This window comes from Oryza glaberrima, chromosome 3 (assembly GCF_000147395.1).
Source record: "Oryza glaberrima chromosome 3, OglaRS2, whole genome shotgun sequence".
NCBI classification, from domain to species: domain Eukaryota; kingdom Viridiplantae; phylum Streptophyta; class Magnoliopsida; order Poales; family Poaceae; genus Oryza; species Oryza glaberrima.
In genome coordinates this window covers 4,136,169-4,273,000 of record NC_068328.1, presented here as the reverse complement: position 1 = coordinate 4,273,000, position 136,832 = coordinate 4,136,169, and the positions used below count along the sequence as shown (strand labels likewise).

General features: G+C 43.4%; 18 protein-coding genes, 1 long non-coding RNA gene and 2 pseudogenes across 30 annotated transcripts; 7 read left to right on the top strand and 14 right to left on the bottom strand.

The window, feature by feature from the left end:
• Positions 1–8,577, bottom strand: part of LOC127768961 (uncharacterized) — a 20,110-nt pseudogene extending 11,533 nt beyond the window's left edge.
• A 2,604-nt stretch (positions 8,578–11,181) lies between these two features.
• Positions 11,182–13,802, bottom strand: LOC127767093 (protein EMBRYO DEFECTIVE 514). The gene is made up of 2 exons (XM_052292315.1): positions 13,377–13,802; positions 11,182–11,723 (listed from the first exon to the last, which is right to left on the bottom strand). Exons 1-2 carry the CDS (start codon positions 13,734–13,736, stop codon positions 11,385–11,387), a joined length of 699 nt encoding a protein of 232 aa, XP_052148275.1. The 5' UTR covers positions 13,737–13,802; the 3' UTR covers positions 11,182–11,384.
• LOC127767094 (protein CutA 1, chloroplastic-like) lies at positions 13,760–15,924 on the top strand (annotated as a pseudogene).
• A 2-nt stretch (positions 15,925–15,926) lies between these two features.
• Positions 15,927–17,744, bottom strand: LOC127767092 (aspartyl protease 25). Its single transcript, XM_052292314.1, has one exon. The coding sequence runs from the start codon at positions 17,677–17,679 to the stop codon at positions 16,366–16,368; it is 1,314 nt and encodes a 437-aa protein (XP_052148274.1). The 5' UTR covers positions 17,680–17,744; the 3' UTR covers positions 15,927–16,365.
• A 4,576-nt stretch (positions 17,745–22,320) lies between these two features.
• On the bottom strand, positions 22,321–26,036 carry LOC127765303 (vacuolar protein-sorting-associated protein 37 homolog 1-like). Of its 2 annotated transcripts, none has more exons than XM_052290170.1 (8): positions 25,850–26,036; positions 25,149–25,188; positions 24,480–24,701; positions 23,921–24,008; positions 23,566–23,605; positions 23,384–23,430; positions 23,105–23,225; positions 22,321–22,758 (listed from the first exon to the last, which is right to left on the bottom strand). In XM_052290170.1, exons 2-8 carry the CDS (start codon positions 25,172–25,174, stop codon positions 22,598–22,600), a joined length of 705 nt encoding a protein of 234 aa, XP_052146130.1. In that variant the 5' UTR covers positions 25,175–25,188; positions 25,850–26,036; the 3' UTR covers positions 22,321–22,597. The 2 variants fall into 2 exon arrangements, with proteins under 2 accessions (XP_052146130.1, XP_052146131.1); XM_052290171.1 differs by having other exon boundaries at positions 24,480–24,698.
• A 6,486-nt stretch (positions 26,037–32,522) lies between these two features.
• Positions 32,523–38,899, top strand: LOC127767721 (MADS-box transcription factor 47). Of its 2 annotated transcripts, none has more exons than XM_052293154.1 (8): positions 32,523–33,071; positions 36,971–37,049; positions 37,300–37,364; positions 37,725–37,824; positions 37,910–37,951; positions 38,097–38,138; positions 38,277–38,437; positions 38,570–38,899. In XM_052293154.1, the coding sequence occupies exons 1-8, from the start codon at positions 32,833–32,835 to the stop codon at positions 38,592–38,594; spliced, it is 753 nt and encodes a 250-aa protein (XP_052149114.1). In that variant the 5' UTR covers positions 32,523–32,832; the 3' UTR covers positions 38,595–38,899. The 2 variants fall into 2 exon arrangements, with proteins under 2 accessions (XP_052149114.1, XP_052149115.1); XM_052293155.1 differs by having other exon boundaries at positions 32,524–33,071; positions 38,283–38,437.
• Positions 38,900–39,708: 809 nt separating this feature from the next.
• On the bottom strand, positions 39,709–45,082 carry LOC127768951 (uncharacterized). The gene is made up of 4 exons (XM_052294620.1): positions 44,775–45,082; positions 42,718–44,440; positions 40,926–42,010; positions 39,709–40,838 (listed from the first exon to the last, which is right to left on the bottom strand). Exons 1-4 carry the CDS (start codon positions 45,080–45,082, stop codon positions 39,893–39,895), a joined length of 4,062 nt encoding a protein of 1,353 aa, XP_052150580.1. The 3' UTR covers positions 39,709–39,892.
• A 12,321-nt stretch (positions 45,083–57,403) lies between these two features.
• Positions 57,404–61,528, bottom strand: LOC127765381 (uroporphyrinogen-III synthase, chloroplastic). The gene is made up of 10 exons (XM_052290265.1): positions 61,303–61,528; positions 59,927–60,014; positions 59,696–59,762; positions 59,338–59,456; positions 59,112–59,207; positions 58,942–58,997; positions 58,531–58,616; positions 57,968–58,102; positions 57,749–57,800; positions 57,404–57,670 (listed from the first exon to the last, which is right to left on the bottom strand). Exons 1-10 carry the CDS (start codon positions 61,495–61,497, stop codon positions 57,656–57,658), a joined length of 909 nt encoding a protein of 302 aa, XP_052146225.1. The 5' UTR covers positions 61,498–61,528; the 3' UTR covers positions 57,404–57,655.
• A 1,814-nt stretch (positions 61,529–63,342) lies between these two features.
• On the top strand, positions 63,343–66,614 carry LOC127766241 (tryptamine benzoyltransferase 2-like). Its single transcript, XM_052291329.1, has one exon. It carries the CDS (start codon positions 64,224–64,226, stop codon positions 65,592–65,594), a length of 1,371 nt encoding a protein of 456 aa, XP_052147289.1. The 5' UTR covers positions 63,343–64,223; the 3' UTR covers positions 65,595–66,614.
• Positions 66,615–67,687: 1,073 nt separating this feature from the next.
• Positions 67,688–68,587, bottom strand: LOC127766242 (uncharacterized protein At5g64816). Its single transcript, XM_052291330.1, has 2 exons — positions 68,446–68,587; positions 67,688–68,288 (listed from the first exon to the last, which is right to left on the bottom strand). The coding sequence occupies exon 2, from the start codon at positions 68,285–68,287 to the stop codon at positions 67,910–67,912; it is 378 nt and encodes a 125-aa protein (XP_052147290.1). The 5' UTR covers position 68,288; positions 68,446–68,587; the 3' UTR covers positions 67,688–67,909.
• Positions 68,588–68,811: 224 nt separating this feature from the next.
• Positions 68,812–75,571, bottom strand: LOC127766240 (uncharacterized). Of its 2 annotated transcripts, none has more exons than XM_052291326.1 (10): positions 74,633–75,571; positions 72,646–73,803; positions 70,912–72,021; positions 70,712–70,753; positions 70,454–70,530; positions 70,271–70,355; positions 70,125–70,208; positions 69,937–70,038; positions 69,747–69,845; positions 68,812–69,231 (listed from the first exon to the last, which is right to left on the bottom strand). In XM_052291326.1, the coding sequence occupies exons 1-10, from the start codon at positions 75,344–75,346 to the stop codon at positions 69,106–69,108; spliced, it is 3,597 nt and encodes a 1,198-aa protein (XP_052147286.1). In that variant the 5' UTR covers positions 75,347–75,571; the 3' UTR covers positions 68,812–69,105. The 2 variants fall into 2 exon arrangements, with proteins under 2 accessions (XP_052147286.1, XP_052147288.1); XM_052291328.1 differs by having other exon boundaries at positions 74,648–75,571.
• Positions 75,572–77,064: 1,493 nt separating this feature from the next.
• Positions 77,065–85,760, top strand: LOC127768675 (pentatricopeptide repeat-containing protein DOT4, chloroplastic-like). Of its 6 annotated transcripts, XM_052294301.1 has the most exons (8): positions 77,065–78,503; positions 79,322–79,420; positions 79,597–79,657; positions 80,045–80,108; positions 80,205–80,267; positions 80,379–80,432; positions 85,402–85,441; positions 85,612–85,760. In XM_052294301.1, the coding sequence occupies exon 1, from the start codon at positions 77,078–77,080 to the stop codon at positions 78,497–78,499; it is 1,422 nt and encodes a 473-aa protein (XP_052150261.1). In that variant the 5' UTR covers positions 77,065–77,077; the 3' UTR covers positions 78,500–78,503; positions 79,322–79,420; positions 79,597–79,657; positions 80,045–80,108; positions 80,205–80,267; positions 80,379–80,432; positions 85,402–85,441; positions 85,612–85,760. The 6 variants fall into 6 exon arrangements, with proteins under 6 accessions (XP_052150261.1, XP_052150257.1, XP_052150262.1 ...); XM_052294297.1 differs by lacking the exon at positions 79,597–79,657; XM_052294302.1 differs by lacking the exons at positions 79,322–79,420; positions 79,597–79,657.
• A 5,100-nt stretch (positions 85,761–90,860) lies between these two features.
• Positions 90,861–92,224, bottom strand: LOC127768145 (probable serine acetyltransferase 3). Its single transcript, XM_052293679.1, has one exon. The coding sequence runs from the start codon at positions 92,179–92,181 to the stop codon at positions 91,276–91,278; it is 906 nt and encodes a 301-aa protein (XP_052149639.1). The 5' UTR covers positions 92,182–92,224; the 3' UTR covers positions 90,861–91,275.
• Positions 92,225–103,372: 11,148 nt separating this feature from the next.
• Positions 103,373–106,365, top strand: LOC127767168 (origin of replication complex subunit 2). Of its 2 annotated transcripts, none has more exons than XM_052292416.1 (8): positions 103,373–103,655; positions 103,875–104,009; positions 104,132–104,386; positions 104,472–104,578; positions 104,660–104,792; positions 105,361–105,652; positions 105,728–105,955; positions 106,031–106,365. In XM_052292416.1, the coding sequence occupies exons 3-8, from the start codon at positions 104,204–104,206 to the stop codon at positions 106,225–106,227; spliced, it is 1,140 nt and encodes a 379-aa protein (XP_052148376.1). In that variant the 5' UTR covers positions 103,373–103,655; positions 103,875–104,009; positions 104,132–104,203; the 3' UTR covers positions 106,228–106,365. The 2 variants fall into 2 exon arrangements, with proteins under 2 accessions (XP_052148376.1, XP_052148374.1); XM_052292414.1 differs by having other exon boundaries at positions 104,118–104,386.
• A 257-nt stretch (positions 106,366–106,622) lies between these two features.
• LOC127767170 (uncharacterized) lies at positions 106,623–109,142 on the bottom strand. Its single transcript, XM_052292418.1, has 5 exons — positions 108,734–109,142; positions 108,324–108,452; positions 107,482–107,646; positions 107,040–107,345; positions 106,623–106,951 (listed from the first exon to the last, which is right to left on the bottom strand). Exons 1-5 carry the CDS (start codon positions 109,001–109,003, stop codon positions 106,811–106,813), a joined length of 1,011 nt encoding a protein of 336 aa, XP_052148378.1. The 5' UTR covers positions 109,004–109,142; the 3' UTR covers positions 106,623–106,810.
• Positions 109,143–109,261: 119 nt separating this feature from the next.
• LOC127767169 (uncharacterized) lies at positions 109,262–111,138 on the bottom strand. The gene is made up of 5 exons (XM_052292417.1): positions 110,767–111,138; positions 110,474–110,602; positions 110,101–110,265; positions 109,649–109,954; positions 109,262–109,492 (listed from the first exon to the last, which is right to left on the bottom strand). Exons 1-5 carry the CDS (start codon positions 111,040–111,042, stop codon positions 109,352–109,354), a joined length of 1,017 nt encoding a protein of 338 aa, XP_052148377.1. The 5' UTR covers positions 111,043–111,138; the 3' UTR covers positions 109,262–109,351.
• Positions 111,139–112,868: 1,730 nt separating this feature from the next.
• LOC127765507 (B3 domain-containing protein Os03g0184500) lies at positions 112,869–114,754 on the top strand. The gene is made up of 6 exons (XM_052290419.1): positions 112,869–113,030; positions 113,156–113,257; positions 113,726–113,757; positions 113,874–114,048; positions 114,147–114,353; positions 114,467–114,754. The coding sequence occupies exons 1-6, from the start codon at positions 112,884–112,886 to the stop codon at positions 114,515–114,517; spliced, it is 714 nt and encodes a 237-aa protein (XP_052146379.1). The 5' UTR covers positions 112,869–112,883; the 3' UTR covers positions 114,518–114,754.
• Positions 114,755–114,949: 195 nt separating this feature from the next.
• Positions 114,950–118,078, bottom strand: LOC127765506 (probable LRR receptor-like serine/threonine-protein kinase At1g67720). Its single transcript, XM_052290418.1, has 9 exons — positions 117,877–118,078; positions 117,031–117,571; positions 116,486–116,949; positions 115,926–116,061; positions 115,735–115,806; positions 115,577–115,645; positions 115,411–115,482; positions 115,250–115,321; positions 114,950–115,162 (listed from the first exon to the last, which is right to left on the bottom strand). The coding sequence occupies exons 1-9, from the start codon at positions 117,965–117,967 to the stop codon at positions 115,138–115,140; spliced, it is 1,542 nt and encodes a 513-aa protein (XP_052146378.1). The 5' UTR covers positions 117,968–118,078; the 3' UTR covers positions 114,950–115,137.
• Positions 118,079–118,631: 553 nt separating this feature from the next.
• On the bottom strand, positions 118,632–123,965 carry LOC127768119 (UDP-glucuronate:xylan alpha-glucuronosyltransferase 2). Of its 2 annotated transcripts, none has more exons than XM_052293648.1 (3): positions 123,508–123,965; positions 122,757–123,384; positions 118,632–119,799 (listed from the first exon to the last, which is right to left on the bottom strand). In XM_052293648.1, exons 1-3 carry the CDS (start codon positions 123,889–123,891, stop codon positions 118,856–118,858), a joined length of 1,956 nt encoding a protein of 651 aa, XP_052149608.1. In that variant the 5' UTR covers positions 123,892–123,965; the 3' UTR covers positions 118,632–118,855. The 2 variants fall into 2 exon arrangements, with proteins under 2 accessions (XP_052149608.1, XP_052149609.1); XM_052293649.1 differs by having other exon boundaries at positions 123,503–123,632.
• Positions 123,966–131,399: 7,434 nt separating this feature from the next.
• LOC127768452 (uncharacterized) lies at positions 131,400–132,377 on the top strand. The gene is made up of 3 exons (XR_008016583.1): positions 131,400–131,618; positions 131,778–131,807; positions 131,903–132,377. It is a non-coding gene; the product is annotated as an uncharacterized LOC127768452 (long non-coding RNA).
• Positions 132,378–133,690: 1,313 nt separating this feature from the next.
• LOC127765223 (cold-regulated protein 27-like) lies at positions 133,691–136,146 on the bottom strand. Of its 2 annotated transcripts, XM_052290082.1 has the most exons (5): positions 135,918–136,146; positions 135,564–135,777; positions 134,746–135,148; positions 134,212–134,318; positions 133,691–134,094 (listed from the first exon to the last, which is right to left on the bottom strand). In XM_052290082.1, exons 2-5 carry the CDS (start codon positions 135,624–135,626, stop codon positions 134,029–134,031), a joined length of 639 nt encoding a protein of 212 aa, XP_052146042.1. In that variant the 5' UTR covers positions 135,627–135,777; positions 135,918–136,146; the 3' UTR covers positions 133,691–134,028. The 2 variants fall into 2 exon arrangements, with proteins under 2 accessions (XP_052146042.1, XP_052146043.1); XM_052290083.1 differs by having other exon boundaries at positions 135,564–136,146.
• Positions 136,147–136,832: the final 686 nt, after the last annotated feature.

Here is a 136,832-nt window from a genome sequence, read left to right as displayed (position 1 = left end):
CTTCAGAGTCGATGCTGTATGACAGCCTCTGGAAAGCAGTTGCAAATGCCCTGTATGACCATTAGAGTCAGTAATGAAGTCTGCGGTTGGTTCTTGGTAATGCACTCTAGGTAAAAAGATTACCACTTAGAAGTTAGAACTCAACTTACATGTTATGACGGTATAAGTACAACAGTTACTCATTTGAATAGCTGTCGGCGAAGTCTTTAATTCTTCTCTTGATAGTCTGGGGGAGGACAAGGAAATAGAAACAAAATCAGCATGGATACGTCAGAAACCCAAGTAAAAACAAATCAACATAAAGGCAAATGGCAGAGTTAACTACCGAAGGACACACACCTGCAACTCTTCGTGAAGCAGTGAAAAGACCTTCTTCATCAATTTATGCCTCTGTAGGATATATAGTCCACAATCAAACCAGGATAAACTTTATATTAATAGTAAAGTATCAAATAAAATTTCAGTAGATGATACATTCTTGATCAATTGCCTCCCCAATCTAACTAAAAGTTTAATATCAAACTGCGATGCAAGGAGAAATTTGAACATGGATATGCGAAGTGGAAGGGCTAACCCCTTTCAAATTGGTGGAGAAGAATAAATTGAAGTTAGGCATGTACTAACAATAATTGAGCTGTAATGATTATATAGGGAAAGGCAGGAAGAAGACATACTGTGCCCGATTCATGATACATGTCTCTGATTCTTTCCATAATGTTATAATACAGATCCTTATCTCTTTCTTTAGCGACATTAAGATCCTCCTGAACCTTTAGGAATTCAGATCTGTACAAAAAATATGTCAGTTACAGAAGGAGATTACATGAACAATTGAACAGACAACAATGGAGTACTGAGGGTACTTAAAATAAGAAAATTTACACCTAAGAAAATAATATTACGGGACTTTAAAATAAGAAAATTATTGCATACCGAGTTTTCTCAATCTGAATGTTTAAGTAGGAGTAAACTTTGTATTTCTCATTGTACTCCTGAACATAATCTTTGTATCTGAAAAAGAAGATAATATGTTAGTTTTTTATTCACAAACAACAAAAGAAACAAAATTTCAAAAATCACACATTACTTATTGGCATGGAGTATCTACAACGGTTTACAGTATGCGATTTAGACAAAATTATCCATTACTTATTGGCATGGAGTATCTCTAGAATGCATATTCGACAAAATAACACTGCTCAAATGCGAAATTAATCGTACCACCTATAAAACTGTACAATTCCAGACAACAGATATGATGGGTCACTGGTCATAAGCAGTCTGAAACAGTCAGTAAAATATTCATATGGACCTCAAATATCACCAGTAAAGTTCAAAGAAGGAAACTTAATGGACAATGGATGTGGGCTATAGACCAGGTAATCCATCATTTGAATACGAAATTTCATGGTTTGGCATTCTAACATCCTAGGCATAGAGGAACTGCTTCAATCCATTTTTGGTTGTTAAACAAAATTCAAGTAATAATACTGGCAAAATAATTATAATAAAAACAACAGCGGGAAGGATATTGTAACTTACTGTGAGAAATCCTTTATTGGACCTTTCAGTTCTGGTTCCTCTTTATCATACTTTGAGAAGAATAAATTATCTTCATCTGAAGAACTGTCCCTTCTCTTTCTACTTGCATCATTCTCAATCAAAGAGTTGTTCCTACTTCTTTCCTCATTTTCTGCTGGGGAAATTGATTTCCGTGTTCTAGAGCCTATGGCATTCCTACTACCATTCTGAGGAAGCTTGGGGGTAGTTTTCCCTATCTTCTTTGGACCTACTTGATCTAGCATTCCAACCTGAACCCTTGTTTCCCTTTTCCCGGGTTTTTCTCCTGGCTGATCTGGATGTAATATGACCTCAGGAACTGGATTATCAGGTTTTGACAATTGCTGACTTTGTGGAACATTTCCTCTTTGTTGAGGCCTATTATTATCAAAATCATATCCAGATGCCTTCTTGGGGAATCCTTCCTGATTTATATTACCTCCAATACCAAATTCTCGAGGTGATGGTTTCCTCTGATCTTGAGAAGAGGATAGAGAACCCTTTCTGTTTGCCATACTGGGAATGGAGTTATCCACATTAGCTAATTTACCATCAAGTGATTTTGAAGAACTATTTCTTTCAAATTGCTTCTTTGCCCTCCCAGTCTCATTTTCCAGAGAAGCCTCACGAAATTCACCCAACTCGAGATCTGAAAGCTCTCTCTGGAGCACTTTTTTTCCATGAGGTGAACTCTCGGCATTATTTCTTTGCAAATTTGATGGCTGACCATTACTTTCATTGGAATCAGGAAACGGCATAACACCATCATATCCAACATTTCCTTTGGCACTTTTAGCTGAAACCATGGAATTCACGTCAATGTTAGCATCTTTGGAACGACTGAGCATTTTATCCTCAACTTGGGTTCCCCCATATCTAGCTTTTTTTCTTGTGGCAGAATCATCAGAGTCATCAAAATTGGCATATGGGTCTTCAGCGTGCGAAACTCTTCCAAGGTTACCATCCAAACTATTCCAAGGCTTCTGAACCTTATCTGCCTTTTTCTTAGAAATTGACTTCTCAACCTTATCTTGTGTTCTCTCAGAGTGCATTGCTTGGTTAAGTACATTTGGGCTTTGATTTATCTTTTGCAAATTTCCAGAAGCCAAATGTCTTACTTTCACAGCAGGGCTGCTATCATGTGCATGAAGATCACTATGTGCATCCCAGCTAACATTCCCTGTCTCCTTACTCAGCTTCTCATTCACATGTTTGTCAAGAGGTAAAGTTTGTCTCTGTTCTGATAATGAACTAGTAGTTCCTAAATAATCAGCCTTGGCCCTTTTGGCACTTCCAGACATTACACTCGAGTTCTCATTGGCAGAGCATCTTTTCAACTTGGGTTTGGCACCTTTCTCGTTGATCCTATCCTGACCATGATTTGATCCATCCTTTGATACTGACTTTCTCCTACTGCCATGATGTTTTGTAGATTGGCTGGTTTCTTCCTTGGGTAGGTTTTCACTACTTGGTGCTAAAGGGTCACCAAAAAGGTCCTCATAAGACATTTCATTTGCAGCGTACTTGCTATCAATTCTACTAGGATCTATGCTGGTATTTACCATGTTCTTGCTTCCAGGAATTTCTGGTGGCTTCTCTAAGTGGCTCGCATCGAAGCTATCAGTTGGTACAGCTGTGTATGCTGACTCATTATTGTTGTCATTAAAATTGTTCAAATCAATGTGTGGGGATGCGCTCTTATAATCCAGATTTGTTCCAATATCTATTAGCTCATCATCGCCATCTAGTGCAGTCAAATCTCTTGGCGATGAAGATAATTTAAGTTCATCTGCTGCTTTTCTGTGTGCTCCTCCTTTATCATCATCACTTGTAATATCCACAAATGCATCTGATCCTTCCTTGCTGCTTGAAGAAGCATCACTGTCACTGTCACTACTGCTCCCACTGCCACTTGCAGCGCTTCTGCTTTGGCTCCCACTGTCACTTCCACTGTCACTGCTTTCACTGTCACTATCACTACCGCTTCCACTCTCACTAGATGAGCCAGCTTTACCATCACTGTCATTATTGACTTTTTCATCTCGGGCAGCAGAAACTGGGGAGCCTCCAATGTCAATCCTCTCAAATATATCAGGATCATCCATTTTTAAGCTTGGACCAGCTTCCTCAGTGTTGTCATCAATAGATCTGTTACATACATCAACAGATGACTGTTAAGGTGCTTGGGAGAGATAATTACAAAAACACAGGAAAAATAATTGAACAAAACTAAGGAGAAATCTTCATTAAAACAATGCCCATTTGTCACAGTAAAACAAGGAATTGAATTTGTAGGAGAAAAAAAATTTACATTCCACTGCAAGGTGCATACCTTTTAGAGCTTTCTGCCTCTAATCCAGGTTTGAGCAAATACCTCCCTGGCGCTTGGAAAATTGCAATCTGCAAGGATAATAGTGTATTAGGTATGCAACATAACATAGAGCTGATGTTTCGTTAATGGAGAAGATGTAGTGGTGAGTAATGTACTAATGTTTGCCACTCACATTCTTGATGATACTATCTATTTTCTTTGAAGCATTCGGAAATACATCTGCAACAGCTTTCTCCAGGCCCTGCATATATTTCAACAAATGTTGTAAATGATAATTGCTCATGGAGCAAACCTTTCTTAATTAAGTAAACATGTATACAAAACCAAGACATCTATCTGACTATGAATATTCAAGAATATGATGTACAGAAATGAGACCAAGAACTATGAAATTTAAAAAGATCGATCAATAAATTAAAATGCCACTTAAAGCTTCAAAGAACTGAAGCTATCACTAATAGGGGGAAGGGGGGCGCTTTATTTTACTAGTGATACCCATATAAGTTTGGAAAAATCCGCTTGACTCAATTTTTCAACCACGTATAAAACCATTTAATCTTCACGCTTCCAATTCTCAACACCATTTGAAAAATACCCTCATAGACCAAAGGGAGTCACCATGGCACTGAGTGATGGGGTCACCAGCAATGGTGTCATCTTACCCAAGGATCACCACCAAAATTACCTCTTTGAACATCCCATCGCCATCTGTGTGTGATTGGAGACTTGGAATAACGATTAAAAATGGCATGAGTATGTAACAAATGAACCATATGGAAGCATGAGCTATTCACAGCATCCCTGCTACCCACTACAAAACTGCATCTGTGTGCTACAACAGTAGCAGCGGTGGCATGTAGCAAGTCACCACAGAGCCACAATTGTGCATAACACTATGCACGCACCACACACACACACACAGGGGGAGAGAGAGAGAGAGTACCTTTAAATTCATTCCTTTTGGATTTTCTGAAAGTACAGATATCAAGAGGCTTCGCAGCTCATTTGTATTATCATCAGTACTTGCAGAAACAACACTTGCTCGACGACTTGTTCCTTGAGACACCCTATTTGGGGTTGATTTCTCGACTTTACTATTTTCATCTTTATTCAAATCGAATGGTGTTATGACTTCATTATTTACATCTGATCCGGTAGGAACTGAAGGAATGCTCGGTCCAGGTTGCTCAGGAGAAAGCGCTGGTGAAGTGGAGAAATTTGCTTTTGGTACACTGTTAGACAGCTTCACTTTGGAAACTGATTTGGTTGGAGCAATAACAGCAGCTGGAGTAGGCCAATGGAAAACATATGCCGTTAAATATTTGCTAATGCAAGGTTTTCTTAGCGGAAGAACATGCGTAGATGTAAAAAGAAATAAAACAATACAAATGAGAGGGTCAAACAAGACTCAAACCTGGATTCTTCTTGTAAAATTCTTTCTTCTGCTTCCAGTTCATCCTCCGCATATTACCTGAAAGAGATAATAACATTAGATTATATAGCCCAAGATCTAACAAAAAGTTTAGGCATTACAGACTCTAATTAACTTTAGGCAAAGAACAGAAAACAAGTTCAGAACCATTGTAGGCTCATAGCTGTTGCACCTAAAGATATAAAGGATATTTACACCGTACAGAATACTGATCCAGTGCAAGTAATTGAGCTCAGTTATATACTGATGTGTACAAAATAATTATATACATATTTCAAATACAAATGCAAAATTGAGGTAGAAAATGAAATCATAATCCATGGTGAAAAGGAAACAAATAATAGTTCAAAGCAAGATCTAACAAAAAGTTTAGGCATTACAGACTCTAATTAACTTTAGGCAAAGAACAGAAAACAAGTTCAGAACCATTGTTGGCTCATAGCTGTTGCACCTAAAGATATAAAGGATATTTACACCATACAGAATACTGATACAGTGCAAGTAATTGAGCTCAGTTATATACTGATGTGTACAAAATAGTTATATATACATATTTCAAATACATATGCAAAATAGAGGTAGAAAATGAAATCATAATCCATGGTGAAAAGGAAATAAATAATAGTTCAAAGCACAAACCTTCAACAGCAGCAGCAGCCATTGACTTGGCCTGACTCTTAACAGATGGATTTGCAGGGTCCAGCACAATCGATCTATGACAGGCAAAATCACAACATGTTAAAACCATACATAAAATCATAAAACAGAAACTTTGAGGGAAAAATCTATTTATCGGGTGATCATTAATCAGTAGACCAAGAGAGTTATTGAACAGGGAAAGCAGACAAACTTTCGAGATTTTGAGAGACGCTCAGCCTCCTCTGAGCGCATTTTCACAAGGTTCTTTGCTGATTCATCCAAAATACGCTGCACATTCACCTTGCGCCACGCAGAGCCACATTCAAGAAGCAATCCATTTCCATCCTCTCCACTCTGACGTTCTTCATAAATATCACATAATTCACCACGTTCAGAAGCCCATGTAAATTTAAATTCTTTGCCACCAACATCTATAATCTGGTAGGAAAAGAACCTGTCAATACTCAACTCAACAAATGAAATGGGCAACACTATTTGCCATATTGAAGCTATTTTACTCGATACATTAATTTAGTTGGGCTAATCTAGTACTCCCTCCAGGCTGATAATACTTGTCGTTTTAGACAACGGTGAGGAAAAACTTTAGAATCTTTGATTATGAATCATTTTTAAAATATTTGTCTTTCAAATATGGTGACTACATGTATATATTAGTCTTAAAAAGTACTTTAATAAGATCATATATTTGTTAACACTTCTATACATATTATAATGAAAAATAATGGTCAAAGTTGTTTTTTTTAGAAACCGTGTCCTTGTCCAAAACGACAAGTATTATCAACCCTGAGGGAGTATTGTTAAAAACCATACCACGGTTGCAAAACTCACTAGCGATTACCTTAGTATTCCCTTTGTATGCAGGAAAGAAACATGCATCCATTTCATGAAACATGAATCACATTGTGCTAGTGCCAAATTAGTGAACCAGTATCTTCTCAACCAACTTTCAAAGCCTAAAAGGGTATAACTATTTTGAAATAGAAATAGCTAACAAATGTAAAACCATAAGCTTATCTTGTCAAAACAAGACAAAGATAGCAAAAGAAATTATTGATGTATCCAAGCAGCATGCTGGATTTTTTTTTTAGAAAACAAAGCAAAACAGTTGAACTAGGATCCATAAATGTCAGTGATGAGACGTAAAGCTACAGTTTCACTGGAGTAACATGTCATGTGAACAAGAAAGTTAGGAACACAGAGGGTCTTGACAGGAAAGGAGATTTGGAGTTTTGGAGTTCCTATTTGAGATTAGTGAACCCTACTGGAGCCAAATACATAGTTGGGTGATTCTACGCTTCTTTAGTACAAAACCAAGTAAATGGTTTTGAAGAAAAGAAATATATATAACTGCTCATTAGAAATTAAACAAAAAATAATAATTTGATATACCCAAAAAACAATCAAAGACCATAGATAAAAGATGTACATGAGCTTTATATGCCATTCCTAGCAGCTAACGGTTACAAAAGTAGGGCCCAACAATGCAATTCCACAAAATTAATACTTCCGCATGGATCATCATTCCCAAAGAACTTTGAGCAACCATAAACAGCATAAAATATCCAAATTCATCCTAGCCAAATAGTGGAAGCCTCAAATAATGATTTGCTCACAGTGATCTGACCAAAGAAATGCAAAATACACAAACAAAACTCCTTGCCATTGGTGCATATACCAAAAGAAATCATACGGTTTATTCCCATCAAACCAAGGAGACATGTGCCCAAGTAAAACCAAACTAAAACATGAACTGCCAATTTATAAAATCACTCAATAATGAACAGGCAGGGGCTGGATTTGAACAATCCTATACAAAACTTGAAGGTAAAATGAATGGCATATCGACAGGACCAGAATAAGCAATGGACGAGCTCACACTCAAGAGAGTACCATAGAACATCACAAGTGAAATTTAAGTATTTAACGATCCTAACAACATTTGGGATAACACAGCATCATGCCAAAACGATTCAGAGCATCTCAAGCACCAGGCAGTAAAATTGAGCAAATATAAATGCAAATTACACAGTGAACTAACCTAAACTCAGGAACGATGTCACAGGAAAACCAAAAGCTGGTATTCCAGAGGAAAATAATCTCGAGTTATGAACTTAAGACACATATGCCATAACAAGCAAAATTTAGAAATCAGTTAGGTTTTAACTTCAGAAGAAGAAACTCGCGGGGACAGAACTTGACGACGGAGTGAGATGGAGGGAGGGAGGGGAGGGAAGCTCACGTTCTCCGAGGAGTTGTACATGTTAGGGTTGAACTTGATGCGAGCGCCGCTGCCCGATTCCTCGGCACGCCGGATCTCGTCGACGAGGTCAGGGGTCAGCCTTATGATTGCCGCGAAGGCCGGCAGGCCACTGGACTCCAGGCTGAACGACTCCTCCCGCCCCGCCGCCTGCGCCGCCGCCGCCGCCGCCGCGGCGGCGGCGGCGGCCGCAGCGGCGCCGCGACCGCGGGGGGGCGCGGACATGCCGCCGATAGAGGGGCCAGCCCCACGGCCGCGGCCGTGGGGGGCTGGCGGGCGCTTCGCGGCTCCGCCCCCGCCGCCGCGGCTGCCGCCACGGCCGCCGAGCTTGTACATCGTCCCCCGCGGCAAGCGGCGCCGCCGGCGGGGAGGGGGGGGGGGGGGGGGTGGGTCCTTTGGGGCTCGAAGGCGGAGAGTAGCGAAGACGCCGAAGAGGAGGGCGCAGAAATCGTATAAGTTTTCCTTTTCTATTTTTCCCGTTTTTAGTTTGGATTTTGGAGTATTTTTTATTTTCTATTTGTGTTTTGTTGTTTGGGTTGGATCCCCTTTTCCGTTTATAAGTTCAAGCACAACAGTACCAACTAGTATTACCAATTGTAAACTTTGACAGGACCAAAAGGGAAATCACTCGCAGTAAGTTAAATTACCATAGAGAAATCACGGTTGCACGACACTCTTCACCCCTTGAACACAAACCATACGACACATATATATGTTTTATCCATTCTTAATGGATGATCAGTTGGATGACTAAAACGTAACTTTGTTTGGAGAAGTTTTTAGGGCTGTATTGGACATCAAGGGCTATGAACCTTTTCCCCGTTACATTACACGTAAAACAGAGCCATGAATAAGAACATAGTTCATCCGTTACATGTTAAGTGTTGTTGTGAATTTTTATTTTTAGCGTTTGATCGTCCATTTTATTTGAATTTTTTTATTATTAGTTTTTCTTATGCTATTAAGTATTAGTTACTTAAATTTTGATTAATATGATTATTTAAAGTAATATTTTAATATATTTTTTAAAAAAACACACCATTTAATAATTTAAAAATCGTGTATGCGAAAAACAAGTAAGTAAAGATTGAGAAAGAGGAGAAAAAACTGTCCTAATATAAGCAAGACAAGCTACATTTATAAAGCCTTACATTTTTATATAGTCCAAAATCATACTCCAAATTTGACCAATAGTAAAACTCTACTCAATTTATTTCTCTTGGTTCTAAAATGAACAAATCACGTATAAGACGTGATATATCTTAAATCTGATACTACCTCACATGCCAATTTATTTATTTTTGGACCTTTCTCCATGTCTCATTAGTTGATGTCTCTCTAAATAAGGCCGCTGGGCCCAAAAAAGACCCAAGAGACACACACGGTAGAGCCACAAAAACACACGATCGACAGAACAGCACCCGCCGTGCGCCCCCAGAGCAGAGCAGCGGCACCGCTTCCCAGCGAATCGGCGATAGCGAGCCGGCATCGTCCGATGGTGCTCTCGGCCGGCGGAACACGCGACCAACACAGCGTGCAGGTAGGCAGGCAGATGGTGAATTTCCTTATCCACGCACCACGCACCCGCACACAAGTCCGGGAGACATCATCCCGCACACGCATATTCTCGCCTCCGCGCGCCCCGTGCAACGTGCTGCATCCCAGAAAAGCAGCTCCAGCCTCCCGGATAAAAAGCTCCTCCTCCCCATACTACTCACTTAGGCTCGTTTGAATAGCATGATTAAGAAAAACAAGAGACAGGAAAAACACATAGTTCTGACAGAAGTACAAGTATACAGAGAATTACAAAACGTAGGAAAAATATATAAATGACCGTTTGATCGGACCACAAAAAAATACTGGAATCAGATGAGAAAGGTAGACTCAAAAGAAAATTTTTCAAGAGATTGAAGCTCTTGGTAAGTTTCCTCTAAAATCTATATACGATGAACCAGTAAGTTTTCTCCAAAATCCATAGGAGTTTCATAGGATTTGGAAAATCTCAATCCTTTAAATCAAATGATTATTAGGAAAATTTATATAAGATTTAAATCCTACGAAATTCCTTCGTAGGATTTTTGATTCAAATGGGCCATTGCTGATACCGTAAAGTAGTAGTAGTAAAGCTACCGTCAGGAATCCAGCACTGCAACTAGCTAAGCTAGTAGTAGTAGCTGACGAGCAAGCAAGCAACAACCGGACAGCGGTAGTGCTGCTGCTGCTAGACTGCTAGTGCATTGGACCGGATATGTATTACTCCCAGAGGAGAAAGTGATGTTTCCTTTGTTTCAGCTCTATCCCACAGGAGAAAGTGGTCACTGGACCCTCACTACTTCGCCATTGATGCTCGCCCAACCGGGAGATGGCTTTATTATAGAGTAATCATCGACAAAAAAGGCCGTCAACCACCGGAGATGATGGCGGGAATATGCTTCCTGCCGTGGAGTTCAGTTCAGTCACAACTCACATAGGACTACAGCCTACAGGAGCGAGCTGAGCTGCACTTACATTGCTACTACTAGTATCAATGTATCATGTATACTTCCTGGCCGTATTGGAGCGTGCCAGATCGCATGAACTCACACGACCAATTCGCCGTGGTCCTCGTCTGTGCCCAGCAGCAGTGCCCAAAAACAACATTGGTGTGCACTTATCTCGCGATTTGCAAGTTGACCAAATGACCATCACAACTCACAAGTTTGTTCGAGCACACTGACATCGTTTTTACACCGGTGGTCTGGGCATGCGGTTCCCGTGGTTTCAGACCACAACTGAATTCCCGATCTTCACAGAAAATACTGTAACTGACCGGTGACCGGTCAGCGGTCACAGACTATGTTCTGGTTTTATCACAAAAGCCGGATCAATATGATCATCACACAGAAAATGAGATGTCAAAACCAAACAAAACAAAATATGCCATGTGAAGACAAGTAGACAAATCGCTCAAACAGAATGCGGTGAAGATATGGGAAGACAGATCGGCGAGATCTTATCATAGTTGCACTTTCACAGTACACAAGTGAGTGGAGCATCAGTCCCTCTAGGAGAAGGCAGACAAACAAGCACATGTTGCCATGAATGCCTCAATCTTAAGGATTGGTATTAGGCATGCAAAAAATTTCGGGGTTTTATTGAGTCCTTTAGTTGCCTCTCCTACCCCGACCGCGGAAACCACGCCCGCCACCTCGGCCACCACCTCGTCCTCCTCCCCTACCTCCACCGCCCTTGAAGTGGCCACCACCCTTCTTGCCATTGGACTTATTGCCAATCTTCATGTCCTCCGGGAGAGGAAGTATGCTGTCAACGCACTTACGGAAGCTGAAATCATCAGAGGATCCATCAACTCGTCGAACGAAGAAACAGCGGCTCTGAAACACCGGGTGGTTGCGGATCTCAAATGCTTCAATTCCTGCTCCAATTTTCCTATCGGACTCAGCATGGCCTTTCTTCAGCAGGTCTTCCAACACCATATGCTCATACTGCAAAAGTTAAGCGATTCAGCAAACTCAAGTGTGACAGTAGCAATGACAATGCAAAAAGTAAAGTGACATCTGGATAGTTTGAACCAGACAAAGTACAGCACACAAGCACATAGGCATCTGGAAGTCACCACAATTGATTACTGTGAAACTATAGTCACTTCCAGCAATGAGCTTATTTTTCTCAAGGGCAACTAGAGATGAGCTTATTGTGGTAACATAAACATCCCACTGACAAATAGTTTTATCTTCCAATTCCAAACAACGATGAAGTAAAAGATGCAAGGCTCAAGTATGCGATTATTTTGATCACATGTAGATGAAGAATCATAGTGTATTTCTTTGTAACTCATATATGTGTCAGACAGTTCAATTTTTGTGCAACATATCATAATTGCAGCCTTAATCCAATACAATTTTCTTATAAGAGTGATTAGCAAACCACCTAGAGACCTTGTTCATGTATGACAGAAAACAAAGTGATCTCTTTTACCTCTACTGTTGCATACTTGCTAAAAACAGGTAGGAATAAACCAACAATTTTCTTTGATAGAGAAAAAAATTGCTACTTATGGTCTAACTCAATTTTAACAGAAAATGTTGCGAAACACCAAAGGACCATTTGGAGGTCGCAAGCTAACCAGATTTAAATTGCAAGTCATAACATAACACTTCAAGTTAAACAAACATGCCTGAAGCCCCAAATAGAGTCTGTTCTCCTTGTGGTACAACCATCCTTAAGTAAAGAACCCAGTCCCAGTTCGTCAAACACTACATGGAAGAACTCATATGGAGTCCCAACATATGAAGGCAGTGCAGCTGAAAGAGTATTAAACGTCATATGCTATTCCGTAAATGAAACTTACCATGAGAACCTAAAAGAAAAGCTAAGTGAAAGAATTATACTGTTTAAGCACTAAATCATTGGTACTACTGAACTCAACCCAACATGTCCATTCACAAAGATCATTGGTTTAGAAGTAAAATCATTGGTCTAGAAGTACCTAATATACATACGAAATGCCTAAAGCAACCTCTCCATGCTTAATAACATCCTTGACCATGACAGATCAACCCAATGAAACTGGGGGCTCTACGGAGTATTCAACGCCATATGCTATTCTGTAAATGAAACTTGCCCATGAGAACCTAAAGAAATGCTAGGTGAAAGAAGGATAATGTTTAAGTGCCAATCACTGGTGCTAACGAACTCAACCCAACAAAGATCATTGGTTTAGAAGTACCTACCATACATACGAAATGCATAAAGCAGCCTCTCCAAGCTTAAAAACATCCTTGACAGTGACAGATCAACTCAACGAATCTGGGGGCTCTATGGAGTTTCATGCAAACTTGGCTAAATACAAGGCGAACACTCAGATTATCATGTCGAATTATTTAGCCGATTGGATCACCGGTTTCAAAGGCAAAGTACTACCTAATACGGGCACCATTATACACCACTAAAGCTAATTAAATAACCTACCAGCTTATCACTACAGCTACAAGGATAAAACTTTTATCATACCAAAGTTTAGCTACAACAACACAACATCGTGACTTCGCGAGTCATCAATAAAGCAAGAAACTTTTTTTCGCGGCCAAAAACAGCGAGAGGCCGGCCACGATTGACAACCGAATCGCAACCCTCACCTTGTTGATCTCGAGCTGCGGCGCCCACGAGTGGAGCAGGGCGAAAAAGTAGTCGAACATCTCGACGCCCGTGGCGAACTCCTTGGGTCCCAGCTTCACCGGCTTCGCCTCCTCTTCCTTCGCGCCCTCCTCTTCCTCCCCCTTGGCCTCATCCTCCGCTCCCTTCGCCTCCCCCTCCCCCTCCACCTTCTGCTTCTTGGCCGCAGCTCCCTCCGCCGCCTCCTCGCCAGCAGCGCCGGCGGCGGAGTCATCCCCCTCCTCCCTCTCCCTCTTCTGACTCGGATTCGCCGCAGCCGGCTCCGCCGCCTCGGCTTCCATCGCCTCCCCACCTGCGGCAACCACCACCTCGGGTTCAGCCATGGCCGGGAGCTCGAAGAATCCACGGAGACGGAGGCGGAGGCGGAAGTAGGGTTTTGGAGGTGTTCCAAGCGAAGCGAGAGGGTTAAGTATCACGCGAGAGAACAAAAGCGAACTCGATGCGAGCCTAGCCCATGTGGGCCCAACAGAGGAAGGCCCGGCCCAAGAGCAAAGCATCGGGTTCGCGTCTTCGCGAGGGAGGAAGGAAGGAAGCAAAATGCTGACGTGTACATAAACCGCTCGTCGGGAAAAATGCCACTCCTCCCCGCGCCGTTCCGACCTCTCGCTCCCGCCGCCGCCGCGGCCTCCGCCGCACCGCGCCGCGCCACCGCCGGAGAGGGGGGCCGCTCGTCGCTCACCGGGGCGTTCTGTTCCTAAGCATCGGCGCCGCCAGCGCCGCCGCCGTCGCCTGCAGGACGGGGTGCGCCTTCTCCCGCCGCCGCTTCCCCTTCCTCGGGTAACCTTCTCTTTCCTCTTTGCTCTTAGATTTTGTGTGGAACCCGCGAAATTGCTAGGCACGTCCGAACATGCGGCTGCTAAAAAATTGAATCGCTGAAGTATGGTACAAGAGTGTAGTTTATCCATGTTATGACATTGATGGATGTGTGAACTTTGGAGGTTAACATTGCTACGCTTTTATCTAGTTTGAATTCTATCTTCTTGTAGTGATATCTGAATGCAAAATTTCTCAGGGTAAGAGGTCTCAGCTCTGCTCGGATGGAGTCCGCTTCCACCACCGTGCCATCCATTGTTGTGTATGTGACTGTTCCAAACAGGGAAGCAGGTAGTACTTTACTGTGTTTTTGTTCTTGTTATATTGTGTGCTCATTTCATTTGTGGAACTTGCTAGGCAATATATTTCATTTCCTCCAAGATAAAGCAGTTAGAGTTGAGATTGATCTTGCACTATTTGTCTTGTGAGCATCATGTTTCTCCTTTCAATATTGTTGTTTAGCGTTTATTTTTTTGTTAATTAATTTTAGCATCTATTTCTGCCTTTTGTTTAAGCAGTCTTTAAAAGCATCATGTTTCACATCTACTGCAGGGAAGAAGCTGTCACAGAGCATCATCAGTGAGAAACTAGCTGCTTGTGTCAATATAGTGCCTGGTTTGTCACTTTGCTCATCACTTCCGTTTCTCTGACACTATATGCCTATGAACCCAGATCATATGTCAGTGTTATTGGCCCTCTGTATTCCATAGAAAACATCTTTATTACCTTCAAAAAATTTAATGGAAACACTGAAAAGGTTTAGTAGAGGTGGCAGTGTAAACGAATTAGATCAAGAAAATCCATCATATGTGGGAACAAACCCTTTTAAAGCTTTGCTTACCTTACTTTGGACTGAAACAAGAACTCTGTTGAATCACGAAATATAATGGTGCTTTGGTTGTCCAATGATTGTTGCGCTGCCCTTCCTTATGCTGTTAGGCAACAGGTGCTGTGCCAAGATTCGCAATTAGCTTGTTTCATATTATCGTTTATACTGAATTATACTGAAGTTCTGTACATTTTTCAGGCATTGAATCTGTTTATTGGTGGGAGGGAAAGGTGCGTTGTGGAAATTTACCTATAGACTGAATAGATTATTAATAGTTCTCATCTTTGTAATTCAGTGGTTTATCATTCCTTCGGATGATGTATTTCCTGCTCCTTAGCAGACCTAGGATTTAGTGATCAATAATCTGCCTTCTTGCAGGTGCAAACTGATGCTGAAGAGTTACTCATAATCAAGACTAGAGAATCTCTTCTAGATGCCTTGACTGAACATGTCAAAGCTAACCATGAATACGAGTAAGCTTCATTCAGTTTATTGATCTTGCTGTACAATCTGTCTGTTTACTATAGTTTACTTGTAACTTTTCTCCCTGAAATCTTAATGTAATTTGGTTGGCCTATTCTTTCGGCCGGCCCGGGAGAAAAATGTTCCTGTCAGATTTACTGGTAACTTGTTCATGCAGTGTTCCTGAAGTTATCGCTCTTCCCATAACTGGTGGTAACACCAAGTACCTGGAGTGGATCAAGAACAGCACCAAGGCAAACTGATCTGGCATTCACCCTGTTGTATACGCGCGCTGCAGACCCGCAGCTCAAAAATATCCAACAACATGAAGTAACTGATCGGATGTTCTCTGTTTGGCCTATGTATCACAGTGACATTTGCTGCAAGGAATATATGTGTGGTTGCCATCTTGTGAGTTCTGATGAGTAACTTGGGTCTATAATTCTGCTCACATGAAAAATCGATTCAGTACTCATACTTGTGAATTGCTGCCCTTGATTTGGTATTCTCATATGAAGTTTTTCTAGCGATGCAAATGATGAAGATCTTTAAGATCGATGTAAACATACCAATTCACACTGGTAAAACCCTGAGTACGTACGTAATCACCTAGATATAGCCCTATTGGCACATACAGATGAGACAGGCGCCCGTGACCAAGTTTTGATGTCACGTATACCTTATTGCACAGATCGGAAAGCTACAAACCCACAAGAGGACACCGTGATTTCAGAAAGGGAAAAGAAGAGAATACATAGACTGCACAAGCCGTTCTCGTGCATTTGCTAGCAGCAGCTTGGCTCTAGATGAGATAGCGGTAGATCATCTTAATTAATCTTAATTCTGAATTAGTTGCAGGACTCCTTGGCGAAGCCGACGCGGGAGTTGGCGACGTCGAAGACGACCCGGATGTTCTGCTGCTGCAGGTTGGCGATGACGTTGACGACGGAGTTGACGTTCTGCGGCGCCTCGGCCATGGCGAGGCAGGCCAGCGGCGTGGCGCTGCTGTGGATGAGCGTGTTCTCCATCGGCAGCGCCAGGTCCACGCCGCCGTCCATGTGCACCGTCACCGCGGGGGCGCCGCCGGCGGCCACCTCGTCGGTGTTGAAGCACGTGTCGAACGCGCCCAGCGACGTGTACCCGCTCGGCGCCGCCACCTGCCGCCGGAACTCCTCCCGCAGCGCCGCGTACACCGGCGCCGTCCACCGCGTGATCACCGTGCCGGAGTCCACCACCGTGCCGGCGCCGGTGGCGGCGTCGAACGCGAACGATCCCGCGGGGACCTTCACCCACGCGCGCCCCACGCTGAGCCCCGTCACGTTCACGTAGTAGAGCGACGACCTGTGCGGGTTCCTCAGCATCGGCGTGTACCGGACGCTCCTCGGCTGCCCGCCGCCGGCGCCCAGCCGGAGCGAGCCGGAGAAGTAGTATGACCTGTAGCTCGGGAGGCAGTAGGAGAAGACGCCATTGTACAAGCTCCCGGCCTGGGAGAGCAGCGCCATGGGGCCACGCCCGAGGCCGAGCAGCCCTTGCCTTGGCATGTTCGTCGTCGGCCCCGTCACCGAGCTCACGCACCCGAACGTGTAGTTCGGGATGGCGTCCTTGCCCAGCCTCAGCGTGTCGCTGGCGAGCGCCGCCTGGAACGACGCGTCGGCGAACGGCTTGGAGAAGGCGCACGTCGGCAGCATCGCCGGCGGCGGCGCCGCGTCGCCGCCGCCCTGCGGCGCCGGGCACGCCTGGCCCTGGAACAGCGGGCACCACGACGAGGAGCACGGGAGGGAGGCGTAGGAGGAGGAGTTGGCCGGGGCGAAGAGGCTGCTGCTCGGGCACGTGCCGCACGGCGAGCAGTGCGCCCACGTCGCGTCGGCGCTGGTGTCGAGCGCCAGCAGCAGCTGCTGCGACGGCGAGCCGAGGCCGGCGCGGACGACGTAGGACGGGGGGGCCTGGCCGGAGGCGACGGGGGCGGAGGAGACGCCGGCGGTGGCGGCCTTGGAGGAGAGGAAGAGGAGGCGGGCGTCGTCGTCGCGGGCGAGCGCGATGATAGACTCGAGCGGGGACGGCGACGAGGGGTGCACGTTGTGGTACACGGAGAGCTCGGCGGCGGCGGCGACGGTGGCGGCCAGGAGGAGGAGGAGGAGAGGGATGGTGGTGGTGTCCGCCATGGCAATGGAGCTCTCCTGGCTAAGCTAGCTTGCTTGCTAAGAGAGTGTCACTGAGGGGAGTGAGGATTGTGACTGAGCGAGCTGGGTTTATATAGGGTTTCTGGCTGTTGATCCTGTAGTCTTTGGCGCCGATCGATTGAATGGTTTGAGCTTAATTACGGCGGCACGGACAACATGACGGGCTAATAGCGCACATTCAAATCATTAAGTACTACTCTAGTACTCTGTCCAAAAGAAAAATAAAATCTCTAACATAAGTAGTATCTAAGTAGTATCTAGGTTCGTAAGTTATGGTTGGACTTGTTTTTAGAGACGAATGGGTATTTTAAAAATTTTGAAATATATTTATTTTTTGAAAATGAACTTTCGTAAATAGTTTCTGTAAAAACAGATTATTTATTGGCTTGAAAAAACGTGCTCACGAAAAAGAGAGATACCATAAGCTAATAAGTTCATCATTATTAAGGTCTCCTTTGATTTAAAGAAAATTCATAAAAATTTTAGAGGATTTTATCCCTGTAGAAATTTTTTCTATATAGCCATTTGAATCAAATGAGTGAATTTTTTGGAATCCTATAAAATTCCTATAGAATGTCTAATGCCACGTAAATTTTAGAGGAAATCTAACACGAGGTTCTACCTCATGGAAATTGTCCTTTGAGTTTTTATCTCTCCTCTAATTCCTGCGTTTTTTCTGCAGTCCAATCAAACGGTCATTGCTATGTTTTTCTTATGTTTTGCAATCATCTATTTTACTCTTACATTCATATCAAAATTTTGTGTTTTTTCTATTATTACGTTTTCTCAATCCTGCGATTTAAAGGGGCCTTAAGCTTTTAGGACCATTTATATATTAATTTGAGTTAATAGTATCGCCGATGATTTCTACAGAACACGTTAATTTGAAAAAGAAATAAGTCTTTAGTATTAGAGCAATTTTACGGTCCTTGAGGAGGTACCATGAGGTATCACTTTTTCTATTGTAAATTTGGTACCTCTTGGTACCTAGGTAGTATGAAGTATTATGAGGTACTAAATTTTACACTAAATTTTTAGTACCTCATGGTACCTCCTCAAGGACCGTGGAATTGCTCTTAGGATTAACTTGCTTATACTCTTATAGACATATAGTGTTTTCTTAAGTTTAATTGTTTTTCGAAGGTTATAGTTTAATTAACCGTTTGACCAAGCACACACGGACACCATCTTGGCATCTTTTGACTAACCTAACACATGCTCAAAGAATGTGAACTTTGGTCGTTGGTATTATGCCCTCACAACTCCACCGCCGTACAGTTCGATGCTTTACTATTTACCTCAACCATCATCTCATGGTGGTAGTAAATAAATTATGATAAGGTCTTGATTTTTGAACAATGTTCTGCTTCTCCCTTGGAGTAGAAAGATTATTTGGGATAAGAATCTCTCACTGGACAAAAATCGTCACAAGAACAATGATTAATTATGGAGAAGCAAAATACTGGCTTATCACATGCAAAATTGTAGTGGAGTGAGATGCACAGAACCAAATTGACCCTTTTAATTACTTAGTTAAGCTGAGACAGCGAGGAAGACAGATTAAGGAAGTTAAACACGCCTAGGAGTGCGACCAAAAGTCACAAAGATGGGCAAGAATATTGTACCACATCCTGTCAAAGTTTTTGTCCGGCCACTGCAGGTAAAACCTGACGAAATCCTTGATTCCTGACACGTCCTGAGACAGCTTCTTCACGGGTCAACAAGGACAAGGATCATCACACCCTGTCGACGAATCACCAGGTGTGTCTTAGCTTAGTTATCAACCAATCAACAACCGTTGAGTGTCTGTTAATAATTACTGTTAATTTGCATTATTCTCTGGGTCATTGGCTGTGACCGGCGATCAGGTTAACTTGTTTAATTATTAACTTGGATGTGTACAAATAACATCAACGTAGATGCTCGCATACTGGTATTATCTGCAGTCTGCAGAAACATGTGATCCGAATGATGTGTTCAAGGACCACGATCCATTGGTGAGTAACGCATGCTTGTACGTGTTGATAACCACACTTCCTATAGAGGGGTATCTTAGAAAGATATTTAAGGCTTTTTTTTAGGAGGAGCTTTTAGCTTTTTTATCCATATTTTTTATAGCTGTATTAGTTACATAATTAAAAGGATAACTTTGTATAATTCAGAAAATTTATAAGAAATTAGAAGTTGGTTTTCCAATTTCTTCATATTCTCGTCCGCTGCTTCTCAAGATATAAAACGTAACCTACATGCCTATTCCTCCTACAAAGTAACATATGCATGTCTGCCATGTCCGACTCTCTGACTCTCATCCTGTAGTATATGTAATTGAGATGCACTTGATATAGTGCAGTAGTAGTCGGCGTGTGGTTTCAACTCTGAGGTTTTATGTTCAATCCCTAGCCCTCTCACAATTTCACATCCCTCTAAATCTCTTTTTTTTTCTCTCTTTCAGTACATGTATTTGCTTCCTCACAATTAATCTCCTTTTTTTTTTCTTTCTTTCAGTACATGTATTTGCTTCCTCACAATTAATCTCCTTTTATTTTCTTTCAGTACATGTATTTGCTTCCTCACTATTAACTAGCTAGGGAAATATTGATGTGGACTATGAATATTTTCTCGGTGAATCTATTGTGCTGTGACGCCTACAGATCCAAATGTGTACAAATCCCCGTTCCTCCACACGTGATTCCGCGGCCTCCTTTCTTTGGGGGTTGGATTCTACTGCTCGTCTGTTCCTTCTTCACGAGCAGCCAGCGGCATCACGTCCCATCCCTTCCATCCAGCTCGGCATGCATTGCGTGCGCACGTAAAAAGTGTACTACACAGCCGCGAGCGGATGGCCCGTGCATTGCTGTACTCAGCGCGCAGATGGCTTAAGTAACCTTCTTCTCAATATAAATGCATCTACGATAGAACGTGAGATATCCTATGTTACGAATCGCATATAGTTATTTGTCCAGATTTGTATTCGTAGAACTATAAATCTAAATAAAATAGTTGCTTGTTCAAATTTATAGTCGTAAGATATAACACATATCGCACTAGGTGTATTTATATTGGAACAGAGGAATTATTGACTTGCTAATTGGCGAGAATCTAAAAATACACTTAGCTTTTTTTTTCTTTACTTTTTTTTTTTAGATTTTACAACTCAAGTATCTTAGAGGCTTCCATCGTTTGTCCTATAACTTATTAGCCGCTGCCACCTAAAAATTAATCTTAGAGTTCATTTTGATTTTCTTTTTTCATTGTAGTTGTAGTTTATTTTTCAAAGTTGACTTTAAATTTATTAAGAACATATATATATATATATATAACTACCCACAATTATTTTTGGCGAATCAGTGGTAACTAGCATTTATGTGAGAACTGCTTAGGAGAAATTAAAATTCTAGAACAAGCAGTTGTCCGAAAACTCTCCTATCGTCCTGGCAGAAGAGAGCACAGCTGACAAACGCAAATTGTACCTTCAAAAGTGCCTTGCAAGCAGGCAACATCAACAAGCCAGCCAGCCAAACGAACAAACAAGCAGTCAACGGTGCAGGACGCTACTGAAATTCAGCACGAAGATCGTCGTCCATCCGTGGCAAGCATCGTTCCCGGCCATGGCTATGTACAAGGTTTAGCCACTTATCAGCAAATTAATTAGCAGGAGAAGCAAGGATAAGGAACATAGACAGATCTTCCTACATCTATTAATGCATCTATCTCGTGATCGAATTGTCGGTGAGAGTAAGCCCAAAACCCTCCCCTGTTTCCTCCTAACACAAACAGAACAAATCTATACTCCATATATTAATCTAACACATATCTGCTAATCTTCGGGAGGCCAACTGTACGTTAGTTTGCTACTCCATTTTATATTACAAGTTATTTCAGGTTTGTCCTATGTTAAATATCAACTATATTTGTAGAAAAAAATGTAGAATATCTATAGTACCAAATTATCTCATCAATTATAAACCTATAATTGAATAACATTTTTAAAGTAAGTTTGTTTCTTGCTGAAAATGCTTATACGATTTTTAAAAATTTAGTTAATTTGAAAGACGTTTGATTTAGAACAAATTTAAATGACTTGTAATACGAAACAGAGGGAGTACACTTGGTTCCCTATGCTTCCAAAGGGAGCAGGTTCACGGGCACCTTGTTCCTTGCGGGTTGCGGCGAATTAGCGATGCACGCAGAGTTGCAGACAAAGCTCGCCTTGGATCGTTCTAATCCACGGCTAATAATGCAGTTTTGTTCTACGTGCGAGCCTCGCTTGCATGCGTCCATGCGGTCGCAGGGATCAGATCCAATCCCGTGCAAAAGCTCATGGGAGGATGCAGTTTTATCCAGATGTAGTACAGCTCATCTGAATTTCCTGCCACTTCATCTGCAGTGCAAATGGGTTCTGAACCCATAGGTTATGATGCTTTGAGCTTGCGGCAAATGGGTTGGAAAAGCCAATCGTTTTCTTCTTTTTTTTTTTCATTCAGGAACTCTCAAATTCAATCAATCCTAGCTTTTTTTTTTTTTTGAAATAAGCAAAAAGGAATGCCTGATATGACTATATGGAGCATGGAGCAGTTTTGTACGTACAAGATTTGCACAAGGCACAATCCTGGTTCGTGCTCAGATTTGAACACAAGATTTATATTTGTTTCCGTGTCTCTGACAGGTCAAAATGCTTCACTGGCGTTGGCACCAGCCAAATGATCATACATAAAATTCCATGATGCGAATACAATCGTATATCTACAAATGCAATCAAACCCTGACGTTTTCACAAGCCCTACAATATTAAGCGGCACTGATAAACAGCCAAGTGGACAGACACCACGACAGAATAGAATGATGGAGAAATGGGAAACTCATACAACAGGGTGTTCGTCCTACAGACGGCCGATGGATTTCAGCGAAGTGAGGTCTTGCCGGCGAGATGGAGCAACGCCTGCTTGTGGTAGGCGGCGCGGAGCTTCTTGTACTTCTGAACAAAGGTTGGGAGGTCAATGTCCTTCTCCAGGAACTTCTGGTGCAGCTCCTCCGACTCCTCGTCCAACTTCGCCATCGATTCTGAGAAAGCACCGAAGCAATTCATGAAAATGTCAGCGGTTGCGGTTGGGTGTTTGAAAAATTAAATTACATGGTTGGACTTCAAACAATGACAGAAGCATAAATCAAGGTTTCACGAAATGGAACTAACATAGACGCCACTATGACGCTAGTACCAGTCCTAGCCTGATCATTGGCCGGTTACAGAAGGGTAGTGCATTCATAGCAAACAATAGATACATACAAAACATGCCCATGATTCGGTGCACTAATTCACATAATGTATTCAACTACAAATAATAAAGCACAGGCTCTTATTAAAATACACAACAAAAATGATGCAGATGCAGCTGTTCAGAACCCTTACTTTGGAGCTTGTCGAGCAGTGCAGCAGGAGAATATGACCTCATAATCTCATCCTTTTGCCTTTCCAACTCAGCCAACCTATCTTGAGCAGCAGCTAGTTCTGTAGTTCTTATAATGGTGCACTGCACAATAATAAATGCGATTTGAATCTCAGGAAAAAAATTTGAAACGCAGACAAAATCCATTATTATAGCATTAACTGTATTTAAAGTTCGTTTAACAATGAACATCATGGCTACAGTAGCTTATAGTTTCTGAGATGGAGGTCACAGTACTAAACCTGATTCCTGAGCTCCAAGATCCGTTGCTCTTTTTCCAAATTTTCTCCTGTAAGTTCAGAAGATCCAACCATATTTGATTTAGAAACAGTAGTAACTAACAAGTTGTTTATATCTTTTTCATAGTTAAGACAATCCAATAAAAAAGCATTGCATGCCGATAACAGAAACACAAATAACTCACTTGCAAGTTGCACTGTCTCCTTTCTAAGCTCATCGCGTAACTGAACATTAAGAAAGAACAAGAAGTGAGCAAATTGACAAGAGGTCTAGCATTCAGACAAGTCAACTATCTAAGGTTAAAAGCAGCACCGAATATAAATTAAAGAATAATCACCCATATTAATGCCCAAATCACAGGAGATGTGCCACAGCCCAAAGCCTCAAGTATGAGGCCAGAAAAAGAAAAAGAAAAATAATTGGAGCATATAGTTTGGAGTTTCCTGTGTATCTTTAACTACTGGAGGAAATACAGAAACATCTAAGTAGAGCCAACAATACAAATTTCAAACACCTGTGTACTCAGCAACAAAACTTACGTTGTTCTGGGTTTTAACTTGATCGAGTGAATTGAAGAAAGCATTATATGCCTCTTTGTCTTTCAACAGCCTCTGCAACTCATCAACACTGCAGAAAAAAGGACAGTATTATATACAGCAGTTTTGCATTCCAACCAAGCATGCTCACAAGGAATAGTGTGAAAAACACATGTAGTAAAGGTGGCGATTATAAAAAGCAACCCAACCATACATAATCACTTCTTTTAGCATTTATATACATCCCTTCTGAATTGCACAAATTGTCGTGCCCTCTGAAAAGCTAGGGATTCTTCATTCATTACCAATTGATAGAATATAGAATATCAGCCATGATATCATTATTGCAATTAAAAATTCATTACTCTAATATTATTAGTTAGATTCTAGTGACTCTCTTTTAGTACTAATATAAACACTAGAATATGTAAAATACCATGGTAAAAAGTAACAAGGCTGTTGCAATTTTAACCCACAGTATAGATAAGATAAGGCATAATACAATGAAACTTCGTATACAGGAAGCTACAAGCAACTTATCAAAAAAAGGTTAGCTGCTTACCTTTTGTCCTTTAACCGAGCAATTATCCCTGCAGCCTCAGCTGGAGATGGTTGAGCACGCGATGAAGACTGGGAATTATCAGAAGCTCTTTGATGTGGACCAACATTGGAAGAGCTTGGCATGGATGGATGTGAAGATGAACCAACTACAGACTGAGGGTACCAAGGTTGCGTAGGGTTGTCCTGGAAATTTGGATCAGGTTGCTGCTGCTGCGAGTTGCTGCTGGCAAGCATTCAGCAGAAACAAAGACAGTAAGCCAGAGGAGCTCGTTTTTCAGGAAAGCTTAAGGCAATAAGTGAATCATATTAAATAGCCACGTTAATTTACTTATGCTAAAAATTAAATTCAGCGTAACTGAAGACCCAACCATAAGAAATAACAGAGTAGCTGAGTGGTGGACACTGTTCGGATGATAAAATAAACTTTTGGAACAAAAGCAAAGCAATTTTTTGAGCATCAATATCTGAAGGCTTTTTAGTATAGAAAGAAACTAAGGATTACGAATCACATCAAGCCTGCTGGCTGGCACTGATCAACAAATACAATACTTTCTACCAAATAAAAGAGGAACCTCAGTTTATAGAATACAAATGCTATGCGAGGAAAGGTTAGGAACAGACATAAGAAGAACAAACGAAAAAAGTATTGCTTTCAGTAAAAATAACATACCCAAAAAGAGGAAATCTCCAGCTCATTGTACTAGAGCAATCTGCATAAAAAGAAGCAGGTTACATATGTTCCAACAGTTGGTGGTAATCAATAAGCTGTACATGCATATAGATTCTAACGGAAAATAACTAGTAGATGGTAATCGCTAACGCCAATGCCAGACTAATTGTTGGTTGCATCAGAAAAATAAAAGGAAGAAGAATGGATCAAATCTAGAACAAATTGAAATCAAACCCCTCAACGCAGAGTTCCTATTGACTATTGTCAAAAAACGATATACTTGTGATAAGTCTCATGTTCGGTAGGACGCGTTTTCTACTCCAAAATTACTGCCTGCGTAATCAAATCAAAATGCCAAGCATTTGGATGGCAAAATGTTCTGTAGGCTACGGCTTGCTTCTACTCTCAAATTGCCTAGATACCGTAGAGCGGTTAATCCATCACTGAAGATTACCATGAGCTGCTGATAACTAACTAACTTGGGTGTGACTTTCAAGAAGTCATCAGAACAACAGCATAAAAACGTGTCCCCCACTCCCCCCCCCCCCCCCCCCCCCCCCAAAAAAAAAAATTCCTTGTAAAACCTGTCTTGCAAAACTAATTCCTCTACCTGAATCACAATCGCCGAACGGATTCGACAACTTTAACGGGATCGTGAAACAAACCACAGCACCGGTTTTGGATCGAGGGCAGACACAAACCTGCCGAGATCAGCCTCGAAACCGAGTTGCCGGTGCGGGCGGCGCTCAGGGACGGCCGGCGAGGGTCGCGGAGGCCTGGTCTCGCCGCCGCGAGGTGGCGGGGAGGGGAGCGCGTCGCGTTCGCGTTGCTTCGGGTGGGAGCAAGCGAAGCAGCGATGGACGGTGGCCGGCTTGTCGAAGGAGAATAAGCAATTGGGATTTGGGGGAGAAGAAGAAGAGAGAGAGGAGGCGAGAGGCGACGCGGAGTCGGACGCGGACTGGGCCGTGGGGAGAGGATAGGTGGGCTTTCTGTTGGGCCGTGAACCTCTGCGACTTGGGTTTTGTTTGTGTTTGCATCACTGGGCCCGGATAGGAGAATGTGTAGGGAGAAGTGGTCCAAAACGTCGAGAACGGTAGCATTTGTTCGAAACGATTTTCGGTCAGTCGAACAATTGATCATATTAGCAATTTATTACTCCCTCCGTTTCGAAATGTTGGCCGCCGTTGACTTTTTATCACATGTTTGATCGTTCATCTTATTCAAAAAAATTTAAGTAATTATTAATTCTTTTCCTATCATTTGATTCATTGTTAAATATATTTTTATGTAGGCATATAATTTTACATATCTGACAGAAGTTTTTGAATAAGACGAACGGTCAAACATGTGCTAAAAAGTTAACAGTGTCAAACATTTTGAAACGGAGGGAGAATTACGATAGAAATATGGTGTTTAAAAGTGAATAGAAAAAACAAAATTTCTATTTGACTAAAAAAATCAAAAACATATATATTATTTATACGAAAAATGATGCTTGATCGGTAGAGAATTTCAGCGAATGTTTTCATTATTAAGAAAGTGTCGTCCAATCATCACTAGATGTGTGTTTATGACATGTTTATCAGGGATTTAGCTCAATCTGATCTCACGAGCATAGTCTAAATCGAGTGGAGTTGTGAAGCAGCTCGGAGATCGTTCAATCATGGTGATCTCGAAGAAGTTGAGTTGTGGGAAATCGTTCGATCAAGGTGATGTTGGAGTTGACGGCACAATCAAATATCGAGATCAAGGCTGAGGGGGAAGTGGGAAGTGAGTCGTAGTGCCCGGTGAGGGAGACAGCGTAGGTAATTAGAGCTAGCTAGTAAGCTAAGTACGGCGCCGTCGATTAAACACCATAAAACCACGGCGGCACACGTACGACCGATCAATATTCGATCGATTGACCTTGATCTTGTAAGGACACGATAGGAGCATCAATTCCTCCGGAGACAATCTCAGATCGAAGGGGCGATCGTTAACGAAAGCGCGAGATTAATTTTATCAGCTCTCTAGTGTGATTCTCTCTGGTATATGCTGAGTATCATTCGTAAGTCGCAACCCACCGTAAGCTATGCAATCTTATAACTATACTAATTTTAGTGTTGATCCATGTTAATCATACAGGAACCACATATATATTTATCGATAAATTATCTTTTAAAAAATTAATAGATTTAATTATAGTACAATCACAGTGTAATTACACTGTAACTTGCATGTAACTACAGTGTAACTTGTATACAACTTTCACATAATTTTGAATCGTTAGATCTATTACAAGATTTGTTCTAGTGACGAATAAAAAGATCACAGTACACACGTATATGAAAGGATTTGTTCCCACACCTCGATTTTACCGAAATAACATGTTACGGAGAGATTTTTGAAAGTTACATACAAGTTATATTATAGTTACAGTGTAATTACATGCAAGTTACAATATAATTACACTGTGATTGTACTGTAATTACATCTGTTAAATTTTTAGAAGAAAATTTGTCAACAAATATATAGCAAAATTGAATCATATATATCCTTCCTTCCTTATATAGTGTGGTTGCATCTCCACATTTTTCTTTTATTTTTCACCGGTCCATTGACCGTAACAGTAACCGCGTCGCCCGAGCACGATACGGCACCACCTTAGACTGTGGTCTTGACATGTGGGCCGACATGGCACGGTCCAATATAGGTGATGTGGCGTGTTAGGTTAAGCCACCCATTTGGCCTGCTATATAACAGGTGGGTGTTTGGTTACCAGGTCACAATTTACCACCCCTAAAATTAGGTGAGTTTAATCTTATTAGCAGTTGTTTGGTTGTGGTCGCAGTTAGTAGTAAATTGGATCTCACGCGTTATTAGTAACATAAAACGTGTATCAAGATCATGTTAGCCTTGCTAACATGTGATTAAGAATTTAATCATTTCAACTTAAATAAACGTGACGATAATATTTATTGATAAACGGTGACCTGAACGAACCACCTACTCCTAAATTTGTTTGCAACACTCCACCAACCCGTCTTCCAAGGCTCCAACACGGCAACACCTCATCACACCGCCTAGCTACTGCATCGTCCACGCATCAATCCATCGGTCAGTACGTTGTCCCTCCTGACCTCCCTGTTCCTCGATTCCTTCCTCCATCCTCCCGAGAAAAACCACCCAAAACAGTTTTCTTCGGCGAGAGCTCAAAATAGGATACTCCTACCCCTAGCTACTCTACAAAAGCTCATCAATGGACGGACGATGGACCGACTGATGCCAACGTACCCCTCTTCCACCCCCCCCCCCTTCCCCTCCTCTCTCCTCTCTCATGGCTATGTTTAGGACGTTTGACCGGATGTCGGAAGGAGTTTTTGGACACGAATGAAAAAACTAATTTCATAACTCGCCTGGAAACCGCGAGACGACTCTTTTGAGCCTAATTAATCCGTCATTAGCACTTGTAGGTTACTGTAGCACTTATGGCTAATTATGGACTAATTAGACTTAAAAGATTTATCTCACGAATTCCTCCCTAACTGTGCAATTAGTTTTTTCATTTATCTATATTTAATGTTTTATGCATGTGTCCAAAGATTCGATGTGATGTTTTTGGGAAACTAAACGGGCCTAATAGTTCCAAAGTTTTCTTTTTCCAAACTTCTAACTTTCCATCACATCAAACCTTTCATACACACACAACTTTTCTATCACATCGTACCAATTTCAACTAAACTTTCAAACTTCAGTGTGAACTAAACACAGCCTAAGAGTTGATTCTTTTAATCCCTCCATCCTAAAATAAATTTAATTTTCTACATATATCAATACTCCCTCCGTCCTAGAATATAAGGGGCTATTGAGTTCCCAAAAACATCACATCAAATCTTTAGACACATGTATGTAGCATTAAATATAGATAAAAAGAAAAACTAATTGCACAGTTTGCATGTAAATCGCGAGACGAATCTTTTAAGACTAATTAGTCCATGATTAGGCATAAAAGTGCTACAGTAACCCACGTGTACTAATGACGGCTTAATTAGGCTCAAAAGATTCGTCTCGCGGTTTTCAGACGAGTTACGAAATTAGTTTTTTTATTCGTGTCCGAAAACCACTTCCAACATCCGGTCAAATGTCCGATGTGACACCTAAAAATTTTCATTTCACCAACCAAACAGGTCCTAAGAAGTTTTAGGGCTGGACACGGTTATTAAGAAAGTAAGTAGAAGTGAGTGATTGAGGGTTGTGATTGGTTGGAAAGAGAATATTGGTGCAGAAGTTGTTATATTTTGAGACAAATCCTGATGGCTAAAAATTGTTATATTTTGGGACGGAGGGAGCATAAAGCTTAAAACAGAATACCATATTTATTAAATCCTAATACAGTCATTTTCCAGTACTTTATCTGCTTCCGATATTTTTTTTAATTTTCATGAATTTTGATGTAATGATTATTAAAAATAAACTTATTTTAAGATAAATGAATGAAACTTACTCCTAAATTTTATTATAGGACGAAGGGAGTTACTTTTATTCTTCAGTAGCTCATTTTGTAGATTACGGAGTTTTCGGTAGCTTATATTTTTTAGGACCAAACATTTCAGAAGAAACTCACTACTACAGGATTGATTATCCTAGACACCACCCCATTTTGTTTCCATGCGGTCCGTAAGTCAGACTGCACGGAAAAATGGTGGGAGCGTCGCCCGCACACAAAAATCAATTTTTGTGTGCAGGTGACTTAACAGGCCCGCACGTGAAAATAACCCTATTTTCGCGTGCGGGCCTCCTAATCCACCCGCACGGAAAAATAGCCGTCCCTCCCATCCTATTCAAAATTTTCGTCTCTCTCCCCGCGGCTCCTTCTCTCCTCTCTCTCTCTCCCTTATCTTCTCACCTTCCTTCTCCTCCACTCATTTTCCTCCCTCTTTCTCTCACCTTCTTCTTCAGTTGCCTCCTTCTCCACAGCCCACAGGCGGGACGGCGGTGAGCTCGGCGGCGGCGGGCGGACGTGGGGAGGCGGCGGCTGGCGTAGACGGGATGGGCGGCTCGCGGCTCCTCCCCTTCCCTCCCCGGCAGCAACTCCAGCGCGCTGGCGGGCGATGACGGGCGAGGAGCCGCGGCTCCTCCCCTCCCTCTTCCCTCCCCGGCGGCGACGGGAGCGCGCGGGCGGTGGATCCGGTGGACGGGAGGGCGACGACCGGCGGCCGCGGCTCCTCCCCTCCCCGGTGGCGATGGGAACGCACGGGCGGCGGATCCGGTGGGCGGGAGGGCGGGCAATGACGGGCGGCCCGCGGCCATCCCCGCCCGGATCCGACGGCAGCGTCCCTCTCCCGCCCTTCCCCGCTCGAGGGCGACGACGGCGGCGACCACAATGACGACGACGACGAGGAGGAGGAGGAGGGAGGGCTCTCCTCTCCCTACTTTCGCGAGGCGACGACCGGGTGGGTGCGGCGAGGCGGCGGCGGCGAGGGCCGACGGCAACCAGCCCCCACGCGCCCGGATCCGGCGGCGGCGGCCGTCCCCCACGGCGGTGAGGGTCGGCGGCGGGCGCGACGATGTCGACGACGAGTTGCAGCGGCCGGTTCGCTTGCGGGCCAGCGGGCGGGCGACGATTTTTCTTTTTTTTTGGTTTTTTTTTATTTCGTGCGGGTGGTATAGTATGACCGCACGGCAGTCCTTCCGTCCGCACGCGAAAATACTGATTTTTACAGACAGCGGTGTGTAGGCGATCCAAATGACCGCACGGAAAAATAGATATCCGCGTCTGGCAAAATGAGTTACGTAGTAGTGACTGTAGCTGTCAAAGGATCTGTTTAATTTGAGGAGCCTCTAACAGCTACGATTTCTTCTAGGTTCTCACTCGTTACTTCTTAGAATTTGGAGAATTCTGTAATATATTTCTAGGCCCTTTAACAACTGTCAACTAAAAAGTTGTAGTCGAGGAATATACAAAAGTACAACAACTAAAATCCAGAAGCCAGAAGCTATTTATTTTCAGCTCATCTCATCTTTTGTTTTTCAGAATCTACAAACATGCCATAGGCCGTGTTTAGTTCATCCCCAACTACCCCAAACTTCTAACTTTCCATCACATCACATCACATCCAAAACTTTTTTACACACGTAAATTTTCAACTTTTCCAAACTTCCAACTTTTTTTAGGAACTAAACACATCCTATGGAGTGGGACAACTGCAGTTTCTTCTAAAATACTCCTCTTGTTCTAAAATATAAGTATTTTTAGTACAGTGATAACCCAAACATTTTAAACTTTAACCATTAATAAAAAAAAGATCAATCATGAAAAAAATGATATACTGGATTTATCATCAAACAGACTATCATAGTATATAACTCTTTTTATTTAAATCATCTTACTTTTATAGATATTGTTGGCAAAGTAGCATCTCGAAAATCGTGTCAGGGTCCAAAAATACTTATATTTTGAGGCGGATGGAGTAAGAAGTTTCCCAAACAATTAAGCATTTCGTCCAGATTCTAAGAAGTTGAAGTCATAGAGTCTAAAAAACAAACTAGAAGTATAAGGTGTGAAACCCAGTTTTTTAGATTATGAGAAGATGGCTATCAAATGCTCCCTATCCACATCTCCTCCTAAATTGTCTTTTTTTTTTGACGAATCAGGGAGTACTCCATATGTCAAAAAAGAATTCAACTCTACGGATGAATATGAACCTATAGATTTTCTTTTAATAGAAAGAGTATAATTACTCCATCTGTAAAAAAAACCACTAACTTAGTTAAACCTATTTGATGTGATTGATTTTTTTTTTAACGAAGTGAATAATTCTCAAAATTTTAAGCTCTTCGAAATAGTTCCGAAGGCTCTAGAACCCAGACCTATGTGACCTTTCAAAATGTCAAAAGTTGCAGGGGCAATGGCGTGGACGGAGGGTACACTAGTCCCTGCGTCCCGAGGGGATGTTTAGATCCACAGTTGTAAAGTTTTGGCGTGTCACATCGAATATTGTATTATGGTGTTGTATAGGGTGTTCGGGCTCTAATAAAGAAACTAATTACATAATCCATCAATAAACCGCGAGATGAATTTATTAAACCTAATTAATCCGTCATTAGCAAATATTTACTGTAGTACCACATTATTAAATCATAGAGCAATTAGGCTTAAAAGATTCGTTTCACAAATTAGTCGTAATATGTACAATTAGTTTTTTTTTCTAAACCTATATTTAAAACTTTATAGAGGTGTTCAAAAGTTCGATATGATATGGTAAAAAATTTTAAGTTGGGATCTAAACGGGCCTGAGTCCTGACCACCTCGTGGCGGAAACCTGCCTCCGTCCCTGTGGCTCCACCACTTGAAAGCCTTTGCCATAAAAAGTAGGAGTCGTCCTACTCCTACTCCTACCCCTACCCCTGCTGCAGTGCTATAGGCTAGCCCTACCTCCCTGCTCCTGTTTCCTCTCTTTCTCTCTCGCCTCCTTCGCTTCGCTTCCATTGGTGGTGGTCTCCATTGCTCCCTTCCTCCCTGCCTTTTTCTTCCATAAGTAGTAGTAGTAGCGGGAGTGGCCGCCGCCGCAGCCATAGATCTGCGGCGCCGCGTATCTCGCGGCTGGTTTGGCTGGTGCGGTTAGCGGCTAGGGTTTTGGTTGTTTCGTCTGATCGATCCTCCCCGATTTTGCGGCGGCGGTGGTGAATTGGTGTGTGATCTGATATGGCTGGCGGCGGCGGTGGCGGGGGAAGGGGGGAGGGGGAGGGGAGGGCGGCGACGGGGAAGAGGGAGAGGATAGCGATACGGAGGATCGACAACCTGGCGGCGAGGCAGGTGACCTTCTCGAAGCGGAGGAGGGGGCTGTTCAAGAAGGCCGAGGAGCTCTCCATCCTCTGCGACGCCGAGGTCGGGCTCGTCGTCTTCTCCGCCACCGGCAAGCTCTTCCAATTCGCCAGCACCAGGTATGCATGTATATACAGTTATACACACACCAACACATATATGCTTCTCTCTTCCTCGCCGGCGTCTCCTTCGCTCGCTCGCAGTTATTTCTGTTTAATTTGCTTGCAATTAAATCTCGATCTGGGTGATGATCTCTCTGTCGGTTCTTGGAATATCGTACTATTGTTAGGGCTCTTTGTCGATCGATCAGGGTTTCTTTTTTCTTCTGAAATTGCCCTAATTGATTTGCCGGTAAGTTACGTTCTTCATTTTGGCGTGTTTAATTAGTATAAAATTTATCATAATAAACATAAAATTCTAGTTTATCGTGCTTCTAATTGAGTTGTTCAGTTGAGGAGTTGAGATTGAGGTCATGGCTTTCCAATTTCGGATTTTCGGTCAGCTCTTTTTTCTTGGATATACTCCATATACACAACAGTGATAGATGTGTATATTTTTTCTCATCATCGGCTCTTTCAATCTTAAAACAGTTTTGTCTTTGGTTTATATAGAATTCGCTAGTGTGTGTACTGTGTAAAATTCTTTCAATCCTACAACAGTTTTGTCTTTGTCTTTTGCTTTCTCTGATTCTACAAAATGCTTTTGATTGTTCGGCGCTTTGATTCATTTTCTTCTAGATGAGTAATGTAATATGTTCTTCTAGGGAATGTTCTTTAATTCCCAGGAAAAAAATGTCCCAGCTTCTTAAATAGAGCTCTCTGTATATGATGTTATTAATTATAGCTCCATAGTGCGCTTAATTTGTAATATTGTTTAGCACTTATGTCGTGTTCTCTTCTATCTTTCACTCGACCCATTTTTTATAATGAAAATGGTTAATTTACACCGATAGGCACACGGCTATATATATATATATATATATATATATATATATATATATATATATATATATATAGTTTTTTTTTTCACTCTTGAAGTCAGCAATCTTATTCAGTTAATTTAAGACCGTATGGAAGAGACTCGGCAGAGAGGGGTGTTTTCTCTCTTTTGGACTGGATGACCAGAGATAAATAGCAGATTTTCTTGGGAAAAAAAAAACTAAAGTAGGACAGGTTTTGCATGCATGTGTGAAAGCACTCGTGGCAAACTTACCCTGTTCTCGCATGATTTGATGTGCAGTTGTTATACATATAGATAACCATATCTACATTATTGCTTCTGGTTGGATCTTCTCATAAAACTGCATCTTTCTCCATCTTTTTCTACAAGCTCAGTGGACTTCCAAGTATCTTCTCTGCTAATTTCTTGACACTGCCGTTCTTTCCACGTTTGTTACATTATATTGCTTTTGACATCACTATTTTAATTAATTAGATCTTGTAGACAACACCCTGGACGCTTATCAGGAAACAGACTATATATCGTTCAAAGTTTTTTGTTGAAATTTTAACTCGTAAAAACCATCTGGTTTTAGTTAAGCTCATCGATATTATTTTCTTCATTAAAGCAGGAATAAGAAGGCATGTAGTTTGTACATGCATATATATACTGAAATTAATTATTACAGCTTTCAGAGATCAGCAGCAGATTTGTCATGACAATTACATATTCTTCATGCATGAGTAATATATATATATATATATATATATATATATATATATATATATATATATTCAATTCTGTTGCTTTTGTCACGAATAGTTGTTAGTTTTAACCGAGCGTGCTTAAACTGACCATTATTTTTAAGCAACTTCAACATAAAAAGGTTTAAGTCCAACGCATTCATAAATTATTTTTTTATTACAAATCTAATGGTATAACTTTGATGCTAAATACTAACTAGATTTCTTAAAAATATTGTTGGTCAAACATAGCTAGGCAACTTAATGAAAACTAACAACTATTTAACTCAAATTATTTTTAATGGATATGGTATATATCGGTATACAGTCTAATTAATTTGTCAACTGAACTTGGGTTACTGATGGTTCTAACCATTGTGTATACATATATGCAAACAAATTTAGTCCTAATTATATGTCGTAACATGAGGGTACGTACTGTGTTGATCGTTTTGTGTTATGAACTAATCACATGGAAAGAAGTGCATATATATATCTAATGTCAAGAGTGTTGTTAACTGATACCCCACATATATATACCAGAATGTTTACAGTGTTAATTAACACATGGCAAAATCAAGCAAAAATACAACCAATCTAAACTTGTTAAGTGTTTAAACAACGGAAAGTATAAATTATTAAACTAACGTCATTATTCAATCTTTGTATTCGGGGTAACTAATTAAGCTAGAGCTGTCAAACGAAACGACCGCTGATAGTAGCACACATATATGGGATTCTCCAAAGTGATAGGTTTGCGACTGTTAATTGTTTGTTTTTTTTTTCTCCACAAGCGACGACAGAAAACTAGCTAGTCGATCTATTCTTTTCATGTACATCACTTACACTATTTGCCAGTGCATGACATGATCTATCAGCATGCATGGATATAGAGAGTGTGCATACCAATTGGCCTGGTAGCGAGAAAAAGATTGACCAATCCAATCAAATGGATCCCTGAGCTTACGTACCGCTATCAGAGTTTGTCCAAATATATTTTCAATTATAATATATAAAAATATAAGTAGATATTTAATTTTATTAAAGTACTTTTTAAAACTAATCTATGTTCCAGTGTTTTTTTAAGCTAAGTATTTAAAATTGTTAAAGTTCTAGTCAAATATGATAATTATGGAATTAGAAGCAGTACGTACATAAGAGCAAGTATAATAAAACTCAAGATCGTGCTTATAAGACTCAAGTGTTGTCTTTTAACAGTGTTATGTGGCATTTGGTGATGAGTGTGGGGTAAGTGAGGAGAGAGAGAACGAACAATCTCTCAGTATAAAAAGCAGCCTCTACATAATTTAAAAAGTGCAAATACTAGTGTGATAGTAAACAAATAAATAACATTAGAGTTTGTGTATTATGGATGAGATATATTGTACTACCTTTGTCTCTAAACACAAAAGATTTTGCTTATGTAGATATATATATGGGCAAAATCTCTTAAGATGAAGGTAGTACACATGTTTTATATATATATACACCTCCTGATCGAATCGATGAGGAGATATGAGGGATAAAATTAAAGGCGGTAGACATCTCTATTATTAAACTTGGCTAGCACTACTACTAGTCTACATGTATAAACATGAAACCATTAATCACACACACAGAGAGAGATAAAAGAAAAAAAAACAAGAAAACAACAGAAATGACTGCTTAAATGGAGCATATATAGAAAAAACATAATATAATTATTGGAAGATAGATAGATGCAAAGAATATTTTCTAAAAGATTGGACCTCAAGTTAAAAGTTCTCTAATATCCCTATGATTCGAGCCAACCATAAGGAATTTCATAGGAATTTGGAATGACTATTCCTTCGTTCCGATTAGACATATATATAGGGTTTTCTCAACTTTATAAAATTTATTTAAATTTCCTTTGTTTGAAAAGAGCCATAAGATATAGTACTAGTTCATCATGTCATAATACATAACAAGAACCATAAGATATAGTCATGTGTCTTCGTCTTCTAGACTTCTACTATTCCTGCTGCCTGTGCCATGTCATGCATGCATGGTCCATGCATGAAATATTGATGGCCACAGAACAAGCTACGCGTGGCTTACCTCTTCACAGAAGCAAATTGTATTTTCTTCTTCTCGTTCTCTGAAACAATCAATATGGTAGTTCAGAACATTCATATCCTTCCAATATGGTAGTTCAGAAGCAATTGTATTTTGAAGGGCCTAGAAGAACTACCTAACAATATTTGGTACTACTAGCATCTTGATGAAAACGTTTGGATTCAACATTACAAACCTTAGCTAGCTCTACAAACATCCAACTCTGTCTAACTTTGTTTTCTATATATACATTGATGAAGCATGAAACAGATTATTGACCGGTACAACTCGCATTCCAAGACACTTCAGAGAGCAGAACCTTCTCAACTCGACTTACAAGTAAGCTGAAAATACTTTCACTTGTATTACAAAAGAGAAATGCAACAGCTATATGTGATGTTGATGATCGATATACCCTCTCATATCACTCAACTTTCTAGAAAGAATTAGTGTGGACCTTAATTAATTAGTCAGTTCTTAAGCAACTGTTGCTAGTGGTACTTCTCTGAACATTGCATATCGTTTATCATCATACAAGCAAGAAATAGTACATGTATCCCTAACTGCTTTTATTCATGTCATCTGGTAGGGGGAGGACAGCAGTACTTGTGCCAGACTAAAGGAGGAGCTTGCAGAAACTAGCCTTAGGCTGAGGTACATACTTATAACTATATATAGACTTTGTTCGGGGAGCTGGAGATTCTGAGAAGCGGCTAGTAGCTAGCTGCTGAGAAAACTGGACTTCCTATAACTACATATTCTTAGAGAATCTGAGAATCTGAAATGAACTGCTTGGGGAGGTGGAGATTACGTGAAAACTATATATATACAGCTGTAAAAACTCCCCATACAGGACCTATATACAGTTACTGAGTACTATTACTTTTCAGAGAGAAATTAAATGCTACATAAGATTACACTATTTCAAGAGTTGTAGTACTGTCTAATTCTGTGGATTCACAGGATGGTTCAGCTAGTATATGTGGCCATTAATTCCCTTGTGTGTTCCTGCAGGCAGATGAGAGGAGAGGAGCTGCACAGGCTGAATGTGGAACAGCTGCAGGAGCTAGAGAAGAGCCTCGAGTTCGGTCTAGGCTCTGTTCTCAAGACCAAGGTACGCACAGCAACATGAGACAGTCCATTGGACGTACGTAGTTGCAATGTTGCACACCGTGATCTTTGATCATGTTCTTCTTCAGAGCAAGAAAATTCTGGATGAGATCGATGGACTGGAACGAAAGGTAAGAGCATGATATTTTGGCCAATCTCCAGCTTCAGTACACAGCTACAGAGCGAAACTGAAATGCAGCTGAAATTAATTATCTTCTGTTAGATCTTGATTTCTCTTTCTCATCACAAAACTGCTCCATTTGTGTGATCAAACAGAGGATGCAATTGATAGAGGAGAATTTAAGGCTGAAGGAGCAAGTAAGTACCCTTAATTTTATCTGCCCTGTCGAAACTCGACAGAGGCTCGGAGATGTGAACCATTTTCCATTATCTAAAAAGAAAACTTTCTCTCTATGCTTGCTCTGCTCGTTCATTTGATTAAACGACGATCTGAAGCTGCAGGTGTCCAGGATGTCAAGAATGGAGGAGATGCAGCCTGGGCCTGATTCAGAAATCGTGTACGAGGAAGGGCAGTCGTCTGAATCTGTCACCAATGCTTCTTACCCGCGACCTCCACCCGACAACGACTACAGCTCTGATACATCTCTCAGGCTCGGGTGAGTTCTCCCATACTTTCAGTTCCAACTCCTACCTGAATTTATGTGTCAAGAAACAACAGAGGTTAGTTCGATGATGAACATTCAGGTTCAGATGATGAGTTGTTTACTGATTGATTTTGCATGTGGCAGGTTGTCACTCTTCAGCTCCAAGTGATGGCTGGAAACTAAAACTGAGAGGAAACAGCTGGATGGCATGCCTGCATCGCCAAATGATCAGTGCATGCACTGCAAGACTGCAACAAATAACACAGTTTTAGATTGCCAGATGATGATGTGTGTGTGCTGAGAGTCACTGGCTATTATCGTACACATAATAACAATAGAACGAACAAGTTCTTCTGTTCTTGGATGTTACCTGAATTCTACTCCCATACATGTTGTCAATGGCTCTGTAATCAAGTGTCTGCAATTCCAGCTGAAAGCAACCGATTACAGGGAAATAAGCTATTTTTTCTTAAAGTTCTAGCTAGCTTGGTACAGTTCATAAGCCGTAGAAAAACAAAGGCAAATAGGACAATATATCAAAAGTCATTTTTAGGTAAAGCTTTTATATCTCCATTCTTACCGGTTTGAAAGCAAAGTCTGCAAAATAAGACTACGATGAATGTCACCAAGGGAGGAAAATCCACAAGCGAAGCATATCGCATCTAACTTTCAGGCTAATCTGCATGCATTATACAAAGAGCGATTTTTTTGGGAACTAATGAATTGACATGCATCGTCCATTAAAATAGAGGCCTGCATGCTTTGGGCGGGCAAGATATGTTCCATTGCGTCATATGGATTGGACTAAAAGTGAGATGTCAGCTTTAGAATCTTGAGCTGGAAACGCATTATCTGACAGTTGAATGTGCAAAGGTTGGAGCAAACTCATCTCGTCCACTGGGAAGACGATAAAATGCGTCCAGATCTCGCTCATGTACGTAAAAATTTCAGATTGCGAAATTATCCCCAGGGTTAAAAGTTAGCACTAGTAAAGTACTTTTAGTTTAGGGCAATGATGCACAAGCCTTTAGCGTGCACTGGATCGGAAAATCAGTAAAGCTTTCAGTTTTGTTGATTCTGGCTGTCAGATTAAACAATGCAAGTAGTACTGAGATGAAAAAAAAAGTTAACTTTAGCCCTGCTTCGATTTTCTTTGGCCTTTTCAAATTTTAATCTTTCTGAAGAAGTTAGTGTAGGTTAGCAGAATGGCAGAGCAGAGGAATGTTCTAGTAGAGCGGAAATTCAGTAAAAAATTCAGTTTTGTTGAATGTGACTATCAGATTAAACATGTAGCCATCAGTACTGAGGTAAAAAAGTTAGCTTTAGCCTGCTTCGATTTTCTTTAGCCTTTGCAAGTTTTAAGCTACTGAAGAAGTTAGGGCATGCATGGTTAGCAGAACGGCAGAGCAGAGCAGATGAATGCAGGATGATGCAGAGGAGAGCCAGGGCCGAAATGTTTCAAACTTCTTAATTTATTCCATAACCAGATGCTACATCGGACGGCAGCGACCCGCGGCCGCGGGTCACCGGAGGCGAAGAAGATGAAGATGAAGATGGAGATGGAGATGGCGGCTTCGTCACCAGGGCCTGGGGCTCCCTCGCGAAGAAGCTATTGGAGGCGCCTTCAGAAGCAGCAAACATCTTGTAGCATGGCGGCGCCACCTCCCTTGCCTTCCCCAGCAGATGGCCGGAGAAATGGTCCCCCCAGATGTCATATGTGAAGTCTTTCTTCCTCGTTGTTGTCGTCGTCGCGGCGCCCTCGGTTCTCTTCACAGCCTTATCTTTCATCAGGTTGGATCCAGGAGCGCGAGAACGAGGCGCGATCGGGGAAGGCGAGGACAACAATGGCGAGCGCCATGCATTGGTTGGTGCAGCAGGTGAAGGCGATGGCGACGGCGATGGATTTCCTGATGTTACTGAAGGTGGTGGAGCAGGTTGCTCTTTAGCAGTTTGCAACCAAGAACTCTTCTCATGGTTATTCCTAGCAGATGGTGGCCTTGCCTCAATGTCAGATCCATTCTCAAGTTTACTGCTGTGCTTCAGTTCTGATGGTGTGCCAGAGAAAGACCAGCTTTGTTTTGGGGTTGAACTAGGTGACAATGGCGAAGACGGTGTCGAATTCCCACTGTGGCTGCTAGAAACCTCAAACTTTGCTGCGAGTCCTGCGCCACCGACTTTCCTCTTTCTTCTCTTCCCTTTGTCTCTAGCAACTCTGATGGTTAGATTTCCACTAGTTTCTGGAGCTTCAATTGATACCTTGTCTTCCACAGTATTACTAGGGGGCAGAGACATAGTTGAAGTTGTATTCAGTTGTTCATCTGCATTGTTCTTGTCTTCTGTCCTCTTGGGGCTATTATGAATATCCGCAGGGTATTTATGAGTTTCTTTGTCTCTTTTGTGCTCCCTTGTTGACCTGTTTACATAGGCATAACCATACCGAATTATAAACCATGTAAAATTCAAAGAATGCGAGAGCGGCCAGCATTAGTCTAAATTTTACCTGGAAGTTTTGCTGCTACACTGAAGGAAAGAGGGCTTAACAGGCTTGTCGATGGTACCTTTCCCATCATGAATCTTGATATAGCAATCTTGAGAGCCCCCTGACAAAGAAGTTGGGACACCTCTCGCGAACACCAGAACAAACACGGATACAGTTCCAAAAAGGAATATCAATGTTTTCCAATGGATGGATCTGAGGTACGACTTTCTGCACTGGTCAAGCATACAAACAGGAATGTTTGCAGTCATAGGGATTATGAAAATCCCGGTAGTCATAGCCAATTCAAGATCTCTCTGAACCATAGCTGAAGAGAAGTCAGCTTTAAAAGAAACAAGCATTCTTATTGATTCACTTGGCGCTAAGCTAAATCCCTTGCAGTTATCTACCGAAAATCCATCCACAGCACAATCAGCTCCAGAGATTTTAACCTTTGTCACTTGAAGAGGAAGGTCACCGCTATTTTTGACATGTATTTCTTTCGACAAATGTTGACCGCACAAAGGGCTGGTGAACTCTGATTTAGACAATGCTGACTTATTCTGAATATCGGAAATGAGGTTAAACTCTAGCTTCCAAACAGGTTCAGATTCCTCCAGAAGGACAATAGATTGCCGTCCGCCATGTGCTTGAAGAGGCAGCCACTCCATGCCTGAAATATTGCTTCTGATCAACACCATGCTTGACCACATGCACTGATTTGATGGACGGAAGATGATAGGACCAAGTAAAGCACTCTCCAAAGGACCAACACTGGCCTCAGTGATTGCTGCACCACTTAATGAGAAGCCAAATCTAGTCTCTGTTGAGTCAACTTCAGGGGACCTGCTCGAGAATGTATGTTCACATGCATCATTTATAGTTTTGCACTGACCAATAATTTCCTCAGAATTCAGAACCAGTTGCATGGATGCATGCTCTAGGCTTGGGTTATGGACGGTTATCCATTTAGAAAACTGTGATCCAACTTGGACAATAGGAAACAGCATTTTTTGATCTGTGAGAACAGAAATCCCAGTTTTTGTACCATGAGATCTCCATCTTCTAAGTACTGTATCATCAGCTTTATATGCCCTTGTAATTGTTGGCTGCAATTAAAAAAAAAAGAACATGAGAAGACTAACAGGGAAAATTTTGTAAGTGAAAAGGTGCTTGAGATAAGAAATCAATTCTTTTTAATTATATAAGCACAACAAGAAATTCAAGTGGAGAAATGTTTAAGAATACCGTCTTAGTGTTCCATTTTGATATGCACAACATAGTTATATGATCAATTCATTGTATAAGTGCATCGAAGTGATCACGAAGATATTATCCAGATACAGGTATCTATCTCAAGATCATACCAATTTAGGCCATAATGCAAATATAGGACCATTGGTAACTTGAATCAATGCATCAGAAATATTTTCCTTAATGATGTAACCAGCACACAATAGAAAACAATAAGCTTATTCCCATTAATGAAAAATAGATTCTTTTCTAAAAAATAATGCCCAGGAGATTCTAAATGATGCCGCTTCCTGCTGATTAAGATATCATAGGAACAGCAAATCGACAAAGGATGAGCTTTGTGGGACTGAAAATATAACGAAACAGCGCCGAAGCATGAAAGGTGCTACCATTATCAGCTTCCTATATCATATTCATATGCACTAAGTACATAATTTGGAGAAGTTATGTTAAACAAGGGAAAACAAAACTCGAAGTCCAATGCTGATAGAACAACAATATAAGATCAACTTAGACAACATAGGCTACTTATTGGCAAACTCAACAATGCAAAAGGGAATACCTTCATGCGTTGCAGGCCTTTTACTTCTACAATGCTGCCCAAAGATCCTGTCCTTGAGTTAGCAGATAACTCATCTTCAGAAAATGGCCCATCAGATTCAGTAACAGCGCTAGCCGTATAAGAAAGAGTTGCAGATATCACATCTCGGCAGGGTATCAGGATTGAACTACCAACAGAACTGTTCGTTTCTACCACTATATTGCAGTTGTCAAATGAGTTATCCGTTGGAACTGAAGTATATTTTATCAGCGCTATATCTGTTACAGTATCAGGAAAGAGTATCAGTCCATTCAGGTACTTAACCTCAAAATTATTTGATCCATCCCTGTTATCCTCAGTTACCCTTACAATCCTCAGTAACTTTGTTCCCTCATTCCTTAAAGAAAGGGAAATAATTGACCCAACTCCAGCACAAGATGATACACGCTCAAATGTGACCGAAACTAAGTTAGTGGGTTCATAGTAGGTACGTGCACGCACCTCTAACTCCATAGGTATAACAACAGTGTCTACTCTATCAGATGTGCAATTGCGTAATTTCATGCAGATAGCACCGAACACCATTCCTTCTGAAAGAGGTTGCAGTTTTAACTCTACAACAGTGCTGCTTTGTGTAGGAAGCACCTCCCATTGCTCACTAGGCCTGATATGGATCATCGGCAATCCAAATTCAGTACTACTTGCTGTATACCAGTTGCTACTCAAAGAAGTAAACTCCAACGACTCGTCAAAAGGGCCTAACTGACAAACTATATGAGAAGATTGTTTTGTGCCCTGGAATGAAGACATCCAAACAGCCACTTCCTCGACATAGAGAGAATCATCAAAAGGGTTGAATATCGACAAGTTCCTCTCCAGCCGTCCACCTGTTATGACATCCATCCCAGCTAGTGGCTCCAACTGATAAGGTGATCTGACAGCCATGCCCTTAGCCTGTATAATGAACCCACCGAAATTCGTCTGCAAAACCAAATGCGCCGATGAAGAGCCCAGCAACTTCGGCAAGAATATGAAGGTGACTGATGCATTCTCTCTAGGCTGCAGCACCAGATCATCATAACCATACACATAAAACTGCGGGTCGGTACTGAACGGCTCGTACACGCGCAAGGCGCTGTCATTGTTCAAATTCACCACGGTCAGGGTGGCCATGGAAGCCACATACAAGCTACTCTTCCCCCAATCCAACACCGGCGGGCTAATCTCAACATCCAACGACGACGAACCGAAAATGCCATCGGTGCTGGCATCCGCGGCATCCAGCTCCGGCGTCGCGCCGGCCATCGCCCGCATCCAATTGTCAGGCACAAGGGGCGCCTGGCACGACGCCACATTATACCACCTCTCACCACCATCCTCCCGTCCCACCCCATTCCGGGAGGTGATCAGCGCGTCCGCCGCCGACGAGCACGTCACCACGCCGCGGTGGCCGGGCAACCGGAAGCCCAACGACGGTGGTGGTGGTGGTCCCCAGTCTCTCGACACCACCAAATCCATCTCCTTGACTCCATCATCCTCGCTTGCAAGCATGGACTCAACCGCCGAGGGCGAGAAGCACAGGGCGCTCCGGTCCGCGCAGCCATCCCGGAAACCGAGGCAGCCGCCGAGGTCGCCATCACTCCCCTCCGCACCATCCTCCGCCGCCGCCGCCGCCGCCGCCGCCGCCGACGAGACGAACAGCACAGCAACCACCAAGAGGCTGCAAAGAACAAGCAGCAACTCCCTGCAAGAAATCCAAAGAAAGAAGAAAAAAAAACACAGAAAATAATCAGCAACAACTCCAGGTTGATCGCCAAATAGCCAAAAGTGGTTACTACTCACCACTAAAGCACCCAATAAACCTCCACAAAAACAACCACAAGAACCAAAAAACAAAAAAAAAAAACAAAACAAAACCCCAAAAAATTAATTCAAAGCTTTCCTATCTCTCCGCGCTCTCACCATGGATCAAGCTCGAGGTGAAGAGCAACATCAAACAAGATGGGGGTAAAACGGTTTCATTATTTGCTCCGGGGATAACCAGAAGCAAGAAACAAGGATAGAGTGGGTAGACTAACCGAGGAGCGGACAAGAACACCGAAGCCTTCGCCGCCGCCGGCGAAGAGGAGGAGGAGCCGCGGCGGCGGGTGGTCACGGCGGGGAGGGCATGCGGCGGCGGCGGCGGCGGTGGCGGTGGCGGCGGCCGAGAGTTCACTGCGGTGGCCATGGGAATCCACGGAAGAAAAAATGGGAAAAAAAAACATAAAAAGGAGAGGAGGGGGGAGGCAAGAAAAAGAAGGGAGAGAGGGGAGAAAAGAAAAGGTAAGGAAAATGATGCGTTGGGTGTTGGTTGGTTTTGGTGTTGAAAAGAAATTCCCAAGGACATATTGAGGTTTGGGAAAAAAATTACCCTTATGCCCACGTGCTGCTGCTGCTGCTGTTGGGAATCACATGTTCTTTTTCCCAACTTGAAATCAACATTTTTGAGTGAGCCCACAATTAAGAATAGTATAAACTTTGCTAAAAGAAGAATGGAATAATAGGTGTCTGATAATTTTTTTATATTTAAAAGCTGATTTTGTGATTTGATCTTTAGCTAAAGTTTTATGTTTTTCTCCCTTTCTATACACGGCTAAACTCAATTTCCTACATTAGCATCGTGCACCCCCTACACCTTCCTATCCTACCATTCGTTTCCTCTCACCGCACCGCTCGTGCTACCACCTACTAAAAGTAAGAACAAAACAAAGTTAGGGCCGATTCGTACGTGTTACTCACCCGTGCACCATTGAAAACACCACTTCCTGGACAACGTTCAATGTCAAATTAAATATATAATTATATACATATAGCATGATAAAACGTTGCAACAATCATCATTTGGCCATGAAAATTGAAATCAACAACCTCAATGGCTCACTTCCCTTCAAAGTTCTCAAGGAAACCAAATTGGAAAAATGAATGGTTTTGAAAGGGGAAAAACAAAATGTGATGAGTGTTGGTTGGTTTTATTGCGGAAAAGAAATTCTAGGGCTTTGTATATATGTTCAAAAATATGTTGGTCTACCCTCCGGTGCTAACATTGGTAATCACATTTTCTTTTCTACAAGAAATTCTTTTAATAGGTAGTCACATTTTTATATGAGTCTAGAAGTATGAATATGGGTTGGGGATCACATTTTAGTATGAATATGGGTTGGGGATCACATTTTCTTCATAGCATAATACATTTTGAATGGAGTAATTAAAATACAAATTAACACAACCTTTTCTTATAGGGATATAATATATATCTTGAGCACCTTTTTTCATTAAGAAGCCAACTTTTGGACCGCTAGATACCCATTCATCAATCCTAATTCTCCCCCCTTATATACACCACCTTCCCATCCTTGACGCCGCCTCATGCACACTTTCGTGTGCCTCCCTCTACTAGACTACTACGGCATGCTTCCTCCGGCTACATTCACCAACAGCACCTCTATGGCATTGTCGGTCACTAAAGAAGGAGGGCAAATTTTATCTTGGTATAAATCTGATGAAGAGAATACGCTTGCAACCAATTAAGAAAACAAGAACCCCTCAACTTACGTATTATTGGACAAGCAACATGTGAAGTTGTATTTTAATTGATATACGCATCACGATGGTAGATTATAGTTTGGTGAGAATAAGAACATCACGAAAGTAAAATCATAGCTTAGCAAAAAAAAATGGCATAGAGCGCGGTCTAGCAAAAATAAGAAGTAAGGAGTAGTAGCAAACAAAAACTTCAGCTCTAATGTCAAGTTAGATGCCTAATGCTATGGATAGCGTGACAAAACGTTACAACCATAGTTACAAAAAAAATTGGATGATTCCTTAGTTGCTATTGGCAAATTCTTGGGATTCCTTACTTGCCCCTGGTATCTCTTACACATGGCTGAACCCGCACACCATTAATACAATCAGGGGCAAATAAGAGAACATGTAAACTTTTATGGGCAAATAAAGGCTTTAATCCATAAAAACTTGGAATCATTCGTCTCAATGGTTTGGTTTACTTCAAATATACTCAACAAACCATATTAGAAAACATCGACAAGATATTCATTTTTTTCCTAAAAGAAGGTATAAACCAGTTTCTTTTTCTAAAAAACAAAAATATGTTACATATCGGTTGTTTTTATGTGGGAAAGAAATCTGAGGGGTTTTTATATAATTAAAAAATGATTATTCTACCATTCGGGTGATGCGGGTTAGGAATCACATTTTTCTTTTCCATAGGAAATCACATTTTTATGTGATTTTTAGAAATATGGATGTTGTTGGAATCACATTTTTTTTTCATATGAGACACATTTTGGAGTTTAGAAATATTAGTAGTATAATTTGAAACATAAATGAGCACAATTTTTCTTATAGAGATACATACATATATCTCAGGCACTTTTTTCCCGTAAGCCCTAGGACTTTAATTTGTATATAGTTGGAAAAAATGATTACATACTAAATATGTTACATACACAAGTTTGACCATCTATTGTTAGCTTAGTGTTTTGTTGATTTGCTGTACACTTTTTGTTAGCCATTACGCCTAAATGTGTCATGGACACATTTTCTAGAAAAGGAACTTACCGTAAAAAAAAAAGTTTCTGCTTGAATACAGGTAGTTTTTTTTTCTTAATGGAATCTGAATGTGGTGCCCAAAATAGATTGAGCATTAATCTTGTCCCTAGTTGACAATAAATTATCCCACATAGTAGCTAGAACTACATATAATCACACTATATTGTCCTAATTAACCATCTAACTCTAGCTAAAGACCTATATTCCATCGACAGTAGCTATCATTCGTATAGCAATGCTGTTAAAAAAAACCAAAGAAACAAAAAAAAAACAGTAGCATGAGTTGCATTTCATGCACTCTCCTCAAAGCAGAAGCATATATAGCTAGCTTATCAGGTTTGCATGCTAGCTTAATTAGCTCCATGCAGCATATCATCCAAATTGATAGATTTGGATGCCTTTGAAAGAGAGATATATAGCCCAGGGACCAATGCGTCCATTCTGGCAGGACCCAGAACCATGTAGTTGGATGTAAACGTACTCTCTACTACTACTTTCTCCATCGTCTTCTCCATGTATACATATAAGGCCAATTATTGCTGCAAAGCCATAGGTGTTTTGGTTTGTCCAATCGTATAAAAAATGTAGTAGTCAATGTCTGAAACAATAGACAAATTGTTTGTGAAACAATAGAGGCAGTACTTTGTAACAACTAGAGATGTTTTCTGATTGGAAATATTTATCCAACATAATTATACAGAAATAATTGGCCGTGTACATGTATATTCAATACATGTTCCTGATTATATTGAAATCGTCAATATATGCTTAATTAGGGCCTTTTCAACGGCGAAGAATTAATCGTCATGCATGTTCATGGTCATCAGGTAGAAGACCAATAATGCTTAAGGCCTTCAGGTTAGAAATTTAAATCATTTTGTCAAACCACGATTGATTAATTTCCCCTTTTTTGGGCCCAAGAAGCATTTGCATCACGATCCGACACACAGTATTATTGAGCTTTTTGTGATATGCCACTGTATACCGATGGCCATATGCATCGTGCTCGCCACTAATCGCTGCTGCTTGCTTTAAAGTTTAATCTTCTCCCTAATTTGTTTAAGCATCATTGATCTGGCCTTGGTTAGAATACTACCATATTAAGAGTTCCAAGGATTACAATTGGTCAGGACAGATTCCCTGATCAGCATTAGCCAAGCAAAACCATGCTTCTTCTGGCTGTTCTATTAATTTAATTTTCACGTCAACTTTCATTGGAAGCCGGTTTATGTCATACGACATTGGCTCAAAACAAAAGAATATTATGTGTCTTTTTTTTTGTGTGTGTGGCATGAACCCTACTTCAAGCTGTTTTCTGTCATGCAAAATCGCTTTAAGAAACTACCCACATGAGACATGACCAATCATGCACATGTGCTTTCCCCATAGAGGTTTGTACTGTTTGTAATATACCTCCACAGGACCCCCTTTTTTCTCCTCAGAACAATATATGTTTGCTATAAAAACATTTTGCAATTATTGTTTGTCCACTTTCTAGGACTAGGCATACCACAATATGTCAAATCGTAACCACATTGATAAATTGAGTTGTCCATCTTTCCTTCACATCTTAAATAAGTATATATGTGAAAAGATATGCACAAAACTCTGCTCGCAAAAAAAAAGTGAAACTCAATATAAGTTAGGGGAGGTCTCCCACCATGAGTTTAGAGCATTAACATTTATATAAAAAAATGTTAAACCGATGTCGTAGTTTTGGTGGACCCTATAAAATTGGCATTGAGTTGTAGCCGTTTCGAACACATATAAGAGGTATTAAGTACGTTAGAGTTGTTTCCAACTGAAGATGGAGGTTTGGTGAACTCCACAGGTAAGGGGTTTGATTTGTAGCTATTTCAAACAGACTCCATTGGTTCGGTGATCCTACGGTACATGAGGGTAGTTGAGTTTGTAACTGTTTTGAATTGATGCTATAGGTTTCATAAATCATGAACATACAGAGTTGCTAAGTTTGACGGATCCTAAGCATAAAGTTGCTAAGTTATAACCATTTTGAATGATAACAATGGTTTGATGGACCATATAGATTTCAAATAAATATTGTAGGTTTGGAGGACCTTATACATTAAAAACTTTGGGCCTGTTCGGTAGCCCTATATAGCAGCTGCACAGCCGCTGCAGCTGCAGCTGCTACTATTGATCTTCTATGCATTTCACTGTAGCAGCTGGCGGCCAAATAGAACTACCGAACAGGCTCTTTGAGTTATAAGCCATTTCAATCCAAAGGTCGTAGTTTTGGTGGACCTACATAGAAGAGTTAGGGCAAGTCCTCCTAAAATGGTGGAATCATACTTTAGCGGCGTGTTAAAAATTATTAACTTTTCCCCATTAACCGTGATTAATTAACATCGAAGGAAAACATCTCAAAACAAAATTTAAAATAAGGCATTGAACAATGAGCTGAATTCCCATTCCGAAGTTTTGCATGATACTATCTCCCGTTCCAAGAGGCAGCATGATGACTCCAACGGCAGAATAGGAAAATAATTTAGGTGCAGATATGCATAGTCAAAAGCTACTTTGCTTAACACGAACCATCGCCACGGCTTTTTTACCCCCCTATACACATAGTTTAAGCGTTAGCATCAGTTTAATAAACAATTTACAAAACTTTTAAGCATGCCATAATTTGCTAACCTAAGTGTATTTATAATATTCAAGTCATTTGTTTATACTATCGTAATTACCACAAATTAATCATTCCACTGTTTAACCCTTCAGCACAAAAAAACACTAATTTCCTGCTAATCATGTGTCATTACACTCAATTCCTAATCAAAGCGTACCACACGTTCACACTTTACGTGTACTACGTGACACATTTTTTTTTATCAAATTAGTGATCGTGTCAAGCTTGAGCAGCCTCAGCTCGTCTCGGTGGTCGACACGTGTCCACAAACGGTCGATCGAACGGTGGAATCTCCTCGCGCCTGGCGGCGCTGTCGCTGTTCCCGCGGATTCCTCACCGGCTCCCCTTCCTTACCCGCCTCACGTGGCGTCCACTTCCACCGGGCCCCACCGGTGGGTCCCACCCCGGGTGGCTAGAGATTCCGGTGAACATATAATAACACCCGCGCCGGGGGCGGCTGCTTGCGCTACGTGGACATCGAGATGCGGGGCCCCGCGGAATCTGACGGTGGGGCCCCGCGCTCGCACGGCCGGTGTCCTTCTCTCAAGTGGTGCCGTGTCGCTTTCCGCTTGGGTGAGCGCCCTCCCGCTTTTGCCCCTGGAAACACCCTCTAATTACGAGCCTTTGCCATTACATTACATTTGTGTTTGAAAAAAACAAAAATAATTTTTGCACAGTTGCACGGTCTCACATGGTGATTGGTACTACATATGTGTTGATAGTAACCTTCGTCCCATAATATAAGGGATTTTAAGTTTTTGTTTACACTGTTTAATCACTCATCTTATTTAAAAAATTTGTGCAAATATAAAAAATAAAAAGTTGTACTTGAAGTACTTTGGATAATAAAGTAAGTAAAAAAATAAATAATAATTCTAAAATTTTTTGAATAAGATAAGTGGTAAAACAGTGCAAATAGAAACTCAAAATCCCTTATATTATAGGATGGAGGGAGTATTTTTTTTATATATAAATTTTTTTTAAAATTGATTAGGTGATTTTGGATGTCATCAATGACAACAAAGCGCTAAGTGTTTAGCTACAGTGAGCGGATTGTCCGTGCAAACTTTTTGACTAATCGAGGCGTTAGTTACCGACCGTGGACGATTAACACCACCTGCACTCCAAAGCTGATGCCGGTTTGCACCTTCACGCACGTACAAACTATACTGTAGAGTACACCTATTTTAAAGCATCCATATTCATTACATATTCATTACACGAAAGATACACACGCACGCTCATGTACCTGTGAATATGGTCCTAACAAACGTTTAAAGAACATAGACCAACGATAACTCTTTGATCTTATTAACTTATTATTGATATAACAACTATATGTACATAATATTTATAGGAATAGAAGGAATATCATACTTTGTAAAAAAAAAGAAATGTTCTTTTGTTTATTTCTCACAATCATACTACCTATATATATGATACATGGACGGCTGGTAAGTACTACCTCCCTCTAAATAAATCTTTATTGTTCTAAAAAACCTGGATGTGACCATCCATATTTGTGTAGAAAAGTAAAACTGTTTTTGAAGGAGGTAGTAGCAATTACCAACATAGGCCTTGTTTAGCTGGGGAAAATTTTTAGGTTTAGTTGTCACATCGGATATACGGACATATATTTAAAGTATTAAACATAGTCTAATAACAAAATAAATTACAGATTCCGCCAGGAAACTACGAGATAAATTTATTAAGCCTAATTAATCCGTCATTAGTAAATGTTTACTGTAGCACCACATTGTTAAATCATTGCGCAATTAGACTTAAAAGATTCGTCTCACAATTTACACGCAATCTGTGTAATTGGTTTTTTTCCTATATTTAATACTCTATACATGTGTCCAACCATTTGATGTGATAGCGTGATTTTTTTTTTTTTGAACTAATCATGGCCATAATGTTTTCTAATATCAGTATACAGTCATGTCATGCCATTTTTTCAGAATTGATAAGCTGCTGTCATGTCATGCCACAAGATAATGGCGAATTTATGCCATGCTTTGCCGACAGAGGAGGACGACTACAACCGAGAGCATTCATAAGCTTAGAAAAATTGCAGTCACAAGCCTAATTAATTATCTACAACTTTTAATTGTTTCTTTAAGACTACAGACAATGTGGCAAGTGATCTATCATTTCCTGTTTGGAACGGCAGCAGTTGGGAAAGCAACAGTTTCTGATACGTGACGACCGTCGTCTCTAAACTTCAGAGTTCAGAGCCAGGAAAAATCAAAACCAGTCAGTACACGGCGAAAGTGCAGAGATGTAGCATACTTTTTCTCAACCAGTTTTTGTCCAGACAGGATGAGAAAGAACTATTAGGGAATCTGTCACCAAAAAGTACTTATAAATCTAGATATGGGTGATAGGAACTTCCAAAAGCAGATAAAGGTTATAGGATAGTTATAAGCACATGCTACTAAGAATTTGTAGCGACGTATTTGTGCAAGAGATATGCATGTTCATCCTATAGCAATTGCAATTTAGTTTTAGCAATCATATCATTGGATTGTACCGCATGTCGGCATGTGCCACATTTCCCACATACTCCCTCTATTTTTGAATACCAGCTAAATACCCATGCTTTGCTACGGATTAAAAATAAATTATCTCTGCGTTAATATTGTTTAGAACAAATTAATTGTGATGTTTTTTAATAATTTTGTCCTTGCTGATGTCTTTGTATCATAACCTTGTATTACAGGAATGAAATAGATAGAATTATATATAAAAGAACTTTTGTAATATTAGAGCACATGAAGTAGTACATGGTAAAAACCATGAAGGGGTAATTGGTTAAAAAAAACTCCATACAACAGTTGGTGGGGACAGATTCACCGTCACCATCATTGTCTTCTTTTAAAAGGAGTATAGATATATAATGTTTTGATTTTAACTTAAGTTAAACTTCTTTTAAAAGGTTTGATTAAATTTATAGAAAAAATAGACAAAAATTTAACACTAAACAAATAGTATGCTCTAAAAATTCAGTTATGGTTTTAATGAAATTAATTTGTTGCTCCGAAAAAAAAACTTGCACGAAAGTTAAAGCTAATCAGTGGCTGTGATTAAAAGGGAGATTAGTACTTAATTATCATTAGCGAGGAGTAATTTCGTCCAAAGATTTTCGAGCCCATATCCAGCCCAGTCCGATCCCCACCCCTACCAGTCTATCACGGCGCCGCTCCTCAACCGCACCGCCGCGCCGATTTTCGCCTTGCTGCCGCTGCTCTGCCTTCTTCTTCCCCTCGCAACGCCGCCTTGCCGCCCGGTTCCCTCCCCACGCCGCTTCCTGCCTCCCTCCGCCACCGTCGGCGCTGCCATCACTCCTCCACAACCCGCGCGTCGGCTGCGCTGCCCAACCATCGTCACCTATTGCGAATGCCATTCTCTCGATTCTATTGAAAAGTGGCAGCGCTGAGACTGCATATGAGGTTTTCATGGTGCTTGTAAATATGAAGCTTGTTCCAGATGTGTATATGTACAACCAAATTTGCAAGTCGGGTTGCAGCAATAAGGCATTGACTCTGTTCTGTAACTTGAAGGCAAATCTTTGAGGAGACAAGTTAAGGCTAAAACTGAATTTACTGTCACTCAGGCCATACCTGCTCGGGTATCCTTTTAACTGAAGAAGAGGGCAGAGCAGCGATGGCAAGGTGAAAATCGGCGCGGCGGTGCGGTTAAGGAGCAGCGCCGTGGTGGACTGGTAGAATGTGGGGATCGCTTCAGATGGACTGGGCTGGATATGGGTTCGAAAATCTTTGGACAAAATTACCCCTCGCTAATGATAATTAAGTGCTAATCTCCCTTTTAATCATAGCCGCTGATTAGCTTTAACTTTCGTGCAAGTTTTTTTTTTTTTGCAGAGCATAGAAGCACATCCCTACTATATTTTGTAATAAGCTTAATTAGACTTAAACAAATGATGAAAACAAAAACAAAACATATTTAATTATGAAATTCAGGGAGTATATCCGATCAGTCATAAATCACTCACTCGCACAACTGCTACTAATTTAGAACACATAATTTTTATAAAAATGTCTCAATCATAGCCACTTTCAAGTGACGACGTTTTCAGGATAATCCCTATGAAATTCATGCGTTCCAAACGATACCAAACTTATTGCGCAGTGAAGCGATAAACCAAGAACATGCTCGCTACCAAACATTTCCCCTCCATCTCTCATTCATCTGCTAGTGCTATCCGTAGCAATCTTTCCTGTCCTTCGAAACATTTCCAATGTTTCCCCTGTGGTCCTCGGATGGATGGATACTTTGCCTGCCTGCATAAATGTGTGCCATTTTGATTGGCAGAAGAGCAGTAGCTTACTACTCCCTCCGTCCCAAAATAACTCAATTCTTGGGTTTCCGTGTCTAACGTTTGACCGTCCGTCTTATTTAAAAAATATGAAAAAATTTAAAAAGATAAATCACACATAAAGTATTATTCATATTTTATCATCTAACAACAATGAAAATACTAATCATGAAAAAAAATCATATAAGACGGACAGTCAAAAGTAGGACACGAAAACCCAGGAATTGAGTCTTTTTTTGGACGGAGGGAGTAGCTTTAAGCTACAGTAGTCAGTGGGTCTCAACTCTCATGGCTTAGCTCCTGGCTGCCGTTCAAGATTGATTGCGAAATCATGGCCGAATCAATTATTTCAGTAGCACGGCCAACCTACTGTTCATGACAAATTTGAACAAATGAGAGTAAATATGATCTTTCCGGTTCTCAGATGTCCATGTCCATCGTACTCCCTCCCCTTTTTAGTGTCCGGTGTTTGTCGGCCGAGAAAATTTGCTGTCCTTTAGTTTTAAAATCTGTCCATTTAAAAATTTGGCAATGAAATTACACACTCTTTAATATTAGTATTCAATTTTTATTTTTAGATAACATTATATTTTCACAACGCTTGTATATATATTTCAAAATTTATATATAATGTATCCGTCTAATTTTGAGATGACTCTTATTGTACAATATACTACTCCCTCCTTCCCTAAATATTTGACGCCATTGACTTTTTTAAACATGTTTGACCGTTCGTCTTATTCAAAAACTTTTGTGAAATGTGTAAAACTATATGTATACATAAAAGTATATTTAACAATAAATCAAATGATAGAAAAAGAATTAATAATTACTTAAATTTTTTGAATAAGACGAACGATCAAACATTTTTAAAAAAGTCAACGGCGTCAAACATTTTGGGATGGAGGGAGTACTACTCTGTTAAAAAAAAGGCAAACTCTAGCTATGAATCTGGACACGCATTTTGGGATTGATTTTTTTTTTTTTGGGACGGAGGGGTACTTACTTTTAGCTGTCACACTGTCAAATCAAATTAATCCCACTCAATAAAACCTAATATATACAGTATGCTAGTACTACTACTTAAGTAATCACTTGATGAAACTGAACTTTCAAAAAGAAAAAAAAAAGAACTCCGTTTCTGTCCTACACTGCAGTATTGCGAAGAAATGGAGGGCACAACTGCTGTACTTTGGCTTTTGATTCCAATGCAGTCTTTCTCCAACAACTCATCCTATGCTAATAATCCTTTCATTCGCAACGACCACATTTAGGTTTAGGAGGGGATATATATATCTCCGGTTTACTCCAACAAATTCAGAGAAACAGACAGTTGACGTTGATCTGAACGCTCCAACCACCGTGAGCTACGAGGCGATAAGGAGAATCTACTCACTCACTGATCACTCTTGCCAAGTTACCACTAGGATATTACAGACAAAAACGATGCACTGGAGTTTTTTTTTTTAAGCGATTGCTCTGTTTTTTTTTGTCAGGCTCCCAGCATCTCAGTGACAGTATGTACCACGTAGCTAGTAATACTGTAATCAGTAACAACTAGTACAGGTGATTACTGATTAGTACTTAATTGTACAGGGAGTTGACACAGTGTTGCTGGTTAAACAACTCCATCTTTAATAATTAATTCCTGTTTAGTTGATTAATTCCTTCTCTTGTGAGGTGAAGTCGGCCTCGAATCTATCCAACAGGATAGCTAGAGAAGCCAAATTCTCCATAGATTTTGATATAAATATTCGCGAACCTAAAGCTGCTACTCTCGTTGTCTTATATAGTACTTCCTCCGCTTTATATTATAAAACTTTCTAGCATTCATATATGTCAATGAATCCAGGCATTTATTAACATTTATATGAATGTGAGTAATGTTAAAAAGTTTTATAATCTGAAACGGAGGTAGTAACTTTTAATCTCCTTTTATGAGAGACGCTGGCTCTCTCCGGCTCGTCGCCGCCGGTGCAGAGGCCGGCGGCGGTGGAGGAAGAAGCTCGCCGGTTTTCGTTACGGCGCTTGGTTAGTTAAGCAGGAGGGTTAGACCTACAAATCTGCAATAGAGACGTCGACGTTAGCTGGACATGGACGTGTTTCCGTCCAGGAGGGGGTGGACGACTAACCGTACGTAAGTGCTAACCGAGTAACAAAAGAAACTAAAAGAAATTGTCCATGTCGACCTTTGTTACGTTCTGTTTTTGCAGTGTTTAGGATGCTGACAGCCACGGAGATTAGCGAGATATTAACGCAATCGAAGGAGAGTATCATTCATTCATTTCATAATTTGATTGATCATTAGTGCACTTGTCCGTGGGCAGTCAGTCATGTCTCCGAGAGGAAGAAGATTCTTGCGTGGTGGACACAAACGCTGGAATCTCTTAAGAGGTTTGGTGGAGGTGAAGAGGACGGAGATTCCGTGGCATTGCCAAGTCGTCGTGGCAATCAATTTCAGTTCATTCGGATCACCGCGGCAACTTAACTGGAGATTCTGCAGTAGACGGCACTGACCGTGTCAAAAAAAAAAAAAAGAAGGCCACAATTATGATGCGGCTGCGAAGCGTTGCATGCTCCCTCGGAGTGAGGACAAGGACGGCTCAGGTTGACTGATAAATCTATGCACATTTATGAGAAGACATATATTGATATTAGGCCTGCTTTACTTTCTAAATCTTTGACACATGTATAAAACATTAAATATAGATAAAAATAAAAACTAATTGCACACTTTGCATGGAAATCGCGAGATGAATCTTTTCAGCCTAATTAATCCATGATTAGCCAATAAGTGCTACAGTAACCCACATGTGCTAATGATGGCTTAATTAGGCTCAAAAGATTCGTCTCGCGGTTTCCAGGCAAGCTATGAAATTAGTTTTTTCATTCGTGTCCGAAAGTCCCTTCCAACATCCAGCCAAACATCCGATATGACACCTAAAATTTTTTTTTACGCGAACTAAACAGGGCCTTAATAATGGCCTAGTGCAGCTTTGGGCCTTCTGACCTGAGAAACACCTGCGGTTTAGTAAAGCCCAGTACAAGAGCCTCTTGCATTCATTGATTTCCATATTTTTGGAGGGCTCATTTTTTGTGCCAAACTGGTATAAACTAAGCAACAATTGGTACAACACTGGTAATATACCGCACCGTGTTCAGTAGCTACAATAAACAGCTCACAATTTACAAGTAGTTCTACTACAGTAGTTGCCGACTTGGTTTCTCCTCTCAATTATATTAGAAAAACAACAAAAAGTGTGTGATCGGTTAGTCAAGGAAGCACAGAGTTCAATATGCAGCCGCCACAAATGTCCACCAACCTCCAGCATCTGGTACAAGTAAATTGCCCGTCTTCAAGTTCAACACCCTGGGGCCTACAGTAGAAACAGAAAAAAGTGTGACGAAAGAAGCTGAGAAATTCAAGGAAAGTATCCACGAGGACGAGAGAGGACCTCTTTCGATTGCCCATGGGCTCTGAGCGCTTCAAGGATGCTTTCAACCCACCTGTGAAAAACAATATGAAAATTGTGCATATGGATGATACAGTAGTCAATTTTGCTTCACAACATATGATGTGACGCTGTGTTGATACCAGTTCTGAATGTCCACCATTCAGACGTGTCCTTGACAATTGGATAATGGTATTCAAAAGGTTCGTGATGTGTGCTTACCCGTCAAGTCCCGGGGTGGTAGGATAATATATGCTCTTCAGGCCAAATTTCTTAGCTGCTGAGGCAGTCGTCTCGCCTATGCAGGCAATGGCGTTGCCCCAGTTGTCAACTTGTGAAGCAAGATTTAGCCAAGCTCTGCATCATCATGATAACCCCAAAACTGAATAAAGTAAGCACTGTGGAAAAGGAAAATTGTGATGGCAATATGTAACATAAAGTCAGCCCAGGGAGACAGTTCGCAAATAATCTAGCTTTGCAAATAACTGAGATAGCAAATAAAGCTGTTTGTGTGCCTTTGAATCGGTATACCCCTTTATGGATCATAAAGAAACACGTCCAAATAGAAATCAGCCCCAACCTTGTCAAAGCCCCGTGTTAATGAAATGGTACACAAATCTCTTGCGTATTCCAAAAAAAAAATGTTTCAATGCAGAATTTGTGATCTCTCCCACATACGTACTTTACCTGAACCATCTAATTAGGGAGTACTAGCATACCATTATTATTATATGAACACGGTTTTAAATTTGTTCCGAGGCAGCCATAGACACATTATATATTACCGGAGAGCAGAAGGAGAAGCTACTGCAACAACTGGAGCTGAAAGAGCAGGCTTTAATATTAGTGGATCGACATCCTGTACAGGTACCTGCATGTATATACAACCATTTCATAGGTCAAAACAAAAATCCAAGATTCACGTGCACACAAACTTTGAAAAGATAAAATGTAATCCATGAAAATTACTACTGTTTCTTGAAATACAAAACCTCTACTACGGTAACATATGTCACAGTCAACCTTATCAAGCTAAAATATGATACTATCAGGTAAGGGATGTCTGAATGCAGATAAATAGAACGAGGTCCAAAGTGCACAAGACAAGGGGCCAAAATTTCACATTACTCATATAAAGTAAGCAAATAAGAATTAATAAGGCAAATGTAATAATTTAATTTAAAAGAAAAACATACAGTTGTATATGTGTTCAGTCTTGTCACCTCAAATCCTCGATTTGATAGCCCATTCTCTGCAATCCGCATAATTAGTTAACATAACAGATGAAGATATGATGCAGATGTGGTCATTGTGGAAATGCAGGTGCAAGCATGTAACCAGAAGGATAAAACCAAATCTGACTCACGGATTTCATGGCCAGCCTTTGCAGATGCAGGATATAACACTTTACAAGTAGTTTCAGTGGTCCTTGGAAGCTCTGAGGCCAAAAATTTACCCATAGCTGATGAAATAAAAAAAAATGAAAAAGAAATACCTTACTGACTGAAAACAGTTCCAAGTCTTCAATATATGAGAGCACCATACGAATTAGTTGACATGCAATGAAAATTACATCCTATGAGGCAAGATACCTTTAGAAGGAGAAAATGCAACCTCAAGGGATCCATCATTGTATTGAATTACTTCGTCAAAAACTCTTTCAGTACCTGCTCCAACAACCGCTATTCGTACCTTAGGATTTCCAGCAGCCCTGATAGGTCGTTATGTAACTTGTGTTAATATGGTGGTTTTGGATTGTTCTGGTGCATCACAGAATAATGGATTGATTGAAGAACATATCATATATTGGGTTAGACAACAAGCAAATCACAGAGTGCACAAACCTATGCCACAAAGCCCAGAACTTAGGACGAATGAAGTGTGAAATGATGCACAATTTATATTTCTGTAGCAATTGCGCACGATAATTGCAATATGTTTGAATCTTACTTCCATCCCTCAAGGAACACAGCAGCTGCTTCAGGAGATGTTATAGTGATCCAGTCAAACTTTTCATCTGAAAATACAAAATATTAAGTGACTAAACTATGGAATACTTTTATTATGATTTTGCAAAGCAAGTGTAATGAGAATATACTATATGTGGAGCAATGGATATACAACGCAAGACAGAAACACATAAAGTTATATTACTAGAAAAATAAAGACTGAACTACTTACCGCGCAGGACAGCAGAAAGCCTATCTGTATCTGGCCCTTCAACATGTTTAATAAGAGGAAGCTCAAGACTTTGTACATTATGTTTTTCCTACAAAATTCAATTAGAAAACTGATGTGAAAACTAGATAGCAATAAGCTGGATGATACAAAAGGACTGCTTATTTCTGAACACAAATTGAATCTTCTTCTGAGAAAATAATAGGTGGCTGCAGCAGCACATTCATGATTACTTTAACATGTACTCTGCATGCTTACAACATTTTAAGATGGATGAAGACCCCACCACCCAACACACAAAAGATTACTTCCATTACACAATCAACAGGCAAAGACTCTAATTTTATCAGAACATTGAATAAAATCATTAGACTCCCTCCAAGGGCTCTTCAGAGATCAATCAAGTCTAGTAACCTAGCACACTGTTCGACAAGGCACGCGGTAACAATTGCATTACTCTAATGTCAATTGGACCTTTTCACAAGTATTACAATGTAGGAATGTTCTCAAATCCATTGGAGTAACAACCATCTATGGCCCAGTTGAATACGTATAGCAGTTAGAATATGGCTAGATATGATCAGAAAAATTCAGACTTCACACTCCGTATTAATGATGTATTGTGATTCATGAGACGCTAAACAACAGCTGAGAATAAAGGTAAAGATCTCATATACTGTGATCCAAGATAATAAACTAATAGTAGATTAAAGTTATTAGGTCAATGATCATAAAAAAAAAGAGAGGAAGTCATACCATCCACAAAACTTCTCTAAGCTAATGGAATAAAATAGGCAATGCAGATCATATGCCCAACTTGTATCATATGAAATGGATGAAAGAAGGGATATGTTCTTACGTGAAAGACTGATACTAACAAAATGACAAATGGTTTCCATAACATAGCATTGCATTGCATTTGTAATCAGATAAAACTGAACTGTATTGCAAAACAACTAACTCTAAACTCCAAGCTCCGACCAGTTGAAGACATGAATGGTGAGTTCCATTAGCACGCGGCACCATGTTCAACGAGTTAGCACCAAATATCTCATATCCAGCACACGCCAACCTTTTCCTAGATGGAAATCAGTACATTAACTGAAATCTCGCACCAATTAGTGAGCCTCCCGGGTCCTAAACAGTATAATTAGCCCGTAAATTTCCCTCTATACAGTCGGCCAGGCCACCTAAAATCACAACACTAAAATACGCGACGATCTCACAGGGTATCACAAAACAAAAATGGAAGATGCGTATTCTCCATCTCTATTGCTAATCCCCTAATCCCCTACGCTTCCCCTCACCCCCCACCCAAAAAAAAAACTATGCGTTAGGTACAAGTGAACAATGCAGGAGTGTCGATTTGGGAACCAAACCAGCGCGGCGATGAGCTTGGCGTTCTTCCCGCGCTCGCGGGTGACCACGACGTCGGGAGGAGGGGGCGAGGAGCACGCCATGAACCTCCCCGTGGCGCCGGCTCGGCCCCTCCCGCCGCCGGCGTGGCGTGCTCGTGGGAAGGTCGCGGGAGGCCGGGAGAAGGGGAGGAGGTGCGAAGAGGAGGACAAGGCCATGGCGTGGCGAGGCGAAGGCGAGGCGAGCCTGAGCTTGTGGAGAAGACGCTGCTTCGGCCTGTGGGCCCCCCGCACGTTCCCCCTCCGCCTAGATCTGGGCCGACGAGCGCTGATCGTACAGCCCAGTTTGAACATTGGGCTGCTTATATTGGGCCGTATTTGAATCGGGCCTTCATCTTCTTTTTTTTCTTGGGAAAAGTACACCGAAAGTCCCTCAACTTGTCATCGAGTTACAAAATCGTCCTTCAACCGCAAAACCAGATATATCAGGTCTCTCAACTTACGAAACCGTTCACTCAAGGTCTTAGGTGGTTTTGACCCCGGTTTCGTCTCATGTGGCAGCTGAGTCAGCATGGGACCCACCTAGGCCCCACGTGTCAGAGTGTCCATGTCACCACTCTCTCTTTCCCTCTTCTCTCCCTTCCTCTCTCATTTTTCCCTAGGCGTGGATGGTGGCGGCGTCTTCGACGCGGCGGGGAGGAGAGCCGGCGTGGCCGGCGGCTGGCGGGGAAGGAGCGCGGCAGAGAGGAGGGCCGATGCGACGGGCGGCTCCGCCGATGGATGCCGTCGCGCGGATGGCTGCGGCGGCCGTCCCCCTCATCCGTCGGCCTCGACGCGGCGAAGCAATCGAAGCCAAATCAAATACCGAGCCGATCGACTCTAGCTAACTTGCTTCGGTGATTGACCACCACCACCGCTTCCGGCGGAGAAGAGGCTACTGCTGCCGGTGGCGCTGACGATGACGTAGAAGCATGGAGGAGGGGAGAGGGTGTGGGCGCGACCGTGGAGGCCGTCGTCGCGCGCAGGGGACGCGTTATTCGTGGAGGCCATTGTCGTGCAGGCGCGGGTGTTCGACTTTCGGTCGTCGCTCGTCGACCTCCTCACCGTATCCGCCGCGCGCACGCTTCTGATACACTGTGAGCAATCGACGCCCGCCCCTCTGTTTGTTCTCTCTCTCGTGGCTGAGCAGACCTCGACGGGCGACGTGGCGGCGGCGGCGACGACGTGGGAGCAGGAGGGCCGCCCCCACGCCGCCGGCCTCCGTCGCCACTCCACCAGCTGCCATGGATGACGACGGCGGTCTCCTCGCTCTCCCCGTTGCGCCTCCCGTCGGCTCTTCTTCCTCCGTGCTCTACGAGGACGGCGTCTCGGGCGCCGCCGACGAGGCCGCCGCCCCGCGCTGCTCACCGCTGCTACTCGATCTGAACCTGCCCGCCTCGTCCCCGTCGTCTTCCGATAACATTTACGTTACAAATTTTGAACCAAATTTTATCATCTTCTCTACCATTTTCTAGCTATTGGTACAGCTGAAAGCAGCAGCATCCCCTTTGGATACAGAGATGCACAAGAGAGGCGGCGGAAACGAAATCTTGAGTGGTGAAAAAGAGATGGAGGAAAACGAAAATAAAAAGAAAATTATCCGTGTCTATGGAGGAGATGGTAGAGCTTCTTCGCAGTAGCAGCAGCAACAATGGTGATGGTTGGATTGGAGCGCAGCAACCCAGTAACAGTTTTCCAATTCTTGTTGCTTGCTGGTTGGTCGTCGTCGTCGTCATCGTAGGCTAGAGTTCGCCGGCGATTGCTGCCATTGTTTGGTGATGTGCAGGCTAGAGGTGGAGCAGCGTGTCGCAACACCAATCCATCTCGTGGACTTCGGCGGCGGCAGCAGCCGACGGGGACGAGGCCGGCAGGTTCAGATCGAACAACAGCGGCAAGCAGCGCAGGGCGGCAGCCTCGTCAGCGGCGCGTGAGACGCCGTCCTCACGGAGCACGAAGGATGAGGAGCCGATGGGGAGCGCAACGGGGAGAGCGAGGAGGCCGCCGTCATCATCCATGGGAGCTGGTGGAGAGGCGACGGAGGCTGGCGGCATAGGGGGCGGCCCTCATATTCCCACGTCGTCGTCATCGCCACCGCCGCCGCGGCCGCCGCTGCCGCATCGCCCGTCGCCGGTCGCCGGCCGCCCGACCTCTTCTCCCACCTCGCCCCGCCGGCCGGCTTGCCCAGACGAAGGAGAAATTTGAGAGAGAGAAGGAAGGGATAGAAGAGGGGAAAGAGAAAGAGTGATGACGTGGTACCTGACACATGGGTCCCACGCTGACTCATCCGCCACGTCAGATAAAACCGGGATCAAAACCAACAAAGGACGTAAAGTGAACGGTTTTGTAAGTTGAAGGATGTGATATATCTGGTTTTGCGGTTAAGGGACGATTTTGTAACTCGATGACAAGTTGAGGGACCTTCGGTGTACTTTTTCCTTTTTTCTTTTCTCCTCTTCTCTAAACCCATTTGGAACATGGAATTATTTCCTAAACCGATTTGAATTTTAGTGTATTTTTCGTTGCAACATGTTGAAGTTAAATTTTATTTTTGCATGCTTGTGTAATGATCAAGTACATATTAAACTATCATGTTGATCTTTTTTACAAATTTTTGCATAACTATTTGAGTGGCATGTAAACAAGAGTTGGCGTCTTCTAAAGAGTTTAGAATACTTTCCCCATTTAGAACATGGAATTATTTCCCAAATTGATTTGAATTTAGTCATTTTTATAAGCGGAGTGGTTGATACCTACTCTCGTTTTGGTCTTGACGTGTACAAATAAATAGCCCAAAATAAATGTACTGGGGGTGGTTGATCACACACTGTTCTACATATAGTTCGGAGCTCTATATAAGCGGTTGTATGCATGCCACTCCAAAGTAATTAAGACGAGGTGTAATTAAGATGAAGATTACAAGCACGGCGATGTTGGCGCCGGTGTACGGCACGCCGCACCCGCTCGCCGGCGCGGAGGTCCAGCTCACCGTGTTCGACCGGGCGGCGTTCGACCTGTACGTACCCAGCGTGCTCGCGTACCGGGCGCCGGCGCCGTCGAACGAGGCGATCAAGGAGGGCCTCCTCAGGGCCGTCGCGGCGTACCCTCACCTCGCCGGCCGCCTCGCCGTCGACCGCCACGGCCGCCGCTTCCTCCACGTGAACGACCAGGGCGTGCTCGTCGTCGAGGCCACCGTCGACGGCGCCGACCTAGACGACGTGCTCGCCAACAGCGGCCGCGCCATGGCCACCGACGTCGCCGACCTCTACCCCGCGTTGCCGGAGGACAACGTCGGCGCCGCGCTGCTGCAGGTGAAGCTCGTCCGGTACAGGTGCGGTGGCCTCGTCGTCGGCAGCATCTGCCACCACCACACCGCCGACGGCCACTCCATGAGCGCCTTCTTCACCGCGTGGGCGACCGCGGTGCGCGAGGGGGAGGGCTTCACCGCGCCGACGCCTTTCCTCGACCGCGCCGCCACGGCCGTGCCCCGCACCCCGCCGGCGCCGGCGTTCGACCACCGTTCCATCGAGTTCGACGGAGGAGAAGCCGCCGCCGCCGGTGGCGGCAGGTCGTCCTACGCCGCCGTGTCCCTGGACAAGATCAAGGACCTGACCGTGCACTTCACGGCGGAGTTCGTCGGCGAGCTCAAGGCCCGCGCCGGCGGCCGGTGCAGCACGTTCCAGTGCCTGCTCGCGCACGTGTGGAAGAAGATCACGGCGGCGAGGGACCTGAGCCCGGAGGAGTTCACGCAGGTGAGGGTGGCGGTGAACTGCCGGGGCAGAGCCAACCCGCCCGTGCCCATGGACTTCTTCGGCAACATGGTGCTCTGGGCGTTCCCGAGGATGCGGGCGCGCGAGCTCCTCCGCGCCACCTACGGCGCCGTCGTGGGCGCCATCCGCGACGCCGTGGCGAGGGTCGACGGCGAGTACATCCAGTCGTTCGTCGACTTCGGCGGCGCGGCGGCGGCGGGCGGCGGCGGCGGCGGGGATCTCGTGGCGACGGCGGCGGCGGCGGGCACGATGTTGTGCCCGGACCTGGAGGTGGATAGCTGGCTCGGGTTCAGGTTCCACCAGATGGACCTCGGCACCGGCTCGCCGGCGGCGTTCCTGCCGCCGGACCTGCCCGTGGAGGGGCTGATGGTGTTCGTCCCGTCGCGCGCGGCGAAGGGCGGCGTCGACGTGTTCATGGCCGTGGCGGAGCACCACGTCGAGGCGTTCGAGCGCATCATCTACTCCTTGGAGGAAGGACATGGGCATCATGTCGGCCCGTGTCACCTCTAGACAACGATGCATAATGCATTAGATCACTCTAAACTCTGCTACCTCCGCCCCAATTTAAGTGTAGTCGTGTATTTTCGTGTTCAAGTTTGATCGTCCATCTTATTAAAAAAAATAGTTTCACATAAAGTATTATTCATGTTTTATCATATAATAACAATAAAATACTAATTATAAAAATTTTTACAAATAAGACAGATGGTAAATGTTGAACACAACCAATGCAAAACTGCAGTCTTCTGGGATGGAAGTAGTATAAAACTATGGCGTGCGCGTGGCAAACTGATGTGATTAGCCACTTGTCTTTCCACGATGCTGTTTTCTCGAGCTTGTGTTGATGTTAAGCGTGATTAGCCAGTCTAATGTGCAAATTTGTTCTGTAAATATATATAAGATTGATGGCTTGATGGGGAGAACAGCAAGTTTATGTACAGTGGAGTATGTAGGAGATATAAAACGAATATCTTGTATTTTGTGCTGGATGATTATGACTGTTCAGCATTGCTTATGACAAACGCATTACCCAAAGAATTAAAGTATAGAGGCGTTTTGAAGTGTTTGAACATTTGGAGCATTTTCAGGGGGATTTCTAAATAGTTTTATTATCTGAACCAGCTACTCCATATGCTATACGAAACAGAACGATATGCATGCGTAAGCTAGAGCGGGAGTTGTCGCGCGTCTTTTCTGTTCAAGATCATCTCCATGTCCTCTTAGTTTTACGATCAGTGCGTTAGGTGCCCGTTTCCATGGTGGCCTGGGTGTGCGATCACCGATCAACAGTGACGATTTTGATCCTATTATCTTGGTTAACCTAATCCAAGAGGAGAATTTGACGTCTACCTGATGCTTGTCTGACGCCTGATTCAGAGTTTCAGGCTACAGACTGGATCATCACAATGGTGATTAAAGCTTCACACCCAGGGAGCTGATAGCAACATGTGCACACACTGAGCAGACGGTAGGGGAAATGGAGGACCGGAAAGATGTGGCATTGTTGCCTTGCAAAAGATACATGTATTTCAGACCATCACTGTCTTGTAATCTGAATGCAGATAAAGGAAGGCCTTCTCTGTTAACCTTAGGATAATTTTCTCGAGGATCATATGCACAAAGGGTAATGGAATGGACAAAACATGACAACCTGGATAGGTCATTCCATGGCTCATTCCTAGAGATAAATGACAGCCATGGATGGTTGTACTCCCTCCGTCTCAAAATAAACAAACCTAGTACATTTGAGACGGAGGGAGTTGTTACTAAACATTAAAACAAGAAGCTAACTGGAGCAGAAAACAAGCTTCTGAAGCTCGTAAACAGCAAAGTAACTGAAGCAGGAAGCATTGTGTCTGACTAATAATAAGAGCATAGCAAGAAACTGCAAATCTTTCACTACTTCGCATGCTAGCACTAGGTAGAAACTCCAGCAAGCAATGCTCTCAACTCTAAACTCTGAAAATCATTGCAATTGTGCAATATAAATCACCTCGGCAAGTTCTGAAGCTCCCGATACCAGTACACCAAACTACATCTGGAGGTAAAATAGGTAATAGCCATCCTACATTTCCTTCTCAGACAGATAGCAGAAGAGATTTAATATTAGAATTAGCACCCTCAGGCAGAGGCAACCACAATTCCTACACGATAAGAATTTTCATCCAAATGGGATAACTGAACCTTAGATACATGATAAATTTGGCCAAAACCGGCCAAGCTATAAACTCAACATCAGATACCCCCGCAAAAGACATGATACCTACAACCTAGCTGTCACAATTGGTCTGAACTGTAGATAACTCATCTGTGCAACATAAATCACCTGAGCAAGTTGTGAAACTCCCAATACTAATGCACAAAACTACAATTCTGGAGGTAAATGGGCAATAGAGCCATCCTACATTTCCTACTCGGATAAATAGTAGACGGGATTTCATATCAGAATCAGCACACTCAGGTAAGCACATATTAAACACGATAAGCATTTCATCCAAAAGGGGTGATTCAACCTCTGATACTAAATAAATTTGGCTGGTGTTATTCGTCGGCCCAGCTGAAAAACTCAACCTCGGATACGCCTCACAAAAGACATGGTATGGTACCTAGCAATCACAATTGTTTGTTGAAGATCAAATGTGAAGCACAAAACAATCAGGAAGCAGTCATTCACCTATTCCATTCCTCATGATTTATAAACGATAGCTATGGATGTCTGAAGCTCTCCTCTTAGGTAGTAATAAGGATTGCATTAGGAACAAGAAGAGCTTGATGGTTTGTACCAAAAACAAGGTACAAACAACGATGGCTTACAGTGGGGGATGCTACATGAGGGTGGAGGAGAGCTTGAGGCACTCGCTCTGGCACCTCTTGAGGCAGACGTCGTTCCAGTTGGGGACCTGGTGCTGGTTGACGCAGACGGTCCGGGCGCATGCGTCGGCGCAGGCGTCGAGCTCGGAGACGCCGCAGACGGTGACGCAGGTCTCCGGGATGGGGTCCTTGGAGAAGGCCCCCACCTTCTTGAGCATCCGCTTGGAGGTGCACACGCGCTCGCAGACGAACACCTCGTCGGAGCTCTTCTCGCGCCCGCGCGCCGCCTTGAGGCGCTGCTCCTCGTCCCGCCGCCGCTTCACGCGGAAGGCCTGACCGGCCACCACCGCCGGGATCGCCGCGGCGAGCAGCGGCCACCACGCGTCCACCATCCTGGGGGAATACAGACAAAATCGAGGGCCCGTGATTATCAGATTTCGCCCAAATCCTGAAATCCCTCACGGGCCACGGGGATCTACGACGAAATCTTGACGCAAGTATCAATTAGGGGAAATTATGGAGAGGATTAGGGGAGAATTTGGAGGGGCACCTTGGGTGTGGTGTGGGCTGCCCGCTTGCTCCGTTGCTCGTCGGCGTGGAGGGGGGAAGCGGCGGAGGAGGAAGGCGAGGGTTTTAGGCGAGGAAGACGAAGAGATGGGTGACGGCGTGTCGCTTCTTCTTCTTCCACTCCAAGTTCATTAGTTGGAAGTAAATGGGCTAAAAGTTGACTCAGTCTACAAACTGTAAGCCCATGAACTCAGCAGCCCATTTCAATATTGGGTTTCAAACCAAAATATTCATCAGGCTTGAATGGTAATGCTTGCTAATAATCATAGAGCATTGACACAAAATTTCATAATCAACGGGGTGTGTGGCTACATGCTTATGAATTTCGAGAGAAAAATAGTACATGTCATTCAGAGAGCATACATATATTTCCTTTTTTCTTCTTACAAGAGGGGCAACTATTTACAGCTATCCTCTATTTGTACATGTAATTCGTTCGTGTACTGTATGATTGGGCTAAGGCTTCATAAAACACAGCCCGCCCAAATTGCCAGATCAGATCAACTAAACAGACGAGAATCTCTGATGCAGAAGAAACAGAATCTCCCCCATAATGCCGAAGGAAATCCTATCCAGCGTTTCCACCCGAAGTGTTGTATACCATAGGCCGCCCATATTTGAGAAGTTAAAAGGAAAAAAAAAACTAGGATTCTGATTCTTTGAGACGCGATTTCAATATTTTCTCCAAAAATGCCAAGGTGTCTGCGTACGACGGGTCGTTCTTATTGACCGGCTTACACGAATTTATATGATCAGTGGACGCCAGGACCTGCAAAATTTTAATAATAATAAGTAAACCACCAGTTACAAGTTGCATAAACTGCTACTACCTTACGAAAATTATAAGGGTGGTTCAAATTATAGCTAAAATAAACCTTACCAAAGCCAACTTGCCAAAAATTTTGGCGGGATTTCTTATGTATTTACTAAAGTTTAGCAACAAACTAAATGTAGACATTTTTTTAGCAACTTTATCAAAAAAAATTGGTATGATTAAAAATGTCATCAATCTGAACAACCCCATAATATGGGCGAAATTTGGGGGGCATACAAGAAGAAAAATACAATGGGATACCTACAAAATCAACATTGTGTCTTTACCACACTAGCTTGGATTTTGTGTCTCTAACATGTATAATCATATATTGTTGACATCATTAAGCATGTTAAAACTGTGCAGAGTACTAGATGTGGATGCATGATCTATCAAGTCCGTTATAGTGCAAGGCTAGCAGATCACAATTAACTACGCAATGGTGCGAACGTTATAACGTGGTTACTTACAACAAGTTCCCCGTATCCTGGGTATGCAGATTCAATCGGTACTATCTCCATCCGAAGTGCCCAACCACCATAACCTTCAACGATCGGTGTGACTTGAGTCTATTAAGGTGTGAAGCCAGTTGACATAGGTATATTAGTATTATAACAATGAAAGCATAATGTGTAATTGAATAACAATATCTTCCTTTACCTCACTAAAACTAAGAACATTGAGCAATCCTTTACTATGGCGTTGCCGCACAAAATCATTTAACTCAACAAGTCTTGGGGATCCGCTTCTTAACTCGCCAATCTAAAGAAAGATAAGCTGCAAGTGTCATAAATATAGAATGGGGTGAACAAAAAAGATAAGCTGCAAGTTTTTTGTGAAGGACAAACCGATGGAGCTGGACGAAACACCAAACCCATACGCCATGGCATGTCTGCGAGCCTACTACCAAAATGTGGACAGCTATAGAAAACCTGTGATATGAACATGGTTAGATCTCACAGATGTTTGAAAGAATTGACAAACAAATACATACTAGCCCATTCGTATTGTTCAGGAACTTGTCATAATTGTTCAGCTTCGCTTGATACAGCATCTGCTTAACCACCAGTCCTCCCATGCTGCATATATGTAAATGGGAATAAGTAAGCCTTTTCATCTGTCACAGACTTTTCAACAATTTCCAGCACTACATCATGAACCAAGCGACCATCATTACCTATGAGTTACAAAAACAACAGGACGACTGCCAATGCCAGCAGCAATTAACTTCCTTAACAGCATAGAGCTCACCTCCTATATACAAATATTATTTCAACTGAATAAATTTCAGTAAGAAGAAACAAATAAGCCTAAAGTTAAACTCTGAGCATCTCCTATCCAACTACAGAACATATCAGATCTGAGTATCACAAAATTATGGAATGTTTTTGCGAGATCAGCAATGGAACAAGAAAAAGAAAAAGAAAAAACTAACCTGAAGTGGCAAGCTGGCTCCGGTCCATTGTGTCAGATTGGTCTGCATAAATCATTTGAAACCAGTAAGACCTCCAAACATATAAAAGCAACAAGAATTCCATCAGCAGGGAAGCATCGAATATTACCAGAATAACAAAAGTTTTAAAAGAGACCAGTATAACCCTCCCCACATAAAGAACATCAGAGCACCAAACTAACCTTGTACTTGACTGTCAAAAAACGAGCTTGAGGAAAATCTGCTGAAAGCCATTCTCTTGGCCAACATGTTCCCTCTTTGCCAGCATCTTCATCTATACTTTCCACCAGACCTGCTTTGGTGGTTGATGACTTGTCATCAGCTATCCGCCATGAGTTGAATGGCCCACCACGAAGACCATGGACGAACACGACATCCATTAAAGGGGGTGTATATTTGGATGTGTTGCTTGGAGCATCTCCAGTTTCAGAGTCACCACCTTCTTCAGTGCAACAGTCATCCTTAAATTTCTTTCTTGAAATTTCATGACCATTGTTGTCCAAATGAACCTCAAGAGGCAACTCTGGATTTAACAAGAACAAAGCATCTCCAAACTGAGGACATTTTCTTTTATACTCACTTTTTGAATCAGGGTATTCATCAGAAGTGCTTCCCGTATTTGGATCCTCAGAACAGAATACATTTAACAAAGTTAACCTGCAGTAACTTTTTAATTTTAAATCATTGCAAGGAACTCGTCCACTTGCGCATTCCTCAAGCCACTTGCACCATACATCATCAGAAATAATTTCCTTCTTTGAATTGGGTAGAAGAGAGAGAATGGTAACCAGCCGGCCAGCATGCCTTCGAATATGAGCTGCTGGAGGAACCCGTACACTGGAGGGATCAGAAGTAGTGTCATTAGAGGAGTCATTAGAGGCAGACACATTCTTGTCTTGCACTTCTCGAATTCGTGATGCATCATATGCTTCGATCGCAGCGAGTTTCTCATAATCATCACCAAGGAGGATGCGCCTCAACAGGGAGAGAACTCCTAAATCAGCAATTCTCTTTTGGCATGCACCATCCTCAGAACAAAGCTCTGCCAGTGCTTTTATTCCCTTCAGCGTAGCGGATGCTGAGTCAGCAGCATCAAACTTAGGTGGGTTCTTTTTATTCAAGTTCTTCAGAGCTGTAGCAAATGGTTCAAGAGAGAGAAAATCGAAAAGGGGTACTTTGTCACCAGAAGCAGGATCATAGTGTGATTGAACTATTGCCAATTTCACAACAGCAGTAGCTAATTGATTCAAGATCTGAGTCGCAGAGGAAGCATTATGGTGATCAACTTGATTCTGTCCATAAAAAAGGTTAGTATCAGGATTCAGGACAAAAAAGGAGGAAGAACAAGATTGTGAAATTAGTACTATCAGGAGTTAAGCTAAAGCTTTATAACACAAAATAAGTTATACTGTAACATCCAAAAAGAGCAGCACTAAACTGAAAATGGCAGATGATAGAAAATGTGAAACTCTGCACAAGAAAAGTAGCAGGCTAGTAGCAACCAAATATTCAAATTTTGTTTCAAACAATATAACACAATTAAAATAAAAATATCAAAACATGTGTATTTCATAGAAATGTTTCGAAAGAAAGAAGATAGCTCCCAAAAAAAAAAAAAACCTAAACAGCATCTGGCATGAAGCACTTTATAGAGTCGCCAAATAACAAAGCAAATTTTATATATGGAATGTTTAGAACATTGTTCCTCCATGGTTAATACTTGTCATAAATCTGAACATGTGACATACTATATTATACTGGTGATCTTAAGTTCTTGACGTTCTAGTATTTTCAGTCTGATTATCGTCATGTTTATTTATCTAAAACTCATTTATCAACCAACTTAACTACTAAGAACAGTTGGCGGCACACGCATTCAAATATATATTTATTAAAAACAATAACAAGATTCTTACCTTCACTCTCTCTGGTTGAGGCTGGGTGGTTCCTTTCAAATTCTGTGTCTTGTTATCTCCAAGAATCTCAGAAAGCACGAGAGCCAACCATCCCTGAGAAATTGGTACGGAAGCTGGTCCATAGTCTTCAAGAATGCATGAAAGGATTTTAATAGCTGTGAGATTTGTAGTTTCTGAAACAGATTTATCAAAGAGCCAACGAAGAAGAATGCCGGACCATCTTTGAGTTTCTTCAAGTGACAACGGAACTTCACCAGCATAGAGCAAACTCAGTGCCACTGCTAATGATTCCTTCATCCTGCTCTGAGCATTCTCATTTTCTATCTTTTTTGCGATACTACGAAGAAGATGAAGACCCTTCTGTCTGATCACAAATTTTGACTCATTACACCTTATCATGGATAATAGGAAAGTTGATAGTGACATTTGAGCCAATGCCATGTCACCATTCTCAGCAGCCCGAGAAGCTGTCAAAAGAAGACTTGAGCACCAGTCAGGGACAGAAGGAGCCAAAGTCAAGCTCTGGTCTTCCAAAAGAGCTCGCGCCACCATGGCTCCATGCCACTTGACAGTTCTTTCAGGTGCTTTCAGTGCAGTTGTGACAGTATGTCCATCACTGTCAAGTTCTTGAATACGAGAACGGTTTAAATCAGATGCAATAGCCCAATTAGCAAGAGCCCAAGTAGCAAAAGGTACAGCTACATGCTCCCTCTGCAAATCATCCCAGAGGCCTGGAGCAGCAGCAGAACTTAGCTTCTCCACTAGTGGAGAATCAGTAGCAGTTTCTTGCATCAATATTCTACTATTCGAAGCTCCAACAATACCATCATCCGAGTTGCCCACCTCCAATGAGTTTATTTCTCTAGAGAATCCCAAGACAGTAGTCCCACCAAGTACCTTAATCCCTATTCCTTTTAATCCACTGTCACCATCATCACTGTTATTATCATCATGGTCATCAAAATGCATCCCCCCTTGCTCAATGACTTCGATGGCTGCCGCAATATCTCTTGTATCAGCATCTGAAGGCAATAAAGGCTGAAATGATGAATAATCCGCATTATCGCAGTTGGAAGTGATGATGTCCATAAGTGCAGCAACAAGCATGCTCCTTCCTTTAGAATGGTCTGAGACATTGAATGAAGAGTATTCCGAGTTCTGTATTAACAGGAGGGCAATATATTAGGTACAAACAACTCATATTGTGTTAAAGTCCAAGGAAACCAGAACTGGAAAATCTAAATGGTTTAATAGACCTACATTGCTAGATTAAGATGCGCATGAAACATAATACTACATGTATAGGGGAAAAAAAGAAGAGATAAGCTGAAGAAAAAGCACTGCCAGCAAGCAAAAAAAGAAATTGCCTATAGGAGAGTTGAGATCACCAAGCCATCAAGGAAAATAAATTATATTTACCAACTCCAAGGTCTTGATAATCCATTAGACATAACTGCATTATTGCATAACTGGCATGCAGGTGCATAACATAACTCATTCCCCCATGAGATCTTTTATCTTAACATCAATAGCATATATTAACAGTTTGCAATCTGAAAACCTGAAGGGCCAAAGGTTCCATGCTCACAAAGACATGGGATGAAAACATAAAAATGCCAGAAATCTCAGAGCACACGAGGATGCAAATTTTGTTTTCCACCTATAATCAGGCTGTACTGATGCACATCTCAACATCTGATTCCTATAACATAGCATATCAATACTGAAATTCCTAACACAAGAACAAATCAAGCTACACCAAATCATTAATTCTCAACTAAAAAGAAAGAAACTAACAATTCAATATAAACATTCAGAGTTTTCTCTCTTTATCTTGCAGATTGGACAGAATTTACAACAACAATCACCTAGTAGATTAGAGCCAGCTACATTGGCATGCTCGAATAATTTAAACTGATTGCAAAATTTATTCTGTTAAAGCTACAATTACGGCAGCCAAGCAAAGCAAATAATTCAAGAGTAGCACCTGACAGGACATTACCTTCTTGCCGCGTTTTGGCTGGCAAGAGAAGATGAATTGGAGGAGGCAGGGAACCGCTCGTGGTCGACCGAGCACAGCAGGCGCAACCCAGGGATCGGCCAGCAGGTGCGCGAGCGCCCGCGCGGCCTCCGCCTGCGTGGCCCGCCGCACGACGCTCTCGAGCAGCCAGTCGACGACGGCGCCGCCCCCCGCCGACACGATGGCCGCGCGGCGCGCGGCGCTGGCGGCCGCGATGTCGGCGAGCAGCGCGGCGACGCGGAGCTCGAACCCGGACCTCACCTCGTGGTTGGCGGACGACAGCACGGACATGAGCGACCTGCACAGCACCTTCCCCGCCGCGCAGGTGTGCTGCATCCGCTCCACCACGCGTGCCGCGGACGCCCTGGACCTCTCCACCGTCCCCTCCAGGTCCCACGCGGAGATGTGGTAGATCGTCCCCGCGGCCGTGACGAGGGAGAGCGTGGATAGGGCGAGGAGCGGGGTCAGGCGGCGTCGGGGCCCCCCGCCGCCGCCGCCGCCGCGGGGCGCGAGGTGGTGGGGCGGGGGAGGCGCGGCCACGGGGAGCGGCGCCGACGAGGACGTCGTCGAGGTCGACGGCGCCGAGGCGGGACCGCTCGAGCAGTGCGTGCGATGCCGGGGGAGACGCTGGAGGTGGACATTGCGGAGGCGATTGACGACGAGGAGCCCGCGCCGCAGCATCGCCGGGGCGGAGGAGCGTCGCGCCGCGTCGCGTCGAGTCGCCGGACTCCGGTAGCGTCTGAGCTGTTGGGCGCGGCGGAGGCGGCGCGGTTGCCGGCTTTGGCGTGGAGAGGAAGGCGAGGGGGGAGGGAATATTCGCCGGAGAGAGAGGAGAGAGAGAGAGAGAGAGAGAGAGGCGGTGGTGGTTCGGTGGCTGCGGCGAACGGGCGGAGGGAGGAAGGCGAGTCGTGATGGGCTTTCTTCCGGTCTATTCCTTTCTTTGATGGGCTAAGTTTGGGAAACGTGACAAACCCGTGTGTCATTGCTGGGATAGTGCACGTGGAGATTGGCACGTCGTTTTGAAATTAATCCTCTTGAGTTCAAATTACAACACTGTCAAATTGATACGATTCTACTTGCAAAATGGACGTTGTGAGCGAGGACATAGTCGCATGCTGCTCTGCGTTGTACTCTAAAACATAATGTTTACCTAGCAAACATTTTTTTAGAACAATTTACCTACCAAACTTGAAAAAAATTGATAATTTAACACTTTTTTCGTTGTCCTATTGCTTCAATTGATACTTTTGAGGATAACATGTAGAACCATCTAAGATGAATGAAAGTGGACTAGTATGTCAAATAATCGAAACCAATATTAAGGAGTGTTAAATTATCAAATCTCTTCCGAGCTAGATATATGATATGGTTTGCTTGATATATGGCGGTTGAGTGTTCTCAATGATCAAGCTGGGGAGAGTTTGCTGGCAGTTGTTTGAATTTCCATTACGGGGAAGGAGGGGGGGGGGGGGGGGGGAGGGTGCTCATTAGTTCGCATGGTTGATATAGCTATTTGATTTTAAAATATAATATATATATATATATATATATATATATATGTATGTATGCAAAAATGTTAATTAGAAATATAAGATTTTGGCCTACGTGTTCTTTACACGTAGTGTGTCCATCATAGATTACTTTATACGGATGAATTAAGTATAAATTAATTAGCTAGGCTACTTATAGTGCAACATGTCCGACAATGTTTGAGTCTCCTCTACTCAATATAACTTTGGCATAATGCTGAGTAGAGGATATGAATTTGGCATATGGTAACGTGTGGTGATTTCTAGACTAGTTTTTTAATATGGCGCATATGGTAAATTGGTCATGTCTTTCTTGGTAAACAATGCTTGTGGTGACCTGTGATTAATAATTATTTTATTAGACATGTATTTTTCAAAGGTGCCTTAATTCGAGGTAAGTTTCGTAGTAAGTAGTACCTGCGGTGACTTCTAACCTAAATTGTGTTTATAGTGATAGAGTTGGTACGACTACGTGCACGTGCATTCGAGAAAAGGATATTGCATCCCATTTCATCGGTTAGGATTGAAGTCTTAATTATCAATAACATTTTTTTAATTTAAAATGAAACTAACATTACTATAATACAACCAATATATTTCCGTGTAGTTGTCGCATCGACCCCGCTATCCGATACAATGCAAAACTACACCAATATGAAAATTTCAATCGTTGATTCCTTTTTTTCTTTGATAGGAACCGATTTCAATTTGTGATCCCTACGTATACGAATTTTCATGTATTGATCATGATGTTTGTTAAAACAGAAAATCAAAAGAGAGAAAGATCGTCAAACACTCGAAGGCATTTCCATGGTGATTGTAAGCCGTTCGATTAACGTGGAAAGCCATGGAATGGTAATCTACGGGATTTACAGAGCGCGCAATGTTCGGACGCGCCAGGTGCTCGACCTCGGCCCCCGCCGCCGGCGAGCGGCGCGCTCTCCCCGTCGACCCTCTCTCCCTCCCTCGCCTACTCGTCTCCGCCGCCACCACCCCCGGCGCCGCCGCCCCGGCCGTCTCCACCCTACACGCCGCCGCCCTCAAGCTGGGGGTCCTCCCCTCCTCGCTCCCGGCCTCCAACGCCCTCGTCTCCGCCTACTCCCTCTCCGGCCTCCTCCCCTGCGCGCTCCGCGCCTTCTCCCTCATCCCCCACCCTTCCACCGGATCCTACACCGCCATCCTCTCCGCGCTCTCCCGCCACGGCCGCCCCCGGGAGGCCCTCTCCCTCTTCTCCGCCGCCGCGGTCGCCCGCCCCGACGCCGAGCTCCTCTCCTGCGTCGTCTCCTGCTGCCGCCGCGCATCCGCCTCCCTCCCCGCTCGCGCCGCGCACGCCTACGGGGTAAAGACCGCGCCACTGCTGGCCTTCTACGCCTCGGCCGGCCCGGCGCTCGTCGCGCTGTATGCGATGTGTGGGAGGGTGAGCGCGGCCAAGAGGATCTTTGATCGTATGGACGGCGAGGACGTGGTGTCCTGGAACGCGATGATTGGGGGGTTCGCTGGTGCCGGGATGAATGGCGAGGCGTGGGATTGCTTCCGGGAGATGCGCGCAAGAGGTGTTCGAGGGAATGCCCGTACCGCGGTTGCTGTGCTGGGGGCTTGTGATTTGGAGTCTGGAAGACAGGTCCATGGGCACATGGTGAGAAACCATGGTGATAGTGGTTCAAACGCAATTCTGTGGAATGCGTTGATGAACATGTATTCACGTGTTGGATGTGTCGACAATGCAGAACATGTGTTCTTCGAGATTGAACGGAAGGATGTTGTGTCATGGAATGTGATGATAGGTGCTTTCGCAAAGAATGGGCATGGAGAGAGGGCACTTGAACTTGTGGATGCAATGTTGCGTTGTGGGATGCAGCCAGATTCAGTGACATTCACAACTCTGCTCATGGCATGCTGCCACTGTGGCTTGGTTGATGAAGGTCTTGCGCTTTTTGAGCGGTTTGTGGAAAATTCTGCCCTCATCCCTACTATGGAGCAGTGTGCTTGTATTGTGGATTTGCTTTCACGAGCTGGGAGGTTCAGAGAGGCTGCTGGATTTATTGATCAGATGCCAATCAGACCAAATGCAGTTGTATGGGGTGCTTTGTTATCTGGAAGTAGGATGCACCATGATGTGGATCATGCACAGATCGCTTTTGAGAAACTGGTTCAATTGGAGCCAGATAACCCTGGAAATTTTGTGACTATGTCAAATATATATGCAAAGGCCGGAATGGTTGAGGATGCAAAGAGAGTTAGGATGATGATTGACAGGGAGGAGTTAGTGAAGCCTTCTGGACAAAGTCGTGTTCAAGCTATGTAAGAAGGTATATATTTTGGCTATTCTTGCCTGCATTATAACTCATCATCAATGATAGCTTATTGTTTGTGCTGGGCAGTGTAATATTTCTTATTTCTAACCCATCATCAATTTGGACATGCTCGTTAGTAGAGAATAGTTATTACTTTACACCATGAACAATCTATACAGAGCGTCAGTTTTAGACTGTCACAGAAAAAAAAATCCATTTCACCCCCTGAACAGCCGGGTTGCCTACTTTATCAATTGCACTACAAATCCACCTAATACTTCCCCTGTACCGTGTGAGAATTTCTAATTACCTCCCAGGTTTTGCCACCATGGATGTATAGACCTTTCCCCCTTTTATGTTTAAATGTTTTTATCCCCTGTTTCAGTAATTATGCCTAATTATGCTCTATTTGCTATGTCCATATATTGTACAGTGACAGCAAGTAAATACCTGGCTGCTAGACTGTTAGGCCTAAGTAAGACCTACCCTTTTCTGTAAGCTTGATTTCTTGTTGCACCATCCTTCAAGTAATTGTATAGCTACAAAAGATGCACCACCTCTGTGGCCTCTGTTGTTTTTGTTCTTCACAATAATGTACCTTTTGTTCGTACTGGTATTTCTTCCTACGAAGATGGCAGAGACTATGACCAATAACCTACCTTCTGTTTTGTAACTGCACAGAATGGGTTATGAATGCCCAGCATTCTTTAGTTACTGTGATTTTTTTCTCTACGCTTCATTTTAAAAAGATAACAACGCAATCTTTCTATTTGCATCTCTTCTAACTGGGTAATAAACAAATTGCATGCTAATAAAACTTTCAATGTGCGCAGTTGCTTTTAGTCATCATGATTTGTCTACCGTGCTTCAGAGTGCAGCAACACTCATGCATCCACTACCAACAGTTCATTTGGTGTCTACCATTGGATATGGTATTATCCCAATTTCTCCGTTGCCCCCTTGTGTTTCAGTGTTTATGTGTTTCCGGTGCTGCCCATGTTGTCTATGTTGTTGTAATCACGAACTTTTTCTAGTTTTAGATTTTGTTCCTTTCCATGTCATGCAAAGGAAGTTCATTCCTAACCTATTCTTACGCTGTGTTCGGCAGCTGGAGAAAGAGAGATAGTTTGTTTTGTTTTCCGCGCGCACGCTTCCCAAACTACTAAACGGTGCGTTTTTTGCAAAAATTTTCTATAGGAAAGTTGCTTTAAAAAATCAGATTAATCCATTTTTTAAATTTAAAATAGTTAATACTCAATTAATCACACGGTAATGGCTCACCTCGTTTTGCGTATCTTCTCAATCTTCTCAATCCCCTTCTCCTCAAACTCACCTAGTATGGCTGTAAGAATTTGTAAGAAATCTAGAATGTGTAGATAATAGCACATCTTGTGAGGAATCTTTGGTTCCTTCATCTGAATTTTGATATTTATGTCAATGAAGATGCTATTAATCTTGTTAAGTACCAGACATGTGAATTAGTTAAGGCCATTTGTAGCAACTAGTTATTTTCCTCGTGTAAAATCTTTATGTTCTGTACTGGATTCTTTATTCAGGACAAGGTTTGTTCACTAAGAGGGGATTTAAGGGCTTGTTCAGCACCCAGGGTCCTCTGCCAAGGTTAGCTATTGATAATGTGAATGCAGTTCTTCTGTACATGAAAATCATCCAGACACCTTGCTCATAACATAAATTTATCGGATCAAATTTTTGCAGTTCTCTCTGGCGTCCATTGTCTAGTTGTGTGCCTGTTGAGAAGGCTGCGTGGCAAAGATGACAGTATGTGCATTGTTTTAGTTCCCTATTTTCTGTTAACATCGTGCTAATTTTTTAGATGTAACATCTTGGTAGTTGAATATATAGCACTAATTATGAATTCTTCATTTGCAGTTGTTAATGCTGGAATAGCTGGTTGTTGCACTGGCCTTGCTTTGAGCTTTCCAGGTATGTTCTCATTGAATGCACATGGTATTTTTTGGGGGGGTATGATGTTCTATGGGGGAATATAGTGCTTCATGATACATTGATATTTTTGTCTCAATTCATTTCAGCAGTGAACTGCAATACATGTCTACATTAGAGTGAATCTCCATGATTGTTGTGGTGAGGATAGCTGTTTGTAGTTGGCAAACTGTGTCTGATCCAATGATCACTGGTTTTATTTCTGGTGTGCTTCCGGTCTTGAAATGATTTTTGACATAAAGTTTGTCTAGAAATACAAGACTGCAACTAATTGCTGTAGATTTCCTTCAAATAGGCCCTAGTATACGTGTATAAAATTTTAGAATCTTGATGGCCCTTGTGATCTTGTCCTTGATCGTGATATTTAATATGATAGAGTTAGAGACAGCGGTTAAATTTAAACCTGCCCTGGATTGGCGCCTCCATAGCGTTTTGCATAGGCGTGGCCGTTTCCCGTGCTATCCACGTCGGCCCCGAAACTCTAGGCAGCCGAATTTCACGAGCGAGCGGGAGGCCCGCGTTGACTCTGGTCGTTTTACAAAAAAAGCCCTTGCTATTATTGATAATCTGTGATAAGTCCCTTGTCTTCGTTTATGTGTTCTGTATTCTTACTTTAAGGCCCTCCAAGACCTGAAATATCTTATGCTAAGAAGAGAAAAAAAACGAAAAATAGGCCACGCTTTGAATAACAACAAGTGAGTGGCCTTTTTTGTAAAAACGAACAACCCTACCACCTGGCGGCCGGCGCCCACCCCTCACCCCACCCTCCCAAACCCTAGCCGCCTCTCTTCCGCTCTTGCAGCCGGCCTGCACATCCCCTTCTGTCAGGAGATCGATCGCCGGCGAGGAGTCGGAGATGGAGTGCCGGCGTGGTGTCACACCTTGAAGTTCTCCTCCTAAGCCGAAAATTGAATTTATAAATCACCCTAAGAAAATGCCGGTGCAAATCAAGAGAAAACCTTAATAAAGTAATGCAAATAATAATCGGAATTGGCATGTGGAATTTTTCTTGAGTTCTACATGTCGAAATACGTTAACAAGATTTTTAGTGGAATTTTCAGAGCTCTCGAAATAATTTTAACCAATTAAAATTGAGCACATGCAATTTTAATCCCAGGAAAAATCCTTTTTCCTTCTTTTTCCTTTTTCTTTCTTTTCTTTTCTTTTCTTTTCTTTTCCTTTGAATGGGCCGCCGGCCCATTCCTCCTTTTTCTCCCCTTTCTCCCGCTGGGCCGGCCGTAGGCCGAGGCCCAGCCAGGCCGCCCCGCCTCCCTCCTCTCCTGGGGTCGCCGACAGGTGGGGCCCACCTGTCGGGTCCTCCCCCAACCTCCCGCCGCCCGCGCCGGTCACCACCCCGCCGAAACCGCCGCCGCCGCACCCACTCCTCCGCTTTCCCCGCGCCCACGCCGCGTCGCCCGTGCCCACGCCACGTCGCCGCCCCCTCTCCCCGCGTCTTCCGGCCGCGCCCGCGCACGAGAGGGGCGGGATTCAATTTTGAATCGCCCCCACCTTCTTTCTCTCCTCCCCCACGTCGCCGGCGAAATCGGGGCGCCTCCCGGCCACGTCCGCCTCCCCCTCCGCCTATAAAATGCTCCCCATGCCCTCCTCTCTCGTTTTCCGCTCTCACCGCTCCATCCCGTGCCCCTACCGAGCTCGCGCCGCCGCCGCTTGCGCCGCCGCCCGCCGCCGCACTCCGGCCGTGTGCCGCCGCCGCTAGAGCCGTCGCCGCGCTAAGCCACCGCCACCCCTAGCTTCGCCGCCGCAAGACCTTTCCCGGCCGCCGCTTTGCGTCGCCGGAATCCCACCGAAACCCCATCTCCCTTGTGTCGCCGGTGAGTCCTCTCTCCCCTCCGACTCCGGCCGGCGTGGATGGTCGCCGTGAGGGTTTCCCTCCGTCCTAATTCCTCCTCTCTTTTTCCCTAGGTGTCGCCGTCGCTCGTCCGCACCTCGGCATCGCCGGTCTTCGCCGCCTCCCTCGTTTTCCGCCGCCGGCCGTTGTCGCCCCTCCGGTGAGGTCTCCCTCCCCTTCCTTTCCTTCCCTTTTTTCCCCGTGCGCCGCCGCCCTCTTCGCGCACTCGCCGTCACGTTCGGCCGTCGCCGCTCGCGCCGCCGCCCGCCGTCCGCGCCGCCGTTTGCCGTCGCCGGCGGTCGCATGCGCGCGCCGCCGCTTTGCCATGGCCGGCCGGCCGGCTTGATGCCGGGCCTGGCCGGTACACTGGCCTGTGGAGCCAGGGCCGTGGGGCCCGCTTGCTAGCTGTGCCCTCCTCTTGAGCCGCTGCCGAGTGGGGCCCACGTGCCGCCGCCCCTTCCCCTCTCTCTCGAGCCACTGACTAGTGGGACCCGCCCGTCGACGCCACCCCCCCTGATGACGTCAGCCCTGGGAGTTGTTGCGCAATAAATTATTTAAGGACTTTTTGTTATAGTAATAAACACAGTGAATCTTCTAAAATTCATAACTAATTCATCCGTGCTCCGTTTAAGCCCATTCAAGTCTCAGTAAATCAAGAAAAATGTGTAGAATCCATTAAAAATGGTTTTGTTCTCTGTTTCAGTAGTCTTATAGCCTGTTTGTATTGTTTGCTTTGTATGTCGCTTAGATTCCGGTTCTTCCGACGCTCCAGTGTACTTCGAAATAGTCACCGAGGTTCCTCCAGCAGCAGAGCAAGGCAAGTCATGCTTGTCACTTGAACATGTTGATCCTATATTGCAAATGCTCTATTGTTTTTCTTCAAATACTGCATCGTTTTATAATGTTATTATGGGATGTTTACCTATTGTTACAGCCATGCTATTTTGGCACCTTGTTCCTTTGTTAGCTTGGGTTATAACATGAATAGACGTTGGACTAGGAGTTGCTTAGCCATGCTTAGTTCTACTAGTACACAGTGGGGAAAATCCTATTAATGTTTAGACTGTTGGTTCTAATGGTATTGTTGGATTAGTGCCACCGCTTTGGTGTTGGTTAATTAAAATAAATCACATGGTGGGCTGTGGGTGCATGGTTTTGCTGGTCGCACCCATGGCAGTTAAGGACCGGTTCGCGGGATGCCCTGGAAGAACTTATCGTACTTACCACAAGCCAGCCTGGGCAACGGCTGGGCTTGTAGTGTAGCTTTCCTCTAGCTGACGCACCCAGGCAAGGGTGGGCGTGATGGAACGGGGCGGGCCCTGCGACGGCCTCTGTCGTTTCCGGATTCACCTAGGCACGAGAGGGGACTGCCCGCTGCCTTGCGAGGAGTGGGGGTGAAACCTGAGGTGTGGTGTGCTTGGTTAGAGGGGGGTTATGCGAAGGGTCCTGTCACGGCCTCTTTCCGGTATGTCGTGGTGGCATGTCGGCGCACGGTAACGTGTCGTGGGGCTGTGTCTTGTGGGTACAGTTGTACACCTCTGATCAGAGTAAAACTATTCGAATAGCCGTGCCCGCGGTTATGGGCGGTCAACCAGATTCACCGTGATTAGTCTCACCCTAGTTTAGTCTTATGAAATTGGATAGTATAGGTGGATGGTTGGGCCTGTCGCAACGTGGTATAGCGTTGGACAGTGGATGATTAATATTGATTAATTATTACGACTGTTTTCTTCTTTAAACTTCTGTTTATAAATGCTCGCTTTATGCAAATGAACCACTCTAGCTCTCCTTTGATAATTCCCTGCATCATACCCCTATTCCGGTATGACTTGCTAAGTACAGTAGGTAGTACTCAGTCTTGCTCTATTTTTCCCAACCCCAGAGTACGAGTATGTGTCAGATGGAGGTTTCTCCGAGGAGTAGGCTTCGTCCGTGCCGTCGAGGATGCCTGTGGAGTGGTGTTCCCGCTGCAGTTCTAGTCAAGGCTTAGCTCCTGTTGTCTTTCATTTTTCCGCGGCATTTATGTAAGACGTTTATGATGTTTGTAAGACGTGGATCTGAATGTCAACATTGTCGTTTGTGTACCCCGGCCGGTCCTGGACGGGGATTTTAATGCACATTCTGCTTGGAATTCTATTTGGGAATTTCTGGGCGTGACACGTGGTCCCCCAGGTTGACGGCGGTGGAGGTGACGACGATGGCACCGGTCCAAAGCCGCGAGGTTGAGGAAGAGCAGATCGGGAGGAGACATGGTGTCCAGATCTAGAAAAGACATTCCACAGCGAGGCCGATGGTGGAGGGGGTCGTCAAAGATGGCTAGGGCTAGAGATGTTCGCACCGGCGCTATCGCCCGTGACGAAGAGGCCCGCCTCTAACTCGAGCGGCTCACCAATGTCTGGCTGAGCGCCGCCCGCTGGTGGAGGGAAGGTTGACGGGTCCAAGGAGCGTGACCACGGTGCCGAGCACCACGCTCAGCTCCGTCACCACCAGCAAGCCCCGCGCTGACATTACGTCCCCTCGAGCGGTCGGCCGCTTCGCCGGATCAGTGGACCATCGCTGGCGTCTGTCCCTCTGTCGGCTGCCTCCTCACCGTTGCTGATGCCTCCTGAGCAGCTGAGCTCTATCTCCTCCGCCGATTAGGGATGGCAGGTGTAGAAGCACAAAGACTAGGTTCGATGAGATCTTGGATGGAGCACGGAAATGGCACAGTCGCTGCCATATTCACCTGCAACTCCTCCGTTGCAATTCGAGATGAACAGAGAAATTGCAATCCCCGATATGGTTCCTTCTTGTCGGTAAGAGATGGCCCTCTCTGTCTTAGTGTCATGGTTTCCATTGATTGGTGTCAGGCGCAATGCAAGGTAGCCAGATCAGAATACATTAGATGGCAAGGCAAGGCAGCCACATCAGAATGCATACTCTGTTTTTTCTCCTTTTTCTGTGACAGCAATTCATGTTGAATGTGGACCCAAGTTCAAGAATGTTATGTATCATGCTTTTAGTTCAATAAATATCAATAATCCATCTATGATTTTGCATAATTTCCAGTGAACAAAGTACTAATGATTTAAACTACATATTAATAGTAGTGTCCTGCTGTAGGTTTAGGATTCAATGAATAATTGGATTGTGCTTCTGCAAGGTAAGCAGAGTTAGATGGGAGTAGTCATTTCTCTCTGAATTTATTATTTTTGTTCTTAACTGCTACTTAAATTAGTGGGGGTCTATTGTTACTCTCTAACAGATAACAAGATTGATCTTCAGAAAAATTAGGCGAACACAACTGCTTCTAACATTGTTGATTGAATTCAGATGCAGCTCATGTTGATTGGCTTTTGCTTGACGAGGTCTTACCAGGGAGAAGAAGTTAATCATGGCAACCCTGAATCTGCATAGCATTTTAATGTCTCACTGCAACACGTTGTCTGGATATTCGTAAAATAACATAGCAGTTTCCATCATTTGTCTTGAGCAATTTCCATTTTGCATGAATTTGAATGCCTGATTTGTGGAAGGTTAACTATTTCAGCATTAGTTTATTGAGTTCTCAGGTCGAATGAAATAGGAAGGAAATTAGCAGTGGCACTATTAAAAAATACATTATGGATGTGTGATAAGTATTCCATGATTTTAACTTGAGTTTTTGCCTTTTGTGTTTAGTAGCTATCATGTCAGTGCTTAGTTGTAGTTTTCCTTCGGAAACAGTTGTTTCAAGTAGTTAGTTAGCTATGTTTTTTTTTTCTACGTACTGTTGATTTAGTGAGTGAAACATCTGCTATCTGTTACAAATATCGTAGTTATGCCATTCAAAGAAGTATGAACAATGTGATATTTTCTTTGTATAGCTTGCTGGCTGCTGCTGAGCATATCTAATGCACATGAATAAATCATTTATTGTACACATGGTCTTCAGGTACTTGAGAAATGTTATCTAGCTTAAATTCGTGAGATATATTTTTGAGTAAATTTCACAAAACTACAGGTATTTTGCACAATTTATCACAAAACTACAGATTTAAGAGCTTGTTTCACAAAACTACATATTTAGTGTCTACTTTTATCACAAAACTACAGGTACTTTGTATAATCTATCATGAAACTACATATTTAAAAACTTATTTCATAAAACTATAGATTTAGTGTATTCGTTTATCCCATAACTACACATTTAGTGTCTTCTTTTATCACAAAACTACATGTCTAGTGTCTTCATTATCACAAAACTACAGGTTTTAACAATGCTAAAATATGTAGTTTTATGATAATGAAGACACTGAACTTGTAGTTTTGTGATAAATGAAGATATTAAATCTGTAGTTTTGTGAAACAAGTTCTTAAATCTGTAGTTTTGTGATGTATTGTGCAAAGTACCTGTAGTTTTGTGATAAACGTAGACACTAAATCTGTAGTTTTGTTAAATAAGTTCTTAAATCTGTAGTTTTGTGATAGAATGTGTAAAATATATGTAGTTTTATGAAATTTACTCTATATTTTTTAACCCCAGTATGGTTTACTTTGTTGTCTAACATATGCTTCTTCTGTGCGGACAGTTTGGTGGTTAAACTTTTGGTCAAAATGGATTGTTAAGATATGATTGTCTGACTATGACATGCAGAAATATTACACTTCCTAAGTATCGATGTATATTATGTACTTACATGTTATTAAATGACTTATACCCTCTTCAATAGGATGTGAAGAAAACAAGCTGAATTGATGAATTATGCTATGCACTATGTGATTTATATTTAGCCTACGTGATGGTTTAAGCTGTTATATGGTGTTCATGTTAATTTTGTCTAGATATACCAACTCTGTGTTTTAGGAAAAAAAATTGTTAGCATAACTACAACACGATGCTCACTCTATTTACCATAGAAATTCATGATTTTTGTCTCTATCAGAGAGATTATAGATCTTTAATTTTATTCTCACAATATTCTTATTGGTAAAAGTTCATTGGACCCTTGATAGTGCGTGCAACGCGCGCAAAATGTCTAGTCGGGGTAACTAAAAGTAAGGGCGATCTGCTCGCACCATGGCGTTCGGAGGGATTTCAGCACGACGTGGCTTTGCCATGGCGCATGGGATTTTTACGCAAAAAAAATTACCATTCTTTCTCTGTTCGCTGGGCCATACTTTCTCGTGGGTCCACATGTCGGTCCGCCCGCGCTGGAAGGCTGGTGAATTTGGAGCGCTCTCTTCAATCGCCTGGCTTGGCCATCCGATTGATATCCGATCGTCGGGATCGTTAGCTCAGTAGCACACGATATCCCCCACCCACACCCTCCTCTCTCTCTCTCCAATCTCAACTTCGCAAGGAGCTCGGGCAAACCCTAGCCTGCCGCCGCCCTTCTCCTCTCTCTCTCCCTTCCCATCCCCTTGGGAAACGCTAGCCCATCATGACCGTCTTCCTCCTTCCTAGGTCGTGCTAGCTCCCTTTCTCCCCTTGCATCCTTATTCCTCACGCTGCCATCGACCATCCTCATTCCTCTCTTGTCCCTTCGTTGCTGGCGTTGGCGCGATGGAAGATGGCGAGGGGCTGCGTGGAGACTGTAGACAGGAGACAGCGTATCGGCGTATCGCTTGAACTGGCCTGCTAGCACTTGATTCGGAGGGAACCGGCGGTTTGGCTTAGCGAGGTTGTCGTTCTGTTGTCCCAGCGCAACGAGGCAGCGAAGCATAGATCTGAGGTGGTGGCGCCAAGCTCTGATACTGCGCGCACGCACTCCACTTTCCCCAAGACATCGTACGCAACCGTGCCTTTGGCAACGGTACCTCAAGCGCTTGAGGTCGATGGCGCTCTATTTTCTCACGTGAGTAATGTCTCCTCTGTTGTCAATTACTCCCTCCATATTTTTTTGTTTGACGTTGTAGTTCAATCCTAAATCGGATTTTTATTTGACGCCGTAGTCCAATTCTTCCTCCGTGCGACCGTGAAATTCCATCGTTGCCCCTTCTCCCTGTCACCGCCGCCGTCTCCTCCTCGCTCTCGCTATCGTTTCCTCCTCGTCCTCCTCCGCTCTCCCACCTTCATCGCGGCACTGCTGTCTCCGCCTCTCACACGTTGACGTCGTCCCCGCCTCCTCCGTGGTTGTATCTCACGATGGCGCCACCTTCCTTCCATCCTCCCCGAGACCGGACATTGGCGGACGGGGGCGGAGGCCGCGCGGATCTGGAAGGACGATGCGGGCAGTTGGCGTGAATGACACGCTCTGCCTCCGCCTCCACCACCGACCGCCTGAACTCACCGCCTCCATCGCCGGTCGTCATGCAGGAGGTGTCCTTCTCCTCAGGTTCATCATCAAGCCGCCTCCTCACCGCCCCCCTCCGCCGCAGCCTCCACCTCGACGGCCGCGCTCGGCCCGCTCTCCCCATCGCCATCCCCACTGCGGGCAATGCTACCTCCTTGCCTCGCGGCTGCTGCCCACCACCCGCCCATGTGCGCCGCCATCGTTCGCGGCTCCACGCCGCCGTGCGCACTTGCGCCCGCGCAAGAGAGAGAGAGAGAGATTAGGAAGAGGTGAAGTGGAGGCATGACAGGTGGACCCCACCATTTTTTTAAAAAAAATGCTGACTGGACTGCCACGCGTATGCCACTTAGGATAAAACCGCTCTGGATTGGTAATTCGTCCGGTATTGAAAGTTCAGGGTGAGCAATGCCTGGTTTTCGGGTTCAAGGAGGTAATTCGGTCAAGCGCGATAGTTCGGGTCGGGGGGTGTAATTCGTACTTTTTTCTTTTAACTATGCTATCTATAAGAGCATGTCTAATAGGACAACCTGGACCAGTGATAGCGTAACCAAGTCAGCCTCACTGCTGTGCTGGAGGAGAAAATGGTAGAGAGAGAATGCGAGCCGACGATACAATTATCACCCAGCTGCAGCACACTGTACAATGAAGAAAGAGAAGTAAACCTGGTGGAGATTGGTTCATGCTTGGAACAATAGTGAAGAATGCAGTAATTAGTGGGACATGTATCAATTAAAAAATATATCAGTTGTTACCGTAAATAATAGTAATAAAGACCATTGTTATATGAGCAATCTATACTAACGTGCTATAGATGATGTGGATGTTTTACGGTTAGCAAGTTTACGACATTATTAAACCTGCTCTAAATCAATAAAAGGCAACTTGTATAATATGTTACCGCTTAATTAGCACACAAACTCCAAAATCTTCTTTAACTAACTCACTCTCACACTATATATTTTACTTTCTCTTTCCATTTTTTTTAAGATTGTGTAGAGGTTACATTTTACATGTTAGAACAAGATTAATACTATTAGTAGGTTATAAACCACTTATGTAAAGAAGAGAGAATCTAAAAAATGAAGCGGTCGATTTTTATGCAAAAGTTAGCTATTCACACACTTCAAGATAAATACATTAAATACATACATGAGAAATATAAAGAAGAGAAGAAAAATAAAGATAACCTTATAGCTCATCTACTATACATACTCTCTCCGTCCCTAAAGATAAGGGATTTTGGTTGGATGTGACACATCCTAGTACAACGAATCTAGATATACTTCTTGTCTATATTCGTTCTACTAGGATGTGTCACATCCAACCAAAATCTTGTCTAAATTCGTTGTATTAGGATGTGTCACATCCAACCAAAATCCCTGTCCAGATTAATTGTACTAGGATATATCATATCCAATCAAAATCTCTTCTATTTAGGGGCGGTCGGAGTATTAACTAATATGAGCTATATAAGTTTATAGTGGACTGTACCGTTATCTGGAGGCATTTGATTCCTTGTGACTTTATATTGGTGAGCCCAGATACAAGGGCAGTTTCCGCAAGCAATATCTTACTCCCTCTGTCTCATTTTAAGCAACAATGAGTTTTTCATCTAACTTTAGTCGTCCATCTTATTTAAAAATATTTTATAATTAGTATTTTTATTATTATGAGATGATGAAATATGAATAGTACCTGTGACTTATGTTTTTATTTTTTTTTCAGTTTTTTTAATTAAGACAAATGATCAAAATTAAGCACGGAAAATCATGGTAGAAGTACTCGATATTCGATTCCTTGGGACTTCATATGGGAGAACACGGACACAAGGGCAGTTTCCTCCAGCAATAGATTACTGGATATCAAAGTTGACTTTGCTGACAGAGAGCCTCATCGAGTTAGCTTATCACAAAAGTCCCTTTCGTCGGGTAACCACAGTTCGCATCCACTTGTATCTATCCTGACGTCCTTCAGTTCGCAGGATACCAATATCGTCAATTATTTGCGTCTGCGATGTAAACACGAAAAAGGCTGTAGATTTAGCCGATTTGTTTGGACGAAGTCTTGAAGGAAGTGTTCTCTGCGGCTATATTTATGCAACTCGTTCACAGTTTAGTGGTCATGTTTTCGTTTGGGCTACTATACTTTGTGCTCTAGTCAAGTTAATAAACTTATCCACTACTCATCTACTGGCTAGTTGACCACCTTCACGTAGGGTTTCGTCAAACCATTATACTTAGTCAGAATCAGAAACTGTAGTACTCGGTATGTACTATCAATCATATTTAAGAAAGCATCCGTACTTCACATTGTAAGAAGAAAAATACTATGATCTTCAGCAGAAGAACATACAAGAGGATAAGACTAAGTTCTCTATTTAATAGGCTAAGTTCCTAATTAAAATGGCTGTATATATCCGGTTGGATATAGAGGCCAGGTAAAAAATATCCTTCTCAAAAAAAACACATATGAGAGGATGAACTCCTCCTATACTTACAAGGAGGCAACAGATGATCAGAAACGTTTTTCGTTATTCCTTAGAAAAAGAAAAAAAAGAAAAAAAGATTTGAAATGGCTCAATGCTAATTGAGTACTTGTCTAATCTCTAGAGAGTACTCCGTATATAGGTTTACAAGAGTAGTCATCACCAGAAAATAACTTTTGCAGGGAAACTCTATTGTACTAACCAGTTCGCGTTCACACTGCACGCTACTCAAACCATTCAATCCGACCATCTCTGCTCCATGGTTACCCCGGGAAGCTCTCGTTGCGGCTCCGCCTTCTTGCCGATGATCGGCTTGGCCGTGGTTCCGTCCGCCACGTCCCGTAGCACGATTGCACCGGCTCCGATCTCCGCTCCGTCGCCAATGTGCACATTGCCGAGCACGCTCGCCCCGGCGCCGATCAGCACACCGTCCCCGACCTTGGGGTGCCGGTCGCCGGACTCCTTCCCCGTGCCGCCCAGCGTCACGGCGTGCAGGATGGACACGCCGTAGCCGACGACGGCCGTCTCGCCGATGACGACGCCCGTGGCGTGGTCGAGCAGGATGCCGCCGCCAATGCGCGCCCCGGGGTGGATGTCGACGCCGAACACCTCGGAGGCGCGGCTCTGGAGGAGGAGGGCCGGCGCCCTGCGGTTGTCGGACCAGAGCGCGTGCGCCGCGCGGTGGGCCTGCAGTGCCAGGAAGCCCCTGTAGTAGAGGAAGCAGTGGACCATCTTGGCGCAGGCCGGGTCGCGGTCGCGCGCCGCGGCGAGGTCGGCGCGCGCGGCGCGCCCGGCCTCCGGGTGCGCGGCGAGCGCGCCGGCGAGGAGGTCCCGGAGCTGGTCCTGCGGCAGCGCGCCGGGGATGCAGAGCTTGGCCGCCAGCAGCGAGGCGAGCGCGGACTCCAGCGACGGCCGCGACAGGACGAGGTCGTGGTAGAACTTGCGGAGGAGCGGCTCGTCGTCCGCGTCGTCCTGCGCCTCGGCGCGCAGCGCGTCCCACACGAAGTCGCCGCTGCTCCCGCTAGCCGCCGGCGCCGGCGCCACCGGACGGTCCGTGGTGGTGCAGTCCGGCAAGGCGCAGTAGAACTTATCCGGCAGGCGGCACGGGTACGCCGCCGGCCACTTATCGACGCAGGCTGCCATTTGCGCCGCCTAGAGAGAGAGAGAGCGAGAGGCAGAGGCCGTGGCGGTGGTGGTGAAATTGCAAGAGGAGAATGGTGACACCAGCGGCTGGTGCTCGAGCTCCTTTATTGGTAAAAGTTCTTTGGACCCTTGATAGGGGTCTAGTTGGGGTAATTAAGGTTCCCATCGAATGGCCCATTAAGCCAAAAAAAAAAAAGCCAAATTTTAAATTTTCAAACTTAATTATGAGATTGATTTTGAGATATTTTCAACGTAGTTTCTATTTCAGTATTGACTTTTAAGTCACCAAGAACACATATATAAAAGTTTTACCTACAAATTTATTTTTATTTTCTAATAAGCCGTTTTGGCTTATTAGAAAAAAAGCGAAACGGTGGGGCCCTAAAAGTAAGGGCGATCTGCTCGGACCAGGGCATTCGGAGGGATTTCAGCACGACGTGCTCGCTCCCCAAGCTATCCACATCGCCCCGCACGGTGGCTTTGCCATGGCGCGTGGGATTTTTACACAAAAAAATTTACCGTTCTTTCTCTGTTCGCTGGGCCATACTTTCATGTGGGTCCACATGTCGGTCCACCCGCGCTGGAAGGCTGGTGAATTTGGAGCGCTCTCTTTAATCGCCTGGCTTGGCCATCCGATTGATATCCGACTGTCGGGATCGTTAGCTCAGCAGCACACGATTTCCCCGCACCCACACCCTCCTCTCTGTCTCTCCAATCACAACCAGTGTTGGAAATTTCAGACCGAAATTTTTGGTCACCCCAGATACGATATTATTTTGGCCGAAATTTTTCAATTTTTTCATGAATTTGGGTAATATTTATTTAAATTCAACTAAATTTTGCTCAAAATTTCGGAAATTTCGGACCGAAATTTCGGGATTTCGGTGACCCCCGATACAAATGCCTCAACCGATAGAGTGAACCCTGATCGCAGCTTCGCAAGGAGCCTGAGCAAACCCTAGCCCGCCGCCGCCCTTCTCCTCTCTCTCTCTGTTCCCATCCCCTTGGGAAACGCTAGCCCATCGCGACCGCCTTCCTCCTTCCTAAGTCGCGCCAGCTCCCTTTCTCCCCTTGCATCCTCATTCCTCACGCTGCCATCGACCCCCACCGTTCTCTTGTCCCTTCATTGCTGGCGATGGCGCGATGGAAGATGGTGAGGTCGTCGTTCAAGAGACAGCGTATCGGCGTATCGCTTGAACTGGCCTGCTAGCACTTGATTCGGAGGGAACCGGCGGTTTGGCTTAGCGAGGTCGTCGTTCTGCTGTCCCAGCGCAGCGAGGCAGCAAAGCATAGATCTGAGGTGGCGGCGCCTAGCTCTGATACTGGGTGCACACACTCCACTTTCCCCAAGACATCATACGCAGCCGTGCCTTTGGCAACGGCACCTCAAGCGCTTGAGGTCGATGGCGCTCTATTTTCTCATGTGAGTAACGTCTTTGTCAGTTATACTTGCCATGGTATCCCTGGTTCTGATTGCTTGCCAACCATCTCAGTCACTATCTCAAATTACTACATCTAATGATAGGATTTTTCATCCATATTACCCTGGTTCTGATTGCTCGCCACCATCTCAGACATAATCTCAAATTGCTAGCTCTAATGATATGATTTTGCATCCATATTACACCAGGATTCACCAGTGCTATGAGGCATTCTACATTTTGGTACAGTAATCGGATGATATCAGCAGAAAGTGAATCAACTAAATGCTTATTTGAAAAGAAAATTTCCGAGTTTTTATGCACTGAAGCTTCATTTGTTATGTGTTAATTACATAAAAGGAAGTGACTGCTAGGAGCCACAGAAGCTGTGGTGGGCAAACTAATATACTTTGGAGCTGTAAGCCAGTGAGGCTAGATTGACTAAATATATGTGGAGAAAACTGCCCACAATATGTATTTTAGAACTAGCCGACAACATGCTGGCATCACCAACTAATTTCTATCATGGTAGCACCCTGGTCAGCACAGAGCTTTGAAGTTTTTAGGTGTCCTCTATGTAGCACCCAAGTGAATCAATGCAAAATTTGAAGGTTATTGTCCACTTTAGATTTCAGGTCAGTTTGAGGTTGTGCCATTAGTGTGCCATGAGGTTGAGCACCCACCACCTTGCCTAGGAGATGCAACTTACTCTTTTCCTGAGTCATGTCTTTGTATCAAGCTAGCTCTGTTAAAATTATCATCCTCATTGACTAATGAAAAAGCATATTACCAGATTTCGATCTATAATACAGTTGTGTTTCAGTGTTAAAAAAGGATAAAAATTACTAATATTTATCTTCCTTTCCGGTTTGCCTTCTACTCTAATTGGTAGTGTGAAATGGTTGTTAATAGACAGTGGAATCTTTTTTTTGAGAGAGAAATAAGTGCAATCTGATTATAAATGGGAATATCAAATCTGATGACTCCTTTTGTTCTGTTCATGTAAAATGGATTGGCTACTACCCATAGAAGGTGCTAAAGTTTGTCAAAATTCCAAGAGCGTTTCTCAACCTTGTGGCTCTGCTTTCTCATGTTATAATGTGCTAAGCAGCTGCATTGCAGTTCAAGATGTATTATTTTATACACAATATTTGGAAATGTGAGAATTGCCACTAATCTTAAGTTTCTCTTAAGCATGTTCTTTAAATACAGCAGTATCACCGCTTAGTTGCCAAAGACAAGAATAAACAAACTTTTTTTTGAACGGAAAACAACACAAGATAGTGCCTTTTCATTGAATAAAGCAGGAGAAAATACAACCCCTAAGGGTAAAGAGAGAAAAGGTGTTACACGTAAAATATACACTATACAGGGTGCGGGATGAACTCACGTAAACGTTTGGCCCCTGCCAGAGCTCAAAGGCTAACCTCCTCTTTGATTTTCGTTAGCAGGGAGCTCGTTGCCATCTCTTTATGGTCAAAGATCCTCCGATTCCTCTCTTTCCAGATCTCCCAGACAACTAACACGGTGAGGGATATAAGTCCCTTCTTCAGAATGCCAGGCATGTTTGCCATGTTCTCCCACCGCTGCTGCACCGAGTAGGCTTCCTCCCAATGGGCCGGTTCCAAATATAGAACAAACAAACTGAATAGAACTTGCTGCACAAATTATTATCTCATCTTTCTATTTTGTTTGATATTAGTTTTTCCATTTCTAAATTAATGGGTAAGAGGAAGAAACCAAAGCCGGGAGTTCATTTTTTGTTTACTCTTTTTTTCTATATATAGTTTAAGTGATAATGTTGACACTTCTTACCGACATGTACTATAAAGTGATTATAAAATCTATCGATTGACTTCCATGCATGACTATCTTTGTACTTAATATTACTCAAACTGGTCAGAAGTATGCTTTGCTTTAGATGCTCTCAGCAGCTCTTGCATAGTCATATTATTTGCTTTTCTTTGAGTACTATTTAATGCTCTCCTATAATCATCTGTAAGCTACATAACTCTTTAATGAATGGCAGGGCGCCGCGAAGCGCGCCTAAAGTCGTGCTTCTTAATTTCATGTTACATAGCCATACATAAAATTAAATTGATCAATGATCCTGGAAAAAAGGATTAATTGAGCAATTATACTGCACAGCTTTTGCGGTCCATTTAATGTAACTCTATATTGGCAATTTGGCATATTGGCAATTTAGCATACTGATCGATACCAGTATCGTGCAATGGCTCCGTTTTATGCTGTGTTTATGCATCATGCATATATGCAGTTAGACACCACCTAGAAAGGTCGAAAATGCTAATGGCTAACCTGGTGATATGATAAACACACTAATATACATGATGCATCAAAGAAAGTGCAAACTTTACCCCTCGTTGATTTACTGGCACATTTGTTATGTCATGGCAGTCATGCTCATGTTACATTGCGGTATAGTGTTAAAGTGTACATGGCTACCGGTCAGGCTGAAATTGAGGGACGTAGAAATCGTGTCAGACAGATTGTGGATCATGGATGGATGATAGATGGCAGAAGCAGAACACATCACCGACCGGTCAAATGCACGCCGAGATTACTTAGCTGTGAAAATACAATGTTTGGCTGGGAAGTCATCGTTGCAGGTGTTTCGGTGTTGATATCTGTTGTGCTCGTCTTTGGAATGCAGTTTATTTTCAATGTTCAGAAGGTTCTGAATTTCTTGCCAAAATTCAACTTCTCGACACTTCTCCTAGCCGTTACTCCGGCCAACTTATCTGGGCCGTAGGCTGAAGAAACGACCATCACTGTGGAGCCCAGAGCGAAAGCACCAAAGTCCTCTTCCCCATTCCCAACTCCGCTCCTCTCTCTAAAAAAACGACGCAGCGCGTGCGGTCACCGCCTGCACAGATCTCAGCGTGGTTGTCTCTGCCAACGGTTGGGCCGCCGTCGCCGCCATGAAAAAAACTAATATTAGTGAATGACCTAATATCAAATAAATAGAATAAGTGAGCTTCGAATCCAGACCGGCTAGCCCATCACTTTGTGGAGCAAGCTGGAAGACCTCTAGGTGTTTTCCAATGGAAAACTCTATGCGTACGAATAATTTTGTTACGAAACATGTTCGAACAGCCACCATGGGCTGCTTCTTTAGCCTGCATGTTGTAATCTTCTCATTAGTACTTAAGCCCATAACTAATAAAGGCCCATGTGCAGAACGTGGTGACGTGGTCCCGCCATTTTCCAGTGATTCCCTCCAAAGCTAACCTCCTCTCCTTATCTTTTCACAATCTTTGGGTAACAGAATTCGATCTGTAAGGTTCAACAAAAAAAAAAAAAAAACTCAATCTCCACCTTGATGAGCATCCTGACCAGGTATGTCCCTGTCTATGTTTTGCCATCTAGATTGAGTATTTCTTATGCCGTAGATCAAATGCATTGCACATTCCTTGATGCTTCAACCTTCATAAACTGAAATTGCATTTTAGGACTAAAAATGCATATTAAGAACCCTTTCATTGTCGGCAATTCAATTAACTCGTCGTGTTGGTTTCATTAATTTCATAGTAAACCAATTTCACAAGAAAAGATGTTTATTGTGTATGTTAGATTTCGTTCTTATAGCTGGAAATATTACAGGTAGAAAAGAAGCCTTTGATGTCCTCTTCTACTGTTCTATTCTACGAAATCTGAAGAAGCATAGAAGAATTTATGTGCATAGAAGCATGGAAGCTTTGAAGTTTGGTACTACGTATGGATTCTAATTTAGTTAAAAGAATTCAGCCTGAAGTAGCATATATGATGCAAACCAAAAGAATAAGAGGTATATTTTTATTTTCTGCAAATCTATATATACTGGAGAAGATCTACCATACTACCACAGGCAACATCTGTCCAAACTCCAGATGAGTAAATCGTGTTCAAATCATACCAGGAAATTACTGCATGCTAATAGCAGTGCACCATTGACTCCTACACAACGAATTGTTATCCTTAATTTGCAGCATAAGTGGTTAGTTTTGTAGATCCGTACCTGTGCATGAAGCCAACCAGCTACCTATAGCTCACTGCTCGTACTGTGGGCTGTGGCCGTAGGTGAGCGTCCTCCGCGTCGGCTGCTAGTGCAATCGATATTCTTGTAGCTCATATGTTTGATTGAGTTGATTCTCTCCTTGCTCTCTGCATCTCCGCTCAAGCCAAGCACTGAAGGAGTAAGAGGGGTACTAAATCTGTCAATCTGAGATAGGGGATCTGTTTTTCCCTGTACTAGAAGAATCCAGACTGCTTATTGATAGAGTGGGCTATGGGGCTGTGACTTTTCATGGGCTTTTAGCGTTCTGTGTCCCCGAAGTGTCGTACGTAGGGATCTTTTCATACGCACTTCGTAATAGTTTCTTCGTGTGTATAGCAGTGTTGTTTTCCAATCGATTGAGCCACTGATCATCCGCAAAGACGAAGCTATCTCCTTCGTCGATTCATCCTTCCCGAACACCTCATTACTCATGGCCATAAACCGGATGCCCCATCGGGTGCGGACCTGTTGTGTTCATCGCTGATGCGCATGAATTGCTCTTAATTGTTGACTGGGCTTCTAAGTGCAAGAGCATTTTCGACATCAACAAAAACGATGTAAGTGTACAATTTTCCTTTTTTTTATTTCTCCAGCAATACACTGGTGAATACGAGTTTGTTCACTTTGGGGGTGGTCACATTACTACCAAAATCAATATTTCCAAATTAGTCAATACCAAAATTTTGACAAATTGACAACATTGTTGTTGGAGGCATACCATGAGGACTTTCAACCGAACGTGCCGAAACAACCACTTAGTTACGAGGCGAAGCACTTGCAAGCGGCGAAGGCGAGTACCAAGTGGCGAACCACCTACCAAGCGGCGAAGCGAAGACCCTTCACTAACAGGAGGTGAAGCAGCATGACAAAGCCAATTGGGCTCTAAACAGACCTACCACGCAGGAAGGCCCAATAATCAATCTAGGACTGGACCTTAAGAGCCCATGGACCCACTAGTTGGGCCAAAAGATTATTGTAGCCCTTGTAAATATCCTTGTCATAAGGGCGATTAAGTCAATTCCCGAGTAAGGAGAAACCTAGAGTTGCAAACATAGGGTTTTACAACTATAAATAGAACCTAAGTAGTATGTAACAGGGCATCCATTTTTTTTAAGAAATCAATATACATTCCACTTTACATTTCCACATAATTAAGTAACAACTTGCCCTTTAGCAGATGTGTTTGTCAATCGACAACACTTACAAGTTTTGGTAGAATATGATAAATGCGTTGTTGTTAAAATTTGATAATGCAAAATCTGGTAATGTTGATAGTAGCAACAAACTAAACAAGCCCTATATCTACATACACATCCACAATAATATTGTTTATTTCTTATGATTGTGAGTAGTCCATATGTTGGGTAGCAGACCCTAAAGACTACGTTTATAATATATAAGTAGGCTATAAGGTACTTAATACCCACTCCTATTGCTATGGATAGCACTTAAACTTTTATAAACTAACATAGTATATGTTGTGTTTATGCATCATGCATATATGTAGTTAGGAACCACCTAGAAAGGTCGAAAATGCTGATGGCTAACCTGGTGATATGATAAACACACTAATATACATGATGCATCAAAGGAAGTGCAAATTTCACCCCTCGTTGATTTACTGGCACATTTGTTATGTCATGGAAGTCATGCTCATGTTACATTGCGGTATAGTGTTAAAGTGTACATGGCTACCGGTCAGGCTGAAATAGAGGGACGTAGAAATCGTGTCAGACAGATCGTGGATCATGGATGGATGATGGATGGCAGAAGCAGAACACATCACCGACCGGTCAAATGCACGCCGAGATCACTTAGCCAGTTGGGCTCTAAACAGACCTACCACCCAGGAAGGTCCAATAAACAACCTAGGACTGAACCTTTAGAGCCCGTGACCCACTAGTTGGGCCAAAACATTTTTTAGCCCATGTAAATGTCCTTGTCATAAGGGCGATTAGGTCAATTCCCGAGTAAACAAAAACCATAGAGTTGCAAACATGGGGCTTTAAAACTATAAATAGAACCCAAGTGGTTTGTAACAGGGCATCCAATTTTGTTTTTAAGAAATCAATATACATCCCACATAGTTAAGTGATAATTTACCCTTCAGCAGATTTGTTTGTCAATCGACAACAATTACCAAGTTTTGGTAGAATATGATAAATGTGTTTGCCAAAATTTGACAATGCTAAAAATGGTAATCTTAATAGTAGCAACAAACTAAATAAGTCCTGTATCTATATACACATCCACAATAATATTGTTTATTTCTTATAAATGATCCATATGTTAGGTAGCAGAGCCTAAAGACTATTATAAAGAATACTTTTATAATATGTAAGACCCACTCCTATTATAAACTTTTATAAACTAGCAAAATATTGTTTTATATCTTTGCAATAAACATGACACTTGCGAACTAATAAAAGAGCTTTTATAAAATACATCGATTTTATTAACTCAAATCTAGGTTATGTTATTTTGAAGGGTTGAGAACCCATTCTCTTACACACAAACGAAACGACATATCAACATATAATTAATTAAGTATTAGCTAAAATACTTAAAAAAAATAAATTAGTATGATTTTTTATACCAACTTTTCTATAGATTTTTTTTTCAAAAAACTCATCGTTTACCATTTAGTAGTTCGGAAAGCGTGCGAGTGGAAAAGGAGTGTTGGGAAGAACACAGATAGAAGTATTAATATTATTTAATAGTATGATCGTAAATGAACTTTTAAATTTTGAAATATATTTAAGTGGTATCTTTTGATACCATAATTTATTAATTTTATATTATTAGTATTTATTTTCTCCATTTGACTGCATAAGATATAAGAATTTTACTATCCTCACTCTGTTGCACCCCATGTGTATTTACAAGACAAGTTTATTGCTGTATCTATATCGGGTAATTAAAACTTCCTTATACAAAATTGGTTTGCCTATCAGGATCATGATACACAAGACAAACATACTCGTGCACATGTTATGCGTTATCAGCACTATGTTGCATAGATATTGAGTAAATTTGTTAGTTATAGTGTCCATTAAAATTCTATTACATACTTTGAATTGTGGTATGCAAAGAGAGACTAATAACTTTGGGGCCTCATACCAGACCGTCGGCTTCTCCAGTGAAACAGGCCTCGGTGCGCCGGTCAAACCACCTTGCGTCTGAAACTTCATCAATTTCGTCCAAACTTTTGAAACACCGGGACACTCTTTTTTTTAACATGAGCCAAATCATTTGCCCTAAAGTTTTTCTCTCTAGCAATATGTTTAATAAGAAAATCATCAAAATTAACACAATATGCCTAATAAGAAAGTCATCAAAATTGACGAAAATGTTTAAACATATATCTAAATAATATCTATTTGCTGGCCCGTCAAAACAGTTATACACCCTGAAAACTTGTTTCACTATCAATTCGAGTAACCAAAATCTTCTATGTGTATAGATGGCCAAAAGGCCCAGGCCCCGACTGGTGTCAGCCCGTGCCGGCCCAGCCCAGCCCGGTAGTTGGGCCATGTCTAGGCCGCTGCCTTGGCATAGTGGGCCGGCCTGGCACGAAACATGAGGGGCGCAATATAGACTTATTGAGTCATATATAAGGCACTGCCAAAGAGGAGGGAGGGAATATAAGGCACGGCCCAAAAAATGAGGGAGGTAAAATAGAATTATTCCAAGGATGAGCACAATAACCTGGTCATGCCTTTAGGCTGGCTAGCACGGCCTAACTCTTATTAGGCCGTAGGTGGAGGCCGTAGGCAGGCCCGGCCCGGCCTGACCGTTTGACGTGGCGTGTCGGGCCGGGTGGCCCATTTGGCCATCTATATCTATATGTGTTGCTCATATAACTTCTAATACTTGTAAGACGAATAACAAAGCATCATATTCGACTCGATTATTTGTGCAAGAATATTCTAGGGCGAACCTATGATTCAAAGATAGCACATGTAACTAAGCATGGTAATTAACAGGAACAAACTAAGTACTGCAGGCTACATTGCATGCGGCAAAGTGACAGTAATGATCAGTGATCATTTTGATGCATTCGGCGGAGCTCACCACCTGTCCACTTGTCCAGGCTAGCCCAGCATAGCGAGAGGGGACATCATCGGGCGTGGCCACGTGGGGGTTGCGGGGATCTGGGTGGCAGTGTGTTGACGAAAAATCCGCGCTTGGCCGATGGTGCCAGAACTATGTTGGCGCTGACTAAGTCGATGAACATAACGGCCTAGGAGATCATTTTAGCTCCAGTGCAGGTCTAAAATATTGATGAGGTACAAGCGTGCCAATCAGTTTGAACCTGCAACTGACAAGATAGATAAACACGTAGATCACCAGAAAGCCGATCGGCTAACAAGCCGATGGAATAATACCAAGAGGTGAAAAGGTTGGAAATGCTCAGTCTTGGGCGCCCAACGTGAGCAAAAAATATCGGGGGCTCTCAACCACCTATTTCCACACCCGTGACTTTTCCCCTCCCTATTTTTTCTCCTTTATCTCGCTCATCTCTCTCCCACGCGTTGCATAGCGGCGGCGCCGTGCCTCCTTCCCCGAGCCGACGACCGCCGCCAATCGCTCCTCCTCTGCGACAGCTATGCTTCTCCTCCCCGTTTCTTCGCTGTGATGGCGATGACACCAAACGCTGCCACCTCCCCGAGCCAGTGGCTACTGCCAATCGCTCCTCCTCCGCGACGGCGACGCTCCTCCTCCGCGATGGCGACGCTTCTCCTCCGTGACGGCGACACCGTCGAACGCCGCCACCTCCCTGAGCAAGCAGCCGCTACGGCAGCGCCCCCGCCACTGTTGGCGATGGAGCTCTGCGCAGCCGAGCTCCGTGCGACGTCAACGACAGTGGCTATGCGGGTGCGGTGGAGCTCGGCGCGGCGTCGATGCGGTTGTGGTTGCTAACCACCAAAGTGGAGGAAGAGGCAGATTTAGGTTTTCCTCTTGAATATTGTGATGTTTCAGTCCATGTACCATGATGTTTCATCAGTTAGATCAAAATGTTGCAATGTGGTTTTCGATGGTGTTCCATTTTTTTCTCGATGTGCTCGGATTTGTCTCATGTTTCAATACATTTGAAACTGTTGCTTCATACGTTGTAGTAAAATGTTTCATTGTGTGACTTGATTCTGTTTCACCATTTTCAGCACTGAAACATTTTCAATTCGATGGTGTTTTATTCTTATTCTCGATGTACTCGGATTTGTTTCATGTTTCAATATATTCGAAATCATTGTTTCATACGTTGTAAAAAAAATGTTTCATGGTGTAATTTGATTGTGTTTCAGCATTTTAAAAGATCGAAATATTTTCAATCTACTTGGTGAAACATTTTTTTCCTCATTAGTGAAACAACGCCCGATTTTTGACAAACAAATCGGACGCCCGATTTGTAGGCGCTTCACGAAAAATTGATCCTCGAGGCTAACGAAATTGACACTGCCCAACTGAAACTGCTGGATGGGCCCGACTATGATCGAGCCATTTGCCACGAAAAGAGGTAGCAAAAGCGCGGGAAAACTGGTTTTCCCCGATAAACCGCAGAAACCACCTGCCCTACGCGTCCCAAAGAGGTACTCGGCCCAAGACTACCCTAGAATTTGACCCAGAGACCCAGAGAAGAGCAGGTATTCACTTTTCTTGGCCTATCAAAAAAGCTTGGCCCAACAGCCAAAAAAAAAAAAAAAAAAAAAAAAAAAAACCCTAGCTGGCTATTCTCCCAGTCCCACGCCGCACCGCCCACACGGCGCACTCCCGCACGCACCGAGCCACCGACGATCCGACGCCGCACGCCGGAGGACACCCCGCGCGGCTGCCCCCCGGCCTGGGCCTGCCCGCCTTGGCGCCGCCTTCCCGCGGCCCCGCCTCGCGCGGCCTCCCGTGGTCTCGCCCGACGCCGCCCCGCCGCGTCCGGCACTCCGGCCTCCCGCCCTCTGCGCCGGCCCCAGCGGCCCTCCCCCTCCGGACTCCGGACTCCGGTGAGCGCTAGTGAACTACCTCTGTGGCTCTCCCTCAGTCCGGCCGTCCCTCTCCCCCTTCTATAGAGTTCTACTAGACCAGTACTTAGTAATAAATCAATTTCTTCAATAATATCTGTGATTAGCCAATTAAGGAGATATTGATTTGTATAAATTACCACAAAATTGTGTGCAACAATGAACCTCATATGACATTTTTGCATGGTATGATGGTTGGAGATTGAGGCATGGAGAAGTCAAGCATTGCGTTACTTATTCAAAAGCATGAAGCAAAAAGGAGTTGCATCTTGTGATGTACCAATCCCACCCGTGGAATTATCTAAGACCTTTTGAACAATTTACATTGTCATTTAGGTAAGATTCAAACTTATTTGTTATTTTCTACTTGTATTGAACCATTTACAGTTATATACCGTATCGTTTACTATTTGTTATTTTCTACTTGTATTGAACCATTTACAGTTATATACCGGCAGGCTGTGCACGAGTGCGTCCTTCCCCTTTCTTGTCCTCCATCCTCGCGGCGGCGGCGGCGGAAGCGAACCCCGATGGCACTGAGAGGCGGCCACGCGGCGGCGGCTGCTGGGGTAAGCTCTGGGTCCGAGGATGACAACGAGGAGGCCGGCTTCTCCAGGAGCTACTTCCTGGCCAAGGAGAAGGAGCCCTCCTCCGGCAAGAAGCGCGCCCGCGCTGCCGGCAAGCTCTCCGACCTCAACCTCGTCGACGAGCAGGTCTGCATAACCCGCCCCTCCTGGAAACCCTCCGATTCGTGTTCCCGAGGCCATGGCGAATGCCCTGATTCGAGATTTGGTGCAGGTGCTGCGAGCATCCCTCGCTGAGATCCCCCCGAAGCACGAGAGAGAGGTGGAGGCTCTGACGAGAAGCTACAAGGAGCAGTACCGCAACTGGCTGTTCGAGCTCAGGTTCGTCTGCTACCCAAAATCCTCCCAGTGTTGATGCTGATGTGGATGAAGCCAAAAGATCGATGTGATGTTCTTCTGCAGGTGCGGATTTGGGCTCCTGATGTATGGATTTGGATCTAAGAAGATGTTGCTTGAGGATTTTGCGTCCACGACCTTGAGCGATTTCACCGTCATTGTGGTTAATGGCTATCTCCCTTCCATCAACTTGAAGCAAGTATGACCTCCTCCTGACCGATATTGACCTTTGTTGCCTGCAGTATGGATTACTTTTTATCGCATTGTTGTTGAAAAGGGAAAAAAAAGCATTGAGCCTACAGTCCTTAAGGGGTTAAGGTTTAGGACAAATGAAATACTATAAGGACCAAAGGCATCAATTTGGTATCCAAAGTTGATTGTGCAATCTTAACTTCCACTGATTCATGCTCAAAGTGGCTTCAAACATTGCTCTCTAATAGTTGACTAGTTGTGAAGCTGAAATAGATGATTCATGAAAACTGGGCGCAATTCCTTTATCTTGGTGTTGCTTGCAGTCATATGGAGATCCTTGTTTGCCTATTAGGATCATGATCCCAAACACCTGTAACTTAACATATTGAAACATCTGTACCTTCTATTTGTTCAACCATTCCAATATTGTCAAATTCGGCACCTCAAGTAAATTCATGTGCATGTAATTCCTTACTATCATTAATCAGGAAGTTCTTGTTATATTGTGGAGGACTTTTGATTTCTACATCAAAGCTCTTAATTCTGCCAAATTTTCTGCCTTGTTGCCATTTCAGGTCATAGTGACAATAGCTGAAATATTTTGGGAACAAACAAAACTTAAGAGAAAACGCCAGACAGCAACAAGGTCCCAGTTGCAGCCATTTGCATCCCAATCAATAGATGATATTATCTCCTTTCTAAATAACCAGACATCTGACAATGGGGATGACAATGTATGCCTTCTTATTCACAACATCGACGGACCTGCCTTGCGTGACACTGAATCGCAGCAGTACCTAGCTCAAGTTTCGTGCTGCCCGCAAGTCCATGTTGTCGCATCAGTAGATCATGTTAATGCACCTTTGTGTAAGTTCCTGGCTAGCTTTAACCTCCTGTAATGCCTTCACTGTTTAAGATTCCTAACCTGTCAAATAACTGTAGTATGGGACAAGAAGATGGTGCACACACAGTTCAAGTGGAGCTGGTATCACGTCCCAACGTTTGCACCTTACAAAGTTGAAGGTGTGTTCTACCCCTTGATTCTTGCCAGCGGCGGTCATGCCCAAACCATGAAAACCGCCCTCGTTGTTCTGCAAAGCCTGACACCAAATGCGCAAAGTGTCTTCAGAGTTCTTGCTGAATATCAGTTGGCACACGAGAAGGAGGAAGGCAAGTTTGTTGCAGACTTATTTTCTTATGACTTCCTGTTGTTTACAAACTAAACCTTGCTACATTGTTTGCCAGGTATGCATTTCAGTAGCTTGTATACCAAATGCCGTGAGCGTTTTCTTGTAAGCAGTCAAGTGACGCTGAACTCCCACCTGACGGAGTTTAAAGACCATGATCTGGTGAAGATCAGAAAGCACTCTGATGGCCAAGATTGCCTCCACATTCCTCTTGTTTCTGATGCGCTGGAGAAATTGCTTCAGGAATTGACCTGACCAGCTGGGTTTGGATTTTTTTTTTTAATTGATCGAGCGGTCAGTGATCACCATGGAAACAGCTCAGTTGTGTATTCCAATCTGTAGTTGTATATGGATTATTCACCATTTCAGTTTATCAAATAGCTGCTTGTGTCATGAATTTTTGTGCTACATGTTCTGATTTTCTTCTGCTCAACATTTTGATCGTGAGCTGTGTTCGGCATCTCGCAATTTCAAAACATTCTGTATTGTTTTGAAATTGCAATGCGAGTGTAAGGATTTCTGCATATACCTTCCCAGCATTAGGTAGCGATAAAAATTCCATTTAAACGTGTTCTCAAATTTGAAATTGCGTGGTTTTTACTGTAACTACTTATGCAACTGCAGCCTGTAAAGAATCAAATCAACCAATATTCAATCGAAGAACATGTTTTTCCTTTCTTCCATGGAACCAGTACTACCATGTTACATCTCAAGTTATTACTGATATGATACAACATAACACCACACCAAACATGTACATCTTACAGTTAATAGGTTTAAATCAGATCTCAGTTTACATGGTGTGGAATGCAGCACAAGTTAGCACAAGGGGTGAGTGCTAAAACTTGATCAATTTTTCATCCTTGAGCCATAAGAGCATCTCTGATAGACCTTCAGTTAAGTTTCTTGGACTGTAGCCCAGCTCCCTCTTGGCTTTATCACATGAATATGCCCATTGATGTCTAAGAACACGTACTGTCTGCAATCCACATTGAGAATCTAGTAAGCACAACAGCATGACCTATCTGGAGATGGTAAACTTAAATAAGGAAGAATACTGGACATACAGGGTAACTGATAAGTGGGAGATTTCCAGTGATGTGAGAAATAAAAACTGAAATCCACCCATATATTTCAATCAACCAGAGAGGTACATGGAATAGGGGTGCCTTCGTATTTGTAATGTTAGCAGCCATATCGAAAATCTGTTTGAATGATAAGTTTTCTCCAGTAAGGAGATATCTTTCCCCCGGCCTGCCCTTCTCCATTGCTGCTATGTGCCCATTAACAATGTCGTCAACATGGCAAAACGATTCCCTATCATACCCATCTCCTATGTAACCAGGTAGGCGCCAATTAAACCGTTCAATTAACTGCAAGAATCACAACAGTTTAATTTCTTCTGGTCATGGCTATCTTTCAGGAAATGTTATATTTTAAAATTGAAACAAATATACGATAATAAATAACTACATATTTGACATAGCCATGAGTAAGAAATTCTCTCACAATACGGGAAACAATATTTCCAGTAGTTAGTTTTCCAGGCCCGTAGATAACTCCAGGGTAGAGAATGGTGATTGGCACCCCTTCTGCTGCTGCCTGCAATGCAATTCGGTCTGCAAGAACCTTGGATTTCTCGTACTCTGAGCAAAATGTTTTCTCTTGATGTCTCTGAAATTTAGAACAATTGAACTCTGTTTATAGCTTATAGAATTACTTTAATTTGTAAAAGCCCTTTTTGTAATTAGAGGATAATTTGATGAAATGGTTACTCCATTTCAACAGGACATGCATAAGTTGGATAATTGTTACTAAAAGTCAGTATCAAAAAGAATTATACAAGTGGTAGAAATAAGAGAGTGTCAGGGGTAAATCAAAATACTTTGGAATGGGGTAAATTGAACAGCTAGGTTTCAAGAGTGAGTTGCCCATTATAGAAATTTATCATTAAAAGTTCAATGGAAATCAAGAAAAACGACTATCTACTATCTATACTACTAATGGACACCTTATGTGCTCCTATTAACATGAATGTCGGGTCAGCCAAGTGCTATCTATACTACTCCCTCCATACCAAAATATAAGGTATTTTGGATGAATGAGACATTTTGTAGTACTACGAAAGTACAAAGAGAGTATGCCTAGATTCGTAGTAATAGGAAATGTCCCATCCGTTCAAAATCCCTTATATTTTGGGACGGAGGGAGTACATATCAAGGAATGAGCTTAGAACAGAACCTATGGGCAGAACTACTAAAGACAATCATAATACAATCCTTTTATTTACTATTCAAGCTTTTCAAACATGAAATGGTAAAAAGCTTACACAGTTCAAAGTCATGTTTTACCTGTGTCTCATCTGCAACATAACCATCAGTTGGGCCAATTGCAAAGAATGAAGATGTGTAAATTATCTTCTTTACGGTCGGTGTTCTCTTAGCAGCCTTCAACACATTCTCGAGTCCTCTCACATTGACCTGTAATCATAGCACAGAACGCGCATGCTCAAGTGCCATTTCTTACACCAAGCCAAACCAAATTTGCATGCATTTTAGTTTCATGAACAGAACAGCAAACGGAAAATCAATTATTGTTGGACTTGGAGCCATAATTTTCAAAGACCCTAAACAGCATCGCACAATAGGCAGAATGTCTAGGTTCATCTAGCGTTCTATAGTACTCCCCACTTTGATTTGAATGAATATAGTTACCCTCTACTTGCCACAGGAAAACATCAGAAATGAATCAGCACGCGTACGGTGGTGAAAACCGAGGGGTCGGGGAGCCACGGCTCGACGGCGGCGGCGACGTGGAAGACCGCGTCGCACCCGTCGAAGGCGGTGGCGAGGGACCCCTCGTCGGTGACGTCCCCGTAGGCCAGCTCGACGGATGCCGGGAGCCCGGAGGCGTCGCTGGAGCGGCGGGCGAACGCGCGCACGGCGTGGCCGGCGGCCGCCAGCGCGGCGCACAGGCGGCCGCCGAGGTACCCCGTCGCGCCCGTCACCACCACCCTCATGCCGCCGCCCATCGTCGAGTCGCCGCCGCCGCCGCCAATCCAACCGCCACTAGTCAACGCGGGCTTCCAAGCCTTCCGGCGAGGCCAGCCACCAGCCTGTCCAGTAGTACCCCTAGTCAACCCACAAGCAAGCGGGCCCAAGTCACTTGTGGGCCGGGCCCAAATATGATCTGCTTTTGCCTCTCGAGTCTCAAGTCTGATCAGTGATCAGCAGGAACAAATTTGACCATCTAAGAAGAAATTTGGCCCTGTTTGGTGCACGCATTCATCTTCAAATTTCAAACCACATGTTTTCTTTGATTTAACTATTTATGCAGTTACAGCAATGCTGATATGTTTACATGAGTGAAATGTAGAACACTAAAATCTGATCATTTCGCTGTCCTTGAGCCATAAGAGCGTCTCTGATAGACCTTCAGTCAAGCTCCTAGGACTGTACCCTAGCTCCTTCTTGGCCTTCTCACATGAGTATGCCCATTGATGCCTAAGAACACGCACTGCCTGCAAAACCCAAACAAGAACTGAAATCTAAGTAACCACATCAATACATCATCATCATCACCAATGTGCAAACTCTGAATCTAACTAGACCCTGCAAAAACAAACTCTGAACCTAACTAAGTACTGGAAATAAAAGGAGCACAGAAAGAGACATACAGGGTAGCTGATGAACGGGAGCTTCCCGGTGATTCTTGAAACAAGAACTGAAATCCACCCGTAAATTTCAAGCAACCAGAGGGGTACGTGGAATCTGGGCGCCTTTGTGTTCGTGATCCTGGCGGCCATGTCGAAGATCTGAACCAGCGACGTGTTCTCTCCGGTGAGGAGGTATCTTTCACCTTCTCTGCCTTTCTCCATTGCTGCTACATGTCCAGCAACAACATCGTCGACATGGCAGAATGAGTCTCGATCATGGCCATGCCCGATGTAACCAGGTAAACGCCCATTGAACCTCTCGATCAACTGCAAATTAAGAGCCAGTGATGTTCAAGTTTCTGATCATGATTCATGGCTGTTAATTATTTCAGGAACAAGTTCTTTTTTTTTTTGGTCATTCAGATATACCATATATGCAGGATGAATAACTAGGAGTAGAGAAATTGTCTTACGATGCGAGAAACAAGATTTCCTGCTGTAAGTTTTCCAGGACCATACATGAATCCTGGATAGACGATGGTGATTGGCATCCCCTCTGCTGCTGCCTGCAATGCGATCTGGTCTGCAAGAACCTTTGATTTCTCATACTCCGTGCAAAATGTTTTTCCTTGATGCATCTGAAATATCAGCAACTTATTGTTTACTCTGCAAAAATGTTTTTCTTTCACGAAAGGAATTTGAAGTATACATATCATCATATTTTGCACAATTTTTTTTAGCATGCTCAGTCTGGACATCTCACACAAGAAATGGCAGATTTTCTAGACCGAAGGATTTGAAAACTGAGGGAGCTAATTAAGGAGAACTCCAATATAAATATGGTACCTGTGTCTCATCTGCAACATATCCATCAGTTGGGCCAATGGCAAAGAATGATGACGTATAAACTATTTTCTTTACTGTTGGTGTCCTCCTGGCAGCTTTCAAAACATTCTCGAGCCCTCCCACATTGACCTGATAATCATAACACGTCCGAGGATATGATTAAATGCCCATTTTTTTTTAACACCAAATGACCAAATCAATTTTATAGAGCATATATTTTTCGGAATTGCCTGAAAACTTTCGCGAGTTTCTTTTTAAAATCCTCTTTTCTTTTTAAAAGATTGTACACATACCGTGATGAAGATGGAGGGATCGGGCAACCACGCCTCGACGGCGGCGGCGACGTGGAAGACGGCGTCGCACCTGTCGAAGGCGGCGGCGAGGGACTCCACGTCGGCGACGTCGCCGTACGCCAGCTCGACGGACGCCGGGAGCAGGCCGGCCTCGACGTCGCCGCCGCCGCCCGCCGAGCGGAGCGCGAACGCGCGCACGGCGTGGCCGGCGTCGGCCAGCGCACCGCACAGGCGGCTGCCGAGGTACCCCGTCGCGCCCGTCACCGCGATCCTCATGCCGCCGATTAGCCGCCGCCGCCGCAGCAGCTCAGTAGCCGATCCGACCACTCAAATTAAGCAAGAACGCAGGAGCTCGATCACGGCCAGGAACATCAGGAGTCGCAGCTAGATAAGTTTGCGTGCTTGACGGCGATGGCTCCGTCGCCATCAAACTCCACATCAGCTTCGTCCTCATCGCCATTCTAGGGGTGTGTTTTCACGTCAAAATTAGAAGTTTGGTTGAAATTGAAACGATGTGATGAAAAAGTTAAAAGTTTACGTGTGTAGAAAAGTTTTGATGTGATTGAAAAGTTAAAAGTTTGAAGAAAAAGTTTGTAACTAAACAAGGCCTAGGTTGACAATATTACGTAGGAGTAATTTACGGGCTCGTTCACTTTGCTACTATTTTCAACTTTACCTTTCTTTTTGGCAAAGTTAAAAAAAAAGTGGCTACATTTAGTTTGTTGTCAAATTTTAGTAAGTACATATAAAATATTGCTAAAATTTGGTAGCCTTGCTAAAATTTTGACAACCTTACTAAAATTGGCAATAACAAAACTTGTTAATGTTAAAAATAGTAGCAAAGTGAACAAGTCGTACGTGTACGGGGCATCATTTTCGAGAGATCACTCAGATCGATCGATCGATCGCGTTCAGCGTCAGACAAATCCAACAGTTCCGACCACTATGCATCCATCCATTTCATGACTCATCTGATCTGACCAAATTTTTTCAGATAAGGGAAAGGCAATCGGCTTGTCGTCAATCATCTGAAACAGCAGCTGTACTGGATTTGCATTGTCGTGCCAGGTCAGGTCGCATTCGCCAATCGGATCCGGCTCCTCTGACTTTGGAAGCGAACGGAAGATAAACATAGTAAAATGAATCTGGTGTTACAGTGCAAAACATTGCTCTGCAGTTTTTTTTACTGTAGACACAGTAAAAAAGTAAAAACTACTGCTCTGATTTACTATTCACCAGATACTGTAGATCGGACGACTGATAATGGATCAAAGTCACGGTCTTCTCAGAGGATCTCGGTCCTTCGCGATCTAGTTCTTGGACTGCATCACAGTTATGTCAAGTACCTACTCAAGTTGCATACCCATCTTTATACTCCCTCCGTCCTAAAATAAGTGTAGTTTTACATTATTCACGTTCAACGTTTAACCGTTCGTCTTATTTAAAACTTTTTTATGATTAGTATTTTATTGTTACTAGATGATAAAACATGAATAGTACTTTATGTGTGATTAAATATTTTTAAATTTTTTACAAATTTTTTAAATAAGACGGACGGTTAAATGTTAGGCATGAATATCTACGGCTGTATTTATTTTGAGACGGAGGTAGTACTTAGTAGAAAAATTCCCTTCTCACTGTTACCGTACGCGACCACACTTTATATCGGACCAAATATATCACATTTAGCCCCGTGGACCAAGTTTCTGGGCCGGCCCAGAACTCGGATAAAAAAAAATCTAACTACTTTTCCGGCCCAGCTATTCTTTTCGTGCCCTTTCCTTTCTCCCGAAAATACGGGCGCACACGTACTCCGCATCGCACGAAGCACGAAACATCTCGGATGAATGTGCGGGCCCCACCTGTCAGGGACACACGTCCCTCTGACCTGAATTCACCGTTTTACCCCTCCCCGTTCCAACGGTCGATTCCCTCTGCCTGCCCTCTGCTTTACTTGACCCACGAGGACCACGACGTTGAAAAGGACCCAAAACCCCATTCCTCTCTGCCTCTTCTCTCTCTCTCCCTCGCTTAAACCCTTCTTCTCCAGCCTCGCAAAGCCGCAGCAAATCGAGTAGGGAGAGGAGGAGGAGGAGGAGGAGGAGGAAGGGGGGGAGATGGGGATGGGGATGGAGAAGGGGATGACGGCGTACGAGGCGGCGAGGGAGAGGACGGTGGAGGAGAACAAGCGCAAGATGGAGGCGCTCAACCTGCGCCACCTCTCCGCCGCCATCGCCGTCGCCCCCAAGACCCCCTCCCCCATGGTGACCAACTCATGCTGCCACCGCGCTCTACATTCTAATCGGTTGCTCTTGCTCGCTCGCTGCTCGATCCGTTCATTAATTTGATCTTTCTTTTTTTGGTTTTATTTCTTTTTTCGGCGGAGCAGAAGCAGAAGAGGCGTAGGATCATCGAGGCGGCGGTCGTGGCTCCCTCGCCTCCGAGGAGGTCTCGGCGCCTCGCTAATCTCCCTGAGGTCAAGTATGCAGAGGTAACTGCTTTGCTTTGGTGTTCCATTTACACAGTAATAAATGTCAAGGAGAAAAAAAGATTCAGTAATATTCAGTCATAGAAAAAAAAAGAAGTTCAGATACACCTGCTTCTTGTTCTGATGCATCTGGTTCTAAGTTTAAGGTTACAAATTATTGAGCGTGATTTTCATACTTTCTAGCCGTGGCTGTCAATCCAGCTAGTGCAAGCTGTAAAAACGGCCTATTGCACAGTGAAGAAGCTGTATTTCACGTTTTCTGACCAACTGAATTGATAAAAAAATGTGCAAATTTGGTAGGAACTACTGAGCATTAAATAAGTCTCTGAAACAAACCATTCTTAGCAGAACTTAACAATTTTCAGTAAATGGCATTTTAAATTGTGCCATTGTTCCTAGCATCCACATATGTAAGTATGTAACCATCATAAGAAACATCTTTCTGTACTAAGAAGTAGCATTTGTCGGCAGGTAGCACCAGATGGCGCAGAGAGGATGAAAAGGTATGTCATTATGTGATAACAATAACATTACCACATGAGCGTATGAAGCCTTTATTGCCTCCCACTAAGTAGCAAAAGGTGCAAAACTACATCCCGTTGTCCGATTTCTTCTGCAGGTCTCCACGAAAAGCAATTGACAGTATCTACCTGGCAACCCGTGGATCAATTTCCATGGAAGCTAGGCTCGAGGCAGCAAGAAAAGCAGAGGAACTGGAATCACAACTTGACCCTGAATTTCCCTCCTTCGTGAAGCCAATGCTACATTCACATGTGGTCCGAGGATTTTGGTTGGTGAGTACTGCACTATCACATTCCCATCCCTGCAACCCTTCTTTAAGGGGAACTGTTGTCATGTGGTACTAATACTTGTTTGGTGGCATGATCAAAAGGGCTTACCGAGGCATTTCTGTGAGACTTACCTGCCAAAACATGATGCCATTGTCACTTTGTTGGATGAGAAAGACGAGCAATTTGATACCAATTACCTTGCCTACAAGAATGGCCTAAGTGGTGGCTGGGCTGGCTTTGCTTTGGACCATGGATTGTTGGATGGAGATGCGACAGTATTTCAGTTGGTCAAGCCTACAACCTTCAAGGTATTAATTTTTACTGAACTGAACAATATGTCTGAATAAATTTGTACGTGTAACTTAAGCATGTTTTATATATGAATAATGTGAATAATCCTTGAAAATTGATTTTTGTCCAGGTGCATATTATCCGAGCTACTGTTGATGATGGAAATGAGGTAACCAAGTGACATCAACAAAGACGGCACTACTAACACATCGGCAGACGAAAAATTGCATTTTGGGTAGGTTTAGGCCTCATCTGTTAGTATTACCATTAGGCACTTAATCTGTTACTCTGCTAGTTTGCAGAGCATCTATCATGTAGCCCATATCTATGTTGGGAGAAGGAACAATTTGCCACTCTTATGTTGTTTGTAATTGGTGTGTCCACAATTACTGCCAATTCGACACTCGGGAGTTTCTTAGCTGACAGGTTTGGAGTATCTGCTGTTTATGTGTCTGGCTACTGCATGTTTCTGTCCTAATTAAGTTTTGATGGAACATGGTACAACTTTTGGCGTTTAGATTGGTTAGATTATGAACTGCTTCTTTGACCTAACAATTATCCTACACTAATGCCATCTAATGCAGCATGTACAACAAATACTAATAACACAAAATGGATCAATAGGATGATGCTAAATATCACATCAATCTTTCAACTCACATACAGCATCATACATGAATATCATCCTACAGTTTCTGAAGCCTTCGCTCTTCTCCCTTCATCATCAAACTGTATCTTTCTGTACATAAGTGTAACATTAGATTGGAAATGATCATCTCAGATATTCCTTCCTTTCCAGCCTCAATTAAGTTTGTTCCCCTCAGTCCTGTATATATATATTTTTTATGCAAAAGCAATACCATCAGCATATAAAATGGATCCAAAATGTGAAGACTTTGTTCCCCAATCATACCTCATGTCAAGTCCAGGTTTGTTTTTCAGGCTCTCTGGTATCTGGCCGGTGAGATTGTTGTTGTTCAGGTATCTGTCTTTCGCAGGAGCAAATGCATGAGGCAAGTACTAAGAGTTATCAGCTGTATGGACATGCAACAAAAAGAGGATTAGGATACTTACAGCTCCTTGAGATTGGTGAGTGTTCCCAGCGATGGGTTGATTGGTCCACTTAACTGATTGCCCTCAAAATGCCTTTCCAAATTCAGAAAAGTTAGTATGATGGAAATGAGTCTCCTAGCTAGGATGAGTAGTAATCAATCTCCTACTGCCTATCCATTGAGCTTACAATTCTTCCAAGATGTGCATGCTGCTCAAATCAGGTATGGAGCCTGTGAGTTTGTTGCCACCGAAATAGCTGCATACAATTTCAACAGGAAAATTAGACCCAAGTGCTTATCCCATTTGATCATTCGGATTCACTCTATATGATCGTGTCAATCTTACATATTTTTCATCCCAGTCAAATTTCCAATACTGTCAGGGAGCGATCCTGAAAGACCATGATTTTTTAGATCCCTGTAGTATACAGAAAATGGATCATATCATCACAGCAACAACCAACATCTCGGTAGCTTATTCACTGTCAACACCATATGAGTTCATAGGTGCCAAACCATGTCAATCTGAACACTTACAGTGATACGACGCGCACGGGTGATCCCTCGGAGCAGATAACCCCGGTCCACGAGTTCTGCCGCGGCAGGCAAGGATCGCCGGCCCAGTCCGGCGGCGGGTTCTTGATGCTCCTGGCAAGTTCCTCCATTGCAACCACTGCACAAGCGAAGATCCTAAACCTTCTCATCACCCAAAAATTAATCTCACATACTGAATCTAGCTAGCACAATGATGAACTTTTAAAATTTTGCTTTGCTCAAATTTTGCAGAAAGAAACTGCTTGACATTTGGAGATCAGCCTGTCTATCGATCTGGAGCAGGGTTTTTATTTTCGAAATTGCTTTTTCTTTGGGGGTTGGGTTGGGGGGGGGGGGGGGGGGCCGAAATTTCAGAAAGTTCGATTTTTTTTGGCCGAAATTATTTGAAATTTTGACTGATTTTTAATAAAATTTGACCAAATTCACACAAAAAAAAAAGCAAAAAACCGAAAATTTTCGGACTGAGATATAAGATTGCCGGTGGGGGGCGAATTTCGGAAATTTTGAAACGAAATTTCAAACCCTGATCTGGAGGCGCATACCATCTCTGGTGGCCGTCCGGCCACCGAGCGGCACAATCTGGTAGATCTCGCCGGCGTTGATCAGCGGGCCGACCGGCGACGTCTCGTTGGGCGTGAGCACGATCTCCATCTTGCCGGAGAGCGGCATCATGGTGGAGTACACCATGACGCCGGCGGCCGAGGCGTTGAGCTCCCGGAAGAACTCCTTGCCGTTGACGGCGACGTCGAAGACGCGCCAGCTGTAGGGGCTCGCCGTGCGGGAGTCCTGGAAGTAGAGCGCCACGTAGTAGGTCGCCGCCGGCAGCTCCACCGGCGGCCACTGCACCGACAGCTTCTTCCCCCGGCTCGTCGTCACGCCGGCCCGGAGCGCCTTCGCCGGCGGCACGTTCCAGAACTCCTCCGGCGTGATCGCCGAGTGGCTCTCCACCGTCGGGTTCGCGTCCGTGAACGGCGCCCAGTACCGGTTGTACTGGTCATCTGGATAGCTAGAAATTCCAGCCATGTCAGGTTAATCAGGACACAACAACGCGCCGTCGTGGCGGCGGCGAGCGGAGGAACGCGCGTACCTCACGATCTCGCCCTTGGCGCCGAACCGGCTGCGCGCCACCGTGCTCATGACGTACTTGTCGAAGTCGGTGGTGTTGTACATGGAGTCGTCGAGGCTGACGAGCTCGAGTGCGGAGATGAAGGGGCTGGACCGGGTGTCGGCGCGGCGCGCCAGGCACACGCTCATCGTCTTCCCCTGCGCCTCCGCCACCATCTCGAAGTAGGTCGACATGCCCCGCCGGAAGTTGTCGGTGGTGTTCACGGCGCTCCACCGCGTCCCGTCGACGATCTGGTCGAACACCGGCGGAACGTCGCCGCCGTCGAACCCGCCGTAGAAGTAGGTCGTCCGGACGAGGTACCGCGACCCCTTGACGACGGGGAGCTGGTAGCAGTACTTCCTCGCCGTCGCGTCGGGGAAGTAGCGCACGGTGGCGAGCAGCGGCAGGATGTTCGGCTTGTCGACGGCGGACATGTTGCCGACGGCGATGAACCCCTCATCCTGTATCCACTTGATGCTCCCTATCTTCTGCTCCTTCTCCGATCCACAGTTTATATAGAACCCTATAATAACATTTCGATCACCCACCATTACACGTCCCATTTCTTGCATGCAAGAATCAATTACTCCGTGTTTGTGATATAATTAGTGGCTTAAACCTTTTTTTTCTGATAAGTTAGATATAATCAAGTTTACATAAACAATTAACAACATCTACAACAACAACAACATTAGATATACTATGATTATATATGTTTGTTTTGTAGAAAATATTTTTATATTCTTTTATAAGTTTAACAAAATTGATTATTTAATAAAAAAGATAAAATTTATTATAATATAAAATAGAGGGAGTACCATGAATTACCTCGAGGTTGTGGGACGGCGGAGGCGGTGGCATGGGAGGAGGCGGCAAGGAGGAGGAGAAGGAGGAAGAGGAAGGCAATGGGGATAGGCATCGTAATGTCATAATAGGATTGGGTGGGAGGGGAGAGAGCAATGGAGCGCGCCCACGAAGGGGAGGCTCCGCGAAGGGGACGACGCGAGGAAAGGGGGCTCACGAAGGGAGGCCACTACTGTTTATGGATCACCGCGCGCCACAAACGGGTGGTTTTTGCTTCCTTCCTTGGCTTTTCAACGGCTTCCGCTTAAATTTAGCAAACGTTAGTTGAACTGGTCAATCTTAGGTGTGCGTCATGGGCCTTGAAACCTCTTTCACGGCACACGAGAGAAATGAGGCCCAAGTGATCACTGGATCAAATTATTGCGAGTGGATTGTGATTTGGGCCTAAGTTTTACTTTGGACCACCCTCAAATCAATCTTTTCACTTTAGAATCAGATAGTTTTGTATATTTTTTAGTTTGGATGATCAGAAAATTTTGTCAATTTTTTTTAAGTTTGGATCATCCTTAACTTCTTCAAACACCCATAAATAACCTCAATCAAATCGGTTTTGGTATAATGGTGAACTTCCCCTTTTATATGCTGCTCATATCTATACATGAATAGTAAAGAGAGTGGGGTGATCCAAGCCAAATACTATAGGCAAAGTTATCCGGTCTAAAATGAAAAGATTGGTTTAAGTGTGATCCAAAGTAAAACTTTGACAATAAAAAGGTGACTTCAATTTACTCAATTATTTACTTGTGATTGAATTATTCACCGAGGGCTTAGTAAATCTATAGTCCCTGTGCGTGTATATATGAACAGAGGTTAAAGAAGAGAGAATTAACGGAGGCCCAAAATTCTAAATGCGGCCAGCCAGCCCATCCCAGCCCAGCCCAGCTAAGCTAGCAAGCTGCCACGTCGTACGGGGACGGGCGGCGGCGATCGCCGGCGAGGCAATCTACTCCCACTTGCGGGGGTCGGTGATGTTGATCTTCCAGTGGTGGTCGGAGAAGCCGGCCTCCTCGGCGAGGTGTCGGTCCCACGCGATCTCGATCTTCCTCCGCTCCGACAGGCGGCACGGCGAGCGCATGGCCTCCCCCATGTCGTCGTACACCTGCCACCACCGCGCGTGCGCGGCGTCGCTGGCGTACACCCGCTGGTCGCCGATGTTCCAGTTGCAGTCGTAGTCGCGGTAGCACGTCCACGGCTTCAGCCCCAGGTAGTGGATCGACCACACCTCCGCGGGATCCGCCCGGAACAGCCGCTCCTTGAGCGCCCGCTCCGCCGTAGTGTTCGCCCAGAAGTTCTTGAGGTAGTTCACCCGCCGCGGCAGCCGGTGCCACCAGACGAACACCTCGTTCAGGAACCCCTGATCGCCGCCGTTGTAGGACCGGATGGTCCGCCGCTGCCGGATCAGCGACTGGAACGTGCACTGCGACGGCTCGATCACCATCACCCCGGAGTTGAAGAGCGAGCCGTCGTTGCCCACCGCCGTCAGCTGCGGGAAGCCGAAGAGGGCGTCGAGGTCGCGGAGGACGAGGATGTCGGCGTCGACGAACACCACGCGGTCGTAGTCGGTGAGCTGCCACAGCCGGAACTTGCTGTAGTTGTACTCGTTGTAGGTGCCGCGCTCCGCGCGCGGGTTGCGGATGCGCTTGATCTTGCGCGGGGTCCAGCCGGCGGCGACCAGCGCCGCCAGCGCCGGCTTCGACACGGTGTGGTCGTGGAGGAGGACGAGGTCGCGCGTCGACCCGGCGCGCCGGATGCTCTGCGCCAGCACGATCGCGCCGCACAGGTACGTGTCCGACGAGTGGAGCACCGTCGCGTACGCCTCCCGCCGCGGCCGCCCCGCCGTCGCCGCCGCCGCCGTCAGCTCCGACACGTTGAACACTTCCTGGATACCTGCGTTAATTCATTAATTAATTGCTTGATTAGTTGACTGCAGCTTACGCCAGAGAAGAACACGTGCTAGATTCTTGCGAAACTGCACTGTGCCTGATCTGACAATTTACCTATCCATGAAAACAAATTTACTCCAAGTCCAAGGTGATCAGTTCTAAAAAAAAAAGAAAAAAGTCCAAGGTGATCTGAACTCAAAAACTAGTGCGTACGACGAAGAATTTTTCCTAATCTTTTAGCAGATCAATAAATCCATTTCTTAACTATATAGTATATGTACTCGATCCGTAGTGCGTGGCACATGCATCATTCATGCAGTTCTTGAACTATTCCAACTAAGCTAAAAAAAAGAACTATTCCAACTGAATAGTATGAATATACTGTATAATCTTAGCTTAAAACAAACTAGAAGTGTCAGACAAGTCAAAACCACCAAAGAATCAAATCGAATTGCACAAGGTAAGATCAAGCAATTAATAAACTTTGCGACGATATTGCGTACGGTTGGTATAGATATCTGGTCATCCGCCATGGAAACACGAATGTAGTAGCATGCAATGCAAGTATTAATTGGTTCATGCACAAGCTATCTCTATCTATCTATCCATTTAGCTACACGCAGCTGTCCGGCCTGATGGCCACCAACCGAATCTAGTTTAATCAGCCCTGTCGACCGATCGATGTAGTATGCATTTGTTGCCATCATAGTGTTCGACTGATCGGACGGTTGGAGGTGAAAGGCTTCCAACCAGCTTAGCTGCATGCCTATCACACGTTAGGTGAAAGAGGCCCCAGTCTCTGCCCATTTATCATCTTCTTCTAATTAATCTATGAGTGGTCGTCATCCTCTTCTAATTAATTAATCTTCTTGATTAATCTGTCAATGTTCATCCATCGATCTCCATGTGCATCCTGATCTATTAACATGTACAAACCGTACTGTGCGTGTGGCATCCTATGAGCAATTGAGTAGTGTGCTAGGAGTACTTATCATCAGATCAATCCCTTAAGTAATTAATATTTAGTGCTAGTATATTTTTTTTATCAACTGTGAATAATGTGTGTTGATCGATTGGTTTAGGCAGTAGACCTAGGGCCTAGATGGCTAGATCTATCTGCTCTTGCAAGGACAGGTTTTAGCTTAATTAGCTCTCGCTAGCTAGCTTGTGGATAACACTGACAGTGATAGATCCATGATTACCAGTAGAAGCTTCCACTCAGGTGGGATGCCACTGTGCTGATCAACGATAGGCTAGCTAGCTAGTTTCTGCTGGTACACACTCTAATCAACCTAGAGCAATTAATCAACACCTGATGAACCGTATCATCTGAAGACCAACGGTTGCAAATGCAGTTACGAAAAAGGAACAGATTTACTGTTGCACCAACCGGATCGATCGTCAGTACTCCTATGAATATAATAGAGCGTCGACGATCGAACAGGACTAAACACAATTCAAGTTGATTAATTGGAGGCTTCAGTTTCAAGCTTTCTTGTACTACTACTGCTAGCCTGAACCTGAATCAACGAATTGTCAACTCTATCGATCGATCGATCGATCAAGCTAGATAGCAAGGGATCAGATTCTTCAGGTTTGGTAGGAAATGGGGACTACTCGATCCTAGTGTATGTTTTGCTAAAGAGAAAGTCGAGTGATGATGATGAATTGATGATGAGAACCTTGTCCATTATCAGCTCGTGGCCTTTGGCAACATTTCCCGACCAGATTCCTACGCTCTTTGGGTGGCTTTGTCCCACACACACACCCTCGTTAAATCGTCCTCACACACTGATCATGCATATATTCACATTCCAAGCGCATATATTACAAATAATTATGGGACAAAAGCTGATTGGTTAATTATGCTGTGCTTGCTTGATTACTTGTGTGGGGGTGCTGTATTGATGCTGATCGGTTTTCATTAGGTGACATGTTATGCGTCTAACCAGTTGGGAACACTTCTCTGAATTGAATCATGTCTTAGTCTGATGCTAATGTTCTATTTTCCTGCATCCGTTTTTTTTGTTCTCATGTGCATGCTTGGCCTTGGCATGTTGATTTTTTTTCAAATACAAAAAAGTAGTATTGTAACCCATAAGATTTTTGTTTTGTAAAAAACTTGTAATATGGAAAAAAAATTGTCACCTTTAGACTAGGTGTTTAACTTGTTTACAATTCACATATCCTATTTACAACTTAATTTGGGTTTTATATATTGACTAAAGGTTACTGTAAACCATTAATTGATGGTTAATTAATCATCCAGTGTCCAGTTATCCACACAGATGCTAACGGATGAAACTGAAAATAAACCTAAGCTATTGATCACTGAAACCTCTTTAGCTATTCTGCATTTCTTTAAAATTTCTCACATGTGTATCCTGTCTCAGTGTGATCATGATATATTCTCTCTTTTAGTTTCTAGAAGCTGAACCACATACTGTGCCACCAGTTTTTCTCTTTCTTTTCCCCCTTTATCACCTGTCATATTTCTCCTACTTTGTTTTTCATGCTTGACTAACATGCATGCATGGCGTGAGCGCGTGCATCTCACGGAGAAAAAAACCAATTAACCAGGGTGCGGGCAAAAAGAACCAGAAAACATTTTGATCCCTCAAAAGAACAATATCATCTAAATAGTTATTATATATCCCTCTATTTCATATTGTAAGTTGTTTGACTTATCATCTAAATAGTTATTATATATCCCTCTATTTCATATTGTAAGTTGTTTGACTTTTTTTTAGTGAAACTTCTTTAGTTTTAATTAAATTTATAGAAAAGATAGCAACATTGATCTAAACACTAAATAAGTTTTATTAAATTCAACATTAAATATATTTTGATAATATTTTTATTTTGTATTGAAAATGTCAAAATATTTTCAAACTTTAAAAAAAATTAAAAAAATCAAACGAATTATAATATGAAACGGAATGAGTATTTTGCTTAGCTTACCTCCTGGTCCCCAAAGAGGTAGGGCGAGGTTGCACGAGCCGACGGGAAGCCGGAGCTTCTCCTCCAGCCGCTCGACGTCGACCATGTACATCCACCACTCGCCGTCCCTCCCCACCGCCTCGTCGCACCGGAACAAGTCCATCATGGGCTCGCACTCGCTGCGCACCACCACGCGCACCCGCCCGCCGCCGCCGGCGTGGTGCCGCCGCCCCTTGCGCGCCGCCATGTGCGCCGTCACGAGGTGCACCTGCAGCCTGAACACGTCGCGGTTCCACGCGGCGTCCGAACGGTTGCACGGCAGCGACGCCACCACCACGTCGACGTCGCCGTACCGGGAGAAGTCCGGCATGGGGAGCTCCGGGCACGACGGGCCCTCGTCGTCCTCCTCCTCGTCGATCCACTCCGGGAAGAGGTCCGACCACCGGAACATGTCGGAGACGCGCTCGAAGTCGACGCCGACGGCGTCGCCCTCCACGCCCAGCGCCAGCAGCTCGTCGCGGCCGATGTTCACCAGGCCCATCCGCAGCCGCCCCCGGAGCTCGTCGAACATCGCCGGCGCCCTCCCGGCGTTCACGATCCTCTCCGCCGCCGCGGCCGCCACCGCCTTGTTCGCCGCCACGCCTCCCAGCTGCAAAACACAGGTGTAGCCAATTCTTCGTAAGCAATCTCTCGAACACATGGTGGGTCGGAAATCGAAGCTTATCTTTTTGACGGACGTCGGTCGCACGCACGAATGGTGGACTCACCTTACCTTCCGAGAGAGCTGGGCGGTGGACGTCGTCGCCGGGGTGCAGGCGTCGCGGAAGGCGGTGCAGCGGACGAGGGAGGAGGCGGCGCCGCGGTCGAGGAGGTAGGAGTACTTGGGGTGGAGGAGGAGCGCCATGTACGCCAGGAAGAAGAAGGCGAGGAACGCCGCGTTCAGCTTCACGATGGCCGCCGCCCGCAGCCCCGCCACCGGCGACAACGACGACGACGACGACGGCTTGACCGCCTCCCCGGCGCCGCCCGTCACCCCCATGCCAATGGCACACACCGCCGGGCTAGCTTGTCCTCGTGTCGTGCGGCGGCGGCGAGGTTGGCGCGCGTCGCGAGCTGAGGTGCGCGCGGTTTTGCCTAAGCCGGGGCGGCGTTGCATGGCGCGGGGTTATATAGATCGACGCGCGCGGCATGGCGCGGCGAGGCGCGGCGCGGCGCGCGCGAAGGACGCGGTGTGCGCTGTGCGTGCGTGCGTGCGTGTGCGCAACAGTGTTAGTACGTGAGAGGCAAGATTGGGGGCAAGTGGTTGGGTACGGTGAGAAAGGATGGGGGTGCAACGAACTGAGATGCCACGTGGCTAGAGTTCCATTCCATCCATGCCTTCTCGAATCTCGAGGACACTTGCCACTTCAGTCCCCCTCCCTGATGATGATCAAACTCTACAAATTGCGTGTACTAGTGCCAATCATGACGTGCGTTGTGTGCAGGAGTAATTAGGATCTGTTTAGCTGATCGAGCTGAAATGCAACTAAACAGTTTTTTATTCGTCTGAAATAGGAGCGAAGTTGGGTGTAACGTTTTCATTAAATGAACTAGATAGGTGGTGCTGAGTTTTGTTTTATTTTTTTCCCTCCAGAACCATAGATTTATATATTTCTCCAACTATATTAACATATAAAACTCGCACTGACTTTCGTTTAAAAAAAAAAAACTCCACAGCTCCACTCTATATATAACACCTAAAACTAAATTTAGAAATTGGAATTTACAAAATAGATCCTTAACAACAATATTTGAGTTAATTTTGCATCGTGGTGATCCCATCCCCTCTATCTCGATCTCTACCTAGGATCATGGCTCACGACCTCGGAATACAAGAGCATATCATGAATTAAAAAATTGGCTTAAACAAATTATCTCGCTCTATACAAACATTTTTTTGAAACTCACATGGATTGTGGGGCTCTTTTTTATATACAAGAGGAGCATTTGGTAAAGCCAAAATTTTAGAAATTTCTAACCGATGATCCTTGAACGCGCGGACGTTGATACCTGGTCTAAATAAAAGCAGATCGAACCTTAATTCCCATGGTCAAAAAGGCACGAATCGCTATGCAGAATAACAAGAGTGAAAACATTATTACTCCGTACCAGCTAGGTTCCTGCTAGCATATTGCACTGTTAGTTGACAGGAGCCAGCAATCAACTTTGTTTATGTGTTAATTAGGCCTAGCTACGTAGTAATTATAGTGACCTGAGTAGTACCCCAAGGTTTTAAGTTCAAATCTACTATGGAGCGAATTTTAGATTGGGTTGTTTATGGGGCTAAGTTCCCTATTTCAATGGCCGTATATATCCGGTTAGATGTAGAGGCTGGGTAAAAAATACCCTTCTCTAAAAAAAAATAGGCCTAGCTAGAGCACATATTTTAACTTTATTGTTAGTATTAGTACTAGCTCTGGCTGTCTATCACTCTGCTGCCTCTGCACATACTGATCTGGAACACACATGTTCTCTACTTCTCTGCAGTCACTGCTACTGACATGTGGGCCCTACTCTCTTTGGGCCAGCATGTCAGTGTCAGCAGAGGATCTCATTCCTACAGTCAATCCTTGTGTGCTACTCCGTTAAAAAAACGAATTCCAAGCTACAAACCTAAACACGTTTTTTTGGGACGGAGGGGTATATATGAACAAAGAAAAAGCACTGCAGGTACATAATATAGTACTAGTTCAGTCTTATTACAGCTGTTCAAAAACAGTTCAGTATATAGTGAATCTAGTTGGTCTGTTGCTACTGCAGTTAATTGGCTCTGGTTGCTTTTGTTGATCTGTTGCTACTGCAGTTAATTAGCTCCGGTTGCTTAGTTGATCAAGTTAATTAGCTCTGGCTGTGCCCTAATCAATTCAAAACCAATCAAAATTCATATATAGTAGCTTCAAGCACGACATACCACCTTTCCTACCTTCTGGTGGATACTCCTCTCTTTTATAATTTCTGCAGTAAGCTTGAAACATAAGTAGACACTGCCATTAATTAAACAAGCACAGTGAATTAACCCTGATATGTGTAATCTGCATACTAATTAAATTAGGTTCGTACCAGTTCAAGGCAGCCACAACCACATACAGGCGATCCATATATTGATTTATATATCTGATCCGTTTGTTGAGGTTGGTGCATCAATCCCCCCTGAAGCAGCTATGTCGAGCCTAATTGCGATTTGATTAATCAATTTTTCTCATCCAACGATTTAATTATGCGTGATTTTAATGATTCGATCGGTACAGTTTTTTTTCTCTTTCTTCAGTGCTAGTGCTTCTACTAGTATTCGTGACAATAACCTGTCGGATTTGGAATATATGATTGCTGATGTGGTGTCGTTTTTATTAACAAGCCCTTGTACAGCAAGGTACGGTTCGGTTGCCTTGGGTCAATCAAGAGACCATTCAAACTGTTCAGGGACAGGAACAAGAACAGCTTCACTCTGAATCCGACGCAATCTTGGCCGTCCGATTCTGATCCGACGTCGCTGGATTAGATGACCGACAAAAAACCAGAGAAAATGTTTTTTGGGCGCCAAGAACATGTACAAGTACAATGACGCCACACCTAGGAGAAGTGATCCTAAGGCTTCCTCGATCAGCTTCGTGGAATGAAATATTTTGTAATTAATGGAGGAAAAATAGGATCGAAATTGGCCCAAAAATGGTCATTTTCCGTTGCAAACAGTATATCATTTCACTGGAATATTTGGTAGGAACAACATACCTCTCTGACAAGAACTTCCAAGGAATTTGAATATTCCAACTCAACAAAGCTAGCATGATTGGTTTAATGCCAAATACATGAAAATTAAGTATTACTCATTTCCTGGAGTACCTTAAATAAGTACAGTTGATTTAAGGCCAAAATTAAGTGTCTAATCTAGTGAGCAGCCATCCGTAACTATCATAATTAAGGAGAAAAAATATCACCGGTGCCCTGATGTGCCACATCCCGATTAATGCTGATATGCATCCATCTATCCAGCTATTATCAGTACACAACGTTTCATCTCTCGTACCAAACTGACATGTAAGCTTTGGTTTATCCCTTTCCCTTCACCTTCAAGAATCCCAATAGAAGATGGTCAGATGGATGGATAAGCTACAAGCATACTAGCCACACTGTTGCTGATTCGATCTTCTGAAATGCTAAGCTGATGATGGTGCCAACAATCTCTTCTCTGCACTTCGGTCCTTACTGCAGCAAAAGATAAAGAAGTTTTAACCATCCTGATGACCTGATCAGAATCTTCCTTTTTCTTCTGTTCTTGTTTTCTAGTGATCTTTCATGATGCAATGAATGAGAAGAAATATATAATATATTACTTGAGAATGGAGATCAGGTGTGATGAACACAAAAGCTTTCTGGATTTAAAAGTGCTTCCTGATATGCATTATAAGCCATGTGTTCCCTTTTGTTTTCATTGCCATCTGATCAGATGCTTCCATCCAAGTTACAGAGGGGCAGAGATGATCGAATTGGTTCTGGTCGTACATACACGTCGTGCTCAGGCTTAAACACTGCGTGGTTTTCACACGTGGAAAGACGACGACGCACAAAGCTGGAAGTAATCCACATTTAGCAGCGATCATAAAAAAAGCAGCTAATTAGTTGGAACCAATGCTTCGAGGCTGCAGTACGTCTCCTTTGGTTTCTTTTCGCTTGGTGTTGTTCTTCTCATTTCCTTTTTATCTTTTTCCTTCTCCTTTCGGTATCAGTGATACTTTCAGAAACTTTACTCCACTGTAATGTAAGAGGAATAAATTTCAGACAAATCTATGTATGTGACGTTGGAGAGAGCCGTTTGAGGGGATTAGTGAAGTTACATCTCACCTAGAATGACTGTTTAACTGGTGATTTGAAGCATAAGAAAGCATTCCTAAGTGCCAGCTAAGTCATGTAAAAATTTGCTTACACACCAATTATATTCTAATCTTTTAACCAAAGAAATGCTACACATGGTACTATTAGGTGAAAATGTGTTCTCCTTTATTATTTGCACTTTATGTGCATGTTCTACTTCTACTACTGCTGGTTCCCTACTCTCTTTTGGTCTTGATATACTGTTACTTGCAATCAATCTTAATTAATGGCCGACAATATCTTTACAAAAGTTTTAAAGAAAAGAAACCTCTACTGGATGAATTTTCAGGGTAGTGCTTGATCAAATCTAAGAGGTCGATTACACATGTACCTTTACTAATTATTGGCAGTAGTAGCTGAAGAAAGGCAAAGGCAATGTTCCATTCTTTAATCATATGGTTTTGAATGCAGGTTGCATGTATTTGGAATTATTAGGCTATAGTCACAAAGTGTTTTTTGGCTGGCACATACCATGAAGGTGATTAAACATGCATGGTTGGTTGCATAGTCTAGGTCCCTCTACTACAGCACACAAGATTTAACAGCAAAAGTTTGATAAAAAGGTGAGAGTGAAATGAGTTTCAGATGAGAGTAGTAGGATTGCTGGTTACAAAGCCTTGAAGGCAACTCCATGCCCAAACCTAACCTACCCCCTGCATTCTTATTCCTCTTGTGCCCATGGATGGATGATCACTTGAACAACAGTTGTCTCAATTTTTTTTCTCACCAAATCCTGTTGGATTTCTTTGTCTTTCAGTTAAGAAAGTTTGGGGATGAAAAGTTCTTTGTTCTTCCAACATCCTCCAGGAGAGCACAAAAAAAAAAGGGTGATAGGTTGATGGATGATTTGACCTGGATGCTTGGAGGGCTCTAAAGGCTTTATTTCGTAGTGGAAATATGGTTGTGGATTTTTTTTGCCTCATATACTCATTTCTCTTGAAGAAGACGATACATTCAGTATATTTATTTGTCTGGAAAAATTTATACGAAAAGGCTCTGATGATCGATTGAGCTATAATTGATAAGCCGTAGAAAAATAATCGAAGCATTAAAAAAATAATTATTGGTAAACTTTATGTGTATTATCAACGGTTTAAAAATCAAGGCTGTAAAATAGACTTCGATGGACAATTTACCTTTTAACTCTTTTAACTTTTATTAGTGGTTTAAAAACCAAGTCTTAAAGTTAACTTTTTAAAATGTAAATTGCATCTACGGTATGACAACTTGACAAGTGGATGTGATATAGAATAACTTGAGAATTGACGTTCGAGTGTAACGACTTGGTAAGTTGGTGCGTTCTAATACGAGAACTTAAAAATTTTAGTATTTTGGTGTAACAACTTGGCTAAGTATGTGATGTTTTAGTTAATGAGTGCTAGGTGAGTTTTTTTTCACGATGTTAATAATCTAATATACCATCACGTAGCAATCCTATTGATATTATATTATAATCTTGAATATAATATTTAAGAATTACATTGGAGATCTAATTTACACCACCGGTTTGAATTTTTTTTCTTACCTTCTCAAATCTCAACAGAAATATAATATCTTCTACATAGTAAAGTTTAATTGACTAGAATCTTTATTAAAAAAAATACTCGGTATAATTAAATTGTTGCACCACTTTTTTATTTATTGTATCAAAATCACACCTACATTGTAAGTTATTGCACTCGTACAATCACTTATAAAATTCTTACACTAAATACCTGTAAGTTATTGTACTAGGATACTCATTTACCAAATTGCACTCAACTTAGGTAGTTTATGCATCATGAATGTAATTTACTCCTTTTTAAAAGTTTAAACTTTGGCTGTAGCTGATAAGAGACGATGAGAGCCAAAGTGGTAGTTCAAACAAGATCGAGAATGCTGGTACAGTTTAGCTCAAGTCAAACCAAATCCTGTACTACTACGCAATTTAGACGATTTACCTACTGCTATGTGATTGCTAAATGGAATCCTCTTCCTGTCTCGTCATTACAGTATGCAATGTAAAAGAGAAATACAGAGTAAACGCAAAACCAAAGAAATTGTGTGTTGGGGATTGAACAGGTGACTTTGGAGTTCAAACCACGTACCTCTTTACAGTGCACTATGCTGCGTTCATTTCTCCAACAAGAGTTGAATGAAATTTTAGATATTAGTGGCACGCTTTCAAACTGTTAAACGGTGTGTTTCGTGCGGAAAGTTTCTATGTGAAAGTTTCTCTAAAACATTAGATTAATTTATTTTTCAAATTTATGATAATTAAAACTCAATTAATCACACGTTATTACCATCTCAGTATGAAACACTCAATCTTAATCTTTATCGAGATTCGAGTGCATATCGAAATCGGTGATACACGCGGTTCTGGTCGACGGCGACGAGAATCTTGGTGCGATTGCCGGGTTGCTTTCGGCATCTTTTCGCCTGGGCCGGCGGCGGATCGACGCAATTAAGTTAACAAATCGGCGTCCGGCGAGTGGCCGGCTAGCCGCCAGCTTCAACTGCTCGTTCAGAGTAGAGATCGACTTGTCAGAATGTTGGGTGGAGCGGAGCGAGCTGAGGCGCGTCCTGTCTCGTTCTCGTCTCATCGCCGTCGACGGCGCACCTGCCGATCTGATCTGATCACGTTTTTTTTTTTTTTTGTTTTTGCTCCCCTTAATCATGATTGAGTTGGCGTGATCTGATCGCACGGGAAACCGCGAGCAGTGTGACCGGCGATCTGACTGACGGAGTAGTGGCTACTGGCTAGAGCTTGATAGCTTTGCAGATCTTGCTGTCAATCAGCCACCGGTGTGAGTACGCTGTGCTTGCCGTTGCGACGTCCCGTGTCTCCGGCCACCGCGCGGAGGCGAGCTTATTCGTCATCGTAGATTTTTACGTATCCAGCGCAGCAAGAACGAACAAGATGCCGTCGTCCGCGCGTTCCGCTTCGCCCATCAGACCGCAACCAACGAAAATCCTGCGCCCCCGGCAGATAGGATTTTCTCCGAACGCATAGCCTCCATGTCTGCCGCCGCCGCCGGCAAGAGATTCCCCGTCGACGCGACCATCTCGGTCGGGGCTCCTACTTCTCCGCCGATGGGGAGACGAAGGCGGCAGACGGAACGCTGTACTAGCCTTGTTTGGAGTGCTTAAAATTACGAGAATCTACTGCTTGATAGCTAACTTTTGAAAATCTGGTTTATGGTTTCTTAGTTTATTTTCTGTATTCAAAATTTGGGTGATAATTTGGACTGTATAGGGTGCGTTCGGACCCAAGGATTCCTCACCCTCTCCATCGTATTCCGCGCGTACGCTTTTCAAACTGCTAAACGGTGCGCTTTTTTAAAAAGTTTCTATACGAAATTTGCTTAAAAAAATTATATTGATCTATTTTTGAAAAAAAAAATTAGCTAATACTTTCTCCATACTAGTAAAAAATGACGTTTAGAACAGCATTTAGCATACCAAGAAGTGATTAATTATGGGTATTTTTCCCTGTCTACCCCTATTAAATACGGTTGCGCGTAGCATTTCATACGAGAAAAACACTTTATTCAAGTGGCTAGTGCGCCGAGGCTGGATTCCGCAGGACCCAGGTTCGAATCGGCACTGTTTTGGGCAGGCTTGGATACTTGGTTGGCTGCATGGCGCTCGTGCAGGTGGCGTTTAGGCGCGTTTTTTGTTTCGCTTTTTTAGTTTGGGTTCACTGCCGCGCGTGATGCTGAAATTTTTTTGCATGGCGCTCGTTACCGCTATTCGCGCGCCTATCCCGTGGTAATTTTTTCGCGTGCGCGTGCTGAGAATGCCGACGCTTAGGTTACTGCTTGCCCATATTTATACGCTAACTTGCTTTCACGTTTGGAGTACTGAGCCATCTCATCTTCTAGTTCTAGGCTTCTAGCTAGCTTCCTCTCACTATTGCAGTACACATGGCCGAAGATGGCGATGGCGAGTTTGCCTTTGATCTGAACGAGCCTCCGTTGGAGCACGGCAACGGTACTTTTCTTCTCTGTTTGACAGGATTTTTCTTCTCTCGTGCATGTTTGTACGGCAACTGTGCTATCTCTTCTTCTCTATATCGTTTCTCATATCATTGTTTTCCATTTTTTTTAACTGGTTTTGATTTGAACTTGCCACTAAATGAATTTGGTGCAGTCGATTTCGATTATGTACAACACCTTGCTGGTAAGCCAACTTGCTTTTTGATACAATTAGATTTTGCTAGAACATGCCATGGCTATTTGTACTATCAATGAACTTGATTTTCTCCCTTTTGCTAGAACATGTCATGGCTCTCGTTGAAGTAAACCATCGAAGGAAGGAAAGACATGACCGAAGAAGTGAGAAAACAAGTTTATCAAGCTTTGTTGGCTAGAAGCAAGAATGGGAAACTAGGCAAGAAAGATACAAGAGTTGTTGCAGATCAGTTTGTCAACCATCTTTCCTAGATGAAGCCAAGGCTACTCTTGCTGCATTGAACATTTAGAATGAAGCTAGTTAGCTTCCGCACTCAATTAATAGAGACATCCTTGTAATGCGATTATTAAGTTGTGTTATCTTACCATTTCTTTGGCATCATCCTTCCTGGGAGTGAGCTCACGTTCGCGCTTCTCGTCAAGCATCTTGAGCACAATGCGAGCGGCGGCGGCAGCGTCGAGCGTGAGAGAGCACGGCCGGTGAGCGCGACGCAAGCGACGAGAGCGGGGCCGGCGAGCACAATGCAAGCGGCGACGGTGGCGAGTGCGACGAGAGCAGCAGCGGCGAGCGTGACGAGAGCGCGGCCGGCGAGCGTGACGCAAGCGGCGGCGGCGGCGGCGGCGAGAGCGACAAGAGCAGGGCCGGCGAGCGCGACGCAAGCGGCGGCGGCGAGCGTGAGCGGCGAGGTTGAGCGGCGTGCTGCATGCCTGCATGCGACGCTTAAGGAATTAAACGAGGCAAGCGCGGGCGTGCTGCGGATTAATTGCGGGAGCGGCTATCGAACAGACAAGGGTAATTCCGTCCACATAGCCTGCTGCGGTTCAGAACGTCGTTTAAATCGCGAACGAGGTTATGGCTAGAACGAGGTTTTTTTCCTATACGGAGGGAGTACCTAATTAATCACGCGCTAATGGACTGTTTCATTTTTCGTGCTTAGGTGATATGTTTCCATCCATCAGCAGCGAACACACCCTTAAGAGAGTTGGAGATTACGTGAGAAACTGTAGCTGCTAGAAGCTTATGCCCGTAAAGACAAAGAAGGTGCTAGTTCAAGGCGCCATGCTGCGCTGGGCCGACCCAGGGGATCAGCCCAATCAAGGACTTTCTACAAAGGAATAAGTCCGATTTGACTCCGTTTATGTATAGGCTCGATCTAATTCATATTCCTCAACAACAATACCACATAATACCAGGTAATATTTTGACATCTCAACTGTTAAAACCATTGTAATTTAACTCCCTTAGCGATTTTAAATGTGGTTTCCTAACGTACTCCCTCCGTTTCACAATGTAAGTCATTCTAGCATTTTCCATATTTATATTGATGGTAATGAGTCTAGACATATATATCTATCTAGATTCATTAACATAAATATTAATGTGAAAAATATTAGAATGACTTACATTGTGAAACGGAGGAAGTAACTCGTTTCATACGAGACCCACATATCAGCATCCATTCTTCTTCATCTTCCTCTCCTCTAACTTCCTTCCCGGGCAGCAGTTCCTTCCCCTCCTCTTCTACAAGTGACGAATAGCACCACGAGCTCGCCGCCACCGGCGATGGCCCCCCCTCTTCATAGCGAACCTCCACTCAACTCTCGTTTTCTTTCTCCGGTTTTCCTCCTCTTTGCCTCTTTGGTTTCCCCTCAGTCGGGGTCTTTGGTAAACTCTTGCGAGGACGGTGGCCAGGAGTGGCAAATATGCGTACCATCATACCTGTACACAGCGCTGAATGTTGGTTTGCACTGGGAAGTAAGAACATGTATCATCAGTAATTCAGTACTTCTCAAAATTTGCACTTTACACACCATGAACACAATTATATATGGTCATTTTACAGATGTTGGATATCATTCTGCAAAATTGGTGATCTTTCATTCTCAATATCATGATGGGAGTACATGTATGTACAATGGAATTATGGCAAAAGGAATGATGGGCTTTGCATCATTCTCATCTTGTGGCAAACATAAACATATTACTCACATTGCAAACAAACAGTTGCCAGAACACAGCAACACACACAAAAAAAACCATTACATCAATATGATCAAACAATAAATCTACCAAGTTGTGAGTGATCGATCCTATTATTCTTCTACCAAGACAGACTCTACAGAGTTCAGAACTATACTACTAAATCGCCAATACTAACTCATCCAGTTCTCATTGACTGCATATTCAACCAGATCCACTCTTGCATGCCTTACTCTGGAGCATCTTTCCTTCCATCAGCTTTTGTGGAAGCAAACAGTTTGTCAGATGGAACAACCTGCATATATAGAACAAACCATGTCAGTGCTACTGATACTCTGATTTTTTTTTTAGTGTGCTGTCTTCATCTCAATACTTGCAACAGAATAAGCTAATTAAAATCCTGAGAAATTACTTGGTAATTCCGTGTAAGAGCACTTCTTAACTTCCTTCTCTTGCATGCTTTGCTTGATTCTGCATCAACCTCCGCCTCATCATCAGCAAAATTCTGATCAGAGACCTCTGTATAAAAGGAAAATGGAAGAAAGGCGTTAGAGACTAGGTTCATCACATTACGCTGTTTTGGAGCAACCTTAGTAGAACTTTAACTTTTTTCTGTTCTTATGACAAGAGACATCACCCAAAAAATAAAAACTATACAAGCTCCCGGGCTTAAGAACAATGGATTTGGCATGCCGCATAAAAATCAGTAGTGTTGATAAAACATTTGTATGAAATATGACGCACCACCATTTGATCCCAGGAAAAGCCATCGAAAGCTATTTTAGATAAACCGCATTAAATCATAACCTATGAAGTGCATGGCTATTCAGAACACCTTATATAGTTATAATGTGACCGCTGATAGTCAGAAAAAGATGATGAAACAAGGAATTCAGACTTTTAAGCATTCCTCAATGTGAACTAATGAGGTAATTGAGTTAACCACCTGTACTTTCACCAACAGCTTTTTCTTCCTTGCAAGCCTCCCACTCCCTACCATGTGACAACGGAGTCCTCCCTTGGATAGTCTGAATACCAGATTCATGATCACCCACTAAAGCCTCCGCCGCATCATTCCTTGCATTGCTACTGCATTCGCGCGGCCTGAAATGCTGGATCCAGGGGCTTGCGGGCAGGCAGTATTTTCTCCCGATCCGTGAGCAAGCACTGGTCCGATCAAATTTGAGTTTCTCCCACACCCCACCACGGAGAACCTTGAATCCGTTGCCAGCATCATTTTGTTCGTGATTGTAGAGTTGCTCAACGAAAGAAGCCTCCATTGAGCTTATATAATGCATGTGCCGCTCATCTGTCCACCCTGACGACATCATGTCCAGGATTCGATTGCCCTGTCAAAGAAAAAGAGACAATAACCATTTTATTCTTCAGAGTTCAGGTATTTGTAACAACGTCAGATAAAAGAGGGCCTGAACTAGTGAAATTCATGTCAAAAATATCAGAGTACTGTTGATTGCATGGCTTAAAGTTATACTCCACGAGCAGAGTAATTATGTGTCTTCACTGCACCATGGGCGGATTATATTACTATTTCGACATGACAGACATTTCTTGAACGATTGCATGACAAATTCAGATAAACAATTAACTGTACAAGACTAAACACTTTTTACTAAGAAAAAGAAGCTAATGGCAATAATTCAAGGAGGCATGCATTCTGTATGACAGAATCATGAGCCCAACAATTGCTACCTGAAATTAAGAACAAACACGATGGTAAAAAGAAAAAACTTTCTGTTCTAATACCTGAGCAATGCCGCCTGCAGCTGGCTCCGCCTTGATCGGTCGATTGACTGACACATCACCCATTTGATTCTTCTCAATGAACCAAGGAACCCACAAGGGGAGGAAAATCCGAAGAAATTGCCAAAAATCTTCTCGAACCGTATCAGAAACCAGCCCAAAATTTCCTCTCTTGAAATATGTACAGCTACAGAGAAGTAGGGGGAGGTCTAGGGATCTGGAAGCAAATCGGCGAACAAACCAAAGTAAATCTCCTCGCAACCGGATGATTACGAAGAGGGAAAACAAAAAAACAAACAAACAAACACGGACAAGATTTCAACTTCAAGAAACAAACAAGAGAAACAAAAATCACACCTCTCGCTCGATTTCACCCGCAGATCGAACAACCCGCCTCCCTCGCAGCGAGAAAGAAGAGAGAACGCATCCAAGATTTGGTCTGAGCGGCTCGATCTATGGACAGACAAGAGGAGGTGAAGAAGAGGAGGAGAGAGAGAAGCAGGAGAGAGAGGAGAATGGAATTGCAACGGAAGAAGCAAAGGGAGACGAAGAAGAATCCCCTCCTGTTTAAGGAGCAAATAAATGCGGTGCGAGAGAGCGAGCAAAAAATAAAGAAAAGAAAAGAAAAGAAAAAGAAGAAGGCGCGGTGGCTTTACCGCTTTTACCGCCTACGTGTGCCAGCGCTTTTCCACGTGGCGAGGCGACACGTGGCGCGGGGGGGGGGGGGGGGGGGGGGGAAAGAAAATATCTCGCGCGCGCACACGGGCCGGGCCGCCTCTCAGATATTTCGTGGCCGCTCTGGCGTGGGCGTGGCGTTGCCAAAAAGATCTCTGAAGCTGGGCCCCACCTCCCTGTGCGTAAGAGAGGCTAGGAAAACAAACAGGAGTAGATTTTTGAGCTTCAATTTCTCATAAAATTTATAATTCTTGAAATAGCTTTTTTTAATCTAGATTTTGAGAGTCGATAGCTATAAAATCTAGAAAAGAATTAGAAGCCACAAAAATAAAAAGAACTACTTTTTAAAATTTTCACTAACTAACTACTATTATCCACATCTTAAAATCTTTTATCTCCTCTTGCGAAATGAACATGAGTTAACTGGTTAACTTTTTTTTAATGGAACCAGTCCACTAACTTTTAATTTCTAGATTTGATATGACTGCTCGTATTTATGATTAATTATTATTTTAATTATATCGATATGGACTAATCTTTTTAAGATGCTCAAAAAGATAGGGATAGTATATTTTTGTATTTTGTTTCTTAAAGTAA

Excerpts from the sequence above, each read along its gene's own strand:
- LOC127767093 (XM_052292315.1), bottom strand. The coding sequence starts at position 13,736 with ATGGCTGAACCCGAGGTGGTGGTTGCCGCAGGTGGGGAGGCGATGGAA. Across the intron at positions 11,724-13,376 it reads CGCAGCTCGAGATCAACAAG|TATGAGCATATGGTGTTGGA; the intron begins GTGAGGGTTGCG and ends TAACTTTTGCAG.
- LOC127767092 (XM_052292314.1), bottom strand. The coding sequence starts at position 17,679 with ATGGCGGACACCACCACCATCCCTCTCCTCCTCCTCCTCCTGGCCGCC.
- LOC127765303 (XM_052290170.1), bottom strand. The coding sequence starts at position 25,174 with ATGAGCTGGAGATTTCCTCTTTTTGG. Across the intron at positions 24,702-25,148 it reads TGGAGATTTCCTCTTTTTGG|CAGCAACTCGCAGCAGCAGC; the intron begins GTATGTTATTTT and ends AATGCTTGCCAG. Across the intron at positions 24,009-24,479 it reads GCTCGGTTAAAGGACAAAAG|TGTTGATGAGTTGCAGAGGC; the intron begins GTAAGCAGCTAA and ends TTTTTTCTGCAG.
- LOC127767721 (XM_052293154.1), top strand. The coding sequence starts at position 32,833 with ATGGCTGGCGGCGGCGGTGGCGGGGGAAGGGGGGAGGGGGAGGGGAGG. Across the intron at positions 37,825-37,909 it reads GCTCTGTTCTCAAGACCAAG|AGCAAGAAAATTCTGGATGA; the intron begins GTACGCACAGCA and ends GTTCTTCTTCAG. Across the intron at positions 37,952-38,096 it reads TCGATGGACTGGAACGAAAG|AGGATGCAATTGATAGAGGA; the intron begins GTAAGAGCATGA and ends GTGATCAAACAG.
- LOC127768951 (XM_052294620.1), bottom strand. The coding sequence starts at position 45,082 with ATGTCCTTGGGAATTTCTTTTCAACACCAAAACCAACCAACACCCAAC. Across the intron at positions 44,441-44,774 it reads GTGTTCTTGTCCGCTCCTCG|GGAGTTGCTGCTTGTTCTTT; the intron begins GTTAGTCTACCC and ends GATTTCTTGCAG. Across the intron at positions 42,011-42,717 it reads AAGGCCTGCAACGCATGAAG|CCAACAATTACAAGGGCATA; the intron begins GTATTCCCTTTT and ends TTTTAATTGCAG.
- LOC127765381 (XM_052290265.1), bottom strand. The coding sequence starts at position 61,497 with ATGGCCTTGTCCTCCTCTTCGCACCTCCTCCCCTTCTCCCGGCCTCCC. Across the intron at positions 59,763-59,926 it reads GCTTTCTGCTGTCCTGCGCG|ATGAAAAGTTTGACTGGATC; the intron begins GTAAGTAGTTCA and ends TTGTATTTTCAG. Across the intron at positions 57,801-57,967 it reads ACCACCCCGGGACTTGACGG|GTGGGTTGAAAGCATCCTTG; the intron begins GTAAGCACACAT and ends TGTTTTTCACAG.
- LOC127766241 (XM_052291329.1), top strand. The coding sequence starts at position 64,224 with ATGAAGATTACAAGCACGGCGATGTTGGCGCCGGTGTACGGCACGCCG.
- LOC127766242 (XM_052291330.1), bottom strand. The coding sequence starts at position 68,287 with ATGGTGGACGCGTGGTGGCCGCTGCTCGCCGCGGCGATCCCGGCGGTG.
- LOC127766240 (XM_052291326.1), bottom strand. The coding sequence starts at position 75,346 with ATGCTGCGGCGCGGGCTCCTCGTCGTCAATCGCCTCCGCAATGTCCAC. Across the intron at positions 73,804-74,632 it reads AGAAGGTAATGTCCTGTCAG|AACTCGGAATACTCTTCATT; the intron begins GTGCTACTCTTG and ends CTGTTAATACAG. Across the intron at positions 70,754-70,911 it reads TTTTGACAGTCAAGTACAAG|ACCAATCTGACACAATGGAC; the intron begins GTTAGTTTGGTG and ends TGATTTATGCAG.
- LOC127768675 (XM_052294302.1), top strand. The coding sequence starts at position 77,078 with ATGTTCGGACGCGCCAGGTGCTCGACCTCGGCCCCCGCCGCCGGCGAG.
- LOC127768145 (XM_052293679.1), bottom strand. The coding sequence starts at position 92,181 with ATGGCAGCCTGCGTCGATAAGTGGCCGGCGGCGTACCCGTGCCGCCTG.
- LOC127767168 (XM_052292416.1), top strand. The coding sequence starts at position 104,204 with ATGGCACTGAGAGGCGGCCACGCGGCGGCGGCTGCTGGGGTAAGCTCT. Across the intron at positions 104,793-105,360 it reads CTTCCATCAACTTGAAGCAA|GTCATAGTGACAATAGCTGA; the intron begins GTATGACCTCCT and ends TTGCCATTTCAG. Across the intron at positions 105,653-105,727 it reads TCATGTTAATGCACCTTTGT|TATGGGACAAGAAGATGGTG; the intron begins GTAAGTTCCTGG and ends AAATAACTGTAG.
- LOC127767170 (XM_052292418.1), bottom strand. The coding sequence starts at position 109,003 with ATGGGCGGCGGCATGAGGGTGGTGGTGACGGGCGCGACGGGGTACCTC. Across the intron at positions 107,647-108,323 it reads ATGTTGCAGATGAGACACAG|AGACATCAAGAGAAAACATT; the intron begins GTAAAACATGAC and ends TCTAAATTTCAG. Across the intron at positions 107,346-107,481 it reads GAAATATTGTTTCCCGTATT|TTAATTGAACGGTTTAATTG; the intron begins GTGAGAGAATTT and ends TGATTCTTGCAG.
- LOC127767169 (XM_052292417.1), bottom strand. The coding sequence starts at position 111,042 with ATGAGGATCGCGGTGACGGGCGCGACGGGGTACCTCGGCAGCCGCCTG. Across the intron at positions 110,603-110,766 it reads ATCCCTCCATCTTCATCACG|GTCAATGTGGGAGGGCTCGA; the intron begins GTATGTGTACAA and ends TATGATTATCAG. Across the intron at positions 110,266-110,473 it reads ATGTTGCAGATGAGACACAG|ATGCATCAAGGAAAAACATT; the intron begins GTACCATATTTA and ends CTGATATTTCAG.
- LOC127765507 (XM_052290419.1), top strand. The coding sequence starts at position 112,884 with ATGGGGATGGGGATGGAGAAGGGGATGACGGCGTACGAGGCGGCGAGG. Across the intron at positions 113,758-113,873 it reads GGCGCAGAGAGGATGAAAAG|GTCTCCACGAAAAGCAATTG; the intron begins GTATGTCATTAT and ends TTTCTTCTGCAG. Across the intron at positions 114,049-114,146 it reads TGGTCCGAGGATTTTGGTTG|GGCTTACCGAGGCATTTCTG; the intron begins GTGAGTACTGCA and ends CATGATCAAAAG.
- LOC127765506 (XM_052290418.1), bottom strand. The coding sequence starts at position 117,967 with ATGCCTATCCCCATTGCCTTCCTCTTCCTCCTTCTCCTCCTCCTTGCC. Across the intron at positions 115,483-115,576 it reads ATGCACATCTTGGAAGAATT|GCATTTTGAGGGCAATCAGT; the intron begins GTAAGCTCAATG and ends GAATTTGGAAAG. Across the intron at positions 115,163-115,249 it reads AAACCTGGACTTGACATGAG|GACTGAGGGGAACAAACTTA; the intron begins GTATGATTGGGG and ends ATATATATACAG.
- LOC127768119 (XM_052293648.1), bottom strand. The coding sequence starts at position 123,891 with ATGCAACGCCGCCCCGGCTTAGGCAAAACCGCGCGCACCTCAGCTCGC. Across the intron at positions 123,385-123,507 it reads CCGCCCAGCTCTCTCGGAAG|CTGGGAGGCGTGGCGGCGAA; the intron begins GTAAGGTGAGTC and ends TGTGTTTTGCAG. Across the intron at positions 119,800-122,756 it reads ACCTCTTTGGGGACCAGGAG|GTATCCAGGAAGTGTTCAAC; the intron begins GTAAGCTAAGCA and ends GAATTAACGCAG.
- LOC127765223 (XM_052290083.1), bottom strand. The coding sequence starts at position 135,626 with ATGGGTGATGTGTCAGTCAATCGACCGATCAAGGCGGAGCCAGCTGCA. Across the intron at positions 134,319-134,745 it reads AGCTGTTGGTGAAAGTACAG|AGGTCTCTGATCAGAATTTT; the intron begins GTGGTTAACTCA and ends CCTTTTATACAG. Across the intron at positions 134,095-134,211 it reads CTCTTACACGGAATTACCAA|GTTGTTCCATCTGACAAACT; the intron begins GTAATTTCTCAG and ends CTATATATGCAG.